The sequence below is a fragment of the Ranitomeya imitator genome, chromosome 9 (assembly GCF_032444005.1).
Source record: "Ranitomeya imitator isolate aRanImi1 chromosome 9, aRanImi1.pri, whole genome shotgun sequence".
In the NCBI taxonomy this organism is placed as follows: domain Eukaryota; kingdom Metazoa; phylum Chordata; class Amphibia; order Anura; family Dendrobatidae; genus Ranitomeya; species Ranitomeya imitator.
In genome coordinates, this window is record NC_091290.1 from 26741899 (window position 1) to 26886077 (window position 144179).

Sequence of the window (144179 nt, forward strand, 5' to 3'; positions counted from 1 at the left end):
AAAAAAAAAACCTCTGAAAATATAGTTGCACAAACAGGAAGAGTTTTTTAAGCATTTTTTTTAGGTGTTTTTTGGTGTTTGCTCGTTTTTTAAAGAAGGAAAAAAAAAAAAAAACTCTGTCTGCAAATAACATAAAAGTAATCAGCAATAAATGTCTATTCTTCTGTTTATTTTGTGGCCGCGTACATGTAGCATAGAATTCTGCGATCACAGATACTTTAGAGAAGCGGCAGTGATCGCCGTGTGACTACTGGGGTGTTTGGAGGGGCTACTACTCTTCCCTGTTGACTTCATTAATGAGGGGACCGCAGCCCTTTCCCTGTAAGACTTGCCTGAGACCACACTGAATAATACATAAAATGATAAACCTTTGCACTCAACTTAATGCTCAGGTGAGGTTTTATTGTAGTACTGAAACGTTTCGGTCCAAAACATACGGGACCTTCATCAGTTACTACAAAAGTGAAACAAATATATACATAAATACAGTGCAGTGAAAACAACAAAATAAAGTATATACAGAAGTCTGCTAGTATATAGCGTTGCGGAGCCAAAAATACGTATGGATCAAAGCAAGAGGATACATGAATAGACTGAACGTCATGCAGACAGAGAAGTATAACATCTGACACCGATGTGAACTTAGAGAGGGATGGAAAAAATGACTAAAACGTACCGTACTAATGAGTTAGTATAGGGACTAGGTATGACATAAGCAAGTCCCAGGGCACGAGGAAGGCAGCGCCTATGTGAAAAATGGTGAGGGGTATTACGTCAAATGAGCCAAGACTAAGTGCCCAAGCTAAAAAGGAGAGGTATCGTACCTGAAATAACTGTGAGAGTCGCGCCAGATAGGCTAAAGGGAGGGAAAAGATGTACGTATAAATATCTAAGATGGCCAAACGGAAAAATACCTTGGACTAAATAGAAAGGTGTTACCTGCGGGATAGTCACGAAGTGTACCCAGATCGGACGCGGTATCCCCCGCTAGTCCGTGATGTTCCCAGCGTGCGCGCGTACAAATAGAGGGGCGTGTCCAAAGAAGTGACACGCACGAATAAGGAAGCGCACAACGAAGGCAGAAGTGACGCCGTCAGTGAAAAACAAGCGCGTCTCCTAGGTAACGGTGTGTGTAACGCCGGAACATTATCCGCCGGTTAACTAGTGTCCCTGTGCAGGAGCCTTCCCTATGGAACCCGGAGCGGCGTGATAAGTTCCGTGTGTAAAAATAACGCTATCTATTAGGTAGGGAAAATGGGGAGGGCCCAAAGTAAGGAGGTGCGACATAGTAAATAAACTGCAGGATAAGTACATGCTGAAAAGTGAAACATTTAGTGCCTCCGGGTATAAACGGCATAGCAGATGTGCGGTGGGTTAAGTCCAGTGGTACGGTATCCGGGCGGAGATGTGACAGCAGTAGTAGTGCAACAGAGACAGACTTCAATATAGACTACTCTATAATGGAAAAAAGAGAATTAGAACCAGAAGTCTAAGCACACCTGTAACAAAATACTACATATCATATGAATAGAGCGAAGATTGCAAAACCTGGGACCTATATGAAAAGATAATTAACACCTGATATGTACCTGAAGGACAAAAAATGATTAACAATAGAGTAATGTGTCTAATGTACCATTAGGTGACATTGTATGGATACCTCCTAGATGAAGATATAGAGATTACAAACCGTCCCTGGACTAAAAGCATACATCTACATAATGTATAGAAATAGAATCTACGAATAATGTGAATCAGATATTCGGGAATGGGCGAGTGGGTATATACGAAAATATCATAACCCTATAAGAAAAAGGCCCATAGCCGTAGGGCACCTGACTATAGGAAGGCCGCCAAGTCGTAGTCCCTATTGAGGCCTTTTGGATGTAATGTGTCCAGAGTATGGATCCAAAAGGCCTCCCTGCGTTTTAGGTGGGATATTCTGTTCACTCCCCGTCTAGGTTGAGGGACGTGCTCTATGACCTGAAATTTGAGCTGCGAAATGCTATGGCCCTTATCAATGTAATGTGAGGGAATGGGTAATAGCAGATTTTGACAACGTATAGTGGATTTGTGTTTGGAAATTCGGTTACGGATGGCTTGCGTTGTTTCGCCCACATACAGTAAGCCACACGAACATTTAATTAGGTAGATGGCCCATGATGTATCGCAGGTAAAGAAATCTGGTATAAGAAGTTTTACCCGAGTGAGGATGGTGAAATGATGAGCCCTTAAGTACGTTATTGCACTGGGAGCAGTGGAGGCAGGGAAAGGTTCCAGTACGTGGATTTTGTAGGAACTGTTGGCGTGGTATCAGTTTGTTGGTGCCAACGTCCGCTTTTACCAGAGAGTCTTTGAGGTTGGGGGCCCGTCTAAAGCAGGGAAGAAAAGGTTCGTGGAATTCAGGGACCTCCAGGTGAGCACTCGATAGGAGATGCCAATGTCTACGGATAGACTTGTGTAGGACATATGCAAAAGGATGAAAAGAATGTACGAAGGGAATTCGTTTGGAGGACTTATTGGGTCTAGGCGGAGAAGGTGCCAGTGCTGTCTGGAGTATAGTAGCTGGATAGCCCCGTTGTGAGAATTTAGATGCCATTTCTTGCAACCTGTCAGGGCGAAGCTCTGGGTCTGAAACGATTCTGGAGACTCGATGGAATTGAGACCGGGGTATAGACCGTTTTGTGGAAGGAGGATGAAAGCTTGTGAAGTGTAGTAAGCTATTACGGTCGGTACTTTTAGTATACAGGTCAGTTGAGATGGTCCCATCCGGTTTGCGTATAACCATAGTGTCCAGGAAGTTGATCTTACTGGAATCATGTGACATCGTGAAGGAGATACCGGGCCAGGCTGTATTGAGCCACTCGAAAAAGGAGGCGAGGGCTTCCAATGTGCCCCCCCATACGCAGAAAACGTCATCTATGTAACGCTTCCATAGGAGAACGTTGGATAGAAAAAACGGATTAAGATAAATCTTGCTCTCCTCAAAATCGGCCATGTAACAGTTAGCATAGGGGGGTGCTACATTGGAGCCCATCGTGGTGCCACGGACCTGGAGGTAGAAATCATCCTGGAACATAAAGTGGTTAGAAGTCAAAATAACAGTTAATAATTCAATGCATAAGTTAACCTGATCACCGTGGAGACCTGAATGTGTTAACAACTTGTGTTCCGAGTTAATCCCCTCTATATGTGGAATCGAGGTATAGAGATCTTTCACGTCCATAGTTACGAGTATAGCCGTTGGTGGGATACTATTGAGATCATGTAAGACTTTAAGAAAAGCTCCTGTGTCAAGAATATAAGATCTGGATTTTTGTATCAGGGGTGTCAGGATTTTTTCGAGATATACTGCTAGAGGGGACAGTATAGAATCAGTGGAGGCCACAATGGGCCTCCCTGGGGGATTTTCCAGGTTTTTGTGTATCTTGGGAATGGTGTAAAAGACCGGGATAACCGGATGAGAGTTGGTTAGAAAGTCACAAGTTTTGGTATCTGACACCCAACGAAGTGTATTTCATAAGAATATCTGAGATATTTTGACGAATGGACACCGTGGGGTCCCCCGGGAGTGTATGGTAAATAGATGTGTCATTCAGTTGTCGGGAGATCTCACGTAGATAATCTGTCTTATTCATGACCACTAGGGCCCCACCTTTGTCGGCAGGTTTGATTATTATATTCTTATCCTCCTGGAGCCCTCGTAGGGCCTGGCGTTCAATAGGAGTTAGATTAGGGGGATAAAAGAGTTTACCTCTGTTAATGTCATCCCTTAATTGGTGAAAGGAAGTTTGGACGAACCCAATGAAGGTCTCCATAGCGTGGGACCCGTGGGGAGGCCTAAAATGGCTCTTCTTATGTAACCCCAAACTACGAGATGACATGATGTTGGGAGAAATTTCTGTCTGAGGAGGAGGGGGAGGTGTGTCTGGGACGGTGGAAAAATATGCCTTCAGCCTAAGTGTCCGAAAGAAACTCTGAAGGTCCATTTCCAGATCAAAAGTACGACAATGATAAGTGGGACAAAAAGATAACCCTTTTTGTAAAACATTGTGCTCCGCCACCCCCAGAGTCCTGTCCGAAATGTTAATCACCAACGGGTTAGTACCTGGGATCTCGTGACTCGAACTGGGTCTAGAGTTCATCCTGTGTCCATGGCCCCGCCTCGTGGTCTTCTTCGCGGTTGACGTTGACGTTGTCCTAAAAAACGTGGCAAGACAGCTGGAGTGTCGTTGCGTTCCTGTTCTGAACCCGAAGAGGCATAGTCGAGGGAGGAACGGGGGGAAGGACGAGATGGATATCGTCAGTTGGAGGAGACGTCCTGCCATCTATAGATCTGATTCCGCTCGTAATCTTCCGTGTCTCTGTTGAACTTGACTCGTTTCCTCTCCTCTGTTTCGCGGCGATGTTTATCAATATTTTTGGAGATCTGTTCCTTCAAGGAGCTCAGTTCCTCAGGAGAGCCTGTTGCCGTTAGCTGTGCCTCAATGGATTTGATGTGCTCCGAACTCGTGGCGATGGCTTTCTGTAGGTGCTCAATAGTCAAAGTGATAATGTCGAAAGAACATTTATTGAGTATTTGTTCATATTTCGTACAATAGTCAGGAGAGTCCCGAAACAGTGTGGGACGAAGTGGTACGCGGAGGCCCCTAGGGATCCTCTGTACCCGAAGATATTCCGTGAGGGTAGCACAGTGAAGTTCGATATTTATGAAGTGACGGAGCTCACGCTCCAGGTCACGCCCCCGTGTTTCCCTCGGTGGGATTTTCAAGAAATCACAACTAAGTGTAGATCGTGCCAGAATATTAGAAGTCTCCTCTGCATTGTAGGAGAAGGTGGTCATGACCGGCTAATGTGCTACGCGTAAGGGGATATAACGTAAATGATAATAGCGCGTGCACTATTAGTAATGGTGCAAAAGGTAGGTTCCCACACCTTATAGTACATAAAATGATAAACCTTTGCACTCAACTTAATGAGTATTTGACGTAATACCCCTCACCATTTTTCACATAGGCGCTGCCTTCCTCGTGCCCTGGGACTTGCTTATGTCATACCTAGTCCCTATACTAACTCATTAGTACGGTACGTTTTAGTCATTTTTTCCATCCCTCTCTAAGTTCACATCGGTGTCAGATGTTATACTTCTCTGTCTGCATGACGTTCAGTCTATTCATGTATCCTCTTGCTTTGATCCATACGTATTTTTGGCTCCGCAACGCTATATACTAGCAGACTTCTGTATATACTTTATTTTGTTGTTTTCACTGCACTGTATTTATGTATATATTTGTTTCACTTTTGTAGTAACTGATGAAGGTCCTGTATGTTTTGGACTGAAACGTTTTAGTACTACAATAAAACCTCACCTGAGCATTAAGTTGAGTGCAAAGGTTTATCATTTTGAGTATTATAAGGTGTGGGAACCTACCTTTTGCACCATTACTAATAGTGCACGCGCTATTATCATTCACACTGAATAATCGTGCTCCCTTCCAGGATGTCTGCTAGCACGCTCCCGTGTACACTACGGAGGGAACGCTTACTTGCTACGTTTCCTTCACAATTGGCTGCTGTTGTCTGCTCCCCATACTTTACACTACAGCTCTGCTCCTTTGTAACATTCACTTTTTACACTGTATACTACACTGTATAGGTACAGAGGAGGCCGCCATTGCGGAGAGCACATCACTTCCCTGCGGCCGCCTCTTTTACTTCCGATTTACTTATTATTTTGTACCCGACGCCGCTCATGATAATAATTCATTTATGTGACCTTTTTGCCTTGTACACTAAGCGCTAAACATCCTTACATTACTGCCTTTGTAAAGTAAGAGATTGCCACTGGAAATATTTTAAGATATTAAAAAAAAAAAAAAAAAAAAAATTGTATGTATTTTTAATTGTCCAAAAATAAAGAAAAAAATAAATAAAACCATTTTGAAACTAATATTTTTTTTTTCAAATCATTTTTAACAATACTATAAATATTCTGAACTTTTATAATTTTTTTCTTTGTACAATTTATGATTTTTAATTTAAATATTAACGTAATAACTTTTATTTCTGCCTTACATGTATTTGCTGACTATTATATATATATATATATATATATATATATATATATATATATATATATATATATATATATATATATATATATATATATATATATAATTATATATAATATATGAGAGAGAGAGATAGAGATATGTATACATATACTAGATTGTGGCCCGATTCTAACGCATCGGGTATTCTAGAATATGCATGTCCCCGTAGTATATGGACAATGATGATTCCAGAATTCGCGGCAGACTGTGCCCGTCGCTGATTAATCGAGGCAACCTTTATGACATCATCATCGCCATGGCAACCATTATGACATCATCATCGCCATGGCAACCTATTATGACACCATCGCCTGGCGGCCTCGACCAATCTGCAACGGGCACAGCGACGATGATGTCATAAAGGATGTAGAAATCCCACGTTTCTGATTCAGCGACAGGCACAGTATCGATGTAGATGTCATAATGGTTGCCATGGCGATGATGATGTCATAAAGGTTGCCTCGATTAATCAGCGACGGGCACAGTCTGCCGCGAATTCTGGAATCATCATTGTCCATATACTACGGGGACATGCATATTCTAGAATACCCGATGCGTTAGAATCGGGCCGCAATCTAGTATATAGAGATAGAGATAGAATTATTATTAGTGAAAAAAGGACGGAGCGGGGCCAGGGGCGCGCTTCTTGTGCGAGGAATATACTGCTGTGACATGCTGTTCTTAAAGTGACACTTACATCACGGCAGGTCTTTTCGCCCCATTCTTCTGTGCCTAAAGGGGTCTACCCCTCTTGCATCCTTTATTCCAGTAGGGGGCGTTTTCAACGGTTGGATCCATATTCTGCTTGAAATATGATCCAGCTAATAAAAACGCCAAACACTTTGGTTTCTGATTTTATTTTTATTTCTGTTTAAAACATAGAAAAAAAACAACTTTTTTTTTGGCAGAATAACAATCTTAAAGGAACTACAAAATGAGTACAATGTACACAAGGCCGAGCGTTACATCCATGTAATAAGCGCGGAGATGGCGGTGCACCACTGACCGGGGAAGCGGGGCGGCAGGCTGGTGAAATGAAGATCCACCAGATGCTGTCGCGATACTATTAGGTTATAGCCGATACATTGCGGCAGTGACTGTTTATAGGACCAGCCCGGATGGCCACCATTGGAGCCCTCAGGAGGGGATTTTAACCCTTCTTTCCCTGTGTCCTGAAAAGCAAACTGGCCTAAGTGTCCTGTGATACGTCCCCTCCTTATTAGATTGCTAGGCACGTCGGATAATTCAGGGACCTGGGAAAGCTGAGTGCTGATCCGTATTTAAGCAGCCATTTTTCACCCAAATGACGGATCGGGCAGATGGAATTTCAATACCCAATCCTTTTGTTTTCGGAGGAGACCTGCCTCTGCCAGAGGAGTCTGACAGCGACTTTTCCTTCTTGAGAACACATGAACATTGTTTTTGACAGACCCAAACGCAACAGCCTCATGTGCCTAGGAGGCTTCACATGGATGAGTTAAACGGCCTTAAAGGAATCTGTCATCAGGTTTTTGTTACCCAATCTGAGATCAGTAAAATATAGAGGCAGAGACCCTGACTCCAGCAATGTATCACTTACTAGGCTGCTTGCTAGAGTTTTGATAAAATCCCTGTTTTATTCTGCTGCAGATCTACGAGTTCTCTAAATGCTGAGCTCTGTTTAACCCCGCCCACCCATCTGATTGGCACAATCTACACAAAGTAGCCAATCAGTGGTGGGGGCGGGAATGGACTACATGGCAGCAGGTTTACTAGTCCTCTAGTGATCATCTCCTGCTGATAAAACTTATTTTATCAATACTACAACAAAAAGCCTAGTAAGTGACTCATCACTGGAATCGAGGTCTCTGTCCCTACATTATGCTGCCCTCAGATTAGATGCTAAAAACCTGGTCACAGATGCCTTTAAAAAGCATCTGATCGGTGACACGCGTGGATTTTCCCAACACTAAAGACGGTGTAATTTGAAGCTCATGGGCCCCCAGTACAAAATCTCCAACTGGGCCCCCTAATTATCACCCGTATTTAATAGTATTGATCTGCCAAAAAAGAACTTTTTAAACACCCCCTTAGGCTCCAACCTGTGCACCCACCATGGTTATGTAAAGTATGATCAACGGCGGAGGAGCGGTTTGTACAGCATCTGTCACTCATTCCCTTGATTAACACTGCTGTCAGCTGATAACGGAGAAATACCGTAGCTTGTATTCGCATGTCTCCCTGTCTTCAAATGTCTGATAAAGTGATCAAGTGATTACTGTCACCACGGGTGATTGTAGACAGAGTGCCCCTTTAATTACCGTCCATTATTCACATTCTCAGTATTTTATATAAGCGAGCTTTGGCAGACAGAAGACCACCAGGTTCTGAGTGGTGGATAACGGAAGAGGGTCCGGTAATGGTAACCAGATTCCCTGGTGGTGCTAAAAAAAAAAAGCAATTCACTCTCCAGGGTGATAGGCAAACAGGAAATCCTGGAGGAAAACACATGACGTCCATGATCATCATCATCATCCATGTTGGCTTGTAGGCACCAGAATGACGGGACATTCCCCCGGTTCTCCTCATTGTGCCTGAGCCAAGGGTAAAGCCTCCGAATGCATAGCGTCGGCCAAGAAGCTCAGCTCGTTGCACAGAGTTTCGTAGCGGAAGGCCATGCGGATCTGAGCCACGTTGGTTCTGCTGATGTCGTTTCCCTCCGGACCTTCCTTCATGCAATTCTTCCCCAGAAAATGCTTCTTCTCCTGGAAGACAAGAGGCTGAGAGATGAGGATCCATGTGTGACCCAATGCCAAAACGTCACCCCCAGACCGCCCCCCGGTCAGCTGCACCCCGCCGCCTCCTGGGATCCTCTCAGGGATCATATATGTCTTGGATCACATCCCAGCAAATCCATTACGAAATCAATTTTGCTACAAATTTCCCCCAAAATTCAGATTCTGAAGAAAGTGAAATTTTGGGGATTCAATTTGCTCAAATCCAGCAAAACATCGGCCTGGTGGGTAACGTTTTTCCTGGATTCTTTAATTCTAGGAGAGGGTTAAATTAACAAAATTCAATTTTATATAGTCGCCTTTCTTCACCAGCTTCCCCGAACCTCTGCCCCAGTTTTGTATGACACCCCCTCCCCCCCCATTTGGCCACATGGGGCACCAGGCTGGAGAAAGAACAGAAGACCGGCATGGAGGACCAGGGTGCCGGAGCGGCGGCGGCGTCATGAGAGAAAAGAAATACAAAGGGTTGTTTTTATTTTTAACATCTTCCTCATGGTTAAAGGGGCAGTTTTGATTCAGACTAAAGTTATTGGGAACAAATTGAATCTACTTGTTGAAATTGAGCAAATTTGCACAAATTTCAGGATATTCACACCTCAAATCCTGGCATTAAAGTGGTCCTCTACTTCACAATAACCTCTATGAGTAAAGGGAGGGGTGTCTCAGACTACTATTCCTTCCTGAGAATCCCCCCAGGATCCAGTTTTTTGATGGATCAGCCAGGGAAAGTGTCTCAGCCCAGACCAGGGGGAGTGTGTCAGCCCGGACCAGGGGGAGTGTGTCAGCACGGACCACGGGGAGTGTGTCAGCACGGACCACGGGGAGTGTGTCAGCCCGGACCAGGGGGGAGTGTCTCAGACCGGACCAGGGGTAGTGTGTCAGCCTGGACCAGGGGGAGTGTGTCAGACCAAGTGAGGACAGCGGGAGTGTCTCAGCCCAGACCAGGGGGAGTGTCTCAGCCCGGACCAGGGGGGAGTGTGTCAGCCCGGACCAGGGGGGAGTGTGTCAGCCCGGACCAGGGGGGAGTGTGTCAGCCCGGACCAGGGGGGAGTGTCTCAGCCCAGACCAGGGGGAGTGTCTCAGCCCGGACCAGGGGGGAGTGTGTCAGCCCGGACCAGGGGGGAGTGTGTCAGCCCGGACCAGGGGGGAGTGTGTCAGCCCGGACCAGGGGGGAGTGTGTCAGCCCGGACCAGAGGGAGTGTGTCAGACCAAGTGAGGACAGCGGGAGTGTCTCAGCCCAGACCAGGGGGAGTGTGTCAGCCTGGACCAGGGGGAGTGTGTCAGACCAAGTGAGGACAGCGGGAGTGTCTCAGCCCAGACCAGGGGGAGTGAGTCAGACCAAGTGAGGACAGGGGGAGTGTCTCAGCCTGGACCAGGGGGAGTGTGTCAGCCCGGACCAGGGGGAGTGAGTCAGCCCGGACCAGGGGGAGTGTGTCAGACCAAGTGAGGACAGGGGGAGTGTCTCAGCCCGGACCAAGGGGAGTGTCTCAGCCTGGACCAGGGGGAGTGTGTCAGCCCGGACCAGGGGGAGTGAGTCAGCCCGGACCAGGGGGAGTGTGTCAGACCAAGTGAGGACAGGGGGAGTGTCTCAGCCCGGATTAGGGGGAGTGTGTCAGACCAAGTGAGGACAGGGGGAGTGTCTCAGCCCGGACCAGGGGGAGTGTGTCAGCCCGGACCAGGGGGAGTGTGTCAGACCAAGTGAGGACAGCGGGAGTGTCTCAGCCCAGACCAGGGGGAGTGTGTCAGACCAAGTGAGGACAGCGGGAGTGTCTCAGCCCAGACTAGGGGGAGTGTGTCAGCCCGGACCAGGGGGAGTGTTACATCAGCCCGGACCAGGGGGAGTGTCTCAGCCCGGACCAGGGGGAGTGTCTCAGCCCGGACCAGGGGGAGTGTCTCAGCCCGGACCAGGGGGAGTGTCTCAGATGACATGGGGGAGTGTGTCAGGCCAAACCAGTGGGGGTGTCTCAGACGACCAAAGCACAGTGTGCATAGAGGGCTAGGAATAGGGCTGGGAATGAGAGAAACCGTGCCAGAGGGAATAACCAGGAGGCACCAGGTAGGCTAGCTTAGCATTATTGTTTTATCCTGAAATTTTAATTCTAGGTGGAAAGTCCTTCTAAATAATGATTCCCTTCTACAGCTGTAATAGGGTGTGATTGACAGTCGTCACTTCTATTGGATCTGAACCAGGTGTGAAAGAAAACACCAAAATCGTATTGTGACTCAAGGAGACTCCACATTGGGTTCTCATGCCCTGACCTTGTCGGAGAGGCCGCTCTGCAGGACGCTGTTCCTGGCGATCTCGCACAAGTCGCAGGTGCTCAGTTTCCAGACCTGGGCAGCGATGGCGTATTCCTCCATCAGGGCTTCCTATATGATGGATAGAAATATGCATTACCGAGGACACAGGCACGGTGAGGACGACAGAGGGCAACAGTGTCCTCAGCAGCACAGAGCATTTCAGGAGAGGAATGTGCTGAGTTTATGGGAGGTCACAGAATGAGAGTTATAGTGCCTAGCAGCACAGAGTATTTCAGGAGAGGAGAGAGATGATTTTATGCGAGGTGACAGAAAAAGGGTTAAATAGTGCTTAGCAGCACAGAGTATTTTAGGAGAGGTGTGCTGATTTTATAGGAGGTCACAGAATGAGAGTTAGATCGTGCCTAGCAGCATAGAGTATTTCAGGAGGGGAGTGTGCTGATCTTGTGAGAGAATACAGGTTTAAGTGTGAAAGCAGCACAGAGTTTTTCAGGATTTTCTGATCTAATGGAAGATTACGGAGTAAAAGTGCATAGTGGAAGCAGTGGGGCTCTCAGCAGCACAGAGTATTTCAGCGGAAGAGTGCACTGGTCTATTGGGAGGTCGCAAACAAAATTACACAATGGGAAAAGCAAGGTCTCCGGCAGCACAGTGTATTTCAGCAGCAGGGTGTACTGATTTTATGAGCGATTATTGACAGGGTACATAGCTGAAGAAGCAGGTCCTTCCAGCAGCACAGAGTATTTCAGGAGATAAGTATGTGCTTATCTGGTGGGAGGCGAGGGGCCCCACTTTTTCCTTGCTCCCACCTTTGTGTAGTGGAACTGCATGGGATCGTCTGTGGACAGGGACACGACCAGGCCTTTATGCAGGAATTCCCGCAGCGGGTTTTTGGAGTATTCTAGGAATAAGCTGTTATTGCTGAGCGGAGACATCGCGATGGGAATCTGCGCCAGGTAGTAGAGGTACTGCAGCACCGGGCTCTGGGGGAGAAAGGACGGCACGAGTGACCACGGCTCTGCTCACACAGTCAGGAAAATCACAACTGCACATACACTCAATACACTTTCTGCTTCTAATCCTGCTTGTTGTCAGTGAATAAGAACAGTCTTCTTTAGGGTATGTTCACACGTTCCTGATTTCCATCCTTTTTTTTTCAGGACTGTTTTTTTAAAAAACTGCAGCTCTTGGCAGAAAACGCAGGTCCTTTTTTTGGTCCTTTTTTTGTCCTTTTTTGATGCTTTTTTTGATCCTTTTTTATGCAGTTTTCTATGCAGAGTCTGTGTGTTTTCTAGGAAGTTTTTTAGGGTTAAAATGGCTGAAAATACCCTAACCCTACCCCTAACCCTACCCCTAACCCTACCCCTAACCCTACCCCTAACCCTACCCCTAACCCTAACCCTACCCCTAACCCTACCCCTAACCCTATTCTAACCTTAGTGGAAAAAAAAAAAAAATTCTTAATTTTTTTTTATTGTCCCTACCTATGGGGGTGACAAAGGTAGGGGGGTGTCATTTACTATTTTTTTTATTTTGATCACTGAGATAGATTATATCTCAGTGATCAAAATGCACTTTGGAACGAATCTGCCGGCCGGCAGATTCGGCGGGCGCACTGCGCATGCGCCCGCCATTTTGCAAGATGGCGGCGCCCAGGGAGAAGACGGCCGGACGGACACCGGGACGCCGGGTAAGTATAAGGGGGGGAGATTAGGGCACGGGGGGGGGCATCGGAGCACTGGGGGGGGCATCGGAGCACGGGGCGGTGGGATTGGAGCACGGGGGGGCGGGATCGGAGCACGGGGGGGCAGCCACACTCCGCCCACGCACTTCCGCCCGCTTCCCCGCACTTCCTGCTGCAGCGGTTCTGCACCACAAACCGCAGTAAAACCCGCAGATATTTTTTTCATCTGCGGGTTTTACTGCGGGTTTGACCTCACAATGGAGGTCAATGGGTGCAGAACCGCTGCGGCTCCGAAAAAAGAAGTGACATGGTACTTCTTTTTTCCCGCAGCTATTCAGCGCGGCTTTTTTTTTTATTTTCCGCATTGTGGGCACAGCAGTTCCTGTTTTCCATAGGGTACAATGTAATGTACCCTGCATGGAAAACAGCTGCGGACCCGCAGCGGGAAAATCGCGGCAATTCCGCATGAAAAAAAGGATCGTGTGAACATGGCCTTACAGTGGCATGTAAAAGTCTGGGCACCCCTGGGCAAAATGACTGTTATTGTGAACAGTTAAGAGAGTTAAAGATGAACTGATCTCTAAAAGGCCTAATGTTACAGATGATACATTTCCTTTGTATTTTAGGCAAAATATACATATATTTTCATCTTTCACAGTTTAAAAATTACAAAAAGCTTGGTTATCACTCCATTTTGCAAGTATCTCAGCTTGTAAAAGCTTTTTTGCAGCCAGACAAGAATCTTTCATTTCTTGTTTGAGAGATTTTCATCCATTTTTCCTTGGACAATTCTTCCAGTTCTGTGAGATTCCCGGGTCGTCTTGCATTCTCTGCTATTTTGAGCTCTAGCCACAGATTTTCAATGAAGTTCAGATCAGGGGACTGTAAGGGCCATTGTAAAACCTTCAGCTTGCTCCTTTTGAGGTAGTCTATTGTGGATGTTGACGTGTGTTTAGGATCATTATGCATTTGTAGAAACCATCCTCTTTTCATTGAATCCACTCTTCCCTCTACACGTGAAATGTTCCCTGTGCCATTGACTGCAACACAACCCCAAAGTATGATTGATCCATCTCCATGCTTAATGGTTTGTGAGATGTTCTTTTCCTGAAATTCTGTGCTCTTCTTTCTCTACACATACCTTTGATCATTGTGGCCATAGAGTTCTATTTTAACCTTATCTGTCCACAGGACTTGTTTCCAAAATGCATCAGGCTTGTTTAGATGTTGTTTTGCATACTTCTGACACTTAATTTTATGGTGAGGACACAGGAGAGGTTTTCTTCTGATGACTCTTCCATGAAGGCCATGTTTTTGCAGGTGTCTTTGAACATTAGAACGATGTACCACAACTCCAGAGTCTGCCAAATCTTTCCGAAGATCTTTTGCAGTCAAGCAGAGGTTCTGATTTGCGCCTCTAGCAAGCCTACTAACAGCTCTCACTGAAATTTAGCTTGGTCTTCCAGACCTTATTTTGACCTCCACTGTTCCTGTTGATTGCCATTTCTTAATTACATTTCAAACTTGGGAAAGGGCAACTTGATAACGCTTTTCTATCTTCTTATAGCCTTCTCCTGCTTTGTGGGCCTCCACCGCTTTCATTTTCAGAGTTAGGCAGCTGCTCAGAAGAACCCATGGCTTCTGTATTTTCGTAGAAGGTTAGAGGCTGGGTTTTTATAAAGCTGGAAAATTTGTATCACCTGTCCTTTCCTGACGATGATAGTGAACAAGGCTCGTTAAGGTGTGAAACCTTGGTTAAAGTTATCTGAGCACACAAATCTCAAAGGGTGCCCAAACGTTTGCATAGACCCATTCTGCTTTTTGTAATTTTTAAAATGTAAATGATAAATTTATTTTTATTTTGCCTAAAATACAAAGGAAATGTCATCTTTAACTTCAGCCCTTTTAGAGATCATGTCATCTTCAACTTGCTTAATTGTTCACAATAACAGTCACTTTGACCAGGGGTGCCCAAACTTTTACATGCCACTGTATATCAGCTGAAAAACCTTTAGGCCATGTTCACACAGTGCGTTTTTTACCGCGGAACCGCGGCGGTTTTGCCGCTGCGGTTCCGCAGCTGTTTTCCATGCAGGGTACAGTACACTGTACCCTATGGAAAACAGGACACACTGTGCACATGGTCCGGAAATTGTTAAAAAAAAGACGCGCTGAATAGCTCCCGGAAAAAAGAAGGAGCATGTCAATTCTTTTTCCGGAGCCGCAGCGGTTCTGCACCCATAGACCTCCATTGTGAGGTCCAAACCGCAGTAAAACCCGCAGATCAAAAATATATCTGCGGGTTTTACTGCGGTTTGATGTGCAGAACCGCTGCAGCAGGAAGTGCGGGGAGCGGGCGGAAGTGCGTGGGCGGAGTGTGGCTGCCCCCCCGTGTTCCGATCCCGCCCCCCCGTGCTCCGATGCCCCCCCCCCAGTGCTCCGATGCCCCCCCCCAGTGCTCTGATGCCCCCCCCGTGCCCTAATCTCCCCCCCTTATACTCACCCGGCGTCCCGGTGTCCGTCCGGCCGTCTTCTCCCTGGGCGCCGCCATCTTGCAAAATGGCGGGCGCATGCGCAGTGCGCCCGCCGAATCTGCCGGCCGGCAGATTCGCTCCAAAGTGCATTTTGATCACTGAGATATAACCTATCTCAGTGATCAAAATAAAAAAATAGTAAATGACACCCCCCCCCCTTTGTCACCCCCATAGGTAGGGACAATAAAAAAAATAAAGAATTTTTTTTTTTTTTTTTTTCACTAAGGTTAGAATAGGGGTAGGGTTAGGGGTAGGGTTAGGGGTAGGGTTAGGGGTAGGGTTAGGGTTAGGGGTAGGGTTAGGGTTAGGGGTAGGGTTAGGGGTAGGGTTAGGGGTAGGGTTAGGGGTAGGGGTAGGGTTAGGGTATTTTCAGCCATTTTAACCCTAAAAAAATTCCTAGAAAACACACAGACTCTGGCTAGAAAACTGCATCAAAAAAACGCATCAAAAAACGCATCAAAAACGGACCAAAAAAGGACCAAAAAAAGGACCTGCGTTTTCTGCCAAGAGCTGCAGTTTTTTAAAAAACAGTCAGGAAAAAAAAAGGATGGAAATCCTGAACGTGTGAACATACCCTTAGAGATTGTTGCCTCTCGCTGTTTGTCTTAGCTGGATACATTTGTAAATCAAAATATTAATAATTGTTTTGAGCAGAATTATAGGGGATGCACCACTCCCACCCAAAGAGGTGCGACAAGGCCCCGTTTTCCAGATAGATGGGGGTCCTAGTGGTGAATCACGAATCTGTCTTATAGTTTCACCATTTACATGTACAGTACAGAAGACATATTTAATTTGCAAGCAGCAAATACAAACCCTTGGTTGCACTACAACTCCCAGCTTTGGATCTATTTTTTTTTTTTTTTAATTTTTACCTTTTTGAGAAGTAATCCATGAGAAATGTTATCTGCAGTTATAAAGGCCGACACCAGATGTGTGATGGACCCGGCTTCTCCGCAGTGAGGCCGGAACAGGAAGGTGCTCATCCCCCGCTCCCTGAGAAATGGAAAACCTCAATGATCACTGCGATTCTTCCACACCAGCGATCGCCGCCCACCACCATAGAGCAGAGGTGTCAAACTGCATTCCTCGAGGGCTGCAAACAGGTCATGTTTTCAGGATTTCCTTGTACTGCACAGGTGATAATTTAATCACCTACACAAATAATGAGTTGGTGATTAAATTATCACCTGTGCAGTACAGGGAAATCCTGAAAACATGACCTGTTTGCAGCCCTCGAGGAATGCAGTTTGACACCCCTGCCATAGAGGATTTTACTCCAGAGCTCCAGAGACCCCATTAATCTCTAAAGCAAAGGAGACCCCGGAAGTGAAATCAGTGGAGAAACCAACAGTGTTGCTGTGAGATATGTGAATCTGGAAGCCCTGGAGGGGCTAAAACTTAGGGGGTCTACACAAAAACTGCACAAAATCCAAGGAGAAAACATTTAGGGTATGTGCACACGTCAGGATTTTTTCCTGACAAAATCCTGCGAATTCTGCCAGAAATCCGCGTGTTTTTTTCGCGCAGATTTCTCGCGGAATTTGCGCGTTTTTTGCGGATTTTTTGCGGATTTTTTTTTTTCCGGAATGACCTTTTTGTTAGGAAATCCGCAAAAAATCCAGAAAAAGATAGAGCATGTCCGGACTTTTTGCGGTATGCGTTTATTTGCGGAAAAAAACGCTAACATCTGCACAAAAAATGCGGAATGCATTCTAAAAGATACGATGCACAATGTTAGCGTTTTTTTACCGGATTTATAGCGTTTTTATGGCGAAATTCCGCCAAAAAAAAAAACGCTAAAAATCCTGACGTGTGCACATACCCTAAAAGGGATTCTCCTGCCAATGCTGACTTGGTGGGACAGTCTTGAAGGGAAGGGGTGGGGGTCACTTACTTGCGCAGGTTGTTGAGCAGCATGATATTGGCATACATATAATACAGGTAGTAACTGTATGGGGGGTTCTGCTCGTGCGTCCACTGGTCGGGGGTCGGACTCTTGTTGGAGAACATGTGATCGTTGTGTTTGGACTCATCGTCGACGCTGTCAAAGCCCGTGACCTGGAATCACAAATGTGCCGATCAGCGAAGGATACACATGTGAGGGGGCAACCCGGGATGTACACAAGGAGAAACACCCCCTGATTATATACAAGGGAGGACTCCCCCAGATATACTTAAGAAGGGATGCCACCCTGGATATATACAAAGGGGAACAACCCTGGATATACACAGAAAGGGGACACCCCTCTTACTTACATAGTTAAGGAATAGGTAGAGCTCTTTGTGATCTGAAGGGTTAATTGTCGCCTCAAATAGTGGCAAGAATATATTTTCCAACATTTTGCTAAAATCTGGAAGAATCTTCTTCGATCTGAAAATGTCACTGGAAGGAAAAAAAACACAGACATTGATTCTTCATGATTATTGTTATTCTTGCCATCCAGCCTTACATGTCATAATCCACATTTATGGGAAAAGTTTAATTTCAAATCTGATATAACCCGTAATTGCAGTTCCCATTCTCTACCATCGGGGGGCAGCACATTTACAGTTAGAAAATGTTGACTACCCATAAATGAGAAGCAGGCGTCAGGGCGGCATCAGTGATAATGGGCTCCATGTCTGCACTTCTCCTCTGCATCATCTCTCTGTGTTAATGGTCCGGAGAGATTATGTTTTTATTGAGATTGTATCAAGTTTCCAAACCACAGGAAGCAAAATGTGAATTTCCTTTACAATTAAGCCCAGCCTATTACTGGAAAAGCTGCAGTGCACAAAATGACTCCTGATCCACAGCCGGTGCTGAAAACAAGTCTATACCGAGGCTTTTCTATTTTCTGGTCGAGGCGCAGCATTACCGATAGCTCATGGTGTTTGTGGCTGCATGGTGGGCAGACTTATTGGGTCCCTGGTTTGGACACAAGCTTACTGCTGGGAGTCCTGAGGTTTGACAGTGTTTTTATTTTATGGTGTTTATATTTAGACAGTTTTTTCTTGTATTAAAAGCTGTCTCAAGCTGAACCTACATGAGCACACTGCTCCCGCCCCTGTTTTCTTACTTTGCCGGTGTGAGTGTGCTCATGAAGATTGACAGTTTGGACAAGCAGAATGGTTGCGCCTTTGGTTCAAACTGTGCGCTCCTCTAGGCTGCTAGCAGACGAAGCTGGAAGAATTGCAGAAAGACTGAGGATGGTTGGGTCCAGTGACCTGAAGAAGATGTGTCAGAGCAATGTTAGCACCTCTAATAGGTGCGTAAACACCCCCAATTGAAGGGCTCCACCCCAGAGCTTCTACATGGCTACAGAATAGCAACAAAACTCCAGTTGGAGGAGCAAAACATCAGGTCTGTTTTAGGTGAAAGAGAGCAGACACCAGCAAGACAAACGCTGTTAGTAAAGGGCAAGGATTGATGCATTATTGTAGGACTCATTCCTGCTTGTGAAGCGTGCACCTTCCAGAAAACTGCCTAAAAGTGTCAAGGCCCCGCCACACCAGAGGAGTCTGGAAGATGATGCCCAATTGCATAAAGGAGTGCCACAGCAGAGACGGCTAGGAGAGGGATGCAGTTGTGTGGTAGCTTTAAAGCCACCAAGCGAGCTGTTGCAGGAAATTTCCACCAAAGAGATGTTCATCAGATGGTTTGTGAACACTGAGAAAGTGTGAGCTGCGCTGTTTAGTTGGTGACACAGAGACTTTTGCAAGCTGAAGGAAGTGCTGCTGATGAAACTGCCAGCAGACTGTCACAAGTGTTAGCTAATTGCCACAAGTGTCACTAAAGGGAGAACTGTCCACTAGTGATGAGCGAGTGTACTCATGGCTAGGGTTCTTCCGAGCACGCTCGGGTGGTCCCCGAGTATTTGTTAGTGCTCGGAGATTTAGTTTCCTTGCCTCAGCTGCATGATTTATGGCTGCTAGACGGCTTGAATACATGTGGGGATTCCCTAGCAACCAGGCAACCCCCACTTGTACTCAGGCTGGCTAGCAGTCGTAAGTCATGCAGCTGCGTCGACAAAAAGTAAATCTCCGAGCACTAACAAATACTCGGAGACGAAAACCCAAGCAACGAGTATACTCGCTCATCACTACCGTCCACCTCTTTTCTAGTAAACCGTTGCCTGATGTGAGCTGGTCGTGACCCTCAAGCTCATTGCGGGTCCTCAATGGACAACTGGGTGCAATTGCATCCTTCTGTCAATCTTGCATGGGAAACCCCTGTATCACCCAGGCCCACTACATCCTAATTATAGTTAAAGAGTAACTGTCATTTTAATTTGTATTAAATAAATCAATAATTCACGTGAAAATAAGCAACTTTGTAATACATCTTATCAGAGAAATCTCCATAAAACTTTGAGCACCAACTGTCTTCTTCTGTTTCAGTAATCGGAAGGTCTGCACTCACTGCACTCAGTGAATTGAGAAATTTGAGAACGAAAGATCAGATCTAGAGGAGAAATAAGCAGATTTATCCTCCTAATAAAAAATGGGTTCCGCCGCGCACGCAACACAATCCTTTGCACTCATGAGTAATCACTTGGGCAGCAGGTGGGCTTCATAGTGTTAGCGTTAACATGATCCATAAATGACTTACAAGATCCGAGGCACCTGGATCATCCAGCGCATGTTGGGGGAGTAGACCTTGTGCTTGATGAACCACTTGGCCAGAATGTCCCACTCATCGGGGGAGCGGCCGTAGATGGATAGCCGAGGCTCTGTGTACTGGTACTTGCTGTCCTCCAGCTCTCGAGCCACTTCCTGAACAGACAGACACGGGGCGCATTAATGCAAAAAAAAAAACAAGAAGAATAAGTTAGAACCACGGCTACTCTTTCAGTTTGGACTTTTAAAGGTGCATTCAAAATGGTGTCACTGAAGTTGGAAGAAGGGAAAAAGTACAAGACCTAATGGTGATAGGACCTTACAGGTAACTGGGGGGGTCTGACCATCATAACTCATCCAGGGCAAAAGAAAAAGTAAAACAGGGTTTAAATAGTTAAACATTCACCAGAAGGGGACCCCATTGTCATTGCTTCTACAGGGGCCCCAAACAGTAATTAGCAACCATACTGTAAATTTGTGATTGCACCAACTAATTAGGGGAATATTTAAAGGGGTTTTATGAAATTAGAAAAATATGGCTGCTTTATTCAAGAAACAGCGCCACATCTCTCCATGGGTTGTGTCTGGTATTGCAGCTCAGCTCAATTAAATTAAATGGGGATCAGTAGCAATACCAGACACAATCCTTGGAGAGGTGTGGGACTTGGAGAGGTGTAAAGTGATGCAGTGACTAGAGCATGAATGAATATAGCATACAATCACATGCCAGTGGGTTCCCTACCTTGATAATCCTGGCAAAGTACTCCCCGTCTATGTAATTGTCTGTCTTCAGGTAGAGGTCTCTGAGCTCGCTCGCTCCCACGGGGTTATACTTAGCGTTGAACTTATCGAATCTGTGGAAGGTTTGTCGTCCCTGTAGGTTAAGCATTAATCGATTATTGAACAGAATCTCCCAAAAAACATTTTGGAAAAACCCCAGAAAAAAAAAAATTAAAACTTAAAAGGCAAATTCTATTCACTTCAATAGGCGGCTGTAACCTGATCCCTCAGTCTATTTCATCTCGCGCAAGATAAATTTAAGGCTACTTTCACACTAGCGTCGGATTCAGCCCGTCGCATTGTGTCGGGCCGAGATTCCGACGCTAGCGTTTGATGCGCCGCACAACGGGTGCAGTGGATGCATTTCTCCGGCGCATCCGCTGCCCCATTGGGAGGTGCGGGGAGGTGGGGGTGGAGTCCCGGCCGCGCATGTGCGGTCAGAAAAAGCGGTCCGTCGACAGCAAAAAACGTTACATTTAACGTTTTTTTGCTCCCGGCGTTCCGCCACAACACGGCGCAACCGTCGCACGACGGTTGTGACGTGTGTCAATACGTCGAAATGCGTCGGTAATGTTAGTCTATGGGACAAAAACACATCCTGCAAACAACTTTTCAGGATGCGTTTTTTCCCCTAAACGATGCATTGCGACGTATTCAAAACAACGCCAGTGTGAAAGTAGCCTAAGCTGTACTTCAGGAGGCAGGAAGTGGGAAGGAAGTGTCTCATAAGTGGGGAAAGAAGCAGATTTCTCTCCTAAGATATATTACGATTGCTCATATTTGCTTGTAAAATTGTTTTATACAAAATTTGTCAAAAGGATGGTGACCATTTAAGATTGTTTTTTTTAGCCGGGACAAATCTCAGGCTTATTATCTTACAACTTTGAGATATGATTGCGGTTATTTCAAAAAGTTCCAGAAAGTCCAAGTTTGACTTATTTTCTCATCACCCGGACAGATCTAAGACTGATTATCTCAACGTTCTGGCGTATGGACCCTAGATAAAAAGTTTGGAGAAGTAGAAGCTCTGATTTATTATCTCAGGGGTTGACAGATTGCAGACATACTCGCTCTGACTGATCACAGTCCCATGTTGCCAAAGTTTTGGCATATGAAATGTGGACATTATTATGGGTATTTTCTCCAATCTCTGACATCTGGACCACTGATCTAGTCCTAAAAAAAGTCAAAGATCTGACCTATTATCTCAGAGGTCCACATCATAACCACTGGACGGCCACTAGTTGTAGAATTATAGAGCTTCCCCAGATCATCACAAACTATACGTTACCGCGTGGACATCCAGAGAGTCTACAGTCAGGTCGTACGGATCCATGTAAAGACTCTCAAATAGTTGTTTGAGTGTCATCTTCTTCCCATTCTTCTCAGTGACCACTTTGTCCGGTTCTGTGCGATACGTGTGTTTAATGAAGCGGAGCAAATGCTTCTGGTTCATACAGGCAGCAGCGTGAATATGGGTGTCCACCTGAAGATACCGAAAACCAGATGGTCAATTGTCCCCTACTTTCAATGAGTGTCCATCATTCCAGAACCGAATTACTGAACTGAAGATCACCAAATGACCAATGTCCATATCATCCATGGTCATACCATGCAAAGATCTATCATTACTAGCTGAGCTGTGGTGATTCTAACCAAAAATGTCCATCCCAATCAAACTATATGATTGATGTCTATACAACCAAAGGAATGAGAAATATGAGGTCTCCAAAGGACTTATCAAGCCAAGACCAATGTGAATGACATTCTCCCAAACAATTCGGTGAAATCATCATTGCTGACACAAGCCAAGTTGTATGATTTCTGTGATAAACTTACGGATATTAATGTCTACATTGGCCAAACCTATATCACATATTTCCTGATCATATGACCAAATCATATCAAGGATAATCTATGTGCCCTAAACTGGTCAATGCACAATAAAACCAAACTTCAGGATTTATTTGATACTTTCTTATGATGGTCTTCGAACACCGTCAAACCAACTGTATGTCTGATCATCCCAACGTATCAATAACCACCCAACCAACTGTTTGGTTGAGTGGTCTCTGATAACTTCTAAGTTATTAGACATCACCTAACCAAACTGTTATCTAATGATGATCCCTACCAAGTATCGAAGATGATGACCTAAACCAAAATTTTTCCAATGATCTAATGACCATCTGAAAAGAGCAACGACCACCAATTCTAAAAAAAACAAACAAAGCCCCAACAAAGTATCAGTCACCATCTAACCAAACTGTATGACTTTTGTAACAACCACGTTCATTTGGCTGAGAGCAATTCTTCGAAGACGACCTAAACTAGAATATGTCCAATGATCTATTGACCATCTGAAAATACCACCAACCACTGGTTCTAAAAAAGAAATTTTGGCAACACATCAATGACCATGAAACCAAACTTCATCTTATCTAATGACCATCACAACAAAGTATCAAGCACTATCAAACTGAACTGTATCACTGATTTATTGACCATCACAACAAGGAATCAATGACCAGACAACCAAACTGTTATCTGATGAACACAAAGACTACCTAAAACAGAGTTTATGACTTATCTAATGACCTTCTGAAAATACCAACGACCACCGTATATAAAAAAAAATCTTACCAAATATCACTGGCCACCAAACTATTTAAACACCGTCCCAACAAAATATCAATCAAGGTCTAACCAAACTGGATGACTTTCTAATAACCATGCGTGTTTGGTTATTCTTCCCATCACCCGGGTTTCATCTAATGACCCTTAATTCATGGGTTCCTTTAAAGTAAAAGCCGGTGAGCGCATCATTGATCACTCGTATTAGTAAAAAGAATACGAATATATTGTTTTTTGATGTTCATAGTTATACCTTCCTGACATTATAGAAGTCACGGTGAGGGACACTTTTCAGTTCTTTCAGCTCCGACATCTCGTTCAGCATCTCATGGAGGTTAAACTTAGATCCCAAGAAATTGAGCCTGCGGTGACAGTAGGTTTTTCTGTGGGAAATGTTGATAAAAATAATAAGGATTAATGTTCTTATTTTTATAGCGCAGATCTGGCAGATCACCAGGCCACAGACAGCACCAAGCGATTACATCATAGTTGTGTCCAACGGCAATGGCTCTCAGGCTTCACATCACATTGCACGCTATTAGGCGGGAATTGTATCCTCAGTGGTCAGTCAGTGGTCACTGCATAATGGGACAACAACTGATCGTACTGGATTACATGACATTAACCTTCTTCTGTCTTGCTAATTTATTTTTAATACAGCCTTGATCTAGTACAGTGCAGCTAAGATCAGTGACTCCAGGTTAACGGAATTGTCTATTGAAGTCTTAGAACTTAGCCTTGTCCTTCTCTCATGCTTTATACTATATATCTCCTTTCTCATAGGAGATATATATGCGGATATATATCCGCGGATCCGCGGCGTTTTTTACCGTGGAGAAACGCTGCAGATCCGCAAGTGATTTACAGTACAATGTAAATCAATGAAAAAAAAAATGCTTTGCTAATGGTGCAGAAAATTCCGCGCGGAAACGCTGCGGATTAAAAGAAATAGCATGTCACTTCTTTTGTGCGGGTCTGCAGCGTTTTTGTACCCATTCCATTATAGAAATCCAGAGAGCTAAAAACCCAGAAATCCGCACAAAATACGCAGTAAATCCGCAGCAAATTCGCACAAAATACGCACCTGCTTTTTCTGCCAAGAGATGCAGAATCCGCACAAAAAATTCCAGAGGCTAATCCGCAACGTGTGCACATAGCCTTACACTGCAGCTTTGTATTGCAACTGAACTGCTTGCAAGGGAAAAAAAAGATTATCTGCAGCAAAATAAACTGGATAAGTATTTACTATATTTAGTGCATCACTTTTCCTGGAGACAAGAAAGCTAATTTGTCTACAATAGACCTCTCTGGAATGTCTTTGTCACTGTTAGCGCTGGATAGATCATGTGACGAGCTGTCATATTGACCATTGTTTTATTACAAGCTTGTGGCACGCAGCAGAGACTCGTCATAAGCTAAGTATTAATCTCTCCATTATTCCGAGTCCTGGGCAGGTCCAAACATTTACTTCCAAAACCAGAAGTACCTGTTCAAGATTCTTTACAAGTGGGAAGAACATCGCTTGCCAACACAATGTATCATAGGTTCAAGTGATTAGGACTGTCAGGCGCCCGGCCTGCTGGCTCTACTCTCTTCATTCTGGAGAGTTACCTGAGAAGTTTGTCAAAACTTTCATATGCTCCTTCTCCGAGCCAAAGAAGACAGCTACATGTAAATGTGGATGACACATCCCATGACCGATCAAACTAAAATTTGGGTTAAAGCCCACTTGACCCTATAGCAGACACACAGAAGCAGCTGCCTCTCCACCTATTCTTAACGGGATAGGTTCTATAACGGTAATAGTGGGTGGTGGAGACCACTAGGTCATCCAGATTGTGACTGCCCCAGGACTTGTTCCCCTACATGTCCTCCCTACAATCCAGCCCTGGTGGAGAAGTAAGCAATTTGTTCCATTGACTCCTATCCATGGACATCTTGCTGGTAATTTGGTCCTTTCCCAAGCCAGAGGAAGCCACAACATAAGTGAAAAGTAGGATCTTTCGGTGTAGGGTATGCAGTGTGATCTATCATTGGTGTCAAATTTTACTCTTTTCTCATAGTGTGGACATCAAAATTGGATGGATCAGTTGGGATGTCTGACCCTCTGTCTTCACTATGAGACATCCCTGACGAATGTCATGCGTTCGACTGTCTGTCTCTACCCTCTTCTTACTTAGAGTTACATGAGAAGTTTGTCATGTGCTTTTAATGTTCTCTCTTCGAGCCAGAAAAGACAACTAGTTATAAATATGGATGACCTATCCCATGAGCCGGTCAACCAAACGTCCCATGTAAAAGTGGGCGAGAAAAGGTTGTTGAGGCTCAGGGGCAAAAATTTGGGTTAAAGCCCAGCTGACCCTGTATTACATACACACAGAAGTGGCTGCCTCTTCACCTCTTCTTAATGCGATAGGATCCCCAACCATAAGACTGAGTGGTGGAGACCCTTAGGTCATCCAGGTTGTGACTCCTCCAGGGCATGGTCTCCTATATATACTTCCTACAATCTAGCCCTGGTGGAGAGGTAAGAAATTTGCTCCACTAACTTTTATTTATCAGTGGCTGTCCTTTGCTACAGAAAGCCACAACATGAGTAAAAAGTAGGGTTTGGGTGTAGAATATGCAATGTGACCCATCATCAGTCTAATTTTATTATTTTTTTCATTGTATGGTCCCCAATATCAGATGGATCAGAATATCTACCCTTCTGTTACCTCCATTAGTCTTCACTACTAGAACAACTCATAGAGATCTACAATACATGACATTTTTGACTTACGTTGGGCCATCAGCGATAAGAGCCAAGATATGACTGAGGTCAAGAGTGTAGGTCTCAAGGTCGGGATATGGTAAACTTCTCGGCTCGTTGGCTTCTGCCATCTCCTTGTTGTCATAAACGTATGGGATCCCGCCTCTCATTTTCACAACGTAGTAAAGATTTGGGGGAACTTTTTCTAAATTGTAAGGATCCTCATTCCCTGGTGGAGGGTTAAAGACTGTAAAATAAAATAGGATGGAGAAACGTAGAGTTTATATTGGATGTAACATGAAGTCCTTTACTTGGGACGATCCCTACATTTTTTTTACATCATAAGCATCCCCAAAGATTTCCAGGTTTGATCATACATTGTATTAGAAATGTTACGTTCAGTTTCTATTATATTTTGTGCAATTTCCTACTTATAAACACATAAAGGATGGTGTAATTATTGCCCCATGACCATCACTTACAACCTATCTCATTTTGGGAAGTCAAGCCTCTTTTGGGAGCATTAAAAATTATGGCAAAGATTGCCCCTATATTAAGTATCACCAAAAAAAGACTTGTTGTTTAGATCAGATTTTTTTGTTAAATATACTTTAACTTTTTTTTTCAAATTATTTCTATCAAAATTGGCTTTTTCTCCTCACCTGTAAAAGCCTGTTTTTGTATTGTTCATTGGAGGACACAGGGCCATAGAAGAGGAAGAATTCAAGTCTTACATAGACATCAACATGCCAACGTTCACATCCCAATTTATCAAACACATCAGTGTTTATTTTGCTTTGCCGTTAGAGGATGACTAGACCATCCACCACCAGAGCCCTGAGATTTTGGGACCTGGAAACTAAACTTGACGACTTGTGGTTGAGCCTGGATGCCATGAAGTTAACATCTGGGGATGTCCATCTACAGCAGAGTTTGGCGAACACTTCAGGCTGAAGTCATCACTCTCCTAGGCTAAATCTTTTGTGATTGAGGAAAATGGTCATTCAACTGTCCACTCCTGAAATGTGTACTGCCGGGAGGTCTGGTCATTTTATTCTGGCCAAAGTAGAATCTGAAATGATCGCAGCATAGGTGCTGTGCACCTGGTTTCCCCGTGGTGATGTAAGTTGGTGTCGGCTGTTATGTTGTCCATTCGGATGCTGTCAGGGTGACTTTTTAAGGGCTTAATTTAGTACATCAGAGAGAGGAGTATCCATCAAGTTCTGGGTCGTTGATAGGGAATGTAGACTCTTGAGGGATCCATATTCGTTGAACTGCTCAAGCTAGAAGATGTCTTCCTGGCCATGGAGACTAGTATCCATCAAAACAACTCACCAATGGAGCAGTAGGAAAAACTGTCCCTGAGAGACTACTAAAGAGGGTGATAGAGCTCTAATGGAAGAGAAATCTGCTGATCCAGAGAATCCTTCAACCTGACCCATCGCGTCCGGATCGCTCACTGAAATGGAAAAGTATGAAATTGGGCATATGGAGCTGCTTCCATGAATACCTCTGATAACCTGTGTTCACATACAATGTCAGATCAAGTCTTTTTTTCTGGAAGAGACGATGCTTCATATTGGAGAGTGTGGACTTTTTCTGTTGGGAGAAAAATCCTGGCCAAAGGAGTGTTGAAATAACATGGCCAAAAAGTTAGACTTCGAAAGGGAAGAGAAACAATTTCAGATAGTCAATTATTCAACCAAAGAATGACAGAGTTGTGATGTGAATGCTCTACAAGTTGTTTTCTCTGGACGGTGCCTTTATCATGATATCATCCAGGTAGGGGATGGCAACAATGCTCGTGGAGTGAAGAAGGCCAAGAAGCTCATGATGACCAGTTGTGCCCTGGTCAGACTGAAAAGGAGGACTACAAATTGGTATTGGCTGGGCCCAACAGCAAAGCGAAGAAAACACTGAGCAGGATGTGAAGGTATGATGATGCATTCCTTTAAGTACTGCAACCAGAAAGTTCTTCTATTAAATATGCCACAGCCAGATATCGCACTATCCAGCCAAAGTACCCCCATTATGACTTCTGGAAGCCACCATGTACAAGAGCAGGTGATGTGCAAATGGCTAATTTTGAACAACAATTTACTTTGCACTGACTGTACTGGTTGTAGACATGGAGCTGAAGACTTATGGGGCAATCACACACTGAACAAAATTGATATAAAAAAGTGACCCCTATACCTGGAAACACCTCATCTTCCAGCTTCCAGCTTTCATCATTCATGGTACACAAGTACTGAGCAGTGGTTCTGGGGAAGCGGTGATATGCCAGCCGGGAATATTTTTCCCGTATTAGGAGAGCTTTAGCAAGTCCAATGGCAGCTTGTTCATAATCATCAACAGTAACCTGTAGATAACAGGATTTTTTTTTTAAAGAATATTTAATTTAGGCTGAAATTTCTCATACAAATGTCAGATTTCAATAATAAAAATAAATCTGTGCTCAGATAGCATTCATCACAGTCTGGAGAAAAATTAATGTTAACATATTATTTCCACTCAAGAAACTAACCAAATCTTTATGAAACTAACCAAAGTTTTCACTACACCTATTCTTTATCCAATCAATCACCTAAACTACCAATTCTTCAAACAGCTAACTACCATACTTATCCAATCACATAAACCACCACCCAAATATCTCTTCATGTAACCATTTAGCAACTCATTCAACCAACTGGTTATTCATCTAACCATATAACTAACCACCCAAATAAGGCTGGTCATACACATTAGATGGCTGTGGCTGTTGGCCGAATGATGCTTCAGCCAATCGTTCGGCCAACAGTCATCTCAGCGGACAATCCAATACACTAGAGTGGTCGCTCCGCCAAGCACTCCTGCGTTCTCTATGAGAAAGTTGTGATTGACACGTCAGCTGGTGGCTCATCTCAATGGAGAACAGTGCGATTGTCAGCCCTTAATTGGATAGGTCTGATCGACATTAGTGATGAGCGAATATACTCGTTACTCGAAATTTCCCGAGCACGCTCGGGTGACCGAGTATTTTTTAGTGCTCGGAGATTTAGTTTTCCTCCCCTCAGCTGAATGATTTACATCGCTTAGCCAGCTTGATTACATGTGGGGATTCCCTAGCAACCAGGCAACCCCCACATGTACTTATGCTGGCTAACAGATGTCAATCATTCAGCTGCGGCGATGAAAATGAAATCTCCGAGCACTAAAAAAATACTTGAAGGTCACCCGAGCGTGCTCGGGAAAGCTCGAGTAACGAGTATATTCGCTCATCACTAATCGACATCTCTTCCGACCATCAGTTGGCCTATAGATATTGGCAGGTTCAGTCGACAAATGTCTGATGTGTATGATGACCATAACCCTTCATCTAACCAGCCAACCACACAACCAGTTTCCCATCTTATTATGTAACCAATTACCCAACTAACACTAACATTTCATCCAACCAGTTGGCAGCTCAATCAACCTGTTATTCATCTAACGATATAACCAACCAGCTAACCAAATCTTTATCCAACCAGCCAGCCACTCAACCATCCAATTTTTCATCTAACCATGTAACCAACCAACGCTTCATCCATTCCAGCCAACCAGCCAAACAACCAACTAGCTTTTAACGTAACCATGTAATCAACCAACCAACTCTTCATCCAACTAGCTAGCCCACCAACAGATCAATCGACCAACTATGGAAGCTAGCAAACTCTTTATCCAACCAACTTTTCGTCCAACTAATCAACTCTTCACTAAAACAACTTTCCCTCAACCAACTCTTCATCCAGACAGTATTCAACCCAACCATCTCTTAACAAGTTCTTTATTCAACCGGTTCTTTGTTCAACTAGATCTTCAACTGAACCTGACCATGCGCAATGGCTAATTGTTATGTGAACCTGCTAGATCAACAACCAGTCATTTGTGCATGTGGAGCTTGTTAGATCCTTGGGTCCTGCAGGCAAGAAGTTGCTATCAGAAGTGTCTGATGGCAGCTAGCTTCACTGGCTCACTGAAAACACATTGTATAGTTTAGAGCTATACCCACCCAGTGTATGGCCACCTTACTCTTCCCACAGCCAAACCTTATTGAACAATAAGCAATTATGTTTAACAAGTTACAAGCCATGAGCAATGTTCCTACCCCAGCACAGTAGTCTCCACTTATGGTGACTCGTTGGAACTCGGGGACATCATACGTCACTTGAGCAGCCTGCGATGCACATCGTAAAATGGGATGGGCCGGTTGGTCTGGAGATATCGAAGGAGAAGGAACTGGCGTGATGGTGGACGGCGTCTTCCAGTCAAGAGGGGGCATTTGAAGAGACAAAGATTGGGATCGGATAATCTTGAAACTTTTCTTCCTAAATCCAAGAAAATTAAAAGGAAGAATGTATCCATGGTTCTTATTATGTGCACAATCAGCTTATTATTTAGAGGAACTGTATGCATCAGCTCTACAGAGTACAATGGATGGCGATCCAATGGGAAAAATTAGACATTTCCCAACTGATGAATCGTTGACCTTTGTTGTGTAATCGGCTCATCCATTTGCAATTTTTCAATTATCTGTAAAATTGGATCCTCTCTTGGTCAATTTATCAAAATCTAGGGTCTCGATTCATTATTGTATTTTAGCCTTTTTTATTTGTCTTTTTATATTGCACCTTTTCTTTGTGTCTTTTAAAAAGTCTATTTAAAATGTGTTCGCCTGTTTTGTTTTTATTTTTATAACATTTTTATATAGGGGTCTGGTTTAGGGTCTGATACTAATATAGGGGTGTGGTCTAGGGCTGGTATTAATATAAGGGTCTTGTCTGGGGTCTTATATTAACCCCTTCCCGACCTTTGACGCCACGTAGGCGTCATGAAAGTCGGTGCCATTCCGACCCATGACGCCTATGCGGCGTCATGGAAAGATCGCGTCCCTGCAGATCGGGTGAAAGGGTTAACTCCCATTTCACCCGATCTGCAGGGACAGGGGGAGTGGTAGTTTAGCCCAGGGGGGGTGGCTTCACCCCCTCGTGGCTGCGATCGCTCTGATTGGCTGTTGAAAGTGAAACTGCCAATCAGAGCGATTTGTAATATTTCACCCATTATAACGGGTGAAATATTACAATCCAGCCATGGCCGATGCTGAAATATCATCGGCCATGGCTGGAAATACTAGTGTGCCCCCACCCCACCCCTCCGATCGCCCCCCCACCCCCCCGATCTGGCCGGTACACTGCTCCGGCTCCCCTCCGTCCAGTGCTCCGCTCCCCCCCGTGCTCGTGTCCGCTCCCCCCGTGCTCCAATCACCCCCCCGTGCTCCAATCACCCCCCCTGCACTCCGATCCACCCCCCCCGTGCTCCGTTCCACCCCCCCGTGCTCCATTCCAGCCCCCCGTGCTCCGTTCCACGCCCCCCGCGCTCCGTTCAACCCCTCCCGCGCTCCGATTCCCCCCCCCGTGCTCCGATCCCCCCCCCGTGGTCCCCTCCCACCCTATCATACTTACCGATCCAGCCGTGGTCCCGTCCGTCTTCTCCCGGGCGCCGCCATCTTCCAAAATGGCGGGCGCATGCGCAGTGCGCCCGCCGAATCTGCCGGCCGGCAGATTCGTTCCAAAGTGCATTTTGATCACTGAGATATAATCTATCCCAGTGATCAAAATAAAAAAAATAATAAATGACCCCCCCCCCTTTGTCACCCCCATAGGTAGGGACAATAAAAAAATAAAGAATTTTTTTTTTTTCCACTAATGTTAGAATAGGGTTAGGGTTAGGGGTAGGGGTAGGGTTAGGGGTAGGGTTAGGGTTAAGGTTAGGGCTAGGGGTAGGGGTAGGGGTAGGGTTAGGGTTAGGGGTAGGGTTAGGGGTAGGGTTAGGGGTAGGGTTAGGGTTAGGGCTAGGGTTAGGGCTAGGGTTAGGGTTAGGAATGTGCACACGTATTCTGGTCCTCTGCGGATTTTTCCGCTGCGGATTTGATAAATCCGCAGTGCTAAACCGCTGCGGATTTATGGCGGATTTACCGCGTTTTTTTCTGCGCATTTCACTGCGGTTTTACAATTGCGATTTTCTATTGGAGCAGTTGTAAAACCGCTGCGGAATCCGCACAAAGAAGTGACATGCTGCGGAATGTAAACCGCTGCGTTTCCGTGCAGTTTTTCCGCAGCATGTGTGCAGCGATTTTTGTTTCCCATAGGTTTACATTGAACTGTACACTCATGGGAAACTGCTGCGGATCCGCAGCGTGTGCACATACCTTTAGAATTAGGCTATGTGCACATGGTGCGGATTTGGCTGAGGATTCGTAGCAGTTTTCCATCACGTTTACAGTACCATGTAAACATATGAAAAACCAAATCCGCTGTGCCCATGGTGCGGAAAATACCGCGCGGGAACGCTGCGTTGTATTTTCCGCAGCATGTCAATTCTTTGTGCGGATTCCGCAGCGTTTTACACCTGTTCCTCAATAGGAATCCGCAGGTGAAATCCGCACAAAAAACACTGGAAATCCGCGGAAAATCCGCAGGTAAAACACAGTGCCTTTTACCCGCAGATTTTTCAAAAATGGTGCGGAAATATCTCACACGAATCCGCAACGTGGGCACATAGCCTTAGGGTTAGGGTTGGAATTAGGGTTGTGGTTAGGGTTAGGGGTGTGTTGGGGTTAGTGTTGTGGTTAGGGGTGTGTTGGGGTTAGGGTTGTGATTAGGATTATGGCTACAGTTGGGATTAGGGTTAGGGGTGTGTTGGGGTTAGTGTTGGAGTTAGAATTGAGGGGTTACCACTGTTTAGGCACATCAGGGGTCTCCAAACGCAACATGGCGCCACCATTGATTCCAGCCAATCTCGTATTCAAAAAGTCAAATGGTGCTCCCTCACTTCCGAGCCCTGACGTGTGCCCAAACAGTGGTTTACCCCCACATATGGGGTACCAGCATACTCAGGACAAACTGCGCAACAATTACTGGGGTCCAATTTCTCCTGTTACCCTTGTGAATCTAAAAAAATGCTTGCTAAAACATAATTTTTGAGGAAAGAAAAATGATTTTTTATTTTCACGGCTCTGCGTTGTAAACGTCTGTGAAGCACTTGGGGGTTCAAAGTGCTCACCACATATCTAGATAAGTTCCTTGGGGGGTCTAGTTTCTAAAAAGGGGTCACTTGTGGGGGGTCTCTACTGTTTAGGCACACCAGGGGCTCTGCAAACGCAACGTGACACCCGCAGACCATTCCATCAAAGTCTGCATTTCAAAAGTCACTACTTCCCTTCTGAGCCCCGACGTGTGCCCAAACAGTGGTTTACCCCCACATATGGGGTATCAGCGTACTCAGGAGAAACTGGACAACAACTTTTGGGGTCCAATTTCTCCTGTAACCCTCGGGAAAATAAAAAATTCTGGGCTAAATAATTATTTTTGAGGAAAGAAAACGTATTTATTATTTTCACGGCTCTGCATTATAAACTTCTATGAAGCACTTGGGGGTTCAAAGTGCTCACCACACATCTAGATAAGTTCCTTTCAGGGTCTAGTTTCCAAAATGGGGTCACTTGTGGGGGGTTTCTACTGTTTAGGCACATCAGGGGCTCTGCAAACGCAACGTGACGCCCGCAGAGCATTCCATCAAAGTCTGCATTTCAAAACGTCACTACTTCAATTCCAAGCCCCGGCATGTGCCCAAACAGTAGTTTACCCCCACATATGGGGTATCACCGTACTTAGGAGAAACTGGACAACAACTTTTGGGGTCAAATTTCTCCTGTTACCCTTGGGAAAATTAAAAAATTCTGGGCTAAATAATTATTTTTGAGGAAAGAAAACGTATTTATTATTTTCACGGCTCTGCATTATAAACTTCTATGAAGCACTTGGGGGTTCAAAGTGCTCACCACACATCTAGATAAGTTCCTTTGGGGGTCTAGTTTCCAAAATGGGGTCACTTGTGGGGGGTTTCTACTGTTAAGCCACATCAGGGGCTCTGCAAACGCAACGTGACGCCCACAGAGCATTCCATCAAAGTCTGCATTTCAAAACGTCACTACTTCACTTCCGAGCCCCGGCATGTGCCCAAACAGTGATTTACCCCCACATATGGGGTATCAGCGTACTCAGGAGAAACTGGACAACAACTTTTGGGGTCAAATTTCTCCTGTTACCCTTGGGAAAATAAAAAATTGCAGGCTAAAAGATCATTTTTGAGAAAATAATTTTTTTTTTTATTTTCATGGCTCTGCGTTATAAACTTCTGTGAAGCACTTGGGGGTTCAAAGTCCTCACCACACATCTAGATTAGTTCCTTTGGGGGTCTAGTTTCCAAAATGGTGTCGTTTCTGGGGGATCTCCAATGTTTAAGCACACAGGGGCTCTCCAAACGTGACATGGTGTCCGCTAATGATTGGAGCTAATTTTCCATTTAAAAAGCCAAATGGCGTGCCATCCCTTCCGAGCCCTGCCGTGCGCCCAAACAGTGGTTTACCCCCACATATGGGGTATCAGCGTACTCAGGACAAACTGGACAACAATATTTGGGGTCCAATTTCTCCCATTATTCTTGGCAAAATAGGAAATTCCAGGCTAAAAAATCATTTTTGAGGAAAGAAAAATTATTTTTTATTTTCATGGCTCTGCGTTATAAACTTCTGTGAAGCACCTGGGGGTTTAAAGTGCTCAATATGCATCTAGATAAGTTCCTTGGGGGGTCTAGTTTCCAAAATGGGGTCACTTGTGGGGGAGCTCCAATGTTTAGGCACACAGGGGGCTCTCCAAACGCGACATGGTGTCCGCTAACAATTGGAGCTAATTTTCCATTCAAAAAGTCAAATGGCGCGCCTTCCCTTCCGAGCCCTGCCGTGTGCCCAAACAGTGGTTTACCCCCACATATGAGGTATCGGCGTACTCGTGAGAAATTGCCCAACAAATTTTATGATCCATTTTATCCTACTGCCCATGTGAAAATGAAAAAATTGAGGCGAAAATAATTTTTTTGTGAAAAAAAAGTACTTTTTCATTTTTACAGATCAATTTGTGAAGCACCTGAGGGTTTAAAGTGCTCACTAGGCATCTAAATAAGTTCCTTGGGGGGTCTAGTTTCCAAAATGGGGTCACTTGTGGGGGAGCGCCAATGTTTAGGCACACTGGAGCTATCCAAACGCGACATGGTGTCCGCTAACGATGGAAATAATTTTTCATTCAAAAAGTCAAATGGCGCTCCTTCCCTTCCGAGCCTTACCATGTGCCCAAACAGTGGTTTACCCCCACATGTGAGGTATTGGTGTACTCAGGAGAAATTGCCCAACACATTTTAGGATCCATTTTATCCTGTTGCCCATGTGAAAATGAAAAAATTGAGGCTAAAAGAATTTTTTTGTGAAAAAAAAGTACTTTTTCATTTTTACGGATCAATTTGTGAAGCACCTGGGGGTTCAAAGTGCTCACTATGCATCTAGATAAGTTCCTTGGGGCGTCTAGTTTCCAAAATGGGGTCACTTGTGGGGGAGCTCCAATTTTTAGGCACACGGGGGCTCTCCAAACGTGACATGGTGTCCGCTAAAGAGTGGAGCCAATTTTTGATTCAAAAAGTCAAATGGCGCTCCTTCCCTTCCAAGCCCTGCCGTGCGCCCAAACAGTGGTTTACCCCCACATATGAGGTATCAGCGTACTCAGGACAAATTGGACAACAACTTTCGTGGTTCAGTTTCTCCTTTTACCATTGGGAAAATAAAAAAATTGTTGCTAAAAGATAATTTTTGTGACTAAAAAGTTAAATGTTCATTTTTTCCTTCCATGTTGCTTCTGCTGCTGTGAAGCACCTGAAGGGTTAATAAACTTTTTGAATGTGGTTTTGAGTACCTTGAGGGGTGCAGTTTTTAGAATGGTGTCACTTTTGGGTATTTTCAGCCATATAGACCCCTCAAACTGACTTCAAATGTGAGGTGGTCCCTAAAAAAAATGGTTTTGTAAATTTCGTTGTAAAAATGACAAATCGCTGGTCAAATTTTAACCCTTATAACTTCCTAACAAAAAAAAATTTTGTTTCCAAAATTGTGCTGATGTAAAGTAAACATGTGGGAAATGTTATTTATTAACTATTTTCTGTCACATATCTCTCTGGTTTAACAGAATAAAAATTCAAAATGTGAAAATTGCGAAATTTTCAAAATTTTCGCCAAATTTCCGTGTTTATCACAAATAAATGCAGAATTTATTGACCTAAATTTACCACTAACATGAAGCCCAATATGTCACGAAAAAACAATCTCAGAACCGCTAGGATCCGTTGAAGCGTTCCTGAGTTATTACCTCATAAAGGGACACTGGTCAGAATTGCAAAAAACGGCAAGGTCTTTAAGGTCAAAATAGGCTGGGTCTTGAAGGGGTTAATATAGGGGTCCGGTCAGGTGTCTAATATTTATATAGAGGTTTTATCTTTCGCCTGCTCCATATACTACATATTCTCCCATCTTCTGCCTTATACAAACATTAGATGTTGGGAGAAGTGAGGGGATAACAGTCAAGCAGTGGGGGAGGCTGTTCAGCACCGGACCCCCCAGCCTATGGGCCCCAAAACAATCATGTGGCCAGCCATCATTGACGTCGGCCGCTGCCTACGTGTCTACTTCATATAGGGGAGACAAACCACGTATCTCCTGCTACTCACAGACCATGCAATGATACTGTGTCCCAATTCAGCCATATTTCCTTGTACTCCTTCCCTAGATCCTATATTTATATATATGGTCACTTTACACAGGACGGAGAGACCCGCAAATAAAATGAAGCGATATTTCTCCGCTGCGACACGTCGTGACATATTGGCCAATGTCAGATACAGTATACGTTTCCTCCTTACACCACGTTGTGGCTGCCGTGCCAATGTTTCAGTTGACATTTCCGGTCATTTATTTGCCTTGTAATGAGAGTCTAATATCCGGACACATCTAGATGCTGTGATTATAGCGCAGCGTGGCTGTGTAATAATTCACCACATGCTTCACATTCCGGCCTCTGGCCATTGTCAGACTCGTGGTTGTAAAGTTATGGCAGGTTTTTCAACAATCTAATCTAATAGCTGACAGTTCCTATGCCTGTCCATGTGCAGCGGATACTATGGAGACTATCAGATCATGGCTCGTGTGGCCACAAGTGACAAGAAACGGTTGCTACAAAGTGCCAAGACACGAGAACCACACAGAGGAAGGAGTGGAAAGGGGTACACATAATAAAACTATAATAACAACAATTACCGGGCATATTGTGCAAATATAACAAATATAACACAACATATTTGCGCTGTGCTGTGCAGTGCCTCTTCTATACAATTCTCCATGTTTTCTCTCGTGCTGCACCCCTTCTTTGGAACATTCTTCCTGATGCAGTCAGAAATTCTGTAGCTCTATAGATAATTTGTCCTCTTTCCTCCGCTAGATTGCAGTGGAGCCTCTATCATACAAAGTTTCTCTAAGTTTTCTCCCGTGCTGCGCTCATTTTTTGAATTTATCTTCCCGGTTCTGGTCAATCCTATAAATAAATTATTCTATTTGTTTCTGTAGATTGCAGGAGAATGGAGTTTAGCAGGTTAGTACAGTCTTTAGTTCCAATAGCTACACGACTTGCCAAATTATCTTTGGGGAGCATAGCCTGGTCGCTTTGCTCATTGTGACATCAAAAATGCTATGCTATTCCTTTCTTTCTGACACAAGCAGAAAGAATCCTTACATACTATTTTTCTACAATACAAAGCTTCTCTAAGTTTTCTCTGGTGCTGCACCCACTTTCTGGATTTTTTTTCCTAGTGTTGCCAAATACTCAGATTATCCAACTTTATAAATACAGGTGATGTAAAGAAAACCAGATATAGGCCACTCCCAATGTGATGGAAATGAGCAAAACGATCGCGTTTCGGCTGCATCCAGCCTTCCTCGGGTGTATGTCACAAAGGTGTTGGGACTTTGGGTGCTAACCAGGTCCCTAGAACTAAGGTCGTCCTGGTGTAACCCTATCCCCCAGATTGCTCCTGAAGGTGTAGACAGTGGGTTCACTTGCCTTGCTATGCTACTATATCAGTCCTAATCTGCCAGGGTAGTGGGGATCTGTAATATATAGGAACACATACCCAGACAAACAAGAGAAGACGGACAGGGATAAATTAAAATAACAACCATACAACATATACACTCACAAAACAACAGACTGGCACACAGGGGAGGTAAAGGAAGGAAAAACCAAATAGGAGAGGATGAGGATGTGCACATAGGCAAAACTCCAAACAGCAATCTCCAGGAGTGTGTAAAACCAGACAGCGCGGTCTTCTGACACCTCGCTGTCATGGTATCCCCATAACAGTGTATACCTGGATGCAGCCAAAATATGTAGCATTTTCCAAATAAAAAGTTTTTATTTTTCAATACCTTTTGTTTTATCTGCACTCATTGGATCAAATTGCCTCTTTCCATCACGTTGGGAGAGCCCTTTATCTGTTTTTTTTTAACTTCCTCTGGCTCTGCTGGATCATCCCATGGAACATTTGCCACCAGTAATCCAGGTTGGCTACACACACTGGAATCCACTTTAGTGCTCACAGCACAACTTTGGCAGGTGAGAACATTTTCTACAATTGGTTTTATATTTTTGACTTATTACGCTTAGAAAGCGCTCCTCTCTCTTCTTTTCCACCAAGAAAAATCCATATTTTGGTTTAACTCTATAAATACGTCATTCTATTTCATGCTGTAGATTACAGGAGAATGGGATTCTCAGATCCATACAGCCCCCCATTTTTGCATCTACGCTATTTTCCATTGCATTTGGGGTACACGGCCGCCCCAGACTTCGGAGGTTCAATTCTCATCACGACAGCAGAGTATGAGCTGATCTTTTCTGCCTGGGATCACACTCATGTAGAAGGTGCACTTGTTTGCACGCAGATAGTTGGGTTGGACCCAGCTAGATTTAGTGTATGTGCACACAATGTCTTTTTCAAAAAGATTCCGCTCCGAAACCCACCTGAAAAAAATTCTAACTAAACACTCAAATGAATGAACCTAAGCATTTCTATGTAACAACGATTTGCTGTGTATTTGTTCCGGCTTTGGAACTTTTATTATTATTATTATTATTATTATTATCAATTTTATAAATTTTCAAATTTAAAGGGATTACAGGAAAATAAAATAAATTGTGGGGAAATATAAGGAATTGTTGGGGAGAATAAGGAAGTAAACATTACAAGGTACGTTGGGGAACGAGAGATAAAAGTGAATGTTTTTTTCCGCTTCAGGTTTCCAAAGACTAAAATTATGACTGATGTTGGCATGAGACGTCCTTTGCAAATTCAAATGTATTTGCATATTTAAATCTAAATTTGATTTTATTTTGTTTGTTTTTTTGTTTGCAGAAAAGATTTCCATAAATAGGAGGGACGTTATGGCATCATATACGCGAGGCTCATATCTGGCCAACGTCTGGGTCATTGCGATGACTTTAGCTAGAGAAGTTTAGATTGGGCACATAGCATTTGCACGTGGGCTACCTACAGTTTCTTGCATACAGCTCCGATATTGATCTATTTGTCTCTTTTCTCACATCCTGGATCAACTCACAGGTATCTACTAACTACACTGCAACACTGAAATTGCAATACCAAGAAGGAAAAGTTGTGAAATTCAGAAATTCACCGGATGGATAGACAGGTCACTGATCTGAAAATGATGAAAAAGTGGAAGCAAATTATTCAAAACTTCCACATTTATTCAATATGGAGTATGAGCCATGTGCAGAAATCCTGGCACTTTCAGCCTCAGCTGAGATCAATAAAGTTATTAATGGTCGTCTGAGGAAGATTCTGCCGCTGAATGCACTTGGGGAAATCATCAAGATCCGCTGCTGGCAGCTCCTGTGTAATCACCGACCAATGACATCCCAGATGTGATTGATGGGAGACAAGTCTGGAGACGCTGCAGCCATGGAGCACATTTAGACCACACAGGCAGCTCACAGTATCACCAGCAACATGCAGCCTGGGGTTGTCATTTAGAAACATGGCTCCTGGGACACTTTGGAGAAATGGCTGCACCACTGGTTCCACAATTAATCCTTTTTGTGCTGCAAGTGAAAGTGGATGTCACATGTTAAGACTAAGGCAGAAAACTGAGTCTACACAATCCACCAGAAGGTGTTTGCTTGACATTGAGCTGTAAGCCAGATACAGATGCCCACTGTCCGCACTCAGAGACCGTCATGGCGCAGAGCAAGACAGCAATGGAGGCTGGAAAGGAGGTCTGTCCTCTTCAGCAATGAGTCTTGGACACAATGGACATTGGGCAACGCCATGAAGACGCCTTCACGAGGGAACATCACACTGGTCCTACTCCTAGGATTACGGTGGCGGGTTGCATAATATATGGTAGTTGGACCCCTCTAGCCTTCATCCCAGGTCACTAATAGCTCGGCGTTACACTGATATGGTGATGGAACCAGTGGTGCGGCCATTTCTCCAAGGTGTCCCAAGAACTGTTTTCCAACACGACAACCCCGGCTCACATGTTGCATGGCCTAAATCTGCTCCCATGGGTCTCCGAACTTGTCTGCATCGATCACATCGGGGACGTCATTGGTCGGTGATTGCACAGGGAGCTGCCAGCAGAGGATCATGATGATTTGCCAAAGTACATTAAGTGGCAGAACCTTCCTCAGACGACCATTAATAACCTCATTAATAGCAGCCGAGGCTGTAAGTGCCGGGATTTCTGCACGTGGCATATTAGACACTGAATAAATCAAAATGTTTTTGAAAATTTTGTTTCCATTTTTCGCGTATCTGTAACGTGTCTTTGCATCCTGTGATTTCCATCACTCCACCACTTTTCCTTTCTTCATGTTGCGATCTCAATCTTGAGAAGAAGCGCAGGCACAGCGCGAAACGGCCGTCGTCCCCCTCTGCTCACACGAGCTTCGGCTCCCTCTCCCCCGGCCATGAATTTTATCTGGAGTTGGTGTTAATAAAGGAATCTTTTGGAAGACTGGTGAGTGCCTTCATTTTCTCCTTTTAAGATTTTATCAATCTTGAGAAGTGTCTACCATAATCGCATCCAACATTTCCGTTCTAGTCATAAATCCGGAATAATCAATTTTGCACGTTTCCAGCGTACAGTTATCACCTGCTGACTCCTCAGGTTTATTAATAACCCTCCAGTTATCTGACCTCCGAGCTCTCCAGGGATTTACATAGAGAAATAATGGCCGCTGTTCTCTCATGGAAATGTAATATTGTTATTGTGTCATGTGAAAACTATTCTGTTCTGTTCCTAGACTATGAAAATGCAGAAACAATCTGTAATATATCGAATAGAATAATTCATGGTGAGCTGGGTACTCAAAAAAAAAAGCAAAAAAAGCAGTGTCCGGGTATGCGCCCTACCCAGTAGTGTGCACAACATGGAGTGGACGCCAATAATTATACTATGCCCCCATTATGATGCCTTACTTTACCACCTAGGACAGAGGGGCACAATCTGCATTTCTCCTTCTGCCGCCTTTTCATAACCATGAAGCCGAATCCAAACCCCCCTGTCGTTGGCGGACAAGTCAAGTATTTGGTGCCCCCTGACCCCAGGGGTCTCTCTGGTTCCCTTCCAGCACATGTATTATAATTTGAGGCAAAAACAGATAATATTTTAGCTAGCCCCATGCTCCTATAGTTTTTTTTTCTGCATTTTACTGGAAACAGTAATTTTTTAAAAACATAAAAGGTTAGACATTTTAATTTTTTTACATTTTATTTTTTTATTACTTTTTTTTATGCAGCAAATTTTGTTACCTTAGTTCTTTCCCTAACCCTAACCATAGTTAGTAGCAAATTACTTCTAGTAATGAATGAAGAAAGTATTGAATCATGTGTAGAGCAGTCCTCGTGATTTAATACTGCCTTTATTCATTAGCTGCTCAGCGTATGTCATCTCAGTCTCTGCTTATGCAGAGCGCAGGAGTCACCATCAGTTTGTCATCGGCTACTGCGCTCTGCAGTGGCAGCGACTGAGATGACAAAGATCACTTCATTATACTGAGAGCTTTGTCATCTTCATCGTTGCCTATGCAGAGCGCGACAACCGATGGCAAACCCATCTTGACTGCTGCACTCTGCATAGGCAACATCAGACGGGCACTCACTATGCCACTCAAAAAAAAGTTCTACTTGTTTTACAGTGATAAAACTTCAAGATGAGATTTCGTGTCTCCGTAGACTTTGGTACCCCTGTGGTCCCCAATGCTACACGATTGCCCCCTGCTAAAAATGCAGTTCCTCTGAGGTCCGGTGCTACTTCTCACTACTCAATGGGAAACGCATTGGAACCAATCAGAATTGGGTTCTGTTCTACCAACAACCCCATAGTCTACCTCTATGGTACATACAACTTTGGCCCTACTAAATATTATTATTATTTCTATAGCACCATTGATTCCATGGTGCTGTACATGAGAAGGGGTTACATACAAGTTACAGATATCACTTACAGTAAACTAACAGTGACTGACTGATACAGAGGGGCGAGGACCCTGCACTTGCGGGCTTACATTCTACAGGATGGTGGGGATGGAGACAGTAGGTTGAGGGTTGCAGGAGCTCTGGTGTTGGTGAGGCGGTAGCTCCGGTGTTGGTGAGGCGGTAGCTCCGGTGTTGGTGAGGCGGTAGCTCCGGTACTGGTGAGGAGGCAGCGGGGTCAGTGCAGGCTGTAAGCTTTCCTGAAGAGGTGGGTTTTCAGGTTCTGTCTGAAGGATCCGAATGTGGTTGATAGTCGGACGTGTTGCGGCAAAGAATTCCAGAGGATGGGGATATTCGGGAGAAGTCCTGGAGGCGGTTGGGTGAGGAGCAGATAAGTGAGGAGGAGAGAAGGAGGTCTTAGAGGGATCGGAGATCACGTGAGGGAAGATATCGGGAGATTAGTTCAGAGATATATGGAGGAGACAGGTTATGGATGGCTTTGTAGGTCAGTGTTAGTAATTTGAACTGGATACGCTGAGGGAATGGGAGCCAGTGAAGAGATTTGCAGAGGGGGGAAGCGGAGGAGTAGCGAGGAGAGAGATGAATCAGTCGGGCAGCAGAGAAAAGGATGGACTGGAGAGGTGCAAGGGTGTTAGCAGGGAGGCCGCAGCGCAGAAAAGGATGTTGCAGTAGTCAAGGCGGGAGATGATGAGGGCGTGCACAAGCATTTTAATAGATTGAGGGTTGAGGAAAGGACGGATTCTGGAGATATTTTTGAGCTGGAGGCGACAGGAGGTGGACAGAGCTTGGATGTGCAGTTTGAAGGACAGGGCAGAGTCAAAGGTTACTCTGAGGCAGCTGACTTCCGGTACGGGGGAAAGCATGATGTCGTTAATTGCGATAGATAGGTCAGGTAAGGAAGATCTATGGAGGAGGAAAGATGATGAGTTCAGATTTGTCCACATTGAGTTTGAGGAAGCGAGAGGAGAAGGAGAACATGGTTGATAGACACTCCGGGATTCTGTGCAAATTGCCTCTTCTGAGAAAAAGGGGACTTAAACTCTATAGCGCCACCTGTTGGAAGTAGCGATCCTACAAGTCACAATCAACTCTTTAACGAGTCGTGCAATATGACTTAGGATAAAAGCCAAATTAGTATCTCAATTCGCAGACACGGTGTTTTGGGCTGTTGGCCCTCGTCAGTGCGAAGCATGAGAACTAATTTGGCTAGGTGAGAGGCTCTGGACTGGGGTCTAAGGGGTATTGTTTCTCCTTATGGAGAGTGACACACCATCTCTGGCTTGTCAAGGTAAGGAGGCTTATTGCGGGGTTCTGGACAGCAGAGAGGTGACGTCTGGGCCAGAAAGGTAGATCTGAGTGTCATCAGCATCAAAATAATACATTGACTTCTACCTATAAAGATAGAAGCCATGACGCTGAGCGGCATCCATCGCACTATGGATCCAAGCAGTCACTGACGAACCCCAAAGGTTTACAGCAGAGCCACTGTAGACAGCATGCCGTAGGGCAGATATAAATATAGTACAGCCTTACTCCCTATATACCTATACCTTATAGCACATACAAAACTCATTATTATTTTTTTTATATTATGATGATTATTATTATGGTAGTAAAAAAAACTTAAACAAATATACTTAAATATTTATTAATATTATTGCACATGAAAATGCTAAAAATAATAATTCTAAATTAGGATAACACATTAATGAATGAATCTATTAAACTTGAATAATAATAATAATATTAATTATTAAAGGTACTCTGTCACCTGAATTTGGAGGGAACAATTTTCAGCCATAGGGGCGGGGTTTTCGGGTGTTTGATTCACCCTTTCCTTACCCGCTGGCTGCAATATTGGATTGAAGTTCATTCTCTGTCCTCCGTAGTACATGCCTGCACAAGGCAATCTTGCCATAAGCAATTACATAAAGACCAAGAAGATTGTAACTTGTTTTATATACCGGTAACTATGGACACACACTGGTCTGCATAGAAGCTGCATACACACAACGGGAGGAAATTTTCAATTTAAATTTTTTTTTTTTTTAAAGTGGCTCCATTTTATAATGAAACAAGGAGTAAACCATCTATACAGGGCATCGTGTAATCATATTGATGAGAACACTGCTATTATTGTATACAGTGATATATTCTGGAGCGGTATTGACACCGATTCCTAAGATGTGTCACATACCCTCTATAGCTGCCATCATTCTCACCTCACCACCTCTTATTTTAAGCACCCCCGTGTAGATAACTCTGCAGTCAAGGACAAATTCAGGAGTGTCTGTTAATTACCGGAGCGTGAAGGTCATCACAGTGAAACTCCACTGATGATTATTGGCCACACAGTCAGTAAATGGTGAATCAAACCTTTCAATTATAAAAATAAATGTGGAAACCATCAACAAGCAGGTGAACTTCTTGCCGGCAGATTACTTGTCTATGACTGCATTTGGAGCTTTTAAAAATTAATTAAAACCTGAATCACATAGTAACGAGTCCACATTGGTAATCAGAAGCTTCAATGAGGGCGTTACTGGATAGCAAGAAAGCCACGAGGCCGGGGAGTAGGGCGCTGTTACACAGCTGTCCTAGGTATCCCAGGCTCCGCTCCCTTCCCCTGGGTCCACTGCCCTCTGCTGTGCTCCACATCAGGTTCTACAGGTCGCCTGATGTGGATCAATAACATCATGTCACTAGACTTATTTAACAACATATTAAATAAAAAACGTAAGTTCAGATCACCGCCCTTTCGCCCCATTAAAAATAAAACAATAATTAAAAAAAAAAAAAAAATTGGTATCGCTGCATTCATAAAAGTCTGATCTATCAAAGTATTAAATAAAATGAATGGCGTAATATGAAAAAAAAAAGGAAACTCCAGAATTACAGAGTTTTTGCTGTCGCAACTTTGCAATAAAAGGCGATCGAAACATTGCATGTACCCCAAAATAGTATCAATAAAAATGTCAGCTCGGGGCGCAAAACATAAGCCCTCAAACAGACCCATACCATGAAAAATGATAAAGTTAAAAAGTCATGGAAAATGGCGACACAGGAAAGTTTTTTTTTACTAAATTTCAAATTTTTGGGGGCCACTTAAATAAAAAAAAAATAGACATGTTTGGTATCTGCAGACTCGTACTGACCAGGAGAATCATATTTCCAGGTCAGTTTTACCGTATAGTGAAAATGGTAAATAAACATAACAAAAAAAAATGTGAAATTGCGCTTTTTCTGCAATTTCAACACACATGAAAAAAAGTGCGATGTGCAAGAAGTTACTATACAAAGACTGCGCAGGACAAACCTTTTAACGGTTTCAGCGGATTTCTGTTCCGCCATTTCCTTCTCCAGTTCTCGTTCTTTGGCCTCTTTCTGTCCAATAGGACAATCCTCGGGAACGGTAAACAGGGACAATGCATCTTTACTGTCCTCTTCTCTAAGTACTTTGGCAAAAACTTTCTCAGCCAGAAGACGGACTTGTTCATCCACCTCTGAAATATTGAGGCGAGGGAAGTGCCGCGGCATCTCTCCTAAAGAGATAAATAAGTTAAAATAATTAGTTCTGAGATCAAATAACAACTAAAATACTATGTACAAAAATACAACTGCTATAATACTGTTCCCTATGTACAAGAATAAAACTACTATAATACTGCTCCTATGTACAAAAATACAACTACTATAATACTATCCCCTATGAACAGGAATATAACTACTATAATACTGCCCCTATGTACAAGAATATAACTACTATAATACTTTTCCCATGTACAAGAATACAACTACTATAACACTGCCCTTATGTACAAGAATACAACTGCTATAATACTGTCCCCTATGTACAAGAATATAACTACTATAATACTGCCCCTATGTACAAGAATATAACTACTATAATACTTCTCCCATGTACAAGAATATAACTACTATGATACTGCCTCCTATATACAAGAATATAACTACTATAATAATGCCCCTATGTACAAGAATATAACTACTATAATACTTCTCCTATGTACAAGAATATAACTACTATAATACTGCCCCCTATGTACAAGAATATAACTGCTATAATACTGCTCCTATGTACAAGAATATAACTACTATAATACTGCCCCTATATACAAGAATATAACTACTATAATACTGCTCCCTATGTACAAGAATATAACTACTATAATACTGCCTCCTATGTACAAGAATATAACTACTATAATACTGCTCCCTATGTACAAGGATATAACTACTATAATACTGCCAATATGTACAAGAATTAAACTACTATAATACTGCCCCCTATGTACAAGAATATAACTACTATAATACTGCTCCTATGTACAAGAATATAACTACTATAATACTGCCTCCTATGTACAATAATATAACTACTATAATACTGCCCCTATATACAAGAATATAACTACTATAATACTGCACCTATGTACAAGAATATAACTACTATAATACTGCCCCTATGTACAAGAATATAACTACTATAATACTGCCCCTATGTACAAGAATATAACTACTATAATACCGCCCCTATGTACAGGAATATAACTACTATAATACTGCTCCTATGTACAAGAATATAACTACTATAATACTGCTCCTATGTACAAGAATATAACTACTATAATACTGTTCCTATGTACAGGAATATAACTACTATAATACTGCTCCTATGTACAAGAATATAACTACTACTAGATGGTAGCCCGATTCTAACGCATCAGGTATTCTAGAATATGTATGTAGTTTATTTATGAAGATTTTAGAATAATACATTGAATACACAAGATTCGGCCAACCGCGACCCATTAGCGCAGCGTGGTTCACATCCCACGCCGATTCGCGGCCGGACTGCGCCAGTCGCTGATTGTTCGCGGCCAGCCACGTAGTATATAGCAGAGCCACGTAGTATATAACAGCCCACGTAGTAAATAGGATAGCCACGTAGTACATAGCACAGCCACGTAGTATATTGCACAGCCACGTAGTATATAGCGCAGCCCACGGAGTATATAGCACAGCCCACGGAGTATATAGCACAGCCACGTAGTATATAACACAGCCCATGGAGTGTATAACAGCCCACATATATATAACACATCCACGTAGTTTATTTATAACAGCCCACGTAGCATATAACACAGCTCACGTAGTATATAACAGCCCATGCACGCAGTATATAACGCAGCCCACATAGTGTATAACACAGCCCACGTAGTGTATAACACAGCCCTCGTAGTATATAACAGCCCATGTAGTGTATAACACAGCCCACGTAGTATATAGCACAGCCCACGTAGTATATAGCACAGTCCACGTAGTATATAACAGCCCATGTAGTGCATAACACAGGCCACGTAGTATATAGCACAGCCACATAGTATATTGCACAGCCACGTAGTATATTGCACAGCCCACATAGTATATTGCACAGCCCACAAAGTATATTGCACAGCCCACGTAGTATATTGCACAGCCCACAAAGTATATTGCACAGCCCACGTAGTATATTGCACAGCCCACGTAGTATATTGCCGACGTAGTAAATTGCACAGCCTACATAGTATATTGCACAGCCCACGTAGTATATTTCACAGCCCACGTAGTATATAGCAATGTGGGCATCATATCCCTGTTGCGCTCCGGTCCCCAGAGTGCATTGCGGTCTCGCGAGATGATGACGTAGCAGTCTCGCGAGACCGCTACGTCATCATCTCGCGAGATCTCAATGCATGGAGCGGTCACCGGAGCGTCATGAGAAGTGGGAAAGGCCTGTTCTGGATCCGAGGGGCCGACGGACGGTGAGTATATGACTATTTTTAATTTTTTTTAATTATTCTTAACATTAGATCTTTTTACTATTGATGCTGCATAGGCCGTTTTGCCGTGACCAATCAGCGACTTGGGATTTCCGTTACAGACAGGCAGACAGACAGAAAGACGGAAGTGACCCTTAGACAATTATATAGTAGATAATACTGCTCCTATGTACAAGAATATAACTACTATAATACTGCCCCTATGTATATGAATATAACTACTATAATACTGCTCCTATGTACAAGAATATAGCTACTATAATACTGCCCCTATGTACAAGAATATAACTACTATAATACTGCCCCTATGTACAAGAATATAACTACTATAATACTGCCCCTATGTACAAGAATATAACTACTATAATACTGCTCCTATGTACAAGAATATAACTACTATAATACTGCTCCTATGTACAAGAATATAACTACTATAATACTGCCCCTATGTACAAGAATATAACTACTATAATACTGCTCCTATGTACAAGAATATAACTACTATAATACTGCTCCTATGTACAAGAATATAACTACTATAATACTGCTCCCTATGTACAAGAATATAACTACAATAATACTGCCCCTATGTACAAGAATATAACTACTATAATACTGCACCCTATGTACAAGAATATAACTACTATAATACTGCTCCTATGTACAAGAATATACCTACTATAATACTGCTCCTATGTACAAGAATATAACTACTATAATACTGCCCCTATGTACAAGAATATAACTACTATAATACTGCCTCTAGGTACAAGAATATAACTACTATAATACTGCTCCTATGTACAAGAATATAACTACTATAATACTGCCCCTATGTACAAGAATATAACTACTATAATACTGCTCCTATGTACAAGAATATAACTACTATAATACTGCTCCTATGTACAAGAATATAACTACTATAATACTACCCCTATGTACAGGAATATAACTACTATAATACTGCCTCTAGGTACAAGAATATAACTACTATAATACTGCTCCTTTTGCCAACATACAATACCTTCATGTGATTTAATGATATAACAAAGTCCTATTCAATAAACCTTTGTTAAAGACACATCCTGAATTCTGACATTTTTTGCGTGAAACTTTTCTTTATATTGTGTCCATATATTATACAGATGTCTGATAAGTAAATATATGGAAATAAGAAGCTGATACAACATTTGAAGGATCATGTAATAAGTGGAGCTCTGTATTTTGTTTGTTATCAGGATGTTTCATCAGTGTTTTTCCATTGTTGCATCATTCATTTGCATTATTTCTCTTGTACTTCATCTTGTAAAGTGACAGAGAAGCCTACATTGAGGTTTATTAAGGTTTTATGGACCCTAAACAAAACATATCTGCCAGAAAGTAAAGCCATAATGTAAATTTATCATTGAGAGCTAGCCTTACAAAGCCGAGTCAACATATAATAGTGATAATGCATTTTTTTATGTAGAGGATTTGCACAAACATGATAAGGAGTCAACAATATACAAAAAAAAGTCAACATTACCCAAGCAGCGCCTACCTTTTCCAGTGATATGGTTACAAAGAAAGCCAAACAATTCAATTTATTCAGCAGAGTATACAATGTAGGACATCAGAGAAAGACGAGTTCAAAGCTCTACCATGAAGCCATGAATACATTACTCTGACTGGTTCAACTGGTTCCAGTTTTTTTTTCTTTCCAACCAGTGGAGCCACTTATATTATGAATGAGGTTACTTTTTATTGTACCCAGTAACCCGACATTTTATCTCCCAGACCTTCGGGTCCTCACGAGTATGGACAAATCTTAAACATATGACCATTGGTCCTCAAGCACCATCAGTATGGCTGAAGAAGGCCAAATTTAAAGTTAGGGGTAGCTTGCTGTGAAATATTTATTTAAATTGGATCTAAAAAGTTGCAAAATAATGTGCACCTTAATAGTAAAGGAAGGAACGATACATTTTTCTAAGCTTTAGAATTATTCTAACATTAATAATATGGAAACTCGTCACTTGATTTTTGGACTGTGTAAATACATCAACTTCACGGACTTCTTGCCTTTTGGCACATTCTATGAGCACACCGACGCTGACAGTGTAAATGCTTCTCTTGCCTAAATAAAAATGATGTCCCCATAAATGGACATTACTGCATATATGTGAATGGAATGGGATCTGGTGACATCACAACATTGCCTCATTTGAACCAATCATAAATATTAGCCACACCTTTAAAATGTCTGCCTCCATGGTCAGCACTATCTTTGGGTAAGCTCTGCATGTGCAATACAAGATATTTATATAGTAACATCCAAATATGCAATATGGAAAGGTGGGAAGGCTATGGGGTTAATCACCAGCCCCTGGACAAAAATTCTAGATACCGTCTCATTCACCCTACTTTTTAAGCCTTCCTCGGATTACTGTTCTTTTAATGTGGATGCAAAGAGTTGCCATAAACATGTGGCTATGTGACACTGAACATCAACACCCTCAGTGATAAATTTTGTATACAGCTTTGTAATTCACTCAAAATTTTCAATTTTAAGTTAAAGTGATATACAGCTCCACAGAGGATGATGTTGGCATTGACACAGCAACTCAGTTACGCAACCCCTTTGCATATAACTAGCAGCTGCCCATCTCCGAGTCCGCAGAATATTGCTCCACACCATGACTTGCTGTTTACATCAGATGTGAGGGGGGAAGAGCTCAATTACCCAACAGGAACACACCAACATGCCTAGGAAACTATTCAAGTGTCAAAATATTAAATTCCGGAACAGAATGAGGAAGTTGAAAGCTTTTTAAACTGTTAATTGTATCAAATTCTTCCCAAAATAGACATTTTACTAGCAAAGCAAAATTTGAAAACTAAATCTGAAACCAAAGCTAGAAAAATACTAATAAGGATAATAAACTAATAAATACTACAGTAAAACAATGTACATACCTATTGTTACAGGGACTGCCATGGGTCCTACGCAAAGGCCACTTTTCCAAAATGATTATTTCCAAGGCAGACTTACTTTATGTGATATTACAATAATCTCAGGACTCGGGATGTCAAGTTCAGAATTATTTTAGAAAAGCCAAATTTTTGGTCCAGTAAGGCATAGCATGCTAGTTAAAAGAAAAAATCAAAAGTCGATGTATTTTATTGTGTGGATGCTGAGGCAAGAGGTGTAGAATCCAAATTCCTATCAAAAATGGATCAGCTCAGTCTTATGAGACCTACTTGTTCTCAGGAGGTGACTACAGCTCTTTGAAACCAAGACCTTGAATACCGTTGATGAGGTTGTTCCTGTGTAACCTAAATTTAGGAACTCAGACTTAGGAAGACTGAATCCTGGTCCAAAGTTGATCAGATCAATCCTATGGGAAATAGGTCCACAGTAGATGAGTTTGGTAACCTTAGATTTGGTCCGCAGTAAGTGAACTCAGTCCTTAAGAACCCAAGTCCTGGTTCACAGAAGATAAACTCAGTCCTGGGGATCCTTTGTTCTAGTCCACAGTAGATAGACTTAGTATTGAAGGACCTGAGTCCAGTAGATGAGCTCAGGCCTTAGGGACCTGAAAACAGAGTATGTGAGTCTTTGAGATGCTTCTCTAATGTTCTCCTTCCTCTCTCGCCTCTTGATGTGAGCTCAGCTCTTACTGCCGGGATGTTTTGATCTGAGAAAACTGTACAAGATGGGTCATGCAGAGAAATATGAAGACTAAGAACAAGACACCAAAGAGGAGGTCTGACTCTGATGACAGATTAACATCTCTCACATCTCAGAAGGGAAGTATTTTTAGAGCAGATTATGGGATCTGTTTTTGCTCCTCCAGTAACTCTACTGTATGGTGTTTTTATAACTCACGGCTACACGTCACTGGAAGTAGAGACACCTGTTTAGCATAAGTGTCACATTGGTTCACATGTCACAACACAGCTGCATTGTCTAGATAGCTCTTGTCTGACTCAAGGAAGGAGGATCGTGTGGAGGATCACAAGGCGGAGATACGAGTACGAAAGAGCACAAAATGCAGTCTGAGAACACAAAACCATACGTTGTGGAAGCAAAAGAAATATCTTGAAAAAAAGCAATATACCGTATGTTGGGGTCACAAAATGTAATATACTGATGCAAAACATAACTATTTGATCACAAAATAAACATTTTTGGAAAGGTGTCTTTTAATTGCACAATTTTGGCAATTAATTGTGCACTTGCAAAAAAGTAAAAAATTTGTGCCGACACATGTTCATTCAAAAATAAAAAGACATATTTTGAACTAATTAAAAAAAAATCAGAAAATTAACCTTAAGTTCTCCATTTATATTTTTTTTCTGCTTGTAGTAATGCCATGATTTATTTATTTTTTACAAGCATTTTTAGAGGTGTTTTTGTTCATTTGTAATATCTTATAAAGAAGCCAAAAAATACCCAGAAAATATATTGAAAGAATCTTAATTAAGGCGTTTATTCCAGAAACCGATGCAAGAAAAAATTGCAAATTATGGTGTATGCTATTTGTACTGAATAATTTATGAATTTGAAAACTTTTTCTGACTTTTGAAAAAAGTGAGCAAAATCAAGTAGACGCGAGCAAAGCCCACCGAGGCCAAACACATTTACTATAATTTATGCCAGAAATGGCATAAAGTACAGTATAGGCTTGCCTGGAACACATTCATAATTCTAGCGAACGCACAGCATTTGAATTACCCTATTTAATAGCTTTTCTATAAAAATAAATGGCGTAAATACGTCCTACACTGTGTTTTACGAAGAAGAAGAATTATTTGTTGTTTTTCTTTATGCGTTTGTAAAGAGCAGCAGAATGGACATTATACCAGGAAGGGTATTATTATAGGGTTGAGAACATTCTACAAGAAAGGGGTCCAGGATGAGGGACATTACATCAGGATGGGGGATATTACACCAGGAAGGGGCCCAAGAGGGGGACACTGTACCAGGAAGAGCTCCAGGATGGAGTAGATTTTTATAGGATCAGGGACATTATACCTAGAAGGGGCTCAGGGTGGGGGACATTATACCAGGATGCATAACATTATTCCTGGAAAGGGCTCAGGATCGGGGACATTATACCAGAAAGGGGCCCAGGATGGGAGACATTACACAAAGATGGGCGTTATTATTATAGCATGGGGGACATTATACCAGGAAGGAGCTCAGGATGGGGGACATTACACCAGGAAGAGGCCCAAGGTGGGGAGGGCATTATACCAGGAAGGAGCCCAGGATGGGGGCATTATACCAGCAACGGCGCCAGGATGAAGTTTACTGTTATAGGATGGGGGACATTATATCAGGACGGACTTCTCACAAAATTACAATATCATCAAAAATGTAATTTATTTCAGTTCTACAATACAAAAAGTGAAACTCATATATTATGTAGAGTCATTACAAACAGAGTGATCTATTTCAAGTGTTTGTTTCTGTTAATGTTGATGATTATGGGTTACAGCCAATGAAAACCCAAAAGTCATTATCTCAGTAAATTAGAATAATTAACAAAAAACACCTACAAAGGCTTCCTAAGTGTTTATAAAGGTCCCTTAGTCTGTTTCAGTAGCTACACAATCATGGGGAAGACTGCTGACTTGACAGATATCCAGAAGGCAGTCATTGACACACTGTACAAGGAGGGTAAGCCACAAAAGGTCATTGCTAAAGAAGCCGGCTGTTCACAGAGTGCTGTATCCAAGCATATTAATGGAGAGTTGAGTGGAAGGAAAAAGTGTGGTAGAAAAAGGTGCACAAGCAACTGGGATAACCGCAGTGATGGTTTGGGGAGCCATGTCATCTGTTGGTGTAGGTCCACTGTGAGTTATCAAGACCAAAGTGAACACAGCCGTCTACTAAGAAATGTTTGAGTACTTCATGCTTCCCTCTGCCGACAAGCTTTTTGGAGATGGAAATTTCATTCCCCAGCAGGACTTGGCCCCTGTCCGCACTGCCAAATGTACCAATACCTGGTTTAAAAACAACAGTATCACTGTGCTTGATTGGCACCAAACTTGCCTGACCTTAACCCCATAGAGAATCTGTGGGGTATTGTCAAGAGGAATATGAGAGACACCAGACCCAACAATGCAGACAAGCTGAAGGCTGCTATCAAAGCAACCTGGGCTTCCATAACCCCTCAGCAGTGCCACAGGCTGATCACCTCCATGCCACACCGCATTGATGCAGTAATTGGTGCAAAAGGAGCCCCGACCAAGTCTTGAGTGCATACACACATGGTCAAAATTGTTGGTACCCCTCGTTTAATGACAGAAAAACCCACAATGGTCAGAAAAAATTGAATCTGACAAAAGTAATAATAAATAAAAGATCTATGAAAATGAACAAATGAAAGTCAGACATTGCTTTTCAACCATGCTTCCACCGAATAAAAAAAATAAATAAAACTCATGAATTATGCCTGGACAGAAATGATGGTACCCCTGAAAATAATGTGACAAAAGGGATATGTTAAATAGCGGTGTGTCCACTAACTAGCATCACAGGTGTCTACAACCTTGGAATCATTGAGTGGGCCTGTATATAGGGCTACAGGTACTCACTGTGCTGTTTGGTGACATGATGTGGATCACACTCAACATGGACCAGAGGAAACAAAGGAAAGAGTTGTCTCAGGAGATTAGAAAGAAAATTAAAGACAAACATGTTAAAGGTAAAAGTTATAAGACCATCTCCAAGTAGCTTGATGTTCCTGTGACTACAGTTGCACATATTATTAAGAAATTTAAGATCCATGGGACTGTAGCCAACCTCCCTGGATGTGGTCGCAGGAGGAAAATTGATGACAAATCAACGAGAAGGATAATATGAATGGTGACAAAAGAGCCTAGATAAACTTCTAAACAGATTAAAGGTGAACTTCAAGCTCAAGGAACATCAGTGTCAGATCGCACCAGGCGTTGCTGTATGAGCCAAAGTGGACTTCATGGGAGACGACAAAAGAGGACACCGTTATTGAAAAAAAATCATATAAAAGCAAGATTGGAATTTGCCAAACTACATGTTGACAAGCCACAAAGCTTCTGGGAGAATGTCCTATGGACAGATGAGACAAAAATGGAACTCTTTGGCAAGGCACATCAGCTCTATGTTGATAGATGGTAAATGAAGCATATCAAGAAAAGAACACTGCCCCTACTGAGAAACATGGAGGAGGCTCTCTTATGTTCTGGGGCTGCTTTGCTGCATCTGGCAGACTGTGTCTAGAATCTGTGCAGGGTACAATGAAATCTCAAGACTATGAAGAGATTCTAGAGAGAAATATGCTGCCCAGTGTCAGAAAGCTTGGTCACAGTGGCAGGTCATGGGTCTTGCAACAGGATAATGACCCAAAACACACAGCTAAAACACCCAAGAATGGCTAAGAGGAAAACATTGGACTATTCTGAAGTGGCCTTCTACGAGCCCTGACCTAAATCCTATCGAGCATCTTTGGAAAGAGCTGAAACATGCCGCATGGAAAAGGCAACCTCCAAACACCGAGACAACTGGAGCAGTTTGCTCTTGAGGAGTCGGCCAAAATACCCGTCAAGAGGTGCAGAAGTCTCATTGACAGTTACAGGAATCGTTTGATTGCAGTGATTGCCTCAAAAGGCTGTGCAACAAAATATTAAGTTAAGGGTACCATCAATTCTGCCCAGGCCTATTTCATGAGTTGTATTTATTTTTTTCTTATTCTGTGGTTGAAAAGCAATGTCTGACTTTCATTTGTTAATTTTCATAGATTTTTTATTATTTTTAATTTTTTATTTATTTTTATTTTATTTTTATTTATTTTTATTTATTTATTTATTTAATTTTTTTATTATTTATTATTATTATTATTATTATTATTATTATTATTATTTTATATTATTATTACTTTTGTCAGATTCAAGTTATTCCTGTGACCATTGTGGGTTTTTCTGTCATGTTCTGCCACGTGTGTACATTTCAGTAGGTCAAAATTTCAGATTTTAAGATAATTTTTCAAGCTGGTGTTACAAAGTATTCTAATTTACTGAGATAATGACTTTTGGGTTTTCATTGGCTGTAAGCCAGAATCATCAACATTAACAGAAATAAACACTTGAAATAGATCACTCAGTTTGTAATGACTCTATATAATATATGAGTTTCACTTTTTGTATCGAAGAACTAAAATAAATTAACTTTTTGATGATATTTGATGAATTTTGTGAGAAGCACCTATATGTTTTTAATAAATAAATATACAATCACAACAGCTGAAAGCTGCGCTCATGGTCCAGCACAAAGTTACATATTACGGTATTTAACACACGCTCAGACACAAGTTCAGAGGAGGATTTTGTGGATGCTTTTTTTTTTTTTTTATAAAAAATGAATTTTATTTTTTTGCTAATACATTTTTTGGGGAATTCTTTGCTAAATATCCACAGTGTTTGCAGGCTATTAATGAAATATACATTTTGTGCAGGGAGATCATGGTGCTGATTCCCCCTATCATCTTAGTAAGACGAGGGTCTAGTCTGACTCATCCGTGTAGGAGCGAAGGTTGTTGGTTTGGTAATCCTGACATTCTTGGTGCCCCCTAACCCCAGACGAATAGGTCTCCTTACATCACAGACCTCATGGCCTCATCTACAAAACACTCATGAACTTATGTTACAGTTTTGTGTTTGCAAACATGAATGTTATTAGGTCATTTGTAGAGTGGCAAAACATCTGTGAAGTCATCACATTTTACTACAGGATGACAGATCTAGGTCTGTAAACACACAGCAGATTTCTGCTTGTCGGATCTTTAACACTAAGGTGACACTGACATCCCAGCAACACATTGTAACATAGGAGATAATGATTTCTTATGGTTTTGCTTTCGGATCTGCAACATAGAGTCACATATGTTTTTAAATGTATTGCATTTTCTGTCGTCACTCCATTTTTTGCTTCAATTTTTTATTTCCTAATTTCCTCCTCTAAAACCTAGGTGCGTCTTATGATCCAGTGAGTCTTACAGTCCGAAACATACGGAGAGGGGCTGTGTATATAGAGTATACAGGAGAGGTGTGGTGTATGTAGAATATACTGGAGAGGTGTGGTGTAGATAGCATATACTGGAGAGGTGCAGTGTATATAGGGTATACTGGAGACGTGCGGTGTATATAGGGTATACTGGAGATGTGCGGTGTATATAGTATATACTGGAGAGGTGCTGGGTATCTTGTATATAATGGAGACGTGCTGTGTATGGTACTTACTGGAGAGGTGCGGTGTATAAAGTATATACTGGAGAGGTGTGGTGTATACAGTATATGCTGGAGAGGTGCAGTGTATATAGGGTATACTGGAGAGGTGCGGTGTATATAGTATATACTGGAGAGGGGCGGTGTATAAAGTATGTACTGGAGAGGTGTGGTGTATACAGTATATGCTGGAGAGGTGCGGTGTATATAGGGCATACTGGGGAGGTGCGGTGTACACAGTATATACTGGAGAGGGGCGGTGTATATAGGGTATACTGGAGAGGTGCGGTGTATATAGTATATACTGGAGATGTGTTGTGTATGGTACATACTGGAGAGGTGCGGTGTATTTAGTATTCACTGGAGAGGTGCGGTGTATAAAGTATATACTAGAGAGGTGAGGTGTATATAGTATATACTGGAGAAGTGCTGTGTATGTAGTATATACTGGAGATGTGCTGTGTATGGTATATACTAGAGAGGTTCGGTGTATATAGTATACACTGGAGAGGTGCGGTGTATAAAGTATATACTGGAGAAGTGCAGTGTATATAGTATATACTAGAGAGGTGTGGATTATATAGCATATACTGGAGAGGTGCGGCCTATATTGTATATACTGGAGAGGTGCGGTGTATAAAGTATATACTGGAGAGGTGCGGTATATATAGTATATACTGGAGAGGTGCGGTGTATATACTATATACTGGAGAGGTGCGGTGTATATACTATATACTGGAGAGGTGCGGTGTATATACTATATACTGGAGAGGTGCGGTGTATATAGTATATACTGGAGAGGGGCGGTGTATATAGTATATACTGGAGTGGTGCGGTATATATACTATATACTGGAGAGGTGCGGTGTATATAGTATATACTGGAGAGGTGCAGTGTATATAGGGTATACTGGAGAGGTGCGGTGTATATAGTATATACTGGAGATGTGTTGTGTATGGTACATACTGGAGAGGTGCGGTGTATTTAGTATTCACTGGAGAGGTGCGGTGTATAAAGTATATACTAGAGAGGTGAGGTGTATATAGTATATACTGGAGTGGTGCGGTATATATACTATATATTGGAGAGGTGCGGTGTATATAGTATATACTGGAGAGGTGCGGTGTATATAGTATATATTGGAGAGGTGCGGTGTATATAGTATATATTGGAGAGGTGCGGTGTATATAGTATATACTGGAGAGGTGCGGTATATATAGTATATACTGGAGAGGTGCGGTATATATACTATATACTGGAGTGGTGCGGTGTATATACTATATACTGGAGAGGTGCGGTGTATATACTATATACTGGAGAGGTGCGGTGTATATAGTATATACTGGAGAGGTGCGGTGTATATAGTATATACTGGAGAGGTGCAGTGTATATAGTATATACTGGAGAGGTGCGGTGTATATACTATATACTGGAGTGGTGCGGTGTATATACTATATACTGGAGAGGTGCGGTGTATATACTATATACTGGAGAGGTGCGGTGTATATACTATATACTGGAGAGGTGCGGTGTATATAGTATATACTGGAGAGGTGCGGTGTATATAGTATATACTGGAGAGGTGCAGTGTATATAGTATATACTGGAGAGGTGCGGTGTATATACTATATACTGGAGTGGTGCGGTGTATATACTATATACTGGAGAGGTGCGGTGTATATACTATATACTGGAGAGGTGCGGTGTATATACTATATACTGGAGAGGTGCGGTGTATATAGTATATACTGGAGAGGTGCGGTGTATATACTATATACTGGAGAGGTGCGGTGTATATACTATATACTGGAGTGGTGCGGTGTATATACTATATACTGGAGAGGTGCGGTGTATATAGTATATACTGGAGAGGTGCGGTGTATATAGTATATACTGGAGAGGTGCGGTGTATATAGTATATATTGGAGAGGTGCGGTGTATATAGTATATATTGGAGAGGTGCGGTGTATATAGTATATACTGGAGAGGTGCGGTATATATAGTATATACTGGAGAGGTGCGGTATATATACTATATACTGGAGTGGTGCGGTGTATATACTATATACTGGAGAGGTGCGGTGTATATACTATATACTGGAGAGGTGCGGTGTATATACTATATACTGGAGAGGTGCGGTGTATATACTATATACTGGAGAGGTGCGGTATATATACTATATACTGGAGTGGTGCGGTGTATATACTATATACTGGAGAGGTGCGGTGTATATACTATATACTGGAGAGGTGCGGTATATATACTATATACTGGAGAGGTGCGGTGTATATAGTATATACTGGAGAGGTGCGGTGTATATAGTATATACTGGAGAGGTGCGGTGTATATAGTATATATTGGAGAGGTGCGGTATATATACTATATACTGGAGTGGTGCGGTGTATATACTATATACTGGAGTGGTGCGGTGTATATACTATATACTGGAGAGGTGCGGTGTATATAGTATATACTGGAGAGGTGCGGTGTATATAGTATATACTGGAGAGGTGCGGTGTATATAGTATATATTGGAGAGGTGCGGTGTATATAGTATATATTGGAGAGGTGCGGTGTATATAGTATATACTGGAGAGGTGCGGTATATATAGTATATACTGGAGAGGTGCGGTATATATACTATATACTGGAGTGGTGCGGTGTATATACTATATACTGGAGAGGTGCGGTGTATATACTATATACTGGAGAGGTGCGGTATATATACTATATACTGGAGAGGTGCGGTGTATATAGTATATACTGGAGAGGTGCGGTGTATATAGTATATACTGGAGAGGTGCAGTGTATATAGTATATACTGGAGAGGTGCAGTGTATATAGTATATACTGGAGAGGTGCGGTGTATATAGTATATACTGGAGAGGTGCAGTGTATATAGTATATACTGGAGAGGTGCAGTGTATATAGTATATACTGGAGAGGTGCAGTGTATATAGTATATACTGGAGAGGTGCGGTGTATATACTATATACTGGAGAGGTGCGGTGTATATAGTATATACTGGAGAGGTGCGGTGTATATAGTATATACTGGAGAGGTGCGGTGTATATAGTATATACTAGAGAGGTGTGGATTATACAGCATATACTGGAGAGGTGCGGTGTATATACTATATACTGGAGAGGTGCGGTGTATATACTATATACTGGAGAGGTGCGGTGTATATAGTATATACTGGAGAGGTGCGGTGTATATAGTATATACTGGAGAGGTGCAGTGTATATAGTATATACTGGAGAGGTGCAGTGTATATAGTATATACTGGAGAGGTGCGGTGTATATAGTATATACTGGAGAGGTGCGGTGTATATAGTATATACTGGAGAGGTGCAGTGTATATAGTATATACTGGAGAGGGGCGGTGTATATAGTATATACTGGAGAGGTGCGGTGTATATAGTATATACTGGAGAGGTGCAGTGTATATAGTATATACTGGAGAGGTGCAGTGTATATAGTATATACTGGAGAGGTGCGGTGTATACAGTATATGCTGGAGAGGTGCGGTGTATATAGTATATACTGGAGAGGTGCGGTGTATATAGTATATACTGGAGAGGTGCGGTGTATATAGTATATACTGGAGAGGTGCGGTGTATATAGTATATACTGGAGAGGTGCGGTGTATATAGTATATACTGGAGAGGTGCGGTGTATATAGTATATACTGGAGAGGTGCGGTGTATATAGTATATACTGGAGAGGTGCGGTGTACATGTAGAAGGCACGGGATGTGGCTACTGATGCATGCAGGGTGTGGTGGGCACAATAAGTCGCTATATTCAGCCTGAGCGGCGTGGATCACAATATACGGAGAAGGACATTCTGAAAGTGACAGTAATATATCATTATAGTGACTCAGGATTCCAGTTTTACTAGTTTTCTATTACTCTTATTAGAATTTATATGTGGGGTGACCCACTGACCTCCCAAAACAGTCATCCAGACCCTACTGGGGTCAGCAAGGGCACACAGCAGCGTCACCCTCCGAGCATGCTGGCACACACCCTTCTACATAGATATATATAAGCACCAGCTCAAGGTCTCGCTGCACCTCAGAGGTCACATCTGCCCACATATCACCCGGCTGCTGCCTTACCTGGGGGTCCTGCACGCCCTCCTCTCCACCGATGACCCCTGCTGCAGTAGATGGGCGGCAGAGGCTTCTGTCCTGGCTCTGAGTTCAGTTACCTGCAGAGACTTCTGTCTGATCGCTCCAGGAAACTTCTTGCTGGGCTCAGATTGCAGTCCCTCTGCTGGAAAAGGAATATATTGTCATTCATGTTCTCCGCCTGCAAGCTGCCACAAGCCTTGGAATATTGTCAAAGGAGAGCTAAATAAGGAGCAGAAGAGGAGGGAAGGAGAACAGAGGGATGGGAGGATAGGAGAGAATATAACCAACAGACAGGGGAGAAGAGAACAGGGGGATAGGGAAGAGGAAAAACAGGGGGACGGGGAAGAGGAAAAACAGGGGGACGGGGAAGAGGAAAAACGGGGACAGGGAAGAGGAAAAACGGGGACGGGGAAGAGGAAAAACAGGGGGACAGGGAAGAGGAAAAACAGGGGGACAGGGAAGAGGAAAAACAGGGGGATGGGGAAGAGGAAAAACAGGGGGACAGGGAAGAGGAAAAACAGGGGGACGGGGAAGAGGAAAAAAAGGGGGATGGGGAAGAGGAAAAACGGGGACGGGGAAGAGGAAAAACAGGGGGACAGGGAAGAGGAAAAACGGGGACAGGGAAGAGGAAAAACAGGGGGACAGGGAAGAGGAAAAACAGGGGGACGGGGAAGAGGAAAAAAAGGGGGATGGGGAAGAGGAAAAACGGGGACGGGGAAGAGGAAAAACAGGGGGACAGGGAAGAGGAAAAACGGGGACAGGGAAGAGGAAAAACAGGGGGACAGGGAAGAGGAAAAACAGGGGGACGGGGAAGAGGAAAAAAAGGGGGATGGGGAAGAGGAAAAAAAGGGGGATGGGGAAGAGGAAAAACGGGGACGGGGAAGAGGAAAAACAGGGGGACAGGGAAGAGGAAAAACGGGGACAGGGAAGAGGAAAAACAGGGGGACAGGGAAGAGGAAAAACAGGGGGACGGGGAAGAGGAAAAAAAGGGGGACGGGGAAGAGGAAAAACGGGGACAGGGAAGAGGAAAAACAGGGGGACGGGGAAGAGGAAAAAAGGGGGACGGGGAAGAGGAAAAACGGGGACGGGGAAGAAGAAAAACAGGGGGACAGGGAAGAGGAAAAACAGGGGGACGGGGAAGAGGAAAAACGGGGACGGGGAAGAGGAAAAAAAGGGGGACGGGGAAGAGGAAAAACAGGGGGACAGGGAAGAGGAAAAACGGGGACAGGGAAGAGGAAAAACGGGGACGGGGAAGAGGAAAAACAGGGGGACAAGGGAGAAGAAAATAGTGACAGGGAGGAGAAGAAAACGGGAACAGAGAAAAGAATAGGGGGAAGGGGAGAAGAGAACATGGAGACGGGGAAGAGGAAAAACGGGAAAGGGGAGAACAAAAATGGGGAAAAGGGAGAGGAAAATAGAGACAGGGAGGACAAGAAAATGGGAACAGAGAAAAGAATAGGGGGAAAGGGGAGAAGAGAACATGGGGATAGGGAAGAGGAAAAACGGGAAAGGGGAGAAAAAACTGGGATGGGAGGAGAAGAAAACGGTAACGGGAAAAAGTACAGGAGAGAAGAGAACAGAGTGATGGAGGAGAAAGGAACAGTGAGACGAGAGAGAAGAGAACGGTGACGAGAGAGAACAGAACAGGGGGACAAGAAAGAAGGGAAAAGGTGGATGGAAAGAAGAGGACAGGGGGACAGGTGAGAAGAGGACAGGGGGTGCGGGAGAAGAGGACAGGGAGAAGATGGCAGGGGGACAGGGAAGAGGAAGAACAAGGGGGACAGAGAAAAAAAGAAAACAGGGAAGAGAACGGGGATGCTGGAGAAGAAAACAGAGTGTTGGAGAAGAGAACAGGGTGATGGGAAGAAGATGAACATAGGAATGGATGAGAAGAGAACAGGGGGATATGGAAAGAGGAGAACAGGGGGTATGGAGAGAGGAGAACAATGGGATGTGGAGAGAGGAGAACAGGGGGATATGTAGAGAGAACAGAGGGATATGAAATGAGGAGAACAATGGGATGTGGAGAGAGGAGAACAGGGGATATGTAGAGAGAACAGAGGGATATGAAATGAGGAGAACAGGGTGATATGGAGATAGGAGAACAGGGGGATATGGAGAGAGGAGAACAGGGGGTTAGGGGCGGAGTATATGGGGCTGGGAAGACAGAATGATAGAGGGACAGGAATACTGTGATGGAAATAGAATACGAGGACAGGATAATATGGACACGGGAGGATAGGGGGCAGGGGGATATAAAGACTGAAAGACAGGTGATAAGAGGACAAGAAACCAGAGGGATAGTGTTATGAACGTAACATACACTCACGTATAATGGAAAAAAGGAAGACCTACTACAGGATAACGCCGCACCTACACTCAACTGGCCCCTGTACAGACTAGAAAGACTCTAGTCGCACAACTCAACAATACTATCTCTGACCTAACTCCCTAAAAGGCCATCAAGAGGTATATTGCATTTCCTGAGGAACCAGCAGGGAGGCCTGCCAACTAAAGGAGAGGTAGGTGTGCAGGAAGATACGAAAACTCAGGGTGAGAAAATTAAAACACATTCATATAGGATAGAGAGGGAAAACTAAAAAGAGCCAAAAGAAAAAAGGAACAAGTATAAGCTCCCAGAAACCTAAAGAGATGAAAGAAAGAGGAACTGAGAAGGAAAACAAACAGATTCACTGCAGGAATTCAACTCATGTTTGCCATGAAAGGTAAACTCCTTAGTTGGAGGGCTGGAGCTTCTAAACCCAAGTCCACCTAGAGGTATAGCCAGCAAGGAAGCGAAGTAAATGGTGAACATATAAAAACCCATCCAAAAAGTGATAGTGCAGACCAAAACAAGAATATGGTAAACATCTGGAGAGTGGCAAACCAATAAGTGGGAACAAAGACAATAGGAATTATCAGCATTTAGACAGGGAAGAAAAGGCAATAGCTTAGCAGACAGTGGAACCGATCACACAGCAACAGGTCAGCAGATGAAATCCCAAAACCGAGCCATGACAGATAGGAGAACAGGGAAATAGAATCATAAGGGATAGAAGGATAAGTACAACAGAGTGTAGGCTGACAAGAGGATAAGAGGTTAGTAAAATAAAGAGAGAGAGAGGGGGCAATAGAAAAGGGGCTAGGAACACAGAAGTAAAGGGAGAAAGGAGGACAGTAAAATGGGTAACAGGCATAAAGGATAGGGCACAGGTGGGTAATTTGGCATGTGGATAGGAAAACTGAAAGACAGGAGGTTAAGCACAAGTAGCATAGAGGGACAAGAGGAGGGGGAGAAGAAACAGGCCAGGAAGACAGAGGTATAAGTGAAAAGAAGGACAGTGGGATCTGGACAGGAGGATAGACGGACGGAAGCAGAGTAAAACTGCAGCGCCCCATACAAATTTTGTATGTCCTTTTCTAATAACTATTGTTGTTCTTCTTTTCCCAGTCCAGGAGGATAGATGGATAAAAGCAGAGTAAAACCACAGGAACGGAGAAAAGGACTCAAGGATAGGTAGAAAGGAGGATAAGTACAAGTGGCATAGGCAGACAAGCGAAGAAGAGGGGGAGAAGAAACAGGCCAGGAAGGCAAAAGTATGAGGGAAAAGAAGGACAGTGCGATCAGAACAGGAGGATAGACGGATTGAAGCAGAGTAAAACCTCAGGACTGGAGGAAAGGACTCAGAAGGATTGGGAGACAGGAGGATAAGCACAAGTGGCATAGGGGGACAAGAGAACAAGAGGAGGGGGAAAAAAACAGGCCAGGAAGACAGAAGTATAAGGGAAAATTAGGACAGTGGGATCTGGACAGGAGGATAGACGAATGGAAGCAGAGTAAAACTGCAGCGCCCCATACAAATTTTGTATGTCCTTTTCTAATAACTATTGTTGTTCTTCTTTTCCCAGTCTGGGAGTACTGGATTTAACCGGGGGGGAGTGCAGCGCCCCAGAGTCCTGGTCATTGCAGTAATGTCGCTCTGCCGCTAAGGGTAGTGATGTTATGTCTGATTGCACTAAAGGAGTTCATCTGACCAGGTATCACAAGCATACATTACACTTCACACTCTGGCCACTAGGGGGAGCAAAAGGCACTATGTATTAGGCCACTCCTCACACTTTGGTAAAACTGGGGGTCGGATAGGAAGTTAGAACAGAACGCAGCCTGGGAGAGTCCAGGGAGGACCTGTCAGGGGTGGGTTCCTGACAGGGGCCTAGCAGAACGAATAGAAAGCAACGTAACCGCGCCTGCACTACCTTGCGGCGGTATCCTAAGAAAGGACACAAAGAGAACGGCAACTTCCTACTGAGGCGCGTAGCCGGTGACCGGAACACCGAGGAAGTAACTGACTCTATGCCTTACTTCAAATACCGCAGGACAGTTAGGGGGCAAGCGTGGAGAGGGGCGTCTCTAGGGTCCCAGAATAGCTCCGAGCCTTCCCGTCAAACTGGTGCGTCCTATCCAGATAAACTTGGGGGACGGAGAGAGAGAGAAAGAGAAGTTGTGAGGACTATCCTGAATGCTCAGTGGGGAAGAACTACAACACACAGGCGCTAGTGGTAGGCACTGATTTCCACCTGCAAAGGGAACTCTGGATGTGCCTTCGGACCGACCGGTCTCAGACAGCCCTGTTGACAGTGCTCTGGATTGCGGATCCTGAAGTCTTCAGTAAAAGGTAAAGAGACTGCAACCCTGTGTCCTCGTTATTAACTGCGCCTCACATCATCGCCACCTACACTGCTGGGAAGCCCTGGGGATATACTCCACCTGTGGGAAGGTATTCCAACTAGCTGCCATCTCATCACCCCAGTGGACCCCAAGCAGCGTCGGTCGACCTGACCGAATACCACAGGTGGCGTCACGAAACTTTAGCCGACTTTCATCACCCCTTTTACTGGACGCCCCTTAGCAGGGTCACGAACCAGGTCCAGCCACCGTAACAACCCTAGAACTGAGACAGAGAGGCCCGGTATTGAGAAACCCGCGGCCCTGCGTCTGGGGGCGCTCCAAAACCACAGGACCGGAGGAAAGGACTGAGAAGGATAGGGAGAAAGGAGGAGAAGCACAAGTGGCATAGGCAGACAAGCGAAAAAGAGGAGGGGGAGACGAAACATGCCAGGAAGGAAAAAGTATAAGGGAAAAGAAGGACAGTGGGATCAGGACAGGAGGATAGGTGGATTGAAGCAAAGTAAAACCTCCGGACTGGAGGAAAGGACTCAGAAGGATTGGGAGACAGGAGGATAGTGGAACAAAAGTGGTAAGAATAAGAGAGACTGAAGGTCAGGAGGATGTAGGATCAAGGGAACCAATTCAGAGAGAGCATATCATATAATATCATCCATGATATTACTATATAAGAATGGAGATCATAGTATATAGCACAGGAGCTCACAATGTATGAAGAATATCTGACATTACTATATGAGGAGGAGGAGGGGTCATTGCTTGGGATATTAGATGGCATTGACATTAAAGAGGATAGAGAATACAATAAACTGAATGTATCCATATAGATTTTGATGTTGCTGCAGTCAGGACATTAACGGGTTTTTCCCACATGATAAGAGATGATGGGTTACAACTACCCTCATTACCATGACCAGAAGGGTTCTCACCCAGCTCTCCACATACCCTGACTGGTGTATAAATGTGCCTCATGTCAGTTTAATACTGTAGCTCTAGTATTTTATTTATGCATAAGGAAGCTCAGAATGACCTGTGTATTAGACCAAACTCATAGCCCAATGATAAGGATTAGTGATGAGCTAGTGTACTCGTTACTCTGGTTTTCCCCAGCACGCTCGGGAGGTCTCCGAGTATTTGTTAGTGTTCGGAGATTTAGTTTTCATCGCTGCAGCTGAATGATTTACAGCTTCTAGCCAGCTTGATTACATGTGGGGATTCCCTAGCAACCAGGCAACCCCCACATGTACTCAGGCTGGCTAGTAGCTGTAAATCATTCAGCTGCAGCGATGAAAACTAAATCTCTGAACACTAACAAATACACGGAGACCTCCCGAGCGTGCTGGGGAAAACCCGAGCAACGAGTATACTCGATCATCACTAATGAGGATCTATAAGTAATGTCACATGGAAACAGATGGAGTCCATACAGCGTTCCATGTGCCATTCCATAACTATAGACACTGGGCACATGATGCCACAAACATGCGCTCAGAGCTCTGGATTTTTATATTCTCGTATTGATTATTATTCTGCTTTCCAAACTAATGGATCAGGTGACATCATCATCCTTCTAAATGTTTAATGGGGCCATTATTGAGGGTGCATCCATTGGGCAATGCATCTCGCCATAATGGAGCTTCCTTATTCACAAGTCTAAGTGCTTCCTCTCTCGCTGTCTATTAACTGTTTTATGGGCTCAGTCTCCGGGTCCACGTCTCATTCTACTGTGCAATGGATACAATGTATGTTTGTAAATGCTCAATGTAGCATTGCTGGGTTTGTCATGTTGTCATGTAAGAGAATTAACTAAACTTTTGCAACACTGTTCAAAATCTCTCCTCAGCATGGACAAGAAGAAAAATCCTAGATATATATATAGGATTATATAACTCTGGAAAGGATGACTGTTGTATTGCAGGAGTGAATGGAGCTCAGGTTTGTTGATTAGATTGCAAGCCTCTGGGAGCAAGGACTGATGTGAGTGATATTTTATGTCTATATAATAGAATTGTACAAGTCTGATCTGCAGAGCTATATACAACAGACTCATGCACACTACAGCGCTGGGACATATGACACCTATTTACCTAGGATCCCATTTCTGCAGTTTGTACATGGCAGCGGCGGAGCATTCCGGGGCCGTATATAAATAGCAAGGAATTGTATAGGAATTATATATCAGCACTCGGAGTCATTAGGTAATGTCAAAGAAAAAACAATCATAAGAAACCTCTGAAATGCCACTTATAAGGACATTTTAAATATGTAAATGTTATATTATCCATAGAAGCCATTATTATCCTACATCAGAAATGGGAATAAAACTCAACTTGTTCCATCCATCCTTATCAAGAAAGCTTAGAGTAATGAGCCCCAAAATGATCCAGGTCAGACATAAGGGCATGTGGACATAAATTAAATTTATGTGATCAAATAACTAAAAATTGGCATGTGCATATGTATTCACCGCTTTTGCTATGAAGCCCCTAAAAAATTCTGGTGCTAGCAATTCCCTTCATAAGTCCCATGCTTAGTGACAGGACGTCCACCTGTGTACAATCTAAGTGTCACAGGTCTGTCAGTATATACAGTTTACCTTTTCTGAAAGGCCACAGAGGCTGCAACACCATTAAGCAAGAGGTATCACTAACCAAACACCACGATGAAGACCAAGGACATCTCCAAACAACACCATGAAGACCAAGGAGATCTCCAAACAACACACAGGAGCTCTGTATATAGTGTCAGTGTACAGGTAATACAGTGTTCAATGGTGACACTATACACAGGAGCTCTGTATACAATATCAGTGTACATGTAATACAGTGATCACTGGTGACATTATAGACAAGAGCTCTGTATATAGTGTCAGTGTACAGGTAATACAGGGATCACCAGTGACATTATACACAGGAGCTCTGTATATAGTGTCATTGTACAGGTAATACAGGGATCACCAGTGACATTATACACAGGAACTCTGTATATAGTGTCATTGTTAGGTGGCTTCATAACTGGCTCAGTGATCGTACTCAAAGAGTGGTAATAAATGGTTGTACATTCAATTGGAAGAGTAGTACAAGTGGAGTACCACAATGCTCTGTCCTGGCCCCAGTGTTGTTCAACATTTTTATAAATGATCTAGATAAGGGAACTGAAAGTAAACTAATCAAATTTGCAGACGATGCAAAGCTAGGAGGGATAGCTAACACTAGACAGACAGAGAAAGGATTCAGAAGGATCTAGATAAGCTTGAACAATGGGCAGCGACTAAGGGTACCGTCACACAGTGCAATTTTCATCGCTACGACGGCACGATTCGTGACGTTCGAGCGATATAGTTACGATATCGCAGTGTCTGACACGCTCCTGCGATCAGGGACCCCGCTGAGAATCGTACGTCGTAGCAGATCGTTTGAAACTTTCTTTCGTCGTCTAGTGTCCCGCTGTGGTGGCATGATCGCATGGTGTAACATATATCGTATACGATGTGCGCATAGTAACCAACGGCTTCTACATCGCACATACGTCATGAAATTATCGCTCCAGCGTCGTAGATTGCAAAGTGTGACAGCAGTCTACGACGCTGGAGCGATATTGTTACGATGCTGGAGCGTCACGGATCGTACCGTTGTAGCGATGAAAATTGCACTGTGTGACGGTACCCTATGGTATCTAGCAGGGAGAAATACAAGATTATTCATCTGGGCAAGAAAAATAAAAATTATCTTCAGAATGGGAGGAATAGAACTAATCAACAGCACGCGTGAAAAATACTTGGGAATACTAATAGATCACAGACTGCACATGAGTCAACCGTGTAAAGCAGCAGCAAAAAAGGCAAACACAGTTCTATGATGTATTAAGAGAAGCAAAGAGTCTAGATTAAGTGAAGTAATTATCCCCCTCTACTCCTCCTTGGTCAGGCCTCATCTGGAATACTGTGTCCAGTTCTGGGGACCATGTTTTTAAAAAAAGACATCAACAAACTGGAGCAAGTTCAGAGAAGAGCTACCAGGATGATGGTGAGTGGACTGCAAAATATGTCCTACGAGGAACGGTTATAGGATCTGGGAATGTTTAGCTTGCAATAAAGAAGGCTAAGAGGAGACTAAATAGCTGTCTACAAATATTTGAAGGGATGTCACAGTGTAGAGGGATCATCATTATTCTCATTTGCACATGGAAACAAGAGATGCAATGGAAAGAAACTGAAAGGGAGAAGACACAGATGAGATATTAGAAAAAACTTTTTGACAGTGAGGGTGATCAATGAGTGGAACAGGCGGCCACGAGAGGTGGTGAGTTCTCCTTCAATGGAAGTCTTGAAACAGAGGCTGGACAAGATGGTTTAGTGAATCCTGCATTGAGCAGGGGTTGGGCACGATGGCCCAGGAGGTCCCTTCCCACTCTAACATTCTAGTATTCTATGATAAATTTAGAATGCATGAGAAGTAATAATATAATTCTTTATGTCATTATGTAATCTGCCTATTTATATTTCCTTATGCTGACAGCACAATTATTAATATTGCAAGGTACAATACACCGGGTGGAGATGCGTTGTCACAATGTCTCACCCTCCTCATATAACGTCTCCAGATTTCTGCGGCCTCCTTATTTTATATAACGATACGTAACCCAGAGGCCGAACCTTCATTCCGGTGACCTCATCATCGCTGCTGACAGAGGATGGGTGTTTTCGTTTTGTAATATTTTGCAATGTCATGAGATGTTTACAGTTTCTGTTCACTGCACCTACATGATGCGCTTCATGGGGTCACATCCGAAGGCAAAGTAGGAGTTGTGTATTAGTTGTGGGCTAGACACACTGATTTCTGTTGCAATACACATGACATGCCACTACAAAGATCTAAAATATGTCATTTTTGTTGGCAAAATGTAAACTTTTTGGGGTTGTTTGTTTTTTTAAAAGTAAATAATCTCGTTGTCAGATGTTGGTTGCAAGTCAATAAGATTTGTTTCTTGCACTCTAGTGTGTTTTTGTGATCCTTTTCACACTTTTAGTGTGTTTTTTTTTTTTAATTATTTGCATTTTATTTCATGCATTTCTGGCTGAAAAACTAATAAACAGTGCATGTCTGAATAAACCCCAAAAAGTTTGTACAAACAAACAACATTTATGGATTTTTTTTAGAACACAAAAAGGCATCAAAAACTTGTGAAAGTAGCTTAAATTAAAATAGTTTTCAACTTTATCCAAACCCCTCGGATTCACGGAAATTTTTGGTTTATTTCCCTTTAGTCTTTTTCTCCCCTTTTTTCAAGAGGCATCTTTTTTTAATTTTTCCACTGAGATAGCCATAAGAGGGTGTATTATTTGCGAGACCAGTTTTAGTTTTGAACATTTCATTTTACCATACAAATATCGTGAAAAATGAAAAAAATCCAAGTGGGCAAAATGGTGGGAAAAAAAGGCAATTTTTGCCTGTTTTTTTTTATTTTGTTTTATGATATTCAATTTGCAGTAAAAATGACACATTGGGGAAGAGACAGACGACTGTATAACTTGGATGGGGATTGCAATACAATACTCGGACTGACCGGCAGCTCTCCTCACCCGACCATGGCAGCATGCATTTATCAGGAGAACCGACGGCCAGTCCAAGCATTGCGTTGCCCTCCTTGTCCAAGTTATACGCCCGTCTGACTCTTCCCTTATTCACTAAATTAACCACATTTCTATATTTTTTTTTAATGTTTTACTGTTTAAGACAAAATGAATGGAATCAAAATTTTTGTTTGTTGCCAAATTCTGATTATTGCCCCTTTGTTTTGTTTTTTTTCAGTCGAAGTTGTGATTTGTGGGTTTATTTTCTTTTTTTTGCGAGATGAGTTGCAGTTCTTAATGTTTCTATTTTAGAATATATATGATGTTCTCTCTTTTTATTTTCCACTTTTTTCAGGATGAAGGAAGTGATCAAACCGCAAAAATTTTGCCACTGTTGTTCTTTCGGGGATCGATATGATGATATTTTATTAATTCAGACAGTGACAGTCACAGAATATTTAAATATGTCTTAAAAATACGTTTTGTGTAAAAGGTGTTATTCAAGCTTTTAAGTTTTGGGAGATTTTTATGTATATTTTTTAACTTTATTTTTTTTACATTATTTTTATTAGTCCTCCAAAAGTACCCTACGGAGCCTGTCATCGCCCTCTCCAAAAAAATTTGCCCCTGTATCAGCACCCTATATTATTGGTAGCGTCACTTTAAACCAGATCGTGATCGTTGCCTTAGGAGCTTGCGGGAACCCGTGTGATCCATTACTTGCCAGCAATACCTGGCGCTCGTGCCATCAGGACAATGATCTGGTTTGTCTCTCGTGTAACCACTCTCCATGTTACTAGAAAACATTGTGTCTCTGCCCAATCTGATCTCACGCTCGTTAATGAGTAAGAGACAAATGAATGGCTGCACGAGGGATAAATGATAAATTACAGGTAGAGGGAACATATTTGGAGGATTTGTCACACACGTTCCTGCTGTAGGTTCATCCCGAAAGTCATTTACTTGTGCAATAAGGCAGCCTGGCATCAGTCGTCGCACGTAGAGGAATGTTATAGGCGCTTCTGTCCTTTATTAAAGTCCCTGCTACCCCACCCCTGGGATCTGGTGGTTACGTGCCATAGTCCTGTTGTCCAGGTACTAGATGCAGCAGTACTGGTTCCCAGTGGTCAGGACTCCAACCCAAGAGTCCAGTTAATAAGTTCAGCAGTTCTGGTGTCAGGTGGCCAAACTTTTTGTGCCAAGTGATTACATGCCCCAGCTTTAGTATCCAGTTAACGAATGCAACAGCCTTGGTGTCCAGTACTTAAGTGCCTCAGTTCAGGTGAACAATTAATTAAGAAGTCCTGGTGTCAAGTGGTTAAGATCACCATCATTCAGAGCCCACTGGGGCTCACAATATAGATTCCCTATCTGTATGTCTTTGGATTGTGGGAGGAAACTGGAGAACCCGAAAAAAAAACCCCACACAAACACAGGGAAAACATAACAACTTCTTGCCGATGTTGTCCTTGGTGTGATTTGAACCTAGGACTTCAGCGCTGAAAAGCAACAGTGCTAACTACTGTGCCACCATGTTGCCCAGCAATATACAGTTATATAATCAGTGTGGGTTTAAAGTGCAGACTCAGTGCTCAGTGGTTAATTTCCCTAGCCCTGGTGTCAAGTGTTTAAGTGCCTTAGTCCAAGTGTCCAATTAATAAATGTAAAAATTCCCTTTATCCAGTAGTTAAGTGCACAATCTGATATGTAGCTACCTCTTTTTAAAGGGAACAAAAGTAGTTGGACCATAATCTCGAAAGCTCTTTAATGGGCTACAGGGGCGTTTGCTTTTCCCTTGTTAATCCATCATCAGTTAGGCAGGTAAAAGGTCTGTAGCTGATTCCAGGTTATGGCATTTGCATATGAAAGATGTTGCTGTGAACCCACAACATGCGGTCAAATGAGCTCTCAATGAAAGAGAAACAGCATTATGCTGATAAAAAGGAGAAATCCATCAGAGAAATAGCAGAAATGTTAGAAGCAGCCAAATCAACAGTTTGGTTCATTATGCAGAAGAAAAGCATACTGGTGAGCTTTGGGACTCAAAAAGGCCTGCACGTCCATGGAAGACAACAGTGGTGCATGATCATATAATCCTTTTCATGGTGAAAAAGAACCCCTTCACAATATCCACCCAAGTTGTGAAGATCTGTGGTTGTCGGTTGTAATAATCATCTAGGCAAGTTAATGATGCAACCATTTTTTATTCTATACATCCATGGTTGTACAATAAATCCATGTAGATGGCCAACATACAATGTCCAAGAACTCCATAGATCATTCATCCATCTCAGATCTTCTCACATCAAAGTCACTCCAACCACTGCTTGATTCAACCCTGTCTCTTATTTCCCTTCCCCTTAAACATTTTTCTTTAGCTCACAGAACAAAGCATATTACATCACCTGAAAAAAACAAAACAGAAATGTAGAACTTTTTGCAAATTTATTAAAAAAGAAAAACTGAAATATCACATGGTCATAAGTATTCAGACCCTTTGCTCAGAATTGAGTAGAAACACCTTTTGAGCTAATTGTTGTGAATTCTGTTGTCGAACTCCCTCCTGTGGTCGTTTGTGGTACTTCGGCGAGTTCTGTCTATGGGCTCCCTCTGGTGGCTATGAGTGAAGCTGCTGCTTCTGAGGTTCCTTACGCAGGTGACGTGGGTTGTCCTTTGGTTGGCTGCTCTATTTAACTCCTCTCAGATCGTTACTCCATGCCAGCTGTCAATGTTTTTGCATTTGTTCAGTTCGCTCCTGGATCTCTCTGGTGACCTGCCTTCTCCTGCAGAAGCTAAGTTCCTGATAGTCATTATTTGTTCACTGTTTTCTTGTCCAGCTGGTTTTCATGATTTTGTCTTGCTAGCTGGAAGCTCTGGGATGCAGAGTGGTCCCTCCGCACCGTGAGTCGGTGCGGAGGTCTTTTTTGCACACTCTGCGTGGTCTTTTGTAGGTTTCTGTGCTGATCGCAAAGTTACCTTTCCTATCCTCTGTCTATTTAGTAAGTCTGGCCTCCCTTTGCTGAAACCTGTTTCATCTCTGCGTTTGTGACTTTCATCTTTACTCACAGTCAATATATGTGGGGGGCTTCCTTTACCTTTGGGGAGTTTCTCTGAGGCAAGGTAGGCTTTATTTTCTATCTCTAGGGCTAGATAGTTCTTAGGCTGTGACGAGGCGCCTAGGTCTGGTCAGGAGCGCTCCACGGCTATTTTTAGTGTGTGTGATAGGATTAGGGCTTGCGGTCAGCAGAGCTCCCACATCCCAGAGCTCGTCCTGTATGAGGTTTAACTATCAGGTCATTCCGGGTGCTCCTAACCACCAGGTCATAACAGTACAGCTGGCCAAAAGTATTAATGCATCTCAATAGAGGGATAAGAGAACTTCTGAGACCATTTTTTTTTCTTTGCACTGTGTTTTGTCTTTCTTTTCCCCTAGACCTTTGGGTGGTTCAGGACACAGGTGTAGACATGGACATTCAAGGTCTGTCCTCTTGTGTGGATCATCTCACTGAAAGGGTACAAAACATTCAAGATTTTGTGGTTCAGCATCCTATGTTAGAGCCTAGAATTCCTATTCCTGACTTATTTTCTGGGAATAGATCTAGGTTCTTGAATTTCAAAAATAATTGTAAACTGTTTCTAGCTTTGAAACCCCGCTCCTCTGGTGACCCCGTTCAACAGGTAAAAATCATTATTTCTTTGTTGCGTGGTGACCCTCAAGACTGGGCATTTTCCCTTGCGCCAGGAGATCCTGCATTGCGTGATGTTGATGCGTTTTTTCTGGTGCTTGGATTGCTTTATGATGAATCTAACTCAGTGGATCAGGCAGAGAAAATCTTGCTGGCTTTGTGTCACGGTCAGGATGAAGCGGAGGTGTACTGTCAAAAGTTTAGAAAGTGGTTTGTGCTTACTCAGTGGAATGAATGTGCCCTGGCGGCAATTTTCAGAAAGCGTCTTTCTGAAGCCCTTAAGGATGTCATGGTGGGATTTCCCACGCCTGCTGGTCTGAATGAGTCTATGTCTTTGGCCATTCAGATCGATCGGCGCATGCAGAAGCGCAAAGCTGTGCACCATCTGGCGGTATTCTCTGAGCATAGGCCTGAGCCTATGCAGTGTGATAGGACTTTGACCAGAGCTGAACGGCAAGAACACAGACGTCGGAATGGGCTGTGTTTTTACTGTGGTGAATCCACTCATGCTATCTCCGATTGTCCTAAGCGCACTAAGCGGTTCGCTAGGTCTGCCACCATTGGTACGGTACATTCTAAATTTCTTTTGTCTGTTACTCTGATTTGCTCTCTGTTGTCCTATTCTGTAATGGCATTTGTGGATTCAGGCGCTGCCCTGAATTTGATGGACTTGGAGTTTGCCAGGCGCTGTGGTTTTTTCTTGGAGCCCTTGCAGTATCCTATTCCATTGAGAGGAATTGATGCTATGCCTTTGGCCAAGAATAAGCCTCAGTACTGGACTCAATTGACCATGTGCATGGCTCCTGCACATCAGGAGGATATTCGCTTTTTGGTGTTGCATAATCTGCATGATGTGGTCATTTTGGGGTTGCCATGGCTACAGGTCCATAATCCAGTGTTGGATTGGAGATCTATGTCTGTGTCCGGCTGGGGTTGTCAGGGGGTACATGGTGATGTTCCATTGCTCTCAATTTCACCTTCCACTCTTTCTGAAGTCCCTGAGTTTTTATCAGATTACCGGGATGTATTTGAAGAGCCCAAATCTGGTGCCCTACCTCCTCATAGGGATTGCGACTGTGCTATTGATTTGATTCCTGGTAGTAAGTTTCCTAAGGGTCGTCTGTTTAATTTATCTGTGCCAGAGCACGCTGCTATGTGGAGTTATGTAAAGGAATCCTTGGAGAAGGGTCATATTCGCCCGTCGTCGTCACCATTGGGAGCAGGGTTCTTTTTTGTGGCCAAGAAGGATGGTTCTTTGAGACCTTGTATTGATTACCGCCTTCTTAATAAGATCACAGTCAAATTTAAGTATCCTTTGCCGCTGCTGTCTGATTTATTTGCTCGGATTAAGGGGGCTAGTTGGTTCACCAAGATAGATCTTCGTGGTGCGTATAATCTTGTGCGAATTAAACAGGGTGATGAATGGAAGACGGCATTTAATACGCCCGAGGGCCATTTTGAGTACCTGGTTATGCCATTCGGGCTCTCTAATGCTCCATCTGTGTTTCAGTCCTTTATGCATGATATCTTCCGAGAGTACCTGGATAGATTCATGATTGTATATTTGCATGACATTTTGGTCTTTTCGGATGATTGGGAATCTCATGTGAAGCAGGTCAGAATGGTGTTCCAGGTCCTTCGTGCGAATTCCTTGTTTGTGAAGGGGTCAAAGTGTCTCTTTGGAGTTCAGAAGGTTTCATTTTTGGGTTTCATTTTTTCCCCTTCTACTATCGAGATGGACCCTGTTAAAGTTCAGGCCATTTACGATTGGACTCAGCCGACATCTGTGAAGAGCTTGCAGAAGTTCCTGGGCTTTGCTAATTTTTATCGTCGCTTCATCACTAACTTTTCCAGTGTTGCTAAGCCGTTGACTGATTTGACCAAGAAAGGTGCTGATGTGGTCAATTGGTCCTCTGCGGCTGTAGAGGCTTTTCAGGAGTTGAAGCGTCGTTTTGCTTCTGCCCCTGTGTTGTGCCAGCCAGATGTTTCGCTTCCTTTTCAGGTGGAGGTTGATGCTTCTGAAATTGGAGCAGGGGCTGTTTTGTCACAAAGAAGTTCTGATGGCTCGGTGATGAAACCCTGTGCCTTCTTTTCTAGAAAATTCTCGCCTGCTGAGCGCAATTATGATGTGGGCAATCGGGAGTTGTTGGCCATGAAGTGGGCATTCGAGGAGTGGCGACATTGGCTTGAAGGAGCTAAACATCGCGTGGTGGTCTTGACGGATCACAAGAATTTAACTTATCTCGAGTCTGCCAAACGGTTGAACCCTAGACAGGCTCGATGGTCGCTCTTTTTCTTTTTTCCGTTTTGATTTTGTGGTTTCATACCTTCCGGGATCTAAGAATGTGAAGGCTGACGCCCTGTCAAGGAGTTTTGTGCCTGACTCTCCGGGTGTTCTGGAGCCAGCGGGTATTCTTAAAGAAGGGGTAATTTTGTCTGCCATTTCCCCTGATTTGCGGCGTGTGCTGCAAAAGTTTCAGGCTGATAGACCTGACCGTTGTCCTATGGAGAAACTGTTTGTCCCTGATAGATGGACTAGTAGAGTTATCTCGGCGATTCATTGTTCTGTATTGGCTGGTCATCCTGGAATCTTTGGTACCAGAGATTTGGTGGCTAGATCCTTTTGGTGGCCTTCTTTGTCACGGGATGTGCGTTCTTTTGTGCTGTCCTGTGGGATTTGTGCTCGGGCTAAGCCCTGCTGTTCTCGTGCCAGTGGGTTGCTTTTGCCCTTGCCGATCCCGAAGAGGCCCTGGACGCATATTTCCATGGATTTTATTTCTGATCTCCCTGTTTCTCAAAAGATGTCGGTCATTTGGGTGGTTTGTGATCGCTTCTCTAAGATGGTCCATTTGGTACCCTTATCTAAACTGCCTTCCTCCTCTGATTTGGTGCCATTGTTTTTCCAGCATGTGGTTCGTTTGCATGGCATTCCAGAGAACATCGTCTCGGACAGAGGTTCCCAGTTTGTTTAGAGGTTTTGGCGGTCCTTTTGCGCTAATATGGGCATTGATTTGTCTTTTTCTTTGGCTTTCCATCCTCAGACTAATGGCCAAACCGAACGAACTAATCAGACTTTGGAGACATATCTGAGATGCTTTGTTTCTGCTGATCAGGATGATTGGGTGTCTTTCTTGCCTTTGGCTGAGTTCGCCCTTAATAATCGGGCCAGCTCGGCTACTTTGCTTTCTCCGTTTTTCTGTAATTCTGGTTTCCTTTCTCGATTCTCTTCAGGGCAGGTTGAGTCTTCGGACTGTCCTGGTGTGGATGCGGTGGTGGACAGGTTGCAACAGATTTGGACTCATGTGGTGGACTGTTGTGAATTCTGTGGCAGAGTTCACTCCTGTGGTCACAAGTGGTACTTCGGCTGATTCTCTCTGGGATCTTCCGTTTGTGGAGGAAAGTGGTACTGCAGCTTCTGAGTTTCCTCCCTCAGGTGATCTGGTGAGCTCGTTAGCTTCTTCTCTACTTAACTCCACCTGATGCTTTGATCTATGCTTCCTGTCAATGTTTCAGTGTGGGACTTGTTTTTTCCCTGGATCATTCCTGTGGCCTGCTGCTCTGCAAAGCTAAGTTTTGCTTATGTTATTTTGTTGCTATTTTTCTGTCCAGCTTGCTTTATTGGTTTTTCTCGCCTGCTGGAAGCTCTGAGACGCAGAGGGACCACCTCCGTACCGTTAGTCGGTGCGGAGGGTCTTTTTGTCCCCTCTGCGTGGTTTTTAATAGGTTTTTGTGCTGACCGCAAAGTTATCTTCCCTATCCTCGTTCTGTTCAGCTAGTCGGGCCTCACTTTGCTCAATCTGTTTCATCTCTATGTTTGTGTTTTCATCTTACTCACAGTCATTATATGTGGGGGGCTGCCTTTTCCTTTGGGGAATTTCTCTGAGGCAAGGTAGGCTTATTTTTCTATCTTCAGGATTAGCTAGTTTCTCAGGCTGTGACGAGGCGCCTAGGTTCTGGTCAGGAGCGCTCCACGGCTACCTTTAGTGTGGTTTGATAGGCTTAGGGATTGCGGTCTGCAGAGTTCCCACGTCTCAGAGCTCATTCTATTATTTTGGGTTATTGTCAGTTCACTGTATGTGCTCTGACCTCCATGTCCATTGTGATTCTGAATTGCCTTTCATAACAGTGGACAATTTGACATTGTCCCAGGAGAAGGCTCAACGTTTGGCTAACCGCCGGCGTTGTGTTGGTCCCCGACTTCGTGTTGGGGATTTGGTTTGGTTGTCATCTCGTCACGTTCCTATGAAGGTTTCCTCTCCTAAGTTTAAGCCTCGTTTCATTGGACCATATAAGATTTCTGAAGTTCTTAATCCTGTGTCATTTCTTTTTGGATCTTCCAGCTTCTTTTGTCATCCATAATGTGTTCCATAGGTTGTTGTTGCAGAGATACGTGGCGCCTATGGTTCCCTCTGTTGATCCTCCTGCCCCGGTGTTGGTCGAGGGGGAGTTGGAGTATGTGGTGGAGAAGATTTTGGATTCTCGTGTTTCGAGACGGAAACTCCAGTACCTGGTCAAGTGGAAGGGTTATGGTCAGGAAGATAATTCATGGGTTTTTGCCTCTGATGTTCATGCTGCCGATCTTGTTCATGCCTTTCATTTGGCTCATCCTGATCGGCCTGGGGGCTCTGGTGAGGGTTCGGTGACCCCTCCTTAAGGGGGGGGGGTACTGTTGTGAATTCTGTTGTCGAACTCCCTCCTGTGGTCGTGAATAGTACTTCGGCGAGTTCTGTGTATGGGCTCCCTCTGGTGGCTGTGAGTGAAGCTGCTGCTTCTGAGGTTCCTTACACAGGTGACGTGGTTTATCCTTTGGTTGACTGCTCTATTTAACTCCTCTCAGATCGTTACTCCATGCCAGCTGTCAATGTTTTTGCATTTGTTCAGTTCGCTCCTGGATCTCTCTGGTGACCTGCCTTCTCCTGCAGAAGCTAAGTTCCTGATAGTCATTATTTGTTCACTGTTTTCTTGTCCAGCTGGTTTTCATGATTTTGTCTTGCTAGCTGGAAGCTCTGGGATGCAGAGTGGTCCCTCCGCACCGTGAGTCGGTGCGGAGGTCTTTTTTTGCACACTCTGCGTGGTCTTTTGTAGGTTTTTGTGCTGATCGCAAAGTTACCTTTCCTATCCTCTGTCTATTTAGTAAGTCTGGCCTCCCTTTGCTGAAACCTGTTTCATCTCTGCGTTTGTGACTTTCATCTTTACTCACAGTCAATACATGTGGGGGGCTTCCTTTACCTTTGGGGAGTTTCTCTGAGGCAAGGTAGGCTTTATTTTCTATCTCTAGGGCTAGATAGTTCTTAGGCTGTGACGAGGCGCCTAGGTCTGGTCAGGAGCACTCCACGGCTATTTTTAGTGTGTGTAATAAGATTAGGGCTTGCGGTCAGCAGAGCTCCCACATCCCAGAGCTCGTCCTGTATGAGGTTTAACTATCAGGTCATTCCGGGTGCTCCTAACCACCAGGTCATAACAGCTAATACAGCCATGAGTCTTCTTGGGAATGATGCAGTTTTTCACACCTGGATTTGGGGATCCTCTGCCATTCTTCCTTGCAGATCCTCTCCAGTTCCATCAGGTTGGATGGTGAACGTTGGTGGACGCCATTCTCAGGTCTCTCCAGAGATGCTCAGTTGGGTTTAGGTCAGGGCTCTGGCTGGGCCAGTCAGGAATGGTCACAGAGTTGTTCTGAAGCTGCTCCTTTCTTATTTTAGCTGTGTGCTTAGAGTCATTGTTTTCATCCAGGATATCTCTGTACTTGGCCACATTCATGTTTTCTTCATTGACAACCAGTCATCCTGCCCCTGCAGCTGAAAAACACCCCCCATAGCGTGATGCTACCACCACCATGTTTCACTGTTGGGATTGTATTGGGCAGGTGATGAGCTATGCCTGGTTTTCTCAACACATACCGCTTAGAAGCATCACCAAAAAGGTCTATCTTCTTCTCATCAGACTAGAGAATCTTATTTCTCATAGTCTGGGAGTCCTTCATGTGTTTTTTTAGCAAACTATGTGGGCTTTCATATGGCTTGCACTGAGGAGAGGCTTCCGTCGGGCCACTCTGCCATAAAGGCCTGACTAGTGGAGGGCTGCAGTGATAGTTGACTTTGTGGAACTTTCTCCCATCTCCCTACTGCATCTCTGGAGCTCAGCCACAGTGATCTTGGGGTTCTTCTTTACCTCTCTCACCAAGGCTCTTCTCCCACGATTTCTCAGTTTGGCTGGACAGCCAGGTCTAGGAAGACTTCTGGTGGTCCCAAACTTCTTCCATTTAAGGATTATGCAGGCCAATGTGCTTTAAGGAACCATGAGTACTGCAGAAATTCTGTTGTAACCTTGGCCAGATTGGTGCCTTGCCACAAAATTCTGTCTCTGAGCTCCTTGGCCAGTTCCTTTGACCTCATGATTCTCATTTGGTCTGACATGCACTGTGAGCTGTGAGGTCTCATATAGACAGGTGTGCGCCTTTCCAAATCAAGTCCTATCAGTTTAATTAAACACAGCTGGCCTCCAATGAAGGAGTAGAACCATCTCAGGGAGGATCACAAGGAAATGGACAACATGTGACTTACATATGAGTGTCTGAGCAAAGGGTCTGAATACTTATGACCATGTGATATTTCAGGTTTTCTTTTTTATTAAATTAGCAAAAATGTCTACATTTCTGTTTTTTTTTAAGTCAAGATGGGGTGCAGAGTGCACATTAATGAGAAAAAAAAGAACTTTTTTTGAATTCACCAAAATGGCTGCAATGAAACAGAGTGAAAACTTTAAAGGGGTCTGAATACTTTCTGTACCCACTGTGTATATATTTGTATAAATACACTACACTTAGCTTATCTATAGAATATGTCATACATGTGAGATCGGCTCTGGTCTCATCTGTGGGGCCCCTACACCTATTAGGTCCCCTCTTCAGACACCACATCAAGGTGGGGAATAATTGGCTTCTAGGGGTAGAGGGGCCGGCACCTGTAAGCCATTAATGCCATTTCCTGCAGATGATGCCACCTATATTTATCTGTGCCCAGATAGCCCGCCATTAGGATAGTTTCTACATTGAACTTTTAGTACTTTCCCACTAACATTATCCCCTTCTCTCCTTTTCCTCCTCCTCCCTTATCTTTGTATTATTGAACACGTCTTGGTTAAATATTGTACAATGTGAAATAACGAAATGTATCAAGGTCCTGGAAGAAAAAAAAACAAGAAGTAAATATTCACTGAATATGTAGCCAGGGGCGTAACGATGGCGGTCGTGACCTCTTCATAGGCTGTAAATGCTTCTTTCCCAGAATGGACCTTAGACGTCTGCTCCTCCCCGACTAAATACATGTAACAGTCTGCAATCCCTGCCCCGATCCCGATCCCTGCCCCGATCCCAATCCCTGCCCCGATCCCGATCTCTGCAGCCTGTACTAAACGTTGGATGATCCGGGAAACTGATGAAGAATCTAAGTAGGAAACGCTCCTTGATGATCAATCGGCTACAGGAGGACCAGGGGCCACATCGGGGGCCGCTGCTGTAATATGCATGTAATATGTCGCCGAGGACACGTTAGTGGAACACCTGATGTGGCACGTGAGCTGCGGTCATATTTCGCCGCTCATCAACATTTATGCTGCGTTCATATCGAGCAATATCGCTGATAAAAAACAGACGTTTTATAGACATCTCTGCAGAGGGACCGGTAAAAACATCAACGCTTCAGAAAGAAGACAGTAGCGACTTTTTCTCAATTTATTGATATCTCTTTGCGGCCAGTGATTGGAAAAATATGTATCTTTTACAGTCCAAGGTGGAACCGGTTTGATACAATGTATCATTGCTTTGTGCATGCTGATTGCTCTTACACTGTAACCATTGAGTGATCAGGACTAGTCCGGGATGGTTTCAGGTGATTTTTACTAAGTTGGAGAACGTTTTATTCATTAATTGTGTAATTAAGCACATTTAAACGAAGATGAACACTGGCCCTGTAAATAAATTATGGCGTCTGTGGTGCTAGGAGGAAAAACGACATCTTCCCTTATCCTCCCGAGACGTCTCAAGTTTCTCATGCGGCTCCATAAATATATTATATTTAATGATATTATCTTTATGTTCCCATTAAACGAGATTCTCTTCCGCCTCACATGTCGCACTTCTCCAGTTACTTAGAGAACTTTATAAACTTATCCATGAAGAAGGAATATAGCGACGTGGTCTTCTGCACAAGATTTAACATGGAGAGCAGCAAGCTTTCTTCTTCATATTCTGTAAAGCCACGTTCACACGTTCAGTATTTACATCAGTGTTTGTAAGCCAAAATCATTAGTGAACCAATCAGAGGAAAAGTATAATAGAAACATATGCACCACTTCTGTATTTCTCACCCACTCCGGGATTTGGTTTGGAAATACTGATGTAAAATACTGACCGAATACTGGTAGTCTGCAAAAAATGGTCCAACTATCATAAGCGTTTGGTCCGTGTGATAGTTTTTACCATCGGTGTTTCATCAGTTTTTTTCACATCTGGAAAAAAAAATAAAATAAATTACAAAGCTTCTCTCAGACATTGCAATGTTAACCAAGGACGACACACAGATGGCACACTGACAGCACCGAGATGCCACACAGGCGGCACACAGATGGCACAGAGATGGCACACTGACAGCACACAAACGACGGCACAGAGATGACCCAGTGATGCCAGACAGCACACTAACGGCACAGAGATGGCACAGAGATGGCACACGGACAGCACACTAATGGCACAGAATTGGCACACGGACAGCACACTAATAGCACAGAGATGGCACACGGACAGCACACTAATGGCACAGAGGTGGCACACGGACAGCACACTAATGGCACAAAGATGGCACACGGACAGCACACTAATGGCACAGAGATGGCACACGGACAGCACACTAATGGCACAGAGATGGCACACGGACAGCACACTAATGGCACAAAGATGGCACACGGACAGCACACTAATAGCATAGAGATGGCACACGGACAGCACACTAATGGCACAGAGATGGCACACGGACAGCACACTAATGGCACAGAGATGGCACACGGACAGCACACTAATGGCACAGAGGTGGCACACGGACAGCACACTAATGGCACAAAGATGGCACACGGACAGCACACTAATGGCACAGAGATGGCACACGGACAGCACACTAATGGCACAGAGGTGGCACACGGACAGCACACTAATGGCACAGAGATGGCACACGGACAGCACACTAATGGCACAGAGATGGCACACGGACAGCACACTAATGGCACAGAGGTGGCACACGGACAGCACACTAATGGCACAAAGATGGCACACGGACAGCACACTAATGGCACAGAGGTGGCACACGGACAGCACACTAATGGCACAGAGATGGCACATGGACAGCACACTAATGGCACAGAGGTGGCACACGGACAGCACACTAATGGCACAGAGATGGCACACAGACAGCACACTAACGGCACAGAGATGGCACACGGACAGCACACTAATGGCACAGAGATGGCACATGGACAGCACACTAATGGCACAGAGGTGGCACACGGACAGCACACTAATGGCACAGAGATGGCACACAGACAGCACACTAACGGCACAGAGATGGCACACGGACAGCACACTAATGGCACAGAGGTGGCACACGGACAGCACACTAATGGCACAGAGATGGCACATGGACAGCACACTAATGGCACAGAGGTGGCACACGGACAGCACACTAATGGCACAGAGATGGCACACAGACAGCACACTAACGGCACAGAGATGGCACACGGACAGCACACTAATGGCACAGAGATGGCACATGGACAGCACACTAATGGCACACGGACAGTACACTAATGGCACAGAGATCACACACGGACAGCACACAGTCAGCACACTAACGGCACAGAGATGGCACATGGACAGCACAGAGATGGCACACAGACAGCACACTAATGGCACAGAGATGGCACACATGAAGCGATGGCCGGGGGACCACCACGGTGCAGGAAGACTACTGTACACAAGATGAGGTGCAAACAACAAAGGATAGATTTATTGGGAGACAGGGAATGGAAGGGACAAGGAAGGTGCAAACAGGGGTTTACAATAACAAAAGATAATGCACATGAGTTATCTTGTCTGTAGAATAGCACAGTGCTTCAACAATTACAAACTCAGAGTCTGTATAACAAGCAACGTTACACAATAAAACATACAGTGGGGCAAAAAAGTATTTAGTCAGTCAGCAATAGTGCAAGTTCCACCACTTAAAAAGATGAGAGGCGTCTGTAATTTACATCATAGGTAGACCTCAACTATGGGAGACAAACTGAGAAAAAAAAATCCAGAAAATCACATTGTCTGTTTTTTTAACATTTTATTTGCATATTATGGTGGAAAATAAGTATTTGGTCAGAAACAAACAATCAAGATTTCTGGCTCTCACAGACCTGTAACTTCTTCTTTAAGAGTCTCCTCTTTCCTCCACTCATTACCTGTAGTAATGGCACCTGTTTAAACTTGTTATCAGTATAAAAAGACACCTGTGCACACCCTCAAACAATCTGACTCCAAACTCCACTATGGTGAAGACCAAAGAGCTGTCAAAGGACACCAGAAACAAAATTGTAGCCCTGCACCAGGCTGGGGAGACTGAATCTGCAATAGCCAACCAGCTTGGAGTGAAGAAATCAACAGTGGGAGCAATAATTAGAAAATGGAAGACATACAAGACCACTGATAATCTCCCTCGATCTGGGGCTCCACGCAAAATCCCACCCCGTGGGGTCAGAATGATCACAAGAACGGTGAGCAAAAATCCCAGAACCACGCGGGGGGACCTAGTGAATGAACTGCAGAGAGCTGGGACCAATGTAACAAGGCCTACCATAAGTAACACACTACGCCACCATGGACTCAGATCCTGCAGTGCCAGACGTGTCCCACTGCTTAAGCCAGTACATGTCCGGGCCCGTCTGAAGTTTGCTAGAGAGCATTTGGATGATCCAGAGGAGTTTTGGGAGAATGTCCTATGGTCTGATGAAACCAAACTGGAACTGTCTGGTAGAAACACAACTTGTCGTGTTTGGAGGAAAAAGAATACTGAGTTGCATCCATCAAACACCATACCTACTGTAAAGCATGGTGGTGGAAACATCATGCTTTGGGGCTGTTTCTCTGCAAAGGGGCCAGGACGACTGATCCGGGTACATGAAAGAATGAATGGGGCCATGTATCGTGAGATTTTGAGTGCAAACCTCCTTCCATCAGCAAGGGCATTGAAGATGAAACGTGGCTGGGTCTTTCAACATGACAATGATCCAAAGCACACCGCCAGGGCAACGAAGGAGTGGCTTCGTAAGAAGCATTTCAAGGTCCTGGAGTGGCCTAGCTAGTCTCCAGATCTCAACCCTATAGAAAACCTTTGGAGAGAGTTGAAAGTCCGTGTTGCCAAGCGAAAAGCCAAAAACATCACTGCTCTAGAGGAGATCTGCATGGAGGAATGGGCCAACATACCAACAACAGTGTGTGGCAACCTTGTGAAGACTTACAGAAAACGTTTGACCTCTGTCATTGCCAACAAAGGATATATTACAAAGTATTGAGATGACATTTTGTTTCTGACCAAATACTTATTTTCCACCATAATATGCAAATAAAATGTTAAAAAAACAGACAATGTGATTTTCTGGATTTTTTTTTCTCAGTTTGTCTCCCATAGTTGAGGTCTACCTATGATGTAAATTAAAGACGCCTCTCATCTTTTTAAGTGGTGGAACTTGCACTATTGCTGACTGACTAAATACTTTTTTGCCCCACTGTATATCGATGCTACTCTGCATATAACCTCCCTGGCCTTTACTACGCAGGCCACACGGCTACCGTGCTCTAACTACTGAAGCCTGCACTAGGCCCTTACTGGTGCACCAAACAGGAACAAACTCACGGTGATGTTGGGGACACAAGTCCAGTCCCAGGGGGCCCCCGAAGTCCAAAACGGTGGTGCGCACGGATTCCTGTCAGCTCTGCAAAGCGTGGTCTTCTCCTTGCTTCTGGATCCTGGGGATGCTCCTGGAAACTGTAAGTCCCCTTCTCAGTATCTTCATGGCTTCACAAACTAGCACAGAACAGCCACCCTTTGCTGTAACCGGGAAAGTCTATTTAACAAACGCAGTTCGTCTCAAGCTGTGTAATCTTTCTTGCAGCCAAAGTTCTTTCTTGCGGCAGAACAGCACAAAGTTCTCTCAGTCCTCTCTAGAAACTTCCTCTCTCCACGCTGCTTTCAGCTCCACCCCTGCACACAGCACCGACCAGCTCATAACACCCATAAGAGTAGGGGAGAAAAGCAGAACATACCATCACACCAGACAAGGGGGATGCAGCCTCTTAAAGTGATAGCGTGTTTCTTATTGTCCATAACAGCACCACCCTCTTACACACAGACAGCACACTAATGACACAGAGATGGCACACGGACAGCACACTAATGGCACAGAGATGGCACACGGACAGCACACTAATGGCACAGAGATGGCACACGGACAGCACACTAATGGCACAGAGATGGCACACGGACAGCACACTGATGGCACACGGACAGCACACTAATGGCACAGAGATGGCACACGGACAGCACACTGATGGCACACGGACAGCACACTAATGGCACAGAGATGGCACATGGACAGCACACTAATGGCACAGAGATGGCACACGGACAGCACACTAACGGCACAGAGATGGCACATGGACGGCACAGAGATGACCCAGTGATGCCACACAGACGGCACACTAACGGCACAGAGATGGCACATGGACAGCACACCAACGGTACAGAGAAGGCACATGGACAGCACACAGTCAGCACACTAACGTCACAGAGATGGCACATGGATGGCACAGAGATGACCCAGTGATGCCACACAGACGGCACACTAACGGTACAGAGATGGCACATAGACGGCACAGAGATTGAACATGGACAGCACACAGTCAGCAGACTAACGTAACAGAGATGGCACACAGACAGCACACAGATGGCACAGAGATGCACAGAAATGGATCACAGACCGCACACTAACGGCACAGAGATAGCATATATACCGCACACAGACAGGACACTCGTGGCACTGGGATGACACACGAACAGCACACAGACGGCACAGAGATGACACAGAAATGGCACACAGACGGCACATGGACGGCACACAGACGGCACACAGATGCCAATGTGTGCTGCCAGTGATTTTCACAGACCGAATAGAGTTGTACGAGTCATATTGATCAAGACTTGGACCTAAAGCAGACAAAGCAAACTTGTGATTCACAAAAAAAAAATGTGAACAGCCCCATAGACTATAGCGTGTACATGTTCTGTGAAAAACAGCAATAGAATCCGTACATAAAAACCGGATGTCTGAATGAAGTCTAAGGCCAAGTTCAGACGAGAATATGAAAAATCCTCTGATTTTCCCTCCATACTGTCATCTGTATTCCATATGTGTGTCTTACTTCCTGCCATGTCTGTTTTTCACATCCGCTTTTATACAACGGCAGTTTAAAAAATTGTGCAAACCCAAATACAGTTTAAGAATTGCAATGTAGCTGTAAAAACTGAATGCAATACAGAGGATCCGTATGGGGTCTGATTTGTTTGCGCCCCCATAAACTTGTATAGGTAAGTCTCTTCCGAAATATGCAAGAGACTAATGCATGCTGCAATGTTTTTCACACGGACACTTGATCATCTGAACTATTAAATGACGCTGATCCCTGTGCTTAAGTTATAATATTTACTAATAATGTATCTGGTGTTGTGGTGCCATCAAGTGGTGGTCACTAAATTTGCAGTTTGTTAGTTTTCCCCTAAAACAAAATAAAATTTCCAAATTAGACACCTCTACCGCTCCGCTAGGGTCCAAAGCGCAGAAGAATTTCAATGGTATTTGGTGTATTGAGGACGTGTTGGTTTCATAAACCTTCAAGTATGATCCTTTCTTTTGTGTTTTCGGTAGCTGTAGACCCCACAAAAGTTTAACGTTGTACTTAAAGGGGACCAATCACTTGTCATAAATATGTATTATTTTACCTGGTGTCAATGGCACTGTTCTCCTGAATCCAGTGATGTTTTTCTTTTGTTCCTGCGCTTCTCCGTTCCTGAGATATGTCCTCTTCCCTGTATATTAATCTAGAATTTTAGCCAACTGGGCGTGATCCTCAGAAAATACACGCATAGTTGAGAATCATCCTGTTTTAAATAAAAAAGACAAGATTTACATGCAATGAAGAAGGGGACATATCTCAGGAATGGAGAGGCCCAGTAACAAATGAAAAACATCGCTGGATTCAGCGGCATTTGCACCAGGTAAGAAAAATAGACATTTGTGGCAAGTGAGAGGTCCCCTTTAAGGTCACTTATGAATAATAAGATATGTATTTATGTGCATTGCCTTTGGAGTTATGAAGCTGATTTTTTTTTACATATAACTATATAATAACACACATTTTGCCTTCATTTTTGTCTTGTAAAACACTGAGTAAGTCATCAAATCATAAGGCCAGAAAACCGCTTGAGTAAGTGTAAATTCTTTAAGGTGCAAGGGATCAGGTCTGTGGTAGGTATAAACCGCTCAGGATAAGAAAACAAAACAGCCTCTATCGGCACAAAGTGAAAACATAAAGTAAATAGTTCATATAGTTGTGCGGGATCGTCCGCTCAGGTTAGTGCGCAGTTCTTTTGTCCTCAGCAAAAGTAGACAACACTGGAGGTCTGCACACCTCCAGTCACAGTCACCAAACACCTGGGATTTCACCAACTGTAAACCCAGACAAATATGGAGTGCCCGCTAGGACCGTGGGGTACTCGGTGGTTGTTAAAGGGGTAGTCATGGTGGCAGCGACCCGGTCCGTTGTCCTGGGCGTCTAAGTTAACCCCTTAATCCCATATGATGTACTATCCCATCGAGGTGACCTGGGACTTAATTCCCAGGGACGGGATAGTAAGTCATAGGTGATCGCCGTCGGGTGTCAGCTGATTATTACAGCTGAGATCCGGCACTCCGGATCCCGGTACATTAACCCCCGGAACACATGCGATCAAACATCGGACGCGTCCGCTCTTTGCCAGTCATTACACTGGCTGCCCATTCATTACAGGATACAATTCAAAGTACTTGTTCTCACCCACAAAGCTCTCCACAGTGCGGCACCCCCTTACATCTCCTCCCTCATTTCGGTCTATCGGCCTAACCGACCGCTGCGCTCTGCAAATGACTTTCGACTAACCTCTGCTCAAATCCGTACCTCCCACTACCGACTCCAAGACTTCTCTCGTGCTGTGCCAATCCTCTGGAATGCTCTACCCCAAGATATTAGGACCATCCACAATTTGCATAGTTTTAGGCGCTCGCTCAAAACACATTTGTTCAGAGCGGCCTATCATGTTCCCTAATCAGTTATTTTATGTTTGTGTTTGTGTAGCCCATTCACTATCCCCATCTATCCCCCACCCCCTGAAGATGGCTGGACCACCATTGTAAATACATCATTGTAAATACACACCTGTACTTTGTATCTCCCCACCTCATTGTAGATTGTAAGCTCTCACGAGCAGGGTCGTCTTATTGTGCTTTAATTATTGTATTATTAACATTGTTACTTATGTCTGTTGTGTTTGAAATTGTTAAACTGTAAAGCGCTGCGGAATATGTTGACGCTATATAAAGATTATTATTATTATTATCAAACATGATCGCAGCATTCCGGTGGCATAGGGAAGCATTGCGCAGGGAGGATGTGATCGCGATGCGATGTGATCGCATTGTTCAGAGGGTCTCCTGCATCCTCCTCCCTGCAGGCCCCGGATCCAAAATGGCGCCTTCTGGGTCCTGCAGGGAGGTGGCTTGCAAGCGCCTGCTCAGCCTGGAGCACTGCCTGTCAGATCGCTGATCTGGAACAGTGCTTTGCAAAGTGTCAGATCAGCGATCTGATATTATACTGTGATGTCCCCCCCTGGGACAAAGTAAAAAATATATATATATAGTTCCAATAAATACATTTCTTTATCTAAATAAAAAAACAAAACTATAAAAGTACACATATTTAGTATCTCCGCGTCCATAACGACCCGGCCTATAAAACTGTTCCATTAGTTAACCCCTTCAGTGAACACCATTATCATACCGCCGAACAAAAAGTGGAATAACACGTGATCAAAAAGACAGATATAAATAACCATGGTACCGCTGAAAACGTCATCTTGTCCCGCAAAAAATGAGCAGCCATACAGCATCATCAGCGAAAAAATAAAAAAGCTATAGTCCTCAGAATAAAGTGATGCAAAAATAATTATTTTTTATATAAAATTGTTTTTATCGTATAAAAGCGCCACAACATAAAAAAATGATATAAATGAGGTATCGCTGTAATCGTACTGACCCGGTGAATAAAACTGCTTTATCCACTTTACCACACGCGGAACGGTATAAACGCCTCCCCCAAAAGGAATCTAATTGTCTAAGGGTCACCTCCGTCTTTCTGTCTGTCCTTCTTTTCTATTCATTGGTCGCAGCCTCTGCCTGTCATGGAAATCCAAGTTGCTGATTGGTCGCAGCAAAACAGCCAAAACCAATCAGCGACGGGCACAGTCCAGAAGAAAATGGCCGCTCCTTACTCCCCGCAGTCAGTGCCTGTCGCCCGCATACTCCCCTCCGGTCACCGCTCACACAGGGTTAATGCCGGCGGAAACGGACCGCGTTATGCCGCGGGTAACGCACTCCGTTACCGCTACTATTAACCCTGTGTGTCCCCAACTTTTTACTATTGATGCTGCCTATGCGGCATCAATAGTAAAAAGATCTAATGTTAAAAATAATAATAAAAAAAAAAAACCTGCTATACTCACCCTCCGTCATCCGACGATCCGCTTGCGTCTGCCGCCATCTTCCGTTCCCTGCGATGCATTGCAAAATTACCCAGAAGACTTAGCGGTCTCGCGAGACCGCTAAGTCATCTGGGTAATTTTGCAATGCATCCTGGGAATGGAAGATGGTGGCAGCCGCAAGCGGATCGTCGGATGACGGAGGGTGAGTATAGCAGGTTTTTTTTTTTTATTATTATTTTAACAGGGATATGGTGCCCACACTGCTGTATACTACGTGGGCTGTGTTAGATACCGTGTGGCTGCTATATACTACATAGGCAGTGTTATGTGGGCTGTGTTATGTACTGCGTGGGCTGTGCTATATATTACGTGGCCACTGTTATATACTGCGTGGGCAGTGTTATATACTACGTGGCTGCTATATACTGCGTGGGCTGTGCTATATATTACGCGGCCAGTGTTATATACTGCGTGGCCTGTGTTATATACTATGTCACCTGTGTTATATACTGCGTGGCTGCTATATACTGCGTGGGCAGTGTTATATACTATGTGGCTGCTATATACTGCGTGGGCTGTGCTATATATTATGTGGCCAGTGTTATATACTGCGTGGCCTGTGTTATATACTACGTCGCCTGTGTTATATACTGCGTGGCTGCTATATACTGCGTGGGCTGTGTTATATAGTACGTGGCTGTGTTATATACTGCGTGGCCACTGTTATATATTGCGTGGCCTGTATTAACGCATCGGGTATTCTACAATATGTATGTATATAGCAGCCACATAGTATATAGCACAGGCCACGTAGTATTTGTCTGCTATATACTACATGGCTCCTATATACTACGTGGCCTGTGCTATATATTATGTGGCTGCTATATACATACATAAATACATATTCTAGAATACCCGATGCGTTAGAATCGGGCCACCATCTAGTTAATGAATAGCTGGTTTTTGGTCATTCTGCCTCACAAAAATCGGAATAAAAAGCGATCAAAAAATGTCACGTGCACGAAAATAGTACCAATAAAAACGTCAACTCGTCCCGCAAAAAATAAGACCTCACATGACTCTGTGGACCAAAATATGGAAAAATTATAGCTCTCAAAATGTGGAGACGCAAAAAATATTTTTTGCAATAAAAAGCGTCTTTTAGTGTGACGGCTGCCAATCATAAAAATCCGCTAAAAAACCCACTATAAAAGTAAATCAAACCCCCCTTCATCACCCCTCTAGTTAGGGAAAAATAATAAAATTAAAAAAATGTACTTATTTCCATTTTCCCATTAGGGCTAGGGTTGGGGCTAAAGTTAGGTTTAGGATTACATTTAGTGTTGGGATTAGGGTTAGGGGTGTGTTTGGGTTAGGGTTTCAGTTAGAATTGGGGAGTTTCCACTGTTTAGGCACATCAGGGGCTCTCCAAACGCGACATGGCATTCAATCTCAATTCCAGCCAATTCAGCGTTGAAAAAGTAAAACAGTGCTCCTTCCCTTCCGAGCTCTCCCGTGCACCAAAACAGGGGTTTACCCCAACATATGGGGTATCAGCGTACTCAGGACAAATTGTACAACAACTTTTGGGGTCCAATTTCTCCTGTTACCCTTGGTGAAAGAAAACAAATTGGATCTGAAATAATATTTTTGTGAAAAAAAGTTAAATGTTCATTTTTTTTTAAATATTCCAAAAATTCCTATGAAACACCTGAAGGGTTAATACACTTCTTGAATGTGGTTTTGAGCACCGTGAGGGGTGCAGTTTTTATAATGGTGTCACACTTGGGTATTTTCTATCATATAGACCCCTCAAAGTGATTTCAAATGTGATGTGGTCCCTAAAAAAACTGGTGTTGTAAAAATGAGAAATTGCTAACAAAAAAAAATTTTGGTTCCAAAAATGTGCTGATAAAATGTTGACATGTGGGAAATGTTTTGTATAAAGTATTTTGTGTGACATATCTCTGTGATTTAAGGGCATAAAAATTCAAAGATGGAAAATTGCTAAATTTTCAAAATTTTTGCCAAATTTCCGTTTTTTTCACAAATAAATGCAGGTAATATCAAATAAATTTTACCATTGTCATGAAGTACAATATGTCACGAGAAAACAATGTCAGAATCATCAGGATCCGTTGAAGCGTTCCAGAGTTATAACCTCATAAAGGGACAGTGGTCAGAATTGTAAAAATTGGCCCAGTCATTAATGTGCAAACCACCCTTGGGGGTAAAGGGGTTAAAGGGATGTGTCACAGCGGCAGTGACCCGGTCCATGGCCCTGGGCATCTAATTTGAAGGGCCTTTTTACAGGTGTCTATGATGACTCCGGGCTCTATGTGCTGCTGTGCCTTCGGGTGTAATGGTGGCCAGGAGACTTGAAATCTCCTGCCCACTGGATTCTGCTGTGGGGCATACAGTTATCCCACACAACCTCGGTCTTCCCACCACCGGTTTCTTGCGCTGATTCAGGAGTGAGCTCTCTCTCGCAGCTCCACTACCAGTATCTTTCCTCTCTTTCGCCTCTTCTCCCCTCACAGTCTGCTCTGTCTCTTTTTCTGCTCTTTCCAGGAGCTGCAGAACCTCATGTCTGCACGGCCCCAGCTTTCCTCAAGACTCCTCTGTCAGGAACTGCAGAACCTCGTGTCTGCATGGCTCCAGTTCTTCTCTAAACTGACCAACTAACTCCTCCTCCAGCCAGAATATCTAGGGAAGCCACCCACAAACTGGATCAGAGCTCCCCATTCTTGCTTGGAGTCAGAACAGTGTTGTGTGTATGTGTCACCTGTTAAAGGGATCTTCCTCGCTTCCAGGCATGGCATCACCCTCCCTGTGAGGAAGGCAATACCACTCTAACAACCGGCTTCCTGGGGTGTAACAAATATGAGCAGCTTTACTGCCCTTTTGACTCAAGTTCAACCTCCTGGATTGGAGGATGGGAATAACTGGTCCTGCCCATCAATTACCAATCATTCCTGACACTTGAACCCATACTGCTCCGCTAGACCAAAACGCCTCAGCACCCTGTCAGTGCTGGAGCCTTTTTCACGTGTCACATCACAGAGGTCAGGTACCTCGGTGATACATCCACTCCGTTCCGGTCCTGTAGGCATTAGACACCATCTTGCTGCCTGTCTACAACGGGTTGTCACAACTTTAGCAAGTTATCACCTATACTCTGTTCACTCTCCATGGGACTGCCTGAGCTAGCCAAGTGCTAGACTCTGATTTTTATGCACTTAGGGTTTATGACAGCCAGGCCATATTTATTATTTTGCACAAGAGGGAAGATGTCAGGGCGACACTTAAATCAATAAATCTCTCTCATGTAAGCGCTGCAGACAATCACTGTTTTAATACCTATTACAGTTGTTAAGCTCCATCATGCCTCCGTCCTCTTCATGTATTAATATTTTCAACGGGTCTAGACATGGATGTCCCCTATCCTCCATTTTGTTTGTGTTTGCATAGAGCCTTTGGCATCTAACATAAGGAATATCCCTAACATTCAGGGATTCCCAGTAAAAGGGAAGGAGTTCAAGTTGTCTCTTTCTGCAGACGACATTCCTCTCACTTTATGCGACCAACAAATTTCCGTACCCAATCTCCACACTACTTTAATGGAATATGGTGCACTTTCAGGGTACAAGGTAGACTCCCCAAAAACTGAAGCTCTCCCTATTAACCTACCTCCCTCGACGGCGAGTGTTCTGTGCGAAACGTCCAAATTTGCCTTGAAATACTCAAATACCTTGGTATCTTTATAACTGGATCTTATTGGTCCTTTTGGAGACATAATTTTCCAAACCTCTTTCAGGAAATTAATTTACAACTCTCCAAGTGGTCTAAACTTTCCCTCGAAAGTTTTGGGAGAGCAGCCGCCATAAAAATGACCATTTTACCCAAAATTTTCAGATATGTTAAATACCCTTCCTGTACTAATCCCGGGTCCAATTTTGAGGAAATTTCAACCTGATCTTCTTAATTTTTTGAGGGGGGCATGAATGTCACCATATAGCCAAATCAGTCTTTTATTCCCCAAAAACGTAGGGGTAAAGTGCCTTCCTAGATAGTTGGTGATATTATCTAGAAGTTCACCGAATTCCGTCCTGGGCCTCACTTCGAATATACACCAAGTGGTCAGAATTAAGAAAACTTTGGATAGTCCCCATACACCTCAATTCATTATTATAGTCAACTACAAAAATAAACCTTACTGCACCCTTACTGGGTTCCATGGAGAGTAGGTAGTAAGGCTTTCCCCTTGATGTCACCTGGGTCCCTTATGATCTCCTTCCTCTTTACACCTTCCATACAGGATAGTCTTTCAGCAAACATGACCAAGGCGTGGATTCAAGACCATTGATTCTATTATGCAGATATATTGGATCCCTTCTCTATAGATATTCTTCCTGTCCGAAATATTAGGGAACGGATTAAAGTTCCAAGTTCCGCTCTTTTCTCCTATCTACATATTCGGTATCTGGCACAGACTTTGCATAAAAGCATAATAATCTCTGCTCTGACCCCATTTGAGCAATTCTGTAAGCAAAGCCCCTCCACAAAAGGTCTTATTACAGTCGTATATGATATTTGTCTTCTCATCCTTTGGATTTCTCTTATATGGTCAAATGTGGCATCACACGCCATATATTTTGCATTGGCTCTTTCCCCTCTACATCGGACATCTTTTTCCCCTCTAAACCAGTGTTGGAGGTGCAGGGAAGTGGAGGGGTCCTTAACGCACATATTCTGGGATTGTCCATTAATCTCTCCCTTCTGGTCTTATCGCTCGGACGTTGGGTTTCGTGGTCCCATTGGAACCTCTGGTCTACTTGGCCAATGTGCCCCCACTCTATGGGAAAATGTCCTGCCAGGCTGCTCCTCTATGTACTAAATGCCTTACAGCCTCCCATTGGAAGAACTACACCTGCCATTAAGGAACTCAAAGCGAAAATCAAGGAAACCAGGCAGATGGAGAATCTTACCGCATTTATGAATAACCAGCTTGAGGCATTAGCCGAATTTGGGCACCATGGGATGAATTTGTCATCAAGTTAACTTTAAAAAAATGTTGTACTGTTTTTCTCCCTTCCTCTTTCTTTCTTCCCCCTTTCAGTCTTTTCTCACCCCTCCATAGTATTATTGTCTGATTATTGATGTTTGATTGGATAAATTAGGAATAAATTCATTCATTAGACATTGGACTTTTCATTGTTGGCTTTGGCAAGACTCTTCATTGACAATTCATTGTCCAATGCAATAATAATGTTTCATAAGTTCCTAATATGAGATAACTAAATGCATATGTGACGCTCAATGGTGGCACACGTGGTTTGTGAACCCACTGTGCCACAGTGCAAAGTCTACCCAATAAGGGCTGTAGCTAAGCGGCTACCAGGTGTGAACGGAAGCTCATGATGGTGGAGACAGCGTGGGCTGCAGGTAGTCGCCAGGTACCACTCCTAGACAGGCGCCAGCCCAGCAGCTGCCGATCCCAGGGGTCAGGTTTGCTCACACAGACTGGGGTTATGTTCAGGCACACCGGTCTAGGATACTAGATCAGGGACACAGACTGGGGTACAATGTTCAGGCACTGGCAGTATTGGGACCAAAGGACTTCTGGTGTAGGATTGGCAACACATGGACCAGGAGACTTCTGGAATAGCTTGTCCGCTCCAGAACATGGCGACAACACTCAGGCCCTGGTCACACTGGGACCAGGGAACGAGGTTCAGGACATGGGCCGCATTGGGACTAGGATACAGTGTTCAGGCATGGACTGCGCTGAGACCAGGGATTCGAGTTCAGGATGCTGGCAACATCAGGACTAGGATACAACGTTCAAGCACTGACCGCGCTGGGACCAGGGATTCGGGGTCAGGACGCTGGCAACATCAGGACTAGGATACAACGTTCAGGCACCGACCGCACCGGGACCAGGGATTTGAGTTCAGGACGCTGGCAACATCAGGACTAGGATACAACGTACAAGCACTGACCGCGTTGGGACCAGGGATTCGGGTTCAGGACGCTGGCAACATCAGGACTAGGATACAACGTACAAGCACTGACCGCGCCGGGACCAGGGATTCGGGTTCAGGAAACTGGCCACACCGAGACCAGGGATTCGGAATAAGGACACTGGCTGCACTGGGACAAGGCATTCAGGTTCAGGAAGTTAGCCGTATGGGGACCAGTGGACCTCACAACTGCACTGGTAGAACACCAACTGACTCAACTAGTTGCTTGGCAACTCGCTTAGGTAGAGAGAGAGAGTCTTTTATACAAGATGCCTCCCAGCTATTTTCTGGGAGCCATCTTGCAGTTGTATACAATTACAGTTAGGGCCAGAAATATTTGGACAGTGACACAATTTTCGTGAGTTGGGCTCTGCATGCCACCACATTGGATTTGAAATGAAACATCTACAACAGAATTCAAGTGCAGATTGTAACGTTTAATTTGAAGGGTTGAACAAAAATATCTGATAGAAAATGTAGGAATTGTACACATTTCTTTACAAACACTCCACATTTTAGGAGGTCAAAAGTAATTGGACAAATAAACATAACCCAAACAAAATATTTTTATTTTCAATATTTTGTTGCAAATCCTTTGGAGGCAATCACTGCCTTAAGTCTGGAACCCATGGACATCACCAAACGCTGGGTTTCCTCCTTCTTAATGCTTTGCCAGGCCTTTACAGCCGCAGCCTTCAGGTCTTGCTTGTTTGTGGGTCTTTCCGTCTTAAGTCTGGATTTGAGCAAGTGAAATGCATGCTCAATTGGGTTTAGATCTGGAGATTGACTTGGCCATTGCAGAATGTTCCACTTTTTGGCACTCATGAACTCCTGGGTAGCTTTGGCTGTATGCTTGGGGTCATTGTCCATCTGTACTATGAAGCGCCGTCCAATCAACTTTGCAGCATTTGGCTGAATCTGGGCTGAAAGTATATCCCGGTACACTTCAGAATTCATCCGGCTACTCTTGTCTGCTCTTATGTCATCAATAAACACAAGTGACCCAGTGCCATTGAAAGCCATGCATGCCCATGCCATCACGTTGCCTCCACCATGTTTTACAGAGGATGTGGTGTGCCTTGGATCATGTGCCATTCCCTTTCTTCTCCAAACTTTTTTCTTCCCATCATTCTGGTACAGGTTGATCTTTGTCTCATCTGTCCATAGAATACTTTTCCAGAACTGAGCTGGCTTCTTGAGGTGTTTTTCTGCAAATTTAACTCTGGCCTGTCTATTTTTGGTATTGATGAATGGTTTGCATCTAGATGTGAACCCTTTGTATTTACTGTCATGGAGTCTTCTCTTTACTGTTGACTTAGAGACAGATACACCTACTTCACTGAGAGTGTTCTGGACTTCAGTTGATGTTGTGAACGGGTTCTTCTTCACCAAATTAAGTATGCGGCGATCATCCACCACTGTTGTCATCCGTGGACGCCCAGGCCTTTTTGAGTTCCCAAGCTCACCAGTCAATTCCTTTTTTCTCAGAATGTACCCAACTGTTGATTTTGCTACTCCAAGCATGTCTGCTATCTCTCTGATGGATTTTTTCTTTTTTTTCAGCCTCAGGATGTTCTGCTTCACCTCAATTGAGAGTTCCTTTGACCGCATGTTGTCTGCTCACAGCAACAGCTTCCAAATGCAAAACCACATACCTGGAATCCACCCCTGACCTTTTAACTACTTCATTGATTACAGGTTAACGAGGGGGACGCCTTCAGAGTTAATTGCAGCCCTTAGAGTCCATTGTCCAAATACTTTTGGTCCCTTGAAAAAGAGGACGCTATGCATTACAGAGCTATGATTCCTAACCCCTTTCTCCGATTTGGATGTGGAAACTATCATATTGCAGCTGGGAGTGTGCACTTTCAGCCCATATTATATATATAATTGTATTTCTGAACATGTTTTTGTAAACAGCTAAAATGACAAAACTTGTGTCACTGTCCAAATATTTCTGGCCCTAACTGTATATTAACCCTGCAGTTGTCTTCAGTCAAAAACGACCGACCTTGAACTTCAATATTCTTTAAAATATTCAAGATGCGGCTCTGAAACCCGTGGCCGACCGACCCATCCTCATTTAAGTCAATCAACCACAAGTTTCAGAACCGCATCTTGAACACCCCAAAAAATACCAAAGTTCAAAATCGGTCTCCCCAGACCGAAGACAACAGCAGGGTTAAATGCCTCTCAGAAGCAAGCTGAGGGCATTTACTATATGTGCGCACTGCCCCTTTAAGAGCAGGGGAGAACGTGCGTACTAGGTGCGCTGCCGATGCTGCGGTGCGCACACCAGCAGGAAGCACGCCAGGGACCACACCGAAGGCCAGGGCGGTAAGCCGGCGTCCCTGCAGGGAAGATGAAGGGGACACCATGCAGGGACGCCAGCAGCAGCGCTACAGCATAATTGTTTCATTATGTTAAAATAAAAATTGTTAAATTAAGCAGTTAAATAAAACCTGCTGACAGATTCCCTTAAAGAAGCAAGACACGAGGGAGAGGATGGGGCATATTATATTATCCCCCTTGTTTTCCTCCGTGTGCCGCGGTCATCAGATGGGGTAGACGTTCTTAGCGGCAAATTGGAATTAAGCAGGTGTGTCCTCACACCCCCACAATAACCTCGTCCCCTTTGGTTTGGATTACGGAGGCACAACACTCACTGAGGAATCTAAATATAACGCGAGTTATTAACTGAGATTCGATTAGATTGTCAGCTCCTCGTACCAGGGACTTCATGACCGGCATTTTCTTGCTGGACAAATATTTTATTTAAACGAATGAATTTTTTTGCTACGTGAAATATTTCAAGAATTTTTGTCTGATGTCAACTTCTTGTAAACAGATCGTAAAGAAATAGATATAAGAGGGTAAACCAGAACGTGGCGGCAGTGACCTTGTGACGCCCACTATTTGTGGAAACTGCTGTGGATGCCGTGTCATCAGCTGCCTCTTGTACAACTAGACATCCAGTCTTAAAAATAACTTGTCAGCACGTCTTTACGTATGGTCAGGCTAGCAGTGCTATGGCAGTACAGGCACTTGCCTCCAATAAAAATTAACATTTTTGTGCCGGTCATTAGAAATCTAGGTAGAGTCCATATGCAAATCAGCAGTGATGTGCACTGGGGCGTGGCAGTGCACTTGGAAGCCGTCCAGTGCCATTGATACGCCTCCAGTGCACCTCCCGCGTGATTTGCACAGGTCTTCGACACTGGATTTCTCATAACCGACACATCGAATCTGTTCAAAAATAGTTATTTTTATTGGGAACTAGAGGCAATATAGCCATACCCCTATTATATATGTAAAATAAATGCGAGTCGGGCGGCACAGTCTCCAATACGGAGGTTATAACCAGACTGCCCTCTTGATAGGTGCTCGGCAGCGGTAAAGATAGCCGTAGTATATCCGACCTGAGGTGCTCCTCAAACGAAAGCAACAGATGTGTAGTCCAAAATATGAAAAGAAAATTGAGGGCACTCACCGGTCTTCTTGGAATACAAAACAATTCTTTATTTGCAACACATCCAGATAAAATTCATGGCCGGGAACGACGGAACCGAAGCTCTGGTGAGCAGGGGAGAACGAATGAATTTTATCTGGATGTGTTGCAAATAAAGAATTGTTTTGTATTCCAAGAAGACCGGTGAGTGCCTATTATATATGTAACAGGTTCCCTTTAAAGGGGGACTCTGCTGAAGTCTTCATTTTATACAATCCCAGTTCTAGTATTATTCACAGCATTCTTCTGTGAAGCCATGCTGCTGCGATGGATGACGTATGTGCTTTAGCATTGTCTTGCTGAAATATGCAAGGCCTTCCCTGAAATAGACGTAGTCTAGATGGAGCATATGATGTTCTAACACCTCTATGTAATGCTCCGCTTCAATAGCGCCTTTTATGAGTATGTGCAGCGCCCCAGAGTCCTGGTCGTTGCAGTAATGTCGCTCTGCCACTAAGGGGAGTGATGTTATGTCTGATTGTACTAAAGGAGTTCACCTGACCAGGTATCACAGTCACACATTACACTTCACACTCCGGCCACCAGGGGGAGCAAAAGGCACTATGTACTAGGCCACTCCTCACACTGGTAAAACTGGGGGTTGGATAGGAAGTTAGGTCAGAACGCAGCCTTGGAGAGATCCAGGGAGGACCTGTCAGAAGTGGGAACCTGGCAGGTACCTAGCAGAAAAGACAGATTGTAACGGAACCGCACCTGCACTACCTTGCGGCGGTATCTCAAGGAAGGACACGAAGAGAAGGATATTGTGGAGAAGTGAGATGTGAGATCATAGTACGAAGGAGATAGAACCAGAAGGAGTCGTGCCCCGAGATTGGCAACATCCTTCTGAGGCACGTAGCCGGTGGCCGGAACGCCGAGGAAGTAACAGACTTCAAGCATTACTTCAAACAGCGGCAGGACAGTTAACTACAGGTCGGCTGTGTGACTTAAATCACCTAAACGGACAAAGGAGGCAATCGTGGGAGAGGGGCGTCTCTAGGGTCCCAGAATAACTCCAGGCCTACCTGTCATACAGGTGCGTCCTAGCCATATTATCTGGGGGACGGAGAGAGAGAGAGAAAGAACAGAAACGACAGATGTGGGGACTATCTCGTGGTGCTCAGCAGGGAAGGACTACAACACACAGGCGCTAGAAGGTAGACACTGATTCCCACCTGCAAAGGGAGCTCTGGATGTGCCTTCGGACCGGCCGGACTCAGCCAGCCCTGTTAGCAGTGCTCTGGATTGCGGACCCGAAGCCTTCAGTAAAAAAGGTAAAAAGACTGCAACCCTGCGTCCTCGTTATTCTTCGCACCCTGCACCACGCACCATCACCTTTCATTGGACGCCCCTTAGCAGGATCACGGACTGGGTCTAGCCACTGTGACAACCCTGGACCGAGTACCCCGCGGCCCTGTGTCTGGGGGCGCTCCAACTGTAAGGAGGTGGACCAGGGAGAAGACAAGTACAGTGGATGCCTAGCTGAGCAACTGCAAGTGAACACCACCATCTGCTGTTCAAAAGGCACAAGTGAAGATAAAAAAAATGTAGTAGGAACTCCAACAGTGGAAAAGCATGTTCCCAGGGAAGAGCTTTAAGATGACACCAGGTCAGTTGACACTTGTGTTGCAGTAACTAATTATAAAAGATCTGGCTGGGCCAAGAAGTCCGAGATCAGCGCCAGTAAAAGACTATAAGCAGTGCCAGTAGAAGAGCGCAAATCGAAGACCATAAGTAGCACCAGTAGAAGACAAAAATCAGCACCAGTAGAAGACTGTAAGAAGCACCACAGAAAACCGTAAGCAGCACCAGTACAAGACCGTAAGCATTGCCATTAGAAGGCTATAAGTAGTGCCAGTAGAAGACAGGAAGCATCACCAGTAGAAGACCATAAGCATCGGCAGTAGAAGACCGTAAGCAGCACAAGCAGAAGACAGTGACCAAATCCAAACTAGACTCAGGAGACAATCTGGCTGTAGCAGAGGACCATTCCTGCGGGCCGTGACTTCTAGCGTAGGCATACGGTACAGGGTGTGGGTTGGGGCCATGCTTCATGGACCGGAGACCACCAATGTGACGAGCACTGTGTATACCCAGTGACTCGCATATCTAGGACTCGCGGCCTAACGGGAAATACTGGTGACCGTCTCTAGGGCCAGTGTAACGATCGGAGGAGCTTACAGAGACCACAATGTGAACTTGCCTAGTACTGGGAGTGGTGCCCATTAAGCCGGAGCATATAGGCTAAGCATTACTCATCAACCGTCGTTTAATTGCTATAGAATAAGGACAGTGTGTAAATAGGATGTTGAATAAATATCGCTGTGTTCTGATAGTGCCATACTGTATTGTCCTTGCTAATATTACCCGTAATTTATGGCTCACTGGTGTGTGTGGGTATATATATATATATATATATATATATATATATGTATATATATATATATATATATATATATATTAATATCTGAATATCTATCTATGTATCTTCTATTGTATGCAGATGTGATCTCAGTGTTTGTATCTCACATTCCTCGGGGAGTTTTCATGAAATATTCCATTACATAGTTGGAATGTGTTGAGAACAATACAACCTAAAAATAATCAATGTAAATCACAACTAATATCCCACGGAGGTCTGGAGTTGGAATGATGCTCTAAATTAAAGTGGAAAATGAAGTTACAGGCTGATCCAACTTCAGTGGAAATGCCTCAAGACAAGGAAATGATGCTCAGTAGTGTGTGTGGCCTCCACGTGCCTGTATGACCTCCCTACAACACCTGGGCATGCGTCTGATGAGGTGGCGGATGGTCTCCTGAGGCAACTCCTCCCAGACCTGGACTAAAGCATCCGCCAACTCCTGGACAGTCTGTGGTGCAACGTAACGTAGGTGGATGGTGCGAGACATGATGTCCCAGATGTGTTCAATGGGATTCAGGTCTGGGGAACGGGCGGGCCAGTCCATAGCTTCAATGCCTTCATCTTACAGGAACTGCTGACACACTCCAGCCACATGAGGTCTGGCATTGTCCTGCATTAGGAGGAACCCAGGGCCCAGTGCACCAGCATATGGTCTCACAAGGGGTCTGAGGATCTCATGTCAGTACCTAATGGCAGTCAGGCTACCTCTGGTGAGCACATGGAGGGCTGTGCGGCCTCCAAAGAAATGCCACCCCACACCATTACTGAACCACTGCCAAACCGGTCATGCTGAAGGATGTTGCAGGCAGCAGATCGCTCTCCACGGCGTCTCCAGACTCTGTCACATCTGTCACATGTGCTCAGTGTGAACCTGCTTTCATCTGTGAAGAGCACAGGGCGCCAGTGGCGAATTTGCCAATCCTGTTGTTCTGTGGCAAATGCCAAGCGTCCTGCACGGTGTTAGGTTGTGAGCACAACCAAATAGCGTTGGTTGATTACCACTGTGTCCTCATTGTCTGCGCTGTTGCATCCACGTAACCTGTTTACATGTAAGCGGCCCGTGCCATGGGCACTAGTTCAGCCCCATACCATCAGAGATGCAAGAACTATGTGCTGATAACAAGCTGGATGGTCCTTTTCCTCCTGAGTCTTCAGGATATGGCGTCTGCAGTTTTTTAATAAAAAAATTCACACTGGTTCACCTGATCACAGAACAGTTTTCCATTTTGCATCAGTCCACTGTAAGTTAGCTTTGATCAAGAGAATATAACACCAAAAACCTGTCTTCACACAATGTCAGTAAAAAAGAAATAATTTTATTAACCAAACAATAAAATATATATATAAAATACAGTGGGAATGCACCAAAGCACAGGAATAGGCGGGCAACCCAGGTATGAACCCCAAAAGTAGTAGTATCATACAAATCACAACCAAACCATATTAACGCAAGTAATCAATGTGCAAGTGACCATGTACAAAACATGCAGAAAAGAGATAAGGTAAAATGGTTACTAATAATATGAAATAATACAAAAGTAATGATATAATTACCAAATGGGGCACTCCTGGGGGACCCACCAACACCCGACGCGCGTTTCGCACCGAAATGCTTCGTCTGGGGTCCAAGATTAGACAATTCTAGATTGTGTTGATACATAGATTTTTTTTTATTATTTGCATGATAGAGCTGTTACTAACATTTGTGGATTGCATGTCAAACTGTTTTCATAGACAATGATTTCCGGAAATATTCCTGACACATGCAATTATTTGTACAACTGAATCACGCCTGTTATTAATGCAGTGTTGCCTGCTGGCATCCATCATAGACCATCAGCCATGGTCCATGTGCACATCTCTTTTCCCAGAATCTGAATCTTTTGGTATAATGTCCTGTAAATGGCGGAATATTCAAAGTCTTTGCAATTTTATGTAAAGGTAAGTTTTCTTAATATTGTTCCAAATTGATCAATTTGCTGAAGCTGACCATCTTTGCTTCCGAGAGACTCTGCCTCTCTATCATGCTCTTTTTATACACAGTCACATAACTTAGTTGAAAATTGACTCTACGGATTTTTTCCTTTAGTACTACTGACTTTTTGAGCCTTTTGTTAATCCTGTCCCAATCATTTTGAGACGTGTTGCTGACATCAATTTTTAAATGAGTTAATGTTTTCAAATGAAACTGAAAAATCTCCAACATTCAACTTCTCATCTGTTCTATATTCTGATGTAAATAAAATTTGACGATAAGAGATTTACAAGTCATTGTATTCTTGTTTGCTTTACACATTATCCCAATTTTGGGGGGAATTGGGGCTGTATTATTTTCTATGCACCCTGCTTTCAAGATAGCAACTGACTATCCAAGATCCAATGTAACAACCAGAGGTAAGTTGGAGCTTTTTGCCCCAATGCTAAATCTGTGACCCGCCTAATATCAAAGGGGCTCACCAGGTAAGGTGGATCCTCAAAGCCCAAGGTACGAGGGGGCACATGGCCAGGGGCGTCAACGCAAGAGACAGTGAGGCATGTAGGACACAGTTTGCAGACAGGTGACAGTTAGCAGAGGTACTGAAGGCCGCAGTCAGACAGGTAACTCAGTGAATGGAAGCCGCAGGCAGACAGGAGATGTCCTGAAGACCCCAGACAGGTTGCAGAGGAATTGAAGGCTACAAGCAGACAGCTAGCTGAGGGACAGGAAGCTACAGACAGCCAGGAGACATCCTGGAGACTGCAGACAGGTTGCAGAGATACCGAAGGCTGCAGCCAGACAACTAAATGAGGGACGGGAAGCCACAGGCAGCCAGGAGACATCCTGGAGAGAGTAGACAGGTTGCAGAGGCACTGATGGCCACAAACAGACAGGTAACTGAGGGACTGAAAGACACAGACAGACAGGTAAGTGAAGGACTGAAAGCTGCATGTAGCCAAGAGACACCCTGAAGATCGTAGGCAGGTTGCAGTGATACTGAAGGCTGCGAACCGACAGGTAACTGAGAGACTGGAAGCTGCAGCCACACAGGAGATGTCCTGGAGACAGATTGCAGAGATACTGAAGGCCAAAGGTAGAAAGGTTGCTGTGCACAGACAAACTAAAAGTCTAAGTATTAAGACAAGGGTATGTGTGTTGGGAGGCCTTTTATAGGTCTAGGAAGCTCAACACGTGAGCACACCGGGCTACTTGCAAAGCTTGACGTGGAGCAGAAGAAAGTTTAATGGACGGCGGAGTAGGGAGCAAAGCCCAGACCGGGGACAGGTGTTTAACACCTAACATGTCATTTATCATATTGCAGTCAATTGGTTTTTGGATCCTTCAGGCTCTACAGCCCCGGAGCAACTACGATCTCTGCATATTCTATAACCAGAATGCTTGTGCAATCAAGTTGTCAACCATAAACTGAAGACATTTTACCTTTTGAATGGAAAATGACTGCCAGTTAAAAATGGCAACGTTTAACAAGTAGAAAAAACCCCCCATAAAAAGATATATACTTTATTAAATAACCAAAAAATAGAAAAAGTAAGTATAAAAACCTACAAAAAGCCCCTATCAAATATATATAGTCCTAAAAAGCGAGGACAAAGATCCCCTACAGATAACCTTAATACACACTAGTAGAAAACAGATAGACTAATAAACATTTATTAGTCTATCTGTTTTCTACTAGTGTGTATTAAGGTTATCTGTAGGGGATCTTTATCCTCGCTTTTTAGGACTATATATATTTGATAGGGGCTTTTTGTAGGTTTTTATACCTACTTTTTCTATTTTTTGGTTATTTAATAAAGTATATATCTTTTTATGGGGGTTTTTTTCTAGTTGTTAAACGTTGCTATTTTCCCTTGGAGTATTTGTTAATTTAGTAAACCAGTTAAAAATGGAGAAGATATTGACACAGGAGCACGGGTCAGCGCTGTGATTGCGCCAGTGGATCCCCTTACTACTCAATAGCTAGTCATCAAAGTTCCATGAACCAGTATTATTCAGATGGTTGGCCTCATCAATGGTCATGTGATGGGGCCAAGTATAGACTCTGCAACAGAGTCAATCTAGTCTTCTTGGCCCCAGGACTATTGTTTTGTGCTTTTCAAGCACCATAACATGGGTCCTACAGGTTTGAAGCTGACATATTTTGCATAATTGTAATGAGTGCTCTGGTGGTGTTTTGCCTATTTAAGTATATTGCAGGATGTAGCAACCCCTGGGGGTAGAACTGTTCCACACTCAAGAATGGTGGAAAGTATGAGACTATCCTAATATCTTGGAGTCATGCAGTTCCACAATCTCTCCACTAGAGGGCAATCAGAGCTCAGTCTTTCCTCTGAGCTGTCATTGCAGGTCTTTGTCCCATGACCAGAATAAATTATAGTTGAAAGAGCCCATGATGCATTTGTGTGCACTGATTGCACAATACGGGGACTTGGATAGGTTTATTTGGTTTAAGGGTCTGAAACTAATACCAAACATTAGAAGATAAACAAGCGATTGTGCTCCTTGCTGTTTACAAGAATTAACTGTTGTAGCTGCCAAAGGTTTTTGGTTTATACAGTTTATTCCCTTAATTTCCACACAGCAGATAAGAGCACATTTTATTTTATTTTATTATATTTTTTTTTTTTTTTTTGGGGGGGGGGGCTTTCAAATGATGTAAACTGTATTTTATTTTGGTAATTTGAATAAACATTTCAATGCATTAAATATAAAGTCGCATCCTAGACCACGAATCTCCAATGTGGAACTTGCAAAGTTTAGTAATAAGAGTCTATGCCACGATTAAGGTTGAGTTTTTGATGGAAACGCGTAGGTTACTGATTTGTAAGCTGTTTACTTTTTTTCCTGTGCATCTGAGTTAATAAATAAATGCAAAATTTTAACCTTTGTTTCGAGTACTGGAGGATTTCACTTTATGATAAAGTTTATTACTGCTGAATGCTGATACTTTGTGTGTTTCACAAACTTTTGGAAGTTTGTAAGTAGTTCACCTCTTGACCACTAGATGTCGCCATTGCACAATAAATCCACAAATTCAACCCCAATTATCCCTTTAGGAAGTGATCAGGGAGATTCATGGATCAACTATGCAGGTTTTATATGGAAAAATTATAGGATTATTTTTAGACTGAACTTGAGCAACTTTGGCATGAACTAAGTGTGTCACATAGTGTTCCCCTGAGTCATTGCTTACTTCATACCTTGCAGTTTTACTATACTGTTTATGTGTTTAAGCAAATTTATCTCATTTGCTTTTGCCAGGAAAGAAGAAAAAAAATGGAGATTTGTGATTTTCCATATTTCATTGCATGTATTGAGTACGTGGATCTTGAGGGTCGAATACATCTATTTCTACATTATATGTATAATATATATATATATATATATATATATATATATATCGTATCAAAATGAATATATGAATATTTATATATATATAATATATTTAGATATATATATATTATAAATATATTAATATTTTTACATATATTTTTGTACTCATAATATATATAGTATTATAAATATGTATATATTTATTTTATATATATATATATATATATACATAATAATATATATTAAACTTTTTTCTTTTTAAAGGTATTGATGCTGATGATGAGCTGAACCCCTAAAGTGTTCACATTGAGGTCCCAAGCCTTGGCGTTTTGCCAGGTATCAGGATAGCCCCCGACCCTTAATATAAAGACCTATGAGAATTGGTGAAACAATGCAGAACTTTGCAGAACTTTCCAGGACTGGCGGCAGCAGCGGGGTCACAATGCGATGCTCCAGGATACCAGTGAATCAGCGTAAATCACATACAGAAGTCTAAAATAATCACCGACAATGAAAGTTTCAGTGAATCGCTTTCTTTTATTCAATGTATCCCATCAGGATGGATAATAAAATGTTACATATAGAGAGAAAACTCCCCGAGGAATGTGAGATACAAACACTGAGATCACATCTGCATACAATAGAAGATACATAGATAGATATTCAGATATTAATATATATATATAATGCCCTTATATAGAATAGGAATCTGGTAAATAAATAACTTTTGCTTTGGACAATACAAACATATAATAAACAGTAGCATTAAATATCCATTTCATAGAAAAACATTGCACTTAAAGGTTCAAGTATTAAGGTCCAGTTCACGGGGAACTGTGGAAACGTTCATCTCCATAATGTCCATCAATGATTAGGTTGTAACAGGTCCATCGGCAGTGAGAGAACGGGGGAGAGGGGAATGGAGACCACCGATGTCTTTGCCCATCATCAGAAGTCAGAGACTGACTAGTCCAATGCTGAAGTCAAATCCTTCAGCTACTGAAGACACCAGGTCCAAAGTCATCATCATATATGATCTACAGCACCTCAACCAGCAATGGTGACCCAACGGGGTCACCAAAGTCCTTCAATGTGTCTTCTCCACTCAACGTTGCCCTCTCCCCTTTTATTAGTATGGTCTTTCAGTGCTCACATTCATAAAAGTCCTTTTACAAGTGCAAAATGATGCATTCCGACGTGACCCCGAGAAGTCCATGGTCTTCTAGACATTGACCGGATAAGTCCAAGCCTCTGAAGACCCTTCTCTGACCACCAGTCCTGGTATACGCCATTGGTTCCTCCTTGTGCCCTCTTCTGTCCAGCACCCTCCGGGGCTTCACTGGATTGAGGAATTCCGTGCGTCCTCCTGAGTCGGGGGACCTTTACCCTTCACTGTACCTCTGCTCGATGTGTCTAAGCTTTAAGTCCTCAGCAAGGTCTGCCACATTTTGCCTTTGGTCTTGGGTAGCCCACTTTGGGTAGATGTCCTTTGGAGGATGCCCAGGAGCGTCCGGGCAGATGGGAAGGTTCTGGCTTTGCCAGTGCTCACCCACTGGGGTCTGAACGTGCCATCCACAAAGGGCATCAGAAGCCTCCTGTTGGGGACGGACCTTCTCCTCCTTTTGCCGTAGCCCTGGGAGCTCATTTTCCTGGCCGGGGCTGTGATGTCCTTGTCTTTATCCGTATACTGGTAGATTTGGTTGGCCAAGTTGTGGACGATGCAGGTGCCAAATTTGCAGCCTTTGGACGCCGATTGGTAGTTACCGAAATTGTGCCTGTATCGCTTCACACGGATATGGGCGCCATTGCTGCAAGGGAGACGAGAAGACAAAGGTTAGATGCCCGATCAACAACCCAACAGCCAAAGCCACCTCCACCCCTGCTAGTCCGTGCCCACCACTATATGACCACAGTCTGCTCTCCACCTTCCACCCCCGACTATGCTCTCTGTAGCCAACGCTTTCACCATAGACAACACAACCCAACAGCCAAAGCCACCTCCACCCCTGCTAGTCCGTGCCCACCACTATATGACCACAGTCTGCTCTCCACCTTCCACCCCCGACTATGCTCTCTGTAGCCAACGCTTTCACCTTAGACAACACAACCCTTGCACTGAGATTGAGAAACCCACTAAACAAGCAACCCTGCAGACGTGAAGGTAGAGGCAGCAGAGCTCAATGGATTTTCTTTTGCACATTCCAGTCAGTCCTATGTAACACCGCGCCTGAACTCGCATACGACAAACCCAGCTCTGCTACATTCGTTTGCATTCATAGACTCACGTGCATCATCAATTACCTGCTCTGCGGCAGCCGAGAATCCGTCGCATCTTCTGGCTTGATGACAGCAAATACTGAGGTTGCGTCAGGACTTTGGACAGACGTCTGCAGGTCTCTCCTGACCCGGTTCGTCTCAAGAAATTTCCATCTGCGAGAGGCAAAGAAAACAGGTTAGGTGAGCGGATGGGAGTCAGGGGGTGACATGGAGTCAGGGGGTGACATGGAGTCAGGGGGTGACATGGAGTCAGGGGGTGACATGGAGTCAGGGGGTGACATGGAGTCGGGGGGTGACATGGAGTCGGGGGGTGACATGGAGTCAGGGGGTGACATGGAGTCGGGGGGTGACATGGAGTCGGGGGTGACATGGAGTCAGGAGGTGACATGGAGTCAGGGGGTGACATGGAGTCAGGGGGTGACATGGAGTCTGGAGGTGACATGGAGTCAGGGGGTGACATGGAGTCGGGGGGTGACATGGAGTCGGGGGGTGACATGGAGTCAGGGGGTGACATGGAGTCGGGGGGTGACATGGAGTCGGGGGTGACATGGAGCCAGGAGGTGACATGGAGTCAGGGGGTGACATGGAGTCAGGGGGTGACATGGAGCCAGGGGGTGACATGGAGCCAGGGGGTGACATGGAGCCAGGGGGTGACATGGAGTCAGGGGGTGACATGGAGCCAGGGGGTGACATGGAGCCAGGAGGTGACATGGAGTCAGGGGGTGACATGGAGTCAGGAGGTGACATGGAGTCAGGGGGTGACATGGAGTCAGGGGGTGACATGGAGCCAGGGGGTGACATGGAGTCAGGGGGTGACATGGAGCCAGGGGGTGACATGGAGTCAGGGGGTGACATGGAGCCAGGGGGTGACATGGAGTCAGGGGGTGACATGGAGCCAGGGGGTGACATGGAGTCTGGAGGTGACATGGAGTCAGGGGGTGACATGGAGTCAGGAGGTGACATGGAGTCAGGGGGTGACATGGAGTCAGGGGGTGACATGGAGCCAGGGGGTGACATGGAGTCAGGGGGTGACATGGAGTCAGGGGGTGACATGGAGCCAGGGGGTGACATGGAGTCAGGGGGTGACATGGAGCTACGAGACGATCCTTCTAGGAAGGCGAATTCTTGGACTTACTTCTTATGGTCTCCTCGGACGATTTCCATCTTTCCGGCGACTGAGCCGAGGAAGCCGAGATAAGTGATGTGAAGGAAGACGACGTAAGTCAAGTCCATGCTGGATCTATTCCTAGCGGAGGAAAAAAAAAAAAAAACATTTAGAGGGGATGTCAGGAATTTGGGGTATAAACACCGCGCCGCTATTTATTGAGTCTTATCTGCTAAGCAAACAGCAAAAACATCACAATTCAGGCAGAAAGTAGATAGAAGTCCATCGAGTTCAGCCTATAACCTAATAATGCGGCCAAAAACCGCCACCTCCCCCCTTATTATATATTATCTAGTAGTATCAGCCGCAGGGATCCAGGCGCAATAATAATGAGAAATGCAGCCACAAAACTTTCCCAATGCAATGATGAATGCAGCGATAAGTTGTGGCCAAATAATAGAATGCATAATAATAATAATAGAATGCATAATAATAATAATAGAATGCATAATAATAATAATAATAGAATGCAGCGAAACCTACCTGCAGCGAGGAGGGAATAATCCAGGGGTGTTTGCCTGCTGTGCGTTGGGGCTCCTGCTCCTGCGCTGTTCTCTGCCCTCTGCCTGTCCTGGGCTGCTCGCCTCCTTTATATAGGCAGCTCCCAGGGAGGAGCTCACTTCTCCTCTGTACATGACAATGGGGACTACTGGCACTTAGCAAATAACAGTATTCCAATCACCAAGTCCTGATTGCTGGAAGGTTTTTACCTAATAAGGAAGGTTTGGTGGAAACTGGAGTAAATAAGATGTGGGGGAGGGGGGTTAGAATTATTATTATCATTAATGATATATACAGGTGGTATATGGAACGAGCTCGGGCAGATTTGGGTATTTTCATGGGAAGAAAAGTAGGAGAAACACTCAGATATCCAGAGACTAAAGAGTGATTTACTGATAGAATAGACTATGGGGGTATGCTGGGACATATAGGGGTGTACTGGGATATATAGGGGTATATTGGGGCATCTAGAGGTATACTGGGACATATAGTGGTAATAGTGGTATACTGGAATATAGGGTATACCTGAGACATATAGGGGTATACGTATTTTCATACTTTTCTTACTTTCTCTTTTTCTTTCCATAGACAGTTTTTTTAGGTGATAGATACTAGATAGATAGATACATAGATAGATAGATACATAGATAGATAGATAGATAGATAGATAGATAGATAGATAGATAGATAGATAGATACATAGATAGATAGATAGATAGATATGGAATAGATGATAGATAGATAGATTGATAGATAATAGTTGATAGATAGATAGATAGATAGATAGATGATAGATAGATAGATAGATAGATAGATAGATAGATAGATAGATAGATGATAGATAGATAGATAGATTGATAATAGATAGATGATAATAGTAGATAGATAGATAGATAGATAGATAGATAGATAGATAGATAGATAGATTGATGATAGATAGATATGGAATAGATGATAGATAGATAGATAGATAGATAGATAGATAGATAGATAGATAGATAGATAGATAGATAGATAGATAGATAGATAGATAGATAGATTGATGATAGATAGATATGGAATAGATGATAGATAGATAGATAGATAGATAGATAGATAGATAGATAGATAGATAGATTGATGATAGATATGGAATAGATGATAGATAGATAGATAGATAGATAGATAGATAGATAGATAGATAGATAGATAGATTGATGATAGATAGATATGGAATAGATGATAGATAGATAGATAGATAGATAGATAGATAGATAGATAGATAGATAGATAGATAGATAGATAGATAGATAGATAGAAAGAAAAAGACAAAAAGAAGCAGCACTAGCAGGCAATATAAAGTTAATACGGGTGCAAAATCTTTCAGGCAATTACCAAACCTCCAGATATCTAAAAAAAATGCCCATTGTGCTATTAAATCACAGTTTTTCCTAAATTCTTGATGTAGTACTGCTTCATTTTGTTTAGACAGATAGAAGGATAGATAGATAGATAGATAGATAACAGATAATTGATGGATGATAGATAGAGAAAAAGAAAGAAAGAAAGAAAGAAAGAAAGAAAGAAAGAAAGAAAGAAAGAAAGAAAGAAAGAAAGAAAGAAAGAAAGATAGAAAGAAAGAAAGGAGCAGATATTCCTGGCTTCTGTTGGTTTCTGGTGAGAGCACTCCGTGATCATGTCTTGCACAGAGAAGCTTTAGGATCCAATGATTTGGGAGATGCCAGGCTGCTGAATCACTGGGCACAGGATCTGTCCCTGGGGCACTGGCAGATCTGCAAGTAAATGGGGCAAAGGCTAAGGAGGATGATAAGGAGGGAATATCCCTGGAACAAATTCCTAGAATTGGAGTCAGTATGATGACAGAAATATAGGGAATGTGTTATGTCCTCTAAGCATCAAACACTATAGGCGGTGTACTATTATCACATACTCCATCCCTGCAGGCGCCATCTCTAGTCTTCACTGCAGTTGTTATCATGGTGATATTTTATCTAATACCCCACATTACAATCTGTGCCCGGGATGTGCCATGCCTCATCTGTGTCTCTCCTCACTGCTCTATTACCACTACTACTCTTCTGGATGTCCCCCCCACCACCGCGCTGTTTTTCATTGACCCTCATATTACTTTTCTTTGACCACTTTTCACTATTTTTAATTGATACTCCTTTAATGTTCTGCTTTGTCCACCCCACTATTCCTAATTTATCCTCCCCCACTGCTCTCCATTGACTGACCCCTACTGCTCTTCATTGAGACCCCCACTATTCGTCATTGACTCACCCCCACCCACTGTTCCTAATTGACCCTCCCCACTTCTCCTAATTTACCTTCCCCCACTGTTCCTAATTTATCCTTCCCGCTGTTCTTCATTGACTCACCCCCACTGTTACAAATTTACCGTCCCCCACTATTCTACATTGATCCTCCCCAATTTTCTTAATTTACCCCCCCACTGTTCCTAATATACCGTTCCCCACTGTTCTTAGTTGTCCCTCCCCCCACTGTTCTACATTGACCCTCAACTCCTGTTTCTAATTGATCCACCCCCACTGTTCTTCATTGGTTCACCCCTACTGTTCCTAATTGACCCTCCCCCATTGTTCTTCATTGACCCTCCCCACTGTTCTTAATTGACCCTCCCCCACTCTTCTTCATTGGCCCACAACCACTGATCCTAATTGACCCTCCTCCACTGTTCCTAATTGACCCTCCTCCACTGTTCTTAATTAACCCAATCCCACTGTTCCTAATTGACCCTCCCCCATTGTAATTCATTGACCCTCCCCCACTGTTCTTCATTGGCTCACAACCACTGATCCTAATTGACCCTCCTCCACTGTTCTTAATCAACCCAATCCCACTGTTCTTAATTGACCCTCCTCCACTGTTCATAATTGACCCTCCTCACTGTTCTTAATTGACCCTCCCCCACTTTTCATAATTGACTCACCCCCACAGTTCCTAATTGACCCTCCCCACTGTTCTTAATTGACTCTCTCTCACTGTTCTTAATTAACCCAATCCCACTGTTCCTAATTGACCCTCCCCCATTGTTCTTAATTGACCCTCCCCCACTGTTCTTCATTGGCTCACAACCACCGATCCTAATTGACCCTCCTCCACTGTTCATAATTGACCCTCCTCACTGTTCTTAATTGACCCTCCACCACTTTTCATAATTGACTCACCCCCACAATTCCTAATTGACCCACCCCACTGTTCTTAATTGACTCTCTCTCACTGTTCTTATTTGACCCTCCCCCACTGTTCTTAATCAATCCTCCACCACTGATCGTATTTGACCCGCCCCCGCTGTCCCTAAGTGAACCCACCCCCAATGTTCTTATTTGACTTTCTCAGACTTTTCTTTATTGATCTGCCCCTTTGTTGTTGATTGACCCTTCTGGACTCCCACTATTTTTCATTGATCCTGCCCTCACAGTTCTTTCCTGTCTTATGTGTCGGCTGTCTCTCTCCTCCCAGTTGTCTCTCTCACTCTCCTTTTGTCCCCCGCTCTTGCGGTGTCTCTCGGTTGTCTCCCCCTTGCCTTCGCTCTCTCTATCCCCCTGGGTCTCAGTCACCTGGCTGTGGGTGGGCGCTGTCCGCTGAGCTGGTGCTGATCGCTGTCTGTGGTCTCAGACATTTCTAATCACAACGATGATGATCGGAGCTGATCGGAGAAGATTTGTGATTGCTAGCAATTAGTGGTGAGTTATGGCCAAACCTGAAGAGACGATATCTCCCATCGCCACCTTCCAGGAGAACCGCCTGTTTTGGGTGATATTTAATCTATTTAATTTAATGGACAATTCCGCCATCGAAAAACAAAAGCTACAATCTATTCTGGTGACGGGGAATCGCCTTTTCTGTGCACGGCTACAAGACTTGAGCTCTTAGGTCTCATTCCGATGTCTGTTTTTCAGGTACGTGTCCTATCCATATTTGTCACGGATAGACCACACACTCATTGTAATCTATGGGGCTGTTCACATGTCTGTGTTTATTTTGTGGAGTATCTGCAAAAAAAGACAAAAGTCCATGTTTGAGCCAAGTCACGGATCAAACTCGTGGTCACATCCAGACATCAATGCATATGCGCCCCCCGGGGATTGAATGAGGTACTGCAGGCGGGCACGTAGACACTTCGATATGTGGGCCGGTATCATTGCACAGGGTCACTGCACCCCCACCCCAGACTTGTTGCACTGGATTATACCCAGGATCAGTGCACCCTCACCCCAGACTCATTGCACAGGGTTATACCCAGGATCAGTGCACCTCCACCCCAGACTCATTGCACTGGATTATACCCAGGATCAGTGCACCCCCACCCCAGACTCATTGCACAGGGTTATACCCAGGATCAGTGCACCCCCACATCAGACTCATTGCACAGGGTTATACCCAGGATCAGTGCACCCCCACCCCAGACTCATTGCACAGGGTGATTCCCAGGATCAGTGCACCCCCACCCCAGACTCATTGCACAGGGTTATACCCAGGATCAGTGCACCCTCACCCCAGACTCATTGCACAGGGTTATACCCAGGATCAGTGCACCCCCACCCCTGACTCATTGCACAGGGTTATACCCAGGATCAGTGCACCCCCACCCCAGACTCATTGCACAGGGTTATAACCAGGATCAGTGCACCCCCACCCCAGACTCATTGCACAGGGTTATACCCAGGATCAGTGCACCCCCACCCCAGACTCATTGCACTGGATTATACCCAGGATCAGTGCACCTTCACCCCAGACTCATTGCACAGGGTTATACCCAGGATCAGTGCACCCCCACCCCAGACTCATTGCACAGGGTGATTCCCAGGATCAGTGCACCCTCACATCAGACTCATTGCACAGGGTTATACCCAGGATCAGTGCACCCCCACCCCAGACTCATTGCACTGGATTATACCCAGGATCAGTGCACCCCCACCCCAGACTCATTGCACAGGGTTATACCCAGGATCAGTGCACCCCCACCCCAGACTCATTGCACTGGATTATACCCAGGATCAGTGCACCCCCACCCCAGACTCATTGCACTGGATTATACCCAGGATCAGTGCACCCCCACCCCTGACTCATTGCACAGGGTTATACCCAGGATCAGTGCACCCCCACCCCAGACTCATTGCACAGGGTTATACCCAGGATCAGTGCACCCCCACCCCAGACTCATTGCACAGGGTTATACCCAGGATCAGTGCACCCCCACCCCAGACTCATTGCACAGGGTTATACCCAGGATCAGTGCACCCCCACCCCAGACTCATTGCACTGGATTATACCCAGGATCAGTGCACCCCCACCCCAGACTCATTGCACTGGATTATACCCAGGATCAGTGCACCCCCACCCCTGACTCATTGCACAGGGTTATACCCAGGATCAGTGCACCCCCACCCCAGACTCATTGCACAGGGTTATACCCAGGATCAGTGCACCTCCACCCCAGACTCATTGCACTGGATTATACCCAGGATCAGTGCACCTTCACCCCAGACTCATTGCACAGGGTTATACCCAGGATCAGTGCACCCCCACCCCAGACTCATTGCACTGGATTATACCCAGGATCAGTGCACCCCCACCCCAGACTCATTGCACTGGATTATACCCAGGATCAGTGCACCCCCACCCCTGACTCATTGCACAGGGTTATACCCAGGATCAGTGCACCCCCACCCCAGACTCATTGCACAGGGTTATACCCAGGATCAGTGCACCCCCACCCCTGACTCATTGCACAGGGTTATACCCAGGATCAGTGCACCCCCACCCCAGACTCATTGCACTGGATTATACCCAGGATCAGTGCACCCCCACCCCAGACTCATTGCACTGGATTATACCCAGGATCAGTGCACCCCCACCCCTGACTCATTGCACAGGGTTATACCCAGGATCAGTGCACCCCCTCCCCAGACTCATTGCACAGGGTTATACCCAGGATCAGTGCACCCCCACCCCAGACTCATTGCACAGGGTTATACCCAGGATCAGTGCACCTCCACCCCAGACTCATTGCACTGGATTATACCCAGGATCAGTGCACCCCCACCCCTGACTCATTGCACAGGGTTATACCCAGGATCAGTGCACCCCCACCCCAGACTCATTGCACAGGGTTATACCCAGGATCAGTGCACCCCCACCCCAGACTCATTGCACAGGGTTATACCCAGGATCAGTGCACCCCACCCCAGACTCATTGCACTGGATTATACCCAGGATCAGTGCACCCCCACCCCAGACTCATTGCACAGGGTTATACCCAGGATCAGTGCACCCCACCCCAGACTCATTGCACTGGATTATACCCAGGATCAGTGCACCCCCACCCCAGACTCATTGCACAGGGTTATACCCAGGATCAGTGCACCCCCACATCAGACTCATTGCACAGGGTTATACCCAGGATCAGTGCACCCCACCCCAGACTCATTGCACTGGATTATACCCAGGATCAGTGCACCCCCACCCCAGACTCATTGCACAGGGTTATACCCAGGATCAGTGCACCCCCACATCAGACTCATTGCACAGGGTTATACCCAGGATCAGTGCACCCCCACCCCAGACTCATTGCACAGGGTTATACCCAGGATCAGTGCACCCTCACCCCAGACTCATTGCACAGGGTTATACCCAGGATCACTGCACCCCCACCCCAGACTCATTGCACAGGGTTATACCCAGGATCAGTGCACCCCCACCCCAGACTCATTGCACAGGGTTATAACCAGGATCAGTGCACCCCCACCCCAGACTCATTGCACAGGGTTATACCCAGGATCAGTGCACCCCCACCCCAGACTCATTGCACAGGGTTATACCCAGGATCAGTGCACCCTCACCCCAGACTCATTGCACTGGATTATACCCAGGATCAGTGCACCCTCACCCCAGACTCATTGCACTGGATTATACCCAGGATCAGTGCACCCCCACCCCAGACTCATTGCACTGGATTATACCCAGTGCACCCTCACCCCAGACTCATTGCACAGGGTTATACCCAGGATCAGTGCACCTCCACCCCAGACTCATCGCACTGGATTATACCCAGGATCAGTGCACCCCCACCCCAGACTCATTGCACTGGATTATACCCAGGATCAGTGCACCCTCACCCCAGACTCATCGCACTGGATTATACCCAGGATCAGTGCACCCCCACCCCAGACTCATTGCACTGGATTATACCCAGGATCAGTGCACCCTCACCCCAGACTCATTGCACAGGGTTATACCCAGGATCAGTGCACCCCCACCCCAGACTCATTGCACAGGGTTATACCCAGGATCAGTGCACCCCCACCCCAGACTCATTGCACTGGATTATACCCAGTGCACCCTCACCCCAGACTCATCGCACTGGATTATACCCAGGATCAGTGCACCCCCACCCCAGACTCATTGCACTGGATTATACCCAGGATCAGTGCACCCTCACCCCAGACTCATCGCACTGGATTATACCCAGGATCAGTGCACCCCCACCCCAGACTCATTGCACTGGATTATACCCAGGATCAGTGCACCCCCACCCCAGACTCATTGCACTGGATTATACCCAGGATCAGTGCACCCCCACCCCAGACTCATTGCACTGGATTATACCCAGGATCAGTGCACCCCCACCCCAGACTCATTGCACAGGGTTATACCCAGGATCAGTGCACCCTCACCCCAGACTCATTGCACTGGATTATACCCAGGATCAGTGCACCCCCACCCCAGACTCATTGCACAGGGTTATACCCAGGATCAGTGCACCCCCACATCAGACTCATTGCACAGGGTTATACCCAGGATCAGTGCACCCCCACCCCAGACTCATTGCACAGGGTTATACCCAGGATCAATGCACCCCCACCCCAGACTCATTGCACAGGGTGATTCCCAGGATCAGTGCACCCCCACCCCAGACTCATTGCACAGGGTTATACCCAGGATCAGTGCACCCCCACCCCAGACTCATTGCACAGGGTGATTCCCAGGATCAGTGCACCCCCACCCCAGACTCATTGCATAGGGTTATACCCAGGATCAGTGCACCCCCACCCCAGACTCATTGCATAGGGTTATACCCAGGATCAGTGCACCCCCACCCCAGACTCATTGCACAGGGTTATACCCAGGATCAGTGCACCTTCACCCCAGACTCATTGCACAGGGTTATACCCAGGATCAGTGCACCCCCACCCCAGACTCATTGCACAGGGTGATTCCCAGGATCAGTGCACCCCCACCCCAGACTCATTGCACTGGATTATACCCAGGATCAGTGCACCCCCACCCCAGACTCATTGCACAGGGTTATACCCAGGATCAGTGCACCCCCTCCCCAGACTCATTGCACAGGGTTATACCCAGGATCAGTGCACCCCCACCCCAGACTCATTGCACAGGGTTATACCCAGGATCAGTGCACCCTCACCCCAGACTCATTGCACAGGGTTATACCCAGGATCAGTGCACCCCCACCCCAGACTCATTGCACAGGGTTATACCCAGGATCAATGCACCCCCACCCCAGACTCATTGCACAGGGTGATTCCCAGGATCAGTGCACCCCCACCCCAGACTCATTGCACAGGGTTATACCCAGGATCAGTGCACCCCCACCCCAGACTCATTGCACAGGGTGATTCCCAGGATCAGTGCACCCCCACCCCAGACTCATTGCATAGGGTTATACCCAGGATCAGTGCACCCCCACCCCAGACTCATTGCACAGGGTTATACCCAGGATCACTGCACCCTCACCCCAGACTCATTGCACAGGGTTATACCCAGGATCAGTGCACCCCCACCCCAGACTCATTGCACAGGGTGATTCCCAGGATCAATGCACCCCCACCCCAGACTCATTGCACAGGGTGATTCCCAGGATCAGTGCACCTTCACCCCAGACTCATTGCACAGGGTTATACCCAGGATCAGTGCACCCCCACCCCAGACTCATTGCACAGGGTGATACCCAGGATCAATGCACCCCCACCCCAGACTCATTGCACAGGGTGATTCCCAGGATCAGTGCACCCCCACCCCAGACTCATTGCACAGGGTTATACCCAGGATCAGTGCACCTCCACCCCAGACTCATTGCACAGGGTTATACCCAGGATCAGTGCACCCCACCCCAGACTCATTGCACAGGGTGATTCCCAGGATCAGTGCACCCCCACCCCAGACTCATTGCACAGGGTTATACCCAGGATCAGTGCACCCCACCCCAGACTCATTGCACAGGGTGATACCCTGGATCAGTGCACCCCCACCCCAGACTCATTGCATAGGGTTATACCCAGGATCAGTGCACCCCCACCCCAGACTCATTGCACAGGGTTATACCCAGGATCAGTGCACCCCCACCCCAGACTCATTGCACAGGGTTATACCCAGGATCAGTGCCCCCCACCCCAGACTCATTGCACAGGGTGATTCCCAGGATCAGTGCACCCCCACCCCAGACTGATTGCACAGGGTTATACCCAGGATCAGTGCACCTTCACCCCAGACTCATTGCACAGGGTTATACCCAGGATCAGTGCACCCCCACCGAAGACTCTCAGCGCTGGTATAAGTAAGGGCAGGGTGGCTGTGGGAACACACCTTAGATGCTGGATGTAGCTGCAGGTTGGGCATTACTGGACACCTTCCAGCTGTAATTACCATTAATTATCAGGCATCTTAAAGGGTGGGGGCAATACCTCTGGTGCACAATTCTGCCTAGATCGCCCTCATTGTGGTAGTCAGTGTTATGCTGTAGAATAGGGAAGGGGACCCCTACTAGATATGTGTAGTGCACAATGGGAAGTACACATCCAGCTTCAATGTAGGGATGGGGTAAAATCCACATCTCTATTATGGGATATAGGATACGATTGATCCTGAGGGAAACTGTAGTATATGGCAATATAAATGCGTCATATGGCGGACAGTAGTTCCATCTGTTACATAGCAGTGGTGTGAGGCTGTAACCATACACTATATGGGCAGTATGTGCACGTAGCACTCCTGAGTGTGAGGCTGGGCTCCATACACTATATGGGCAGTATGTGCACGTAGCACTCCTGACTGTGAGGCCGGGCGCCATACACTATATGGGCAGTATGTGCACGTAGCACTCCTGAGTGTGAGGCTGGGCGCCATACACTATATGGGCAGTATGTACACGTAGCACTCCTGAGTGTGAGGCCGGGCGCCATACACTATATAGGCAGTATGTGCACGTAGCACTCCTGAGTGTGAGGCTGGGCGCCACACACTATATGGGCAGTATGTACACGTAGCACTCCTGAGTGTGAGGCCGGGGCGCCATACACTATATGGGCAGTATGTGCACGTAGCACTCCTGACTGTGAGGCCGGGCGCCATACACTATATAGGCAGTATGTGCACGTAGCACTCCTGAGTGTCAGGCTGGGTACCATACACTATATGGGCAGTATATGCACGTAGCACTCCTGAGTGTGAGGCTGGGCACCATACACTATATGGGCAGTATGTACACGTAGCACTCCTGAGTGTGAGGCTGGGCGCCATACACTATATGGGCAGTATGTGCACGTAGCACTCCTGACTGTGAGGCCGGGCGCCATACACTATATGGGCAGTATGTACACGTAGCACTCCTGAGTGTGAGGCTGGGCGCCATACACTATATGGGCAGTATGTGCACGTAGCACTCCTGACTGTGAGGCCGGGCGCTATACACTATATGGGCAGTATGTACACGTAGCACTCCTGAGTGTGAGGCCGGGCGCCATACACTATATGGGCAGTATGTGCACGTAGCACTCCTGAGTGTGAGGCTGGGCGCCATACACTATATGGGCAGTATATGCACGTAGCACTCCTGAGTGTGAGGCTGGGCACCATACACTATATGGGCAGTATGTGCACGTAGCACTCCTGAGTGTCAGGCTGGGTACCATACACTATATGGGCAGTATATGCACGTAGCACTCCTGAGTGTGAGGCTGGGCACCATACACTATATGGGCAGTATGTACACGTAGCACTCCTGAGTGTGAGGCTGGGCGCCATACACTATATGGGCAGTATGTACACGTAGCACTCCCGAGTGTGAGGCTGGGCGCCATACACCATATGGGCAGTATGTGCACGTAGCACTCCTGAGTGTGAGGCCGGGGTACTATACACTATATGGGCAGTATGTGCACGTAGCACTCCTGAGTGTGAGGCCGAGGCGCCATACACTATATGGGCAGTATGTGCACGTAGCACTCCTGAGTGTGAGGCTGGGCGCCATACACTCTATGGGCAGTATGTGCACGTAGCACTCCTGAGTGTGAGGCTGGGCGCCATACACTCTATGGGCAGTATGTGCACGTAGCACTCCTGAGTGTGAGGCTGGGCACCATACACTATATGGGCAGTATGTGCACGTAGCACTCCTGAGTGTGAGGCCGGGGTACCATACACTATATGGGCAGTATGTGCACGTAGCACTCCTGAGTGTGAGGCCGGGGTACTATTCACTATATGGGCAGTATGTGCATGTGGCACTCTTGAGTGTGAGGCCGGAGTACCATAAGCTATATGGGCAGTATGTGCACGTAGCACTCCTGAGTGTGAGGCTGGGCGCCATACACTATATGGGCAGTATGTGCACGTAGCACTCCTGAGTGTGAGGCCGGGGTACTATTCACTATATGGGCAGTATGTGCACGTAGCACTCTTGAGTGTGAGGCCGGAGTACCATAAGCTATATGGGCAGTATGTGCACGTAGCACTCCTGAGTGTGAGGCTGGGCGCCATACACTATATGGGCAGTATGTGCACGTAGCACTCCCGAGTGTGAGGCTGGGCGCCATACACTATATGGGCAGTATGTGCACGTAGCACTCCTGAGTGTGAGGCTGGGGTACCATACACTATATGGGCAGTATGTGCACGTAGCACTCCTGAGTGTGAGGCCGGGGTACCATACACTATATGGGCAGTATGTGCACGTAGCACTCCTGAGTGTGAGGCTGGGCGCCATACACTATATGGGCAGTATGTGCACGTAGCACTCCTGAGTGTGAGGCTGGGCACCATACACTATATGGGCAGTATGTGCACGTAGCACTCCCGAATGTGAGGCTGGGCGCCATACACTATATGGGCAGTATGTGCACGTAGCACTCCTGAGTGTGAGGCTGGGCGCCATACACTATATGGGCAGTATGTGCACGTAGCACTCCTGAGTGTGAGGCTGGGCGCCATACACTATATGGGCAGTATGTGCACGTAGCACTCCTGAGTGTGAGGCTGGGCGCCATACACTATATGGGCAGTATGTGCACGTAGCACTCCTGAGTGTGAGGCTGGGCGCCATACACTATATGGGCAGTATGTGCACGTAGCACTCCTGAGTGTGAGGCTGGGCACCATACACTATATGGGCAGTATGTGCACGTAGCACTCCTGAGTGTGAGGCCGAGGCGCCATACACTACATGGGCAGTATGTGCACGTAGCACTCCTGAGTGTGAGGCTGGGCGCCATACACTCTATGGGCAGTATGTGTACGTAGCACTCCTGAGTGTGAGGCTGGGCGCTATACACTATATGGGCAGTATGTGCACGTAGCACTCCTGAGTGTGAGGCTGGGCACCATACACTATATGGGCAGTATGTGCACGTAGCACTCCTGAGTGTGAGGCTGGGCACCATACACTATATGGGCAGTATGTGCACGTAGCACTCCTAAGTGTGAGGCCGGGGTACTATACACTATATGGGCAGTATGTGCACGTAGCACTCCTGAGTGTGAGGCCGGGGTACTATTCACTATATGGGCAGTATGTGCACGTAGCACTCCTGAGTGTGAGGCCGGGGTACCATACACTATATGGGCAGTATGTGCACGTAGCACTCCTGACTGTGAGGCCGGGCACCATACACTATATGGGCAGTATGTGCACGTAGCACTCCTGAGTGTGAGGCCGGGGTACCATACACTATATGGGCAGTATGTGCACGTAGCACTCCTGAGTGTGAGGCTGGGCACCATACACTATATGGGCAGTATGTGCACGTAGCACTCCTGAGTGTGAGGCCGGGGTACTATACACTATATGGGCAGTATGTGCATGTGGCACTCTTGAGTGTGAGGCCGGAGTACCATAAGCTATATGGGTAGTATATGCACTCAGCACTCCTGAGTGTGAGGCCAGAGTAACATACACTATATGGGCAGTATGTGCACGTAGCACTCCTGAGTGTGAGGCTGGGCACCATACACTATATGGGCAGTATGTGCACGTAGCACTCCTGAGTGTGAGGCCGGGGTACTATACACTATATGGGCAGTATGTGCATGTGGCACTCTTGAGTGTGAGGCCGGAGTACCATAAGCTATATGGGTAGTATATGCACTCAGCACTCCTGAGTGTGAGGCCAGAGTAACATACACTATATGGGCAGTACGTGCACATAGCACTCCTGAGTTTGAGGCTGGGGGTGAAGGGGTGCAGCATCTATTAGCAGCCTGGGCGGGGGGCGTCTGTTTCTACGTGCAGAATGTGTGGGGCGTGTGGAGGTGACAGCTCACCTGCCAGGTACTCAGGTGTGCAGCTGCAGGTGGAGCTGCGTTCTCTCATCTTTACCCCTTATTTGGTCTCTTTTATCTCAGTAATTATCTCGTTGTTCATTTATTAAAAAGCAGCAATAAACAGGAAATACCGCACACACGACTCATGCTAAATAAGTCATCAGCAGCTCCTGATCCTTTCCATTTAGGGCTCCATCACGTCCTTCACGTCCATGCAGGTGAAGCAGGACACCCCCTGCTGCATCATCACCTGCTAGGCGTCCGTTCTCGACACGGCAAAGTGCACCCATAGGTGGCCAAACGTAGCAGCATGACAAATGCAGTGACTCAGCTTCTACACAAACTGCCCCCACCCCCTACATGCAGTATGTCACCTATCCCTCCATACATGTTACCTGCCCTCCATAAGACTGAACAGCCCCCTCCTTGACAGTTTTTCTGTAACCCTCCCAAACTGTTCTTCATTGCTCCCAACTAACATTCTCTCATTAAATTCACCTGTATCTCACCTGACCCCTCTGTACATCTCACCGGACCCCTCTGTACATCTCACTTGTCCCTCCGTACATCTCACCTGTCCCCTCCGTACATCTCACCTGTCCCCTCTGTATATCTCACCTGTCCCCCCTGTAGTGCAGCGGTAGCAGCCTGTGCAGTGATGAGGCAGTGACCCAACAAAGTTCAAAGCAAAATGTCTCTAATGTTCAACTCAGCAAAACACTGCACACAATATCCTAAGGATCGCAGCTGGGCACACATGTTCTGGATTACAGTCACTAAACACACCGGTCACCCTCTAACCTGTTACCATGGGCAACTGCACCGCCTTGTTAATGTCTCTTTACTCACAGCAATACACAGTACACGATATCCTCTGGATCACAGCTGGGAATCATATCCTCGAGTTTACAGTCACTAAACACGCCAGTCCACCTCTTGAGACCAGTTACCGTGGGCTACTGCACCACTTTGTACACTGTGGGTTGCCAAGCTTTTCAGCTGGATTGGCTGTTTGGCTCCATTGGTCTTTGTTGCCTCACACAGATGGAGCGCTGCAAAGCCTTCTGCTCTGTACTCCTCCAAACACCAGACTGACACGGACTCTGAACCTGACACACTCAAACCCTATACTGCAGGGTTTTTAAATTGAATCTGTGTCCTTCAGCGACATGGAAAACCCAGCCTGGAATGAAACGGACTGCGCGACTACCATCCTGCATTCTGTTCCAAAACACAAAAGCCCAGAACAGGTTTTCCCTAAATCTGCCTTGGACAACCAACATGTCCAAGACCTATACTCACTTTAGTCTACATTGCAACCACAGCCATGCCTGTGACTGCAATGCACTCTCATGGCCTCAATACACCTCAGTGCGCATCCTAGGGGGTAACAAACAGTGACCCTCACATGTAACACCAGTCACTACCTCACACCCCATACAACTTGCCTGTCCCTTCATATAGCTTCACTGTGCTCCTCCATACATCTCACCCCCTCTGTACATCTTACCTGTCCCGTCCGTACATTTCACCTGTCCCCTCCGTACATCTCACCTGTCCCCTTTGTACATCTCACCTGTCCCCTCCGTACATCTCACCTGTCCCCTCCGTACATCTCACCTGTCCCCTCCGTACATCTCACCTGTCCCCTTTGTACATCTCACCTATCCCCTTTGTACATCTCACCTGTCTCCTCCGTACATCTCACCTGTCCCCTTTGTACATCTCACCTGTCTCCTCCGTACATCTCACCTGTCTCCTCCGTACATCTCACCTGTCTCCTCCGTACATCTCACCTGTCCGCTCCGTACATCTCACCTGTCCCCTTTGTACATCTCACCTGTCTCCTCCGTACATCTCACCTGTCCCCTCCGTACATCTCACCTGTCCCCTCCGTACATCTCACCTGTCCCCTTTGTACATCTCACCTGTCCCCTCCGTACATCTCACCTGTCCCCTTTGTACATCTCACCTGTCCCCTTTGTACATCTCACCTGTCTCCTCCGTACATCTCACCTGTCTCCTCCGTACATCTCACCTGTCCCCTCCGTACATCTCACCTGTCCCCTCCGTACATCTCACCTGTCCCCTTTGTACATCTCACCTGTCCCCTCCGTACATCTCACCTGTTCCCTTTGTACATCTCACCTGTCCCCTTTGTACATCTCACCTGTTTCCTCCGTACATCTCACTTGAACCCTTCGTACATCTCACCTGTCTCCTCCGTACACCTCACCTGTCCCCTCCATACATCTCACCTGTCCCCTTCGTACATCTCACCTGTCCACCACGTACATCTCACCTGTCCCCTCCGTACATCTCACCTGTCCCCCCTATACATCTCACCTGTCCCCTGTGTACATCTCACCTGTCCCCTCTGTACATCTCACTTGTCCCTCCGTACATCTCACCTGTCACCTCTGTATATCTCACCTGTCCCCCCTGTAGTGCAGCGGTAGCAGCCTGTGCAGTGATGAGGCAGTGACCCAACAAAGTTCAAAGCAAAATGTCTCTAATGTTCAACTCAGCAAAACACTGCACACAATATCCTAAGGATCGCAGCTGGGCACACATGTTCTGGATTACAGACACTAAACACACCGATCAACCTCTGACCTGTTACCATGGGCAACTGCACCGCCTTGTTAATGTCTCTTTACTCACAGCAATACACAGTACACAATATCCTCTGGATCGCAGCTGGGAATCATATCCTCGAGTTTACAGTCACTAAACACGCCAGTCCACCTCTTGAGACCAGTTACCGTGGGCTACTGCACCACTGTGTACACTGTGGGTTGCCAAACTTTTCAGCTGCCTTGGCTGTTTGGCTCCATTGGTTTTTGTTGCCTCACACAGATGGAGCGCTGCAAAGCCTTCTGCTCTGTACTCCTCCAAACACCAGACTGACACTGACTCTGAACCTGACACACCCAAACCCTATACTGCAGGGTTTTTAAATTGAATCTGTGTCCTTCAGCGACATGGAAAACCCAGCCTGGAATGAAACGGACTGCGCGACTACCATCCTGCAGTCTGTTCCAAAACACAAAAGCCCAGAGCAGGTTTTCCCTAAATCTGCCTTGGACAACCAACATGTCCAAGACCTATACTCACTTTAGTCTACATTGCAACCACAGCCACGCCTGTGACTGCAATGCACTCTCATGGCCTCAATACACCTCAGTGCGCATCCTAGGGGGGAACAAACAGTGACCCTCACATGTAACACCAGTCACTACCTCACACCCCATACAACTTGCCTGTCCCTTCATATAGCTTCACTGTGCTCCTCCATACATCTCACCCCCTCTGTACATCTCACCTGTCCCGTCCGTACATTTCAACTGTCCCCTCCGTACATCTCACCTGTCCCCTTTGTACATCTCACCTGTCCCCTCCGTACATCTCACCTGTCCCCTCCGTACATCTCACCTGTCCCCTCCGTACATCTCACCTGTCCCCTTTGTACATCTCACCTATCCCCTTTGTACATCTCACCTGTCTCCTCCGTACATCTCACCTGTCCCCTTCGTACATCTCACCTGTCCCCTCCATACATCTCACCTGTCCCCTTCGTACATCTCACCTGTCCCCCCTATACATCTCACCTGTCCCCTCTGTAAATCTCACCTGTCCCCTCCGTACATCTCACCTGCTCTCTACATATCTCATATCTGTCCCCTTCGTACATCTCATCTGTCCCCTTCGTACATCTCACCTGTCCCCTCTGTATATCTCACCTGTCCCTTCCATACATCTCTCTTGTCCCTTCATATGTCTTCACTGTCCTCCTCCATGCATCTCACCTGTCCCCTCTGTACAGCTCACCTGCCTCTCCACACATCTCACCTGTCCCCTCCATAGATCTCACCTGTCCCCTCCGTACATCTCACCTGTCCCCTCCGTACATCTCACCTGTTTCCTCCGTACATCTCACCTGTCCCCTCCGTACATCTCACCTGTCCCCTCCGTACATCTCACCTGTCCCCTTCGTACATCTCACCTGTCCCCTCCGTACATCTCACCTGTCCCCTTCGTACATCTCACCTGTCCCCTCCATACGTCTCACCTGTCCCCTCCGTACATCTCACCTGCCCTCTCCATATATCTCATCTGTCCCCTCCGTACATCTCGCCTGTCCCCTCCGTACATCTCACCTGTCCCCTCCGTACATCTCACCTGCCCTCTCTCTATATCTCATCTGTCCCCTCTGTATATCTCACCTGTCCCCTCCGTACATCTCACCTGCTCTCTACATATCTCATATCTGTCCCCTTTGTACATCTCATCTGTCCCCTTCGTACATCTCATCTGTCCCCTTCGTACATCTCACCTGTCCCCTCCGTACATCTCACCTGTCACCTCTGTATATCTCACCTGTCCCTTCCATACATCTCTCTTGTCCCTTCATATGTCTTCACTGTCCTCCTCCATGCATCTCACCTGTCCCCTCTGTACAGCTCACCTGTCCCCTCCATAGATCTCACCTGTCCCCTCCATAGATCTCACCTGTCCCCTCCGTACATCTCACCTGTCCCCTCCGTACATCTCACCTGTTTCCTCCGTACATCTCACCTGTCCCCTCCGTACATCTCACCTGTCCCCTCCGTACATCTCACCTGTCCCCTTCGTACATCTCACCTGTCCCCTTCGTACATCTCACCTGTCCCCTCCGTACGTCTCACCTGTCTCCTCCATACATCTCACCTGCCCTCTCCATATATCTCATCTGTCCCCTCCGTACATCTCACCTGTCCCCTCCGTACATCTCACCTGTCCCCTCCGCACATCTCACCTGTCCCCTTCGTACATCTCACCTGTCCCCTTCGTACATCTCACCTGTCTCCTCCGTACATCTCACCTGTCCCCTTCGTACATCTCACCTGTCCCCTCCGTACATCTCACCTGTCCCCTTCGTACATCTCACCTGTCCCCTCCGTACGTCTCACCTGTCCCCTCCGTACATCTCACCTGCCCTCTCCATATATCTCATCTGTCCCCTCCGTACATCTCACCTGTCCCCTCCGTACATCTCACCTGTCCCCTCCGTACATCTCACCTGCCCCCTCCGTACATCTCACCTGTCCCCTTCGTACATCTCACCTGTCCCCTCCGTACATCTCACCTGTCCCCTCCGTACATCTCACCTGTCCCCTTCGTACATCTCACCTGTCCCCTCCGTACATCTCACCTGTCCCCTTCGTACATCTCACCTGTCCCCTCCGTACGTCTCACCTGTCCCCTCCGTACATCTCACCTGCCCTCTCCATATATCTCATCTGTCCCCTCCGTACATCTCACCTGTCCCCTCCGTGCATCTCACCTGTCCCCTCCGTACATCTCACCTGTCCCCTTTGTACATCTCACCTGTCTCCTCCGTACAACTCACCTGTCCCCTCCGTACATCTCACCTGTCCCCTCCGTACATCTCACCAGTCTCCTCCGTACATCTCACCTGTTTCCTCCGTACATCTCACCTGTCTCCTCCGTACATCTCACCTGTCCCCTCCGTACATCTCACCTGTCCCCTTCGTACATCTCACCTATCCCCTCCGTACATCTCACCTGTCCCCTCCGTACATCTCACCTGACCCCTTCGTACATCTCACCTGTCTCCTCCGTACATCTCACCTGTCCCCTCCGTACATCTCACCTGTCCCCTCCGTACATCTCACCTGTCCCCTCCGTACATCTCACCTGTCTCCTCCGTACATCTCACCTGTCCCCTCCGTACATCTCACCTGTCTCCTCCGTACATCTCACCTGTCCCCTTCGTACATCTCACCTGTCCCCTCCGTACATCTTACCTGCCCTCTCCGTACATCTCACCTGTCCCCTCCGTACATCTCACCTGTCCCCTCCGTACATCTCACCTGTCTCCTCCGTACATCTCACCTGTCCCCTCCGTACATCTCACCTGTCCCCTTCGTACATCTCACCTATCCCCTCGGTACATCTCACCTGTCCCCTCCGTACATCTCACCTGCCCTCTCCATAAAACTCATCTGTCCCCTCCGTACATCTCACCTGTTCCCGCCGTACATCTCACCTGTTCCCTCCGTACAGCTCACCTGTCCCCTTGGTACATCTCACCTGTCTCCTCCGTACATCTCACCTGTTCCCTCCGTACATCTCACCTGTCCCCTCCGTACATCTCACCTGCCCTCTCCGTACATCTCATCTGTTCCCTCCGTACATCTCACCTGTCTCCTCCGTACATCTCACCTGTCCCCTTCGTACATCTCACCTGTCCCCTTCGTACATCTCACCTGTCCCCTCCGTACATCTCACCTGCCCTCTCCGTACATCTCACCTGTCCCCTCCGTACATCTCACCTGTCCCCTCCGTACATCTCCCCTATCCCCTCCGTACATCTCACCTGTCCCCTCCGTACATCTCACCTGCCCTCTCCATAAAACTCATCTGTCCCCTCCATACATCTCACCTGTTCCCTCCGTACATCTCACCTGTCCCCTTCGTACATCTCACCTGTCTCCTCCGTACATCTCACCTGTTCCCTCCGTACATCTCACCTGTCCGCTCCGTACATCTCACCTGCCCTCTCCGTACATCTCACCTGTCCCCTCCGTACATCTCACCTGTCTCCTCCGTACATCTCACCTGTCCCCTTCGTACATCTCACCTGTCCCCTCCGTACATCTCACCTGTCCCCTCCGTACATCTCACCTGTCTCCTCCGTACATCTCACCTGTCTCCTCCGTACATCTCACCTGCCATCTCCGTACATCTCACCTGTCCCCTCCGTACATCTCACCTGTCCCCTCCGTACATCTCACCTGTCTCCTCCGTACATCTCACCTGTCCCCTCTGTATATCTCACCTGTCCCTTCCATACATCTCTCTTGTCCCTTCATATGTCTTCACTGTCCTCCTCCATGCATCTCACCTGTCCCCTCTGTACAGCTCACCTGCCTCTCCACACATCTCACCTGTCCCCTCCGTACATCTCACCTGTCTCCTCCGTACATCTCACCTGTCCCCTCCGTACATCTCACCTGTCCCCTCCGTACATCTCACCTGTCTCCTCCGTACATCTCACCTGTCCCCTCCGTACATCTCACCTGTCCCCTCCGTACATCTCACCTGTCCCCTCCGTACATCTCACCTGTCCACCACGTACATCTCACCTGTCCCCTCCGTACATCTCACCTGTCCCCTCCGTACATCTCACCTGTCTCCTCCGTACATCTCACCTGTCCCCTCCGTACATCTCACCTGTCTCCTCCGTACATCTCACCTGTCCCCTCCGTACATCTCACCTGTCCACCACGTACATCTCACCTGTCCCCTCCGTACATCTCACCTGTCCCCTCCGTACATCTCACCTGTCTCCTCCGTACATCTCACCTGTCCCCTCCGTACATCTCACCTGTCCCCTCCGTACATCTCATCTGTCTCCTCCGTACATCTCACCTGTCCCCTCCGTACATCTCACCTGTCCCCTCCGTACATCTCACCTGTCCCCTCCGTACATCTCACCTGTCCACCACGTACATCTCACCTGTCCCCTCCGTACATCTCACCTGTCTCCTCCGTACATCTCACCTGTCCCCTCCGTACATCTCACCTGTCCCCTCCGTATATCTCACCTGTCCCCTCCGTACATCTCACCTGTCCACCACGTACATCTCACCTGTCCCCTCCGTACATCTCACCTGTCCACCACGTACATCTCACCTGTTCCCTCTCTACATCACACCTGTCCCCCCATACATCTTCCCTATCCCCCATACATCTTCCCTATCCCCCATACATCACCTGCCTCTTGCTCTTGTCATCACCTCTGTCATCCGTGCTTGTATCTATGGACAACAGTTGACATAATTGTAAATAGAGAGATCTGAATCCTGAGCAGATGAGTCAGGAAACCACAAATATATCACAAAGCAAATGTTTGGCCTCTGGCTTTAGGTGCGGAGGTAGTGACATCAGCAGAAGAAAGTTCTATAAAGTGATGACATCACACAATGACAAGAGGCTCTAAATAGCTGTAGTTCATCTATATTGTGGTGGTGATATTGACGCTGTCCTTGGTGACACCATTATAACATACAATGCAACTCAATGGGCCCCTCAGGCTGTGTTCACAGAGTTTTTAGGTTTTTTAGATCTAAAAATATCAGCTTACAAAATGCTTGGATACTCTTCCTATTCATTTCAATAAGAAATAAACTCTGCCCCTCATAAAAAAGAATTATATTATTTTTTTAGAACTTGAAGAGGTTTAAGAAAAACACTGGTTAGAAAAAAAAAATACATGTCACTTCTTTGAAGCTGATTCTGATGGAAAACACTTCCAAACCCAGCTCTGTCCAAACAAAAAGCTGCCAAAAAAAAAACCTCAGGAAAAAAAACTTCTCCAAAAACAGCAATTCCTCAAGAGTTTTACGATTGAAAAACTTGTCTTTTTGAAAACCTTGGAGATTTCTAGAATTGTTATTTGGTGTTTAATGGTCTGAAATCCACCTTTTGGATTATCAGAAGCTCTAGATACAGCTCTGACCGTCCCCCATGCGTTATACTGCAGCTCTGGTTAGCTACCATGGAAAAGAGCAAGATCAACATGCAGTCAGAACGGATATCCATTACTGCAAGAACTGAAAAAAATATCAGTGAGAGGAAGATGATTATCTGGTAAAGGCTTCACATACACAGAGTGTGAAGAGACCTAATAAAAGGCAGCAGTATAGAAGGGTGTGAAGAGACCTAATAAAAGGGAGCAGTATAGAAGGGTATGTAATAATACATCATCCACTAGGGGCGCTAATTCCTAAACCACTTCTTCAGCCACATACAGTGGGGCAAAAAAGTATTTAGTCAGTCAGCAATAGTGCAAGTTCCACCACTTAAAAAGATGAGAGGCGTCTGTAATTTACATCATAGGTAGACCTCAACTATGGGAGACAAACTGAGAAAAAAAAATCCAGAAAATCACATTGTCTGTTTTTTTATCTTTTTTTTTTTGCATATTATGGTGGAAATTAAGTATTTGGTCAGAAACAAAATTTCATCTCAATACTTTGTAATATATCCTTTGTTGGCAATGACAGAGGTCAAACGTTTTCTGTAAGTCTTCACAAGGTTGCCACACACTGTTGTTGGTATGTTGGCCCATTCCTCCATGCAGATCTCCTCTAGAGCAGTGATGTTTTTGGCTTTTCGCTTGGCAACACGGACTTTCAACTCCCTCCAAAGGTTTTCTATAGGGTTGAGATCTGGAGACTGGCTAGGCCACTCCAGGACCTTGAAATGCTTCTTACGAAGCCACTCCTTCTTTGCCCTGGCGGTGTGCTTTGGATCATTGTCATGTTGAAAGACCCAGCCACGTTTCATCTTCAATGCCCTTGCTGATGGAAGGAGGTTTGCACTCAAAATCTCATGATACATGGCCCCATTCATTCTTTCATGTACCCGGATCAGTCGTACTGGCCCCTTTGCAGAGAAACAGCCCCAAAGCATGATGTTTCCACCACCATGCTTTACAGTAGGTATGGTGTTTGATGGATGCAACTCAGTATTCTTTTTCCTCCAAACACGACAAGTTGTGTTTCTACCAAACAGTTCCAGTTTGGTTTCATCAGACCATAGGACATTCTCCCAAAACTCCTCTGGATCATCAAAATGCTCTCTAGCAAACTTCAGACGGGCCCGGACATGTACTAGCTTAAGCAGTGGGACACGTCTGGCACTGCAGAATCTGAGTCCATGGTGGTGTAGTGTGTTACTTATGGTAGGCCTTGTTACATTGGTCCCAGCTCTCTGCAGTTCATTCACTAGGTCCCCCGCATGGTTCTGGGATTTTTGCTCACCGTTCTTGTGATCATTCTGACCCCACGGGGTGGGATTTTGCGTGGAGCCCCAGATTGAGGGAGATTATCAGTGGTCTTGTATGTCTTCCATTTTCTAATTATTGCTCCCACTGTTGATTTCTTCACTCCAAGCTGGTTGGCTATTGCAGATTCAGTCTTCCCAGCCTGGTGCAGGGCTACAATTTTGTTTCTGGTGTCCTTTGACAGCTCTTTGGTCTTCACCATAGTGGAGTTTGGAGTCAGACTGTTTGAGGGTGTGCACAGGTGTCTTTTTATACTGATAACAAGTTTAAACAGGTGCCATTACTACAGGTAATGAGTGGAGGAAAGAGGAGACTCTTAAAGAAGAAGTTACAGGTCTGTGAAAGCCAGAAATCTTGATTGTTTGTTTCTGACCAAATACTTATTTTCCACCATAATATGCAAAAAAAATGATAAAAAAACAGACAATGTGATTTTCTGGATTTTTTTTTCTCAGTTTGTCTCCCATAGTTGAGGTCTACCTATGATGTTAATTACAGACGCCTCTCATCTTTTTAAGTGGTGGAACTTGCACTATTGCTGACTGACTAAATACTTTTTTTCCCCACTGTACATACCAGACGTAGGGTAACATCTTGGGTGACCCTCTTGCCGATCCGTGACATTTTGAGTATTTTGCAGCTTTATTAATTCCTAGGCTGGATTTCGTTGCTCTGTGAAGTTGTGTAATTCATCTCAGGAGATAAGAACACGCACGTGATTTTAGGATTGCACTATAGTGAAATGAAAGTAAAGCTTCCAGGGCGTAGACGTCACTACGTAAATATGTGACCGAAATAGACGGGATTATGAGAGAGCAATAGGGAAGTGTCAGCTGGAAACCACGTATCTTCAGGCTACAACTGGGACAATATTTGTACAAAGTGTATCCAGACATTTCCTACACTGCAGGAAAGCTTGGACTGGACGACAGGACAAAAGGGGATTTCTCCGGTGGGCCCCTCTGCAGGAATATATGAGCTGTATTTAGCACAATATGAGTTTTGGTTGAATTTTTTTTTAAGCTGCTTATTTTCAAAAAAAAAAAAAGGGCAAGTAACCGATTTTACTTAATAGGGGCAGAAAATTTGCAACATCAAAAACTCACCAAAAAACGCACGGTGGGAACGTAGTTTTACACGTGTGATTTGTCTATAGGACATGTTAATAAAATTAGCTTTATTCACCAAAAAAGCTGAAAAAAAAACACATATTTTGCATTTTCCCGCAGCTGCAAAGACGCCGAAAGAATGGACATGCCGCAGATTTGTAAAAAAAGCCGTAATTCTCAAATTCAGTCAGGAAAAAAAGCTGCGTGTACATGAGATTTCTGAAATCTCATAGCTTTTGCCGGTACTGTAAAATGCAGCTTTTTTTCTGCAGGAAAAAAAAAAAGCTGCCAACAGTGATGTCTGGACATAGTCTTAGCATGATTCATGTAAAATGATGGAGAAATATGGACCTTTTACATTTATGGCGTCTGGTTTTCGCAGTTCTATTTCAAATGTTACAAAGGAAACCAAATTGAGTCTTATTTTTTAAAATTGAGAACTTACAATGGGAATGTGAAAAACAGAGATAGGAGGAACCTTGACGATCAAGGGTGCAAAGACACCGGTCGCAGAGGTCGCAACTGGGCTCACGTGGCTCAAGCTTCAACTGGATGTGTGTCCTCGGACGCACATTCAGTTGAAGTGTATTGCGGCGCACAGACCCATTGGGTCTGTGCGCAGCAGTACACACTGCCGACCAATCAGAGGACAGCAGCTGATGTCAGCATACATGTAAGTGGGGGCGCATGGCAGTGAAGTCATGCGCTCCCACGCTGAGGTCAGTTGCCAGCGGCGGGGGAGTGGAGGTAAGGTATGTATAATTGTTTTTTATTTCTATGCATAAAACAACAGCTGAGAACAGGGGACATATTTACCCGGATGGGCGCTATATACCGGAATGGAGTCTAGGAATGGGACATATACCAGGATGGGGGATATATACTGTGTGTACCAAGATAAGGGACATATATACCAGGATGTGGGATATATATATACTAGATGGTGGCCCGATTCTAACGCATCGGGTATTCTAGAATATGTATGTATATAGCAGCCACATAGTATATATCACAGGTCACGTAGTATATAGGAGTACTACGTGGCCTGTGGTATATACTATGTGGCTGCTATATACATACATATTCTAGAATACCCAATGCGTTAATATAGGCCACGTAGTAAATAACACAGCCCACGTAGTATATAACACAGCCCACACAGTATATAGCAGCCACGCAGTATATAACACAGCCCACATAGTATGTAACACTGGCCACATAATATATAACACAGCCCACGTAATATATAGCACAGCCCACATAGTATCTAACAGTGGCCACGTAGTATATAGCACACAGTATAGAACACATCCACGTAGTATATTAACACTGCCCACGTAGTATATAGCAGCCATGTAGTATATAACGCAGCCCACACAGTTTTTAACACTGGCCACGTAATATCTAGCACAGCCCACGCAGTATAGAACACAGCCCACATAGTATCTAACACTGGCCAGGTAGTATATAGCAGCCACACGGTATCTAACACAGCCCACGTAACATATAACACAGGGCACATAGTATATAGCACAGCCCACGGAGTATATCACACAGCCCACGGAGTATATAACACTGCCCATGTAGTATAAAGCAGCCACGCGGTATCTAACACAGCCCATGTAGTATTTAGCAGTGTGGGCACCATATCCCTGTTAAAAAATAATTAAAATAAAAAATAGTTATATACTCACCCGCCGGGATCCAGCGTAGATCCAGCAAACCTCTGGCGATGCGCGCGGTTGCCTCCATCTTGCGTTCCCAGGATGCATTGCGAAATTACCCAGATCACTTAGCGGTCTCGCGAGACCGCTAAGTCTTCTGGGTAATTTCGCAATGCATCTCTGGGACCGGAAGAGGGCGGCTGGCGCGAGCGCATCGTCGGACTACGGAAGGTGAGAATAGCAGGTTTTTTTTTTATTATTATTTTTAACATTAGATCTTTTTACTATAGATGCTGCATAGGCAGCATCAATAGTAAAAACTTGATCACACAGGGTTAATAGCGGCCGTAACGGAGTGAGTTACCCGTGGCATAACGCGGTCCGTTACCGCCGGCATTAACCGTGTGAGCGGTGACTGGAGGGGAGTATGGAGCGGGCACTGACTACAGGGGAGTAGGGAGCGGGCGCCGGGCACTGACTGCAGGGGAGTAGGGAGGGACTAATCTGACTGTGGCCGTCGCTGATTGGTCGCGGCAGCTGGATTTCCATCACAGACAGAGGCCGCGACCAATGAATATTCAGGACAGACAGACGGAAGTGACCCTAGCAATTATATAGTAGATACCAGGAAAGGGTCTACCAATGGAGCATATACCAGGATGGGGTATAAATATACCAGGATGGGGATATATGTACCAGGAAGGGGCCCAGGATGAGGGACATATACCAGGATAGGGTGTGTTTGTGCCTTGTTTCCCCAGCGTTACTCTGCATGTCTGTGCTCTTACTCTTTGCTCCTTTCCCCCTAATCAGCTGGGATACTGTTGACTGTTACCTGTATGGATGCTGCTCGGTTCGCTGCTCTGCTGCCTAGCCGTACATGTGTTGTAGAGTCTTTGCTCCGCTACATGACCATCTGCGTGTGCGGTCCATGGCTACCGCTGAGGAAGCTATCCGTGGGTTGCGAGGTCCTCTGCAGCTGGTGCATGACTTTCCACATGTGTCCAGGCTTGCAGCCGCTGCCAGGTGCCCTAGGCCTCAGTTCCTGTCTATGGGTTGGCACCAAAGTCCTTGCCTTGAAAGTGGATTCCTGCTGTGTAATATTCCTGAAGTCCTTCTGCGTCTTGAACCATGTACCCAGTGACTGAGTTTCTTGCATCCTGTGTCTTGGAAATTAAACCTGTGTTTGTCTTTTGAAGATGGAGTCTGGTGTTCCTGCTGAGTGTCTACTAAGCTGTGCTCAGCCTACTATGCCGTTCTAGCTTTGTCCAGCTCCGGTCCGATGCTGCAGTGCTTGCACCATACCGCTTGAGGTCCTTTCTAGGTTGTCTGTTCTCCAGAGCCTGACGTATGCTGCCTGGAGCCTGACGACTGTTGCCTGGAGACTGGCTACCTCTGCCTGGTGCCTGGAGCCCGATGACCGTTGTCTGGTGCTTGAAGTCTTCCCTGATGTTCTGTCGGTGTCTCTGATGTCCTGACGTTTCCTGTCTGCAGCCATGTTTGTTGTCTGGAGTCAAGATGTCCTGCCTTTGTCCTAGATGTCCAGCCTGTGTCCAGATATCCAGTCCGTGGTCCAGCCGGTGTTTCATTCGGTCCCACTCATGTTCCTGGAAGGGTTCCTCCATGTTTCTGGGAGTCTCCAGTCTACTCGTGTTCCTGGGGAGTCTCCAGTCTAGTTTCCTGGTAACAGCTCTGCCTGTGTGTCCTGGAACTGACCAGCTGATGTCCTGAGCTGCCATGTTGATGTTCCTGGACCTGTGCTGTCCGTGTCTTGCCTGTGTCCCGATGTCCGGCCTGTTCCCTGAGGTCCATTCCGTGATGACGTCTGTCCAAGGGCGGTGGCCGATGTTCTCCTGCTGTGCCTGTGCTACGCCTGAGAGAGAGGTTCTCCTGATATGGCCGTGCCAGATGACACTGGACTGCATCAACCCGTGATGACCTCTTACCATCGTCTGCTGACCTGTGATGTTCACCCTTGCTAGTTGTGTGGAATCAGGAGCCTGGCATTGTAATGTCTTGTTTTCTGTATGGTGACTTTTGTTAGTAAACTAGTAAACTTTGTTTCTTCATAGCTGAAGTTGGGCGGTGTCATCTAGTCTTGCATGTCACCACCTTGCCCACATGCTCAGCTGCCACAGACCCCGGTCGCTGCCCTTCCCTAGTCTGGGTAGGTCCAGGTCCCACCCTCTGTGGTCCAGTGGGTCCACATTCTATTCCCACCTTGGACGCACGCCCCACATTGTGGCCTGGCGGCGTGGGAGAGTAAGCTAAGCCACATCCGGTACATGACAGGGGGATATATATACCAAGATAAAAGGTCATATATCAGGAAGGGGGATATATATACCAGGATGGGGGCTCAGCATAGGCGCATATATACCAGCATGGGGGATATATATACCAGGATGGGGGCCAGGATAAAGGTCATATATCAGGAAGGGGGATATATATACCAGGATGGGGGCTCAGCATAAGGCGCATATATACCAGCATGGGGGATATATATACCAGGATGGGGGCCGGGATAAAGGTCATATATCAGGAAGGGGGATATATATACCAGGATGGGGGCTCAGCATAGGCGCATATATACCAGCATGGGGGATATATATACCAGGATGGGGGCCAGGATAAAGGTCATATATCAGGAAGGGGGATATATATACCAGGATGGGGGCTCAGCATAAGGCGCATATATACCAGGATGGGGGATATATATACCAGGATGGGGGCCAGGATAAAGGCCATATATCAGGAAGGGGGATATATATACCAGGATGGGGGCTCAGCATAAGGGGCATATATACCAGGATGGGGGATATATATCAGGTGTGTGCATATATTTATATATTTTCAGGATGGAGGGGTGGGGCCGTTCCAAATGTTGCACCAGGGTCCACTGGACTCCAGCTACTCCACTGTTCACGATGTGACCATAGCACACATCAGACACCATATAAAGATTTAAAAAAATAAAAAACTAGAATTCAAAAGGGAAAATGTTTCTGAACTCAGCAAAAAAAAAAGGGAGAGAAGAGATCAGCAGAGAATCCTTGGCTGCACTCAGATTGGGTGGTAGTGTTGCGGCACAGGGGTGCACTGCTACTGCAAAAGCTGCATAAGGTGCATGAGGCTATGTTCACACAGGTTTTATTCAGGAGCTTGGTTTTTGTTTTTGTTTTTTGTGCGGATCTGCTCCATAATCTTCCTTAAAATACGTTTCTTGAATATTCGGAAAATTCTTCCCATTCACTCCTATGGGAAATCCACGTTGCTGTTTGAGTTCTTTTTCTTCTTTTCCTAAAAAGGTTTGTAAAAGTGACTGGGGTAAAAAAAAAAAAAAGTGCATGTCACTTCTTTGAAGCAGATCCTGAACAATTCATCTCCAAAGAAGACTCTGCCCAATCAAATGGCTGCATAAAAAAAAAGTGGCACAACGTTGACTACTGGCATGTTGTTGCATGGAAATACCAGCAGTGCAGAATTCGGCTGAAGAAGATGATGTGCGCATGTAACCCTGTATAGCAATAAGGCCTCATTCAGACAACGATGATGTTTCAGGTGTGCAAAAAATAAACGGATTCATCATTGATGAAAAATAAAAATAATTTTAAAGAGTTTCCTATTCATACCAATGTTAAACAGAATAACGCAGTAATTACCGAGGTCATTGCTGGTGAGACGTGATCGGGGCGCTCCATACGTGTGATCTTGATGGATTACGATGGAGGTGTATTAAATTGGTGGACGAGGTGAGGGGGTGTCTTTAAAAATAAACTATTTTTTCTGGGTGTTTTTATTATTGATTACTGGGTTAGTAATGGGGGAGTCTGATAGACATCTCATCATTACTAACCCCTGGGCTTGATGTCAGCTGACATTACACAGCTGACATCAACCCCAGAAACCATTATCCTGACTGCCACCGCACCAGGTCAATCAGGAAGAGCAGAGGCAAATCCCCAGAATTGGCACATGTAATGGACGCGCCAATTCTAGAGCGGCGGTGGGCTGCTAGTTTTAGGCTGTGAAGGGCCATATATCCATGGACCTTGCCAGCATATTAATATTA

The 144179-nt window shown here is 45.0% G+C and overlaps 3 protein-coding genes across 6 annotated transcripts; 1 reads left to right on the forward strand and 2 right to left on the reverse strand.

Moving 5' to 3' along the window:
- Positions 1–6954: 6954 nt before the first annotated feature.
- On the reverse strand, positions 6955–61979 carry AMPD3 (adenosine monophosphate deaminase 3). 4 transcript variants are annotated; one of them, XM_069739738.1, is made up of 15 exons: positions 61824–61979; positions 45922–46147; positions 30265–30484; positions 28329–28494; positions 26163–26379; positions 23634–23763; positions 22038–22232; positions 20709–20840; positions 19959–20122; positions 17624–17750; positions 17262–17425; positions 16240–16360; positions 11956–12129; positions 11147–11257; positions 6955–8857 (listed from the first exon to the last, which is right to left on the reverse strand). In XM_069739738.1, the coding sequence occupies exons 2-15, from the start codon at positions 46140–46142 to the stop codon at positions 8678–8680; spliced, it is 2322 nt and encodes a 773-aa protein (XP_069595839.1). In that variant the 5' UTR covers positions 46143–46147; positions 61824–61979; the 3' UTR covers positions 6955–8677. The 4 variants fall into 4 exon arrangements, with proteins under 4 accessions (XP_069595839.1, XP_069595841.1, XP_069595838.1 ...); XM_069739740.1 differs by having other exon boundaries at positions 61916–61963; XM_069739737.1 differs by lacking the exon at positions 61824–61979 and adding an exon at positions 51407–52301.
- A 408-nt stretch (positions 61980–62387) lies between these two features.
- On the forward strand, positions 62388–63467 carry LOC138648591 (protein qua-1-like). Its single transcript, XM_069738379.1, has one exon. The coding sequence runs from the start codon at positions 62388–62390 to the stop codon at positions 63465–63467; it is 1080 nt and encodes a 359-aa protein (XP_069594480.1).
- A 47004-nt stretch (positions 63468–110471) lies between these two features.
- ADM (adrenomedullin) lies at positions 110472–113951 on the reverse strand. Its single transcript, XM_069738573.1, has 4 exons — positions 113877–113951; positions 113364–113474; positions 112253–112381; positions 110472–111759 (listed from the first exon to the last, which is right to left on the reverse strand). Exons 2-4 carry the CDS (start codon positions 113459–113461, stop codon positions 111372–111374), a joined length of 615 nt encoding a protein of 204 aa, XP_069594674.1. The 5' UTR covers positions 113462–113474; positions 113877–113951; the 3' UTR covers positions 110472–111371.
- Between the last annotated feature and the right edge of the window lie 30228 nt (positions 113952–144179).

Bases quoted from the DNA above. Each gene is read 5' to 3' on its own strand.
- AMPD3 (XM_069739737.1), bottom strand. From the start codon at position 51,428: ATGGCAGTCCCTGTAACAATAG. The intron at 20,123-20,708 runs GTAGGGAACCCA...CTGTCTGTTCAG, and splicing joins ACTTTGCCAGGATTATCAAG to GAAGTGGCTCGAGAGCTGGA. The intron at 17,751-19,958 runs GTAAGTCATTTA...TTTTCCTTCCAG, and splicing joins ATCCAGGTGCCTCGGATCTT to TGACATTTTCAGATCGAAGA.
- ADM (XM_069738573.1), bottom strand. From the start codon at position 113,461: ATGGACTTGACTTACGTCGTCTTCCTTCACATCACTTATCTCGGCTTC. The intron at 112,382-113,363 runs GTAAGTCCAAGA...TGCCTCTCGCAG, and splicing joins GTCCGAGGAGACCATAAGAA to ATGGAAATTTCTTGAGACGA. The intron at 111,760-112,252 runs GTAATTGATGAT...TCTCCCTTGCAG, and splicing joins TCTCGGCTGCCGCAGAGCAG to CAATGGCGCCCATATCCGTG.
- LOC138648591 (XM_069738379.1), top strand. From the start codon at position 62,388: ATGGGGAAGAGGAAAAACGGGGACGGGGAAGAGGAAAAACAGGGGGAC.